The 143,455-nt window shown below is 45.2% G+C and overlaps 2 protein-coding genes across 2 annotated transcripts; both read left to right on the top strand.

Annotated features, from left to right (window-relative positions):
• Window positions 1-1,406: 1,406 nt before the first annotated feature.
• Window positions 1,407-47,014, top strand: LOC309410908 (rho GTPase-activating protein 39-like; the record flags this gene model as incomplete). The annotated part of the gene is given in 11 exon segments (XM_082007401.1): window positions 1,407-1,467; window positions 1,470-1,506; window positions 20,633-21,031; window positions 30,047-31,361; window positions 35,270-35,816; window positions 37,156-37,245; window positions 42,968-43,041; window positions 44,475-44,674; window positions 45,557-45,648; window positions 46,215-46,384; window positions 46,820-47,014. Coding segments are annotated over 11 exon segments (3,180 nt in total).
• A 22,368-nt stretch (window positions 47,015-69,382) lies between these two features.
• PHF20 (PHD finger protein 20) lies at window positions 69,383-133,169 on the top strand (the record flags this gene model as incomplete). The annotated part of the gene is made up of 18 exons (XM_082007076.1): window positions 69,383-69,465; window positions 75,794-75,965; window positions 76,177-76,261; window positions 77,014-77,093; window positions 81,828-82,215; window positions 82,622-82,729; window positions 83,651-83,827; window positions 85,601-85,774; window positions 98,569-98,847; window positions 107,533-107,709; window positions 112,043-112,141; window positions 114,066-114,221; window positions 116,465-116,634; window positions 122,242-122,341; window positions 125,655-125,850; window positions 128,765-129,161; window positions 130,462-130,642; window positions 133,027-133,169. The coding sequence occupies 18 exons, from the start codon at window positions 69,383-69,385 to the stop codon at window positions 133,167-133,169; spliced, it is 3,165 nt and encodes a 1,054-aa protein (XP_081863202.1).
• Between the last annotated feature and the right edge of the window lie 10,286 nt (window positions 133,170-143,455).

Here is a 143,455-nt window from a genome sequence, read left to right as displayed (position 1 = left end):
GTGACCCAGCGTGTTCGGTGCAAGGCGTGCTTGCTGTGGGGCTAGAGGGAAGCTTCATCTCAGGCTTCTTTCTCTGTCCACTCTGTTGTCTCTGGAGCATGAAGCAAAGACTGCAGGTGGAAAAGGGTGGACAGCTTGGTGATCACCAAACAGCTCTGTGAAACAGCTCAGAGTGCAGCTTGAAATGTAAAAACAGGCAACTTCCAGTGGTTGATGTGCTTGTTCCTGCCTGGCTGGGATGGCTTGCACGGTGAGCTGTGCTCGGGGCGTGTTGATTTTGGGTTGCATCGTGCACTGGAGGCTCTTTGGGGAAGAGTTTCCTATTTGAGAGTGTTTCCTGATATCACGTACATCTTGTACTCTGGGTGCTGAAATAAAATACCCCCCGCAGCTGGCCGCAGCGGCTCTGTTACTGCAGTTCTCACAGCACGCGTGGTGCCTGCCCAAAGCGGAGTTCGGCAACAGCTGTGGGCCTGTGATGCAGGCAGGGGAGGGCATGTGTTTAATTCCTGTTACCTTGCTAAAACCTCTACTGTTTGCAGCAGTACCCATTTCTTCAAGTGAATGTGTGGGGGTGGTCAGAGAACAAACAAAATTCTCACGGGGCTGCCTGCAGTGCTGCTTTCTTGCCCTCCATGTTCCAGCTGGACCTGGGTTAAACCTGGAGTTTCCATGGACTGCAGAGAGAATTTGAATGGCCTTACATGAATTAACAGTATTCTGCTGAAATTACCATTTTTGGGCTGTTACCTGCAGTAGGAACTTGTGCTGCTTTGCCTGTAGGGGTATAGCTGTAAACCCTCCTAATGGTGTGGCTGTTTCCCCTGGGAAAGACAATTGGTGTTCGTGAGCATAAACAGCTTTAGTGGTGAGATGTGTCTGTACTAGAGCTTGGACTGCTCTGTTGGTCCTCATGGAAGTGCAGCCTTTCATTAGGACAGGTGGTACGTGGGCCTGTGGACCAAGCGCAATGTCAGTGCAGCTGGCTGTGAAAATTGGATGCTGCTGGGGGGATGTTCAGCTCACTCCTTTCAGGGGTGCAGCCCTGTCGTGGCAGAGCTTTCTGTGCTGCTCAAGATGCAGAAGAGTATCAGGCTTCATCTTTTTCAACTTCACACCTGCTAAGCTGTGGCAGAAGATATCAAGAAGAGTAATAAACAGCTGGGAGACGCAAACTCTCATTTTTCTTGTGCCTCAGGCGAAAAACGATCAGTGAATTTTTTATTTTTTAAATTAAAACCTGTTTCTGACTAAACCTGTTTGCAGTTTGTTTGCAGTTGGGCCCTGCCTCATGTGTTTAGCACTATCTTGGCAGGAGCTGTGCAGGCCTTGACCTTGAGCGCAGCTCTGAGCAGTGCCAAAAACAAGGGAGAAGGTCCAGGCTGTGGCTGCTCCCTGGGCAGGAGATGCTACCACAGGGCACTGCTTTCCTGGGATCTTGGCTGCCCTTTTTGGTCCTGTATTCCCGCAGGAGGGAGGAGCCTTGACCCCTCTGCCTCTCATCTGGTGAGTGCCTCAGGAGGTGCTTCGGTCATGTAAAGTGTTTCCAGCTGGAAACACATCTCAGTTTGGGCATCTAGAAACTGGGAATATGCAGTTACCTGTGAAAACTCAGGACATATGTGCACAGGAACAGTCATGATAACTCTGAGCCTGTGGTTATGACAGATTCTTTATGACTGGCAGTGTTAGTAAAATTTAATGAAACTTATGTCTGCCATGCCATAGAGCTGGCATTCACTCCTAAGCATGCTAAAAGGGGGCTGTGTGTTGTTGCAGTTGTGTAAGAGCCCTGATATGTCTGCTTTGTTTGGCTCTGTCCCGCTGCTAAAGAGTAGCTAATAGGACCAGAGGTGGTATGGAAGTGATGACATTGGCAACTCAGAAGGGATGGATACCTCCACCAAGGAAAGATTGAAGGCTTTTTCTGCTTTTAAAGAAAGACAGAAAACAAAAGGAAATGTGCAGGGGGGAAGGAAGGCTGGTAGAGTGAGAAGGATGCTGGTCAAAAACGGGAACCTGTATCAATACAAGAAGGCCAAGAAAAGTATATATTTCAGCAGATTACATGTAAAATCAAAATAAGGCAGGCCAGAATAAGACTTTGGAGGAGTGAATTTGCCAAATATGATTAATTTTCAAATGCATCAGAAACCTTTTGGAGCAGGCAGCAGAAGAGATCAAGGTGTGAGAGGCATGGAAGATAAAGCCATCAAAGAAAAATCTAAACCTTTTTTTGGCCATCTTGACTCCTGTGGAGGAGCCTTGTAGCTTTGCAAACTACAAGCTCGCTACAAAGGAGCTGTCTGACAAGTTGTCTCGCATTGAATGTCAGTAGAAATAGCTTTAGAGCAAACAGAGGAACTGATAAGAAACTGTAAGGAACAGGTAACATTTATACGAGAGTGCTGTAGGATCTTAAATCTGAAATTGCTGAGATACTTTTGTGTGTATCCTGTTGCTTAAGTGCCATTGGTGTCGCAGAAACTGGTGGCAAATGCGATGGCATTTTTTAAAAGAGGAGGATCTTGGGGAAATCAGGGAGATACACACCATGTGGCTCAATATCTGTGCCAGGCACACTGCTAGAGAAGGGCTGTAGAGAGGATCCTGGGGACCACAGACCGGTGGGTCTGACCTCTGTGCCTGGATCTCTGTAAGGAAGAACAAGATCACTGAAGGCATGGCCAAGCACAGCTTCTTGGAAAAGAGTTTTAACAGGGCTAATGTAAAGGCAAGCCCTGCCTCACAGACCTGCTGGAGCTTGGTGAGCATGTGGGTAGCAGGACCAGTAGACTTCATATATCTTGGTTTTCAAACAGTCTTTGACAAGGTTCTTCACCAAAGGCTTTTAAGAAACTAAGTCACTATGGGCATGGAGGCAAGGTCTTATTATGGACTGAGAGCTGGTGAAAGCATAGAATACAAAGAAAGTGTAAGAAATCAGAAAGGAAGGCAAGAGACTGGCATGGCTGAGTCGAGAGCTGCTGGGCAAACTAAAGGGCAAGAAGGAAATGCACAGGCAGGGGAAGCAGGGGCAGCTGTCCTGGGAGGAGTACAGGGACACTGCCTGGTTGTGTAGGGATGGGGTCAGGAGGGCCAAGGCGTGGCTGGAGCTGAACTTGGCAAGGGATGCAAAGAGTAATAAGAAGGGCTTCTACAAGTATGTCAGCCAGAAAAGGAAGGTCACAGGAAGCATACCACCCTTGATGAGCAAGACTGGCAAACTGGTACCAATGAGCGGGGAGAAGACTGAGGTATTGAACCACTTCTTTGCCTCAGTCTTCACTGGCAGTGTCTCTTCTCACACCTCTCGAGGGGATGGACTGCAAGACAGGCACTGCAGGACCAAAGTCCCTCCCACTGTAAGAGAAGATCAGGTTTGAGACCACCTGAGGAACCTCAACATGCACAAGTCTATGGGACCTGATGAGATGCATCCCAGAGTCCTGAGGGAACTGGCTGATGTAATTGTCAAGCCACGCTCCGTGATATTTGAAAAGTCCTGGCAGTCAGGTGAAGTCCCTAGGATGGGAAAAAGGGAAACATTGTACCATTTAAAAAAAAAAAAAAGTAGCAAGGAGGACTCTGGGAACTACCGACCTCTCAGCCTCACCTCTGTGCCTGGGAAGATCATGAAAGAAGCTATGATCCTCCTAGAAGCTATGCTAAGGCCCATGGAGGACAGGGAGGTGATTTGAGACAGCCAGCATGGCTTCACCGAGGGCAAGTCCTGCCTGACCAACCTAGTGGCCTTCTGTGGTGGAGTGACCACATCAGTGGACAAGGGAAGAGCTACTGATGTCATCTCTCTGGATTGCTGTAAGGCCTTTGCCATGGTCCCCCACAACATCCTTCTCTCTAAATGGGAGAGAGATGGATTTGATGGGTGGTCTAGGAATTGGTTGGATGCTTGCCTTCTGAGAGTAGTGGTCAACAGCTCCATGTCCAGGTGGAGATTGGTGGCAAATGGTATCCCTTGGATCCATACTGGGACTGTTTGATATCTTCATGAATGACATAGACAGTAGAATCGAGGGCACCCTCAGCAAGTTTGCAGATGACACCAAGCTGACTGGTTGCGGGCGACACGCCTGAGGGACGGGATGCCATCCAGAGGGACCTGGGCAAGCTCGAGGAATGGGCCTGTGTGAACCTCATGAGGTTCAACAAGGCCAAGTGCAGGGTCCTACAACTAGGTTGGGACCACCCCTGGTATCAGTACAGGCTGGGGGATGAAGGGATGGAGAGCAGCCCTGCTGAGAAGGACTTGGGGTACTGGTGGATGAAAAGCTGGACATGAGCTGGCAATGTGTGCTCACAGCCCAGAAAGCCAACCATATCCTGGGCTGCCCCCAAAGCTGTGTGGCCAGCAGGGCGAGGGAGGGGGTTCTGCCCCTCTGCTCTGCTCTGCTCTGGGGAGACCCCCCCTGCAGTGCTGCGTCCAGCTCTGGAGCCCTCAGCACAGGAGAGACATGGACCTGTTGGAGAAGGGCCAGAGGGAGGCCACAAAAATGATCAGCAGGATGGAACAGCTCTGCTGTGATGACAGGCTGAGAGAGTTGGGGTTGCTCATCTGGGAGCAGAGAAGGCTCCGGGGAGACCTTACTGCAGCTGGCCAGGACTTAAAGGGGGCCTATAAGAAAGACGGGGAGAGACTTTTTAGCATGGCCTATAGCCATAGGACTAAGAAAGAAATTTTTGACAATGAGGGTGGTGGAACACTGGCACAGGTTGCCCAGAGAGGTGGTGGATGCCTCATCCCTGGAAACATCCCAGGTCAGGTTGGACGGGGCTCTGAGCAGCCTGCTCTAGTTGAAGATGTCCCTGCTCATTGCAGGGGCGTTGGACTTGGATGACCTTTACAGGTCCCTTCCAACCCAAAGATTCTATGATTCTATGAAAGGGTAGGGCTTAACAGTCATTTTTCAGCATGGGTAAGAGTCAGTGGTGAGGCCTGAGAGACTGGTCCTGGGACTGATTTTCATCCTATGGGTGACCTCAGGCATGGAGGGGTACAGTGAAATCCCCAGGTTTGCAGAGGATCCTCAGTTCTTTCAGGTGGTTGGATACCTCATTGAAGATGAGGAAATCCAGAATAACCTCAGAGAACTGAGCAAGTGGGCAAATAAGTGGCAGATTAACTTCAGTGCAGGAAAATGTGTGGCACCTGTACAGGAAAATTATCTATACTGGGTCTGTATGGTGCTGAACCTGGAGCTGGTGGTTACAGCTCAGGAAGGAGCTTGGAGCCATTAGTTCTCTGAAATCATCATCTCAGTGTTAGCCAAAAAGCCAATAAATTTTGGTCGCCATCAGCAAGGGAGATAATAACAAAGCAGAGGGCATCATTTTGACCCTTTGTAACACTTTGTTGCATATCTTGGGGGCTGCATGCACTTCTGGTTTCTGCATCTTGAGAAGGCCAGTGGTGTTTGGAGGGGCTACGGAGAAGACAATTGAAATGACTGAGGGACAGAGCAGCCACCTTATGAGGAGAGAGCACAAAAATTGTGACTCCTTGGTTTGGAATGAAAGTCTGGCATAGCATGTGATCAAGGTATACAATATCATGAAGGCACTGATTAAGTTGAATTTTATCTACCAAGTCTTGTGGCACTAGAACCAGGGGCACTTGATGAAACCTGTAAGAGATTAGTTTAAAGCAGGTAGAAGGAAGTTCTTTTATTTTACACAGTGTATGACGAACTTCAGAATTCATTATCCCAGGGGGGTATGGATGCAAAAGGCATCAGCAGGCTCAAAAAGCACTTGGGTAAACTTACAGGCAGCCAGTCTGAAACAGATATTAGGAAGAAGAGCTAGGGATGTGCCTTTAGCATCCATAATACAAGTGTGGATTCTGGGGGAATAAGGAATAAGATGGAGAAGAAGGTATGACCAGGCTCACGTGCTCTGCCTAACAAACCTCTCCTGTTGTCTCAGCTGTATACAGGATGGAGGGGCAGTTGATTTCACCCAAGATATGGATCTTATGTTCTTGAAAGTGTCCAGAAACCAACATTAAGTAGGAATGTAGATAGATATGACGTGTTGTGGAAGAGCCAGCGTGGCTTTTGTAGGCCAAAATTGAGCCCGATGACTCCATTGGTACTTGGAAGGTGCTTGCGAGCACATGGCAGGCGTGATCCAGTGGAGTGATCTAGTGGACCTCTCTGAAAGGTTTCAGCATGGGATATCCAAGAAAAGTCCATCATGGGATGCGTGGGTGAATAATGGTTAAAAGATAGGCTATGAAGAGGAGTAGTCTGTCAGACTTCATAGCGTAGGGAAGTCCCTCAGGGAAGCCCGGCTGGGATCTCTGCCACTCACAGCTTTTGTATGTGACCTAGAAAAGGGGATGAAAGCAATATCTGGGGAAGAGCGTGCCACAATCCATGTGCGCAGTGATGGGCTTTTCGAGGTAAAGAGCAAACGAGGCAAGAAATCCTGAGCACTGAAATTCTCAGTGCTTGAGAATGAGGCGGGGGTTACAGGTGTTTCTGCAAATGTATTGCTGGTATTCAGCAGTGCTGCAGGAAGGGAAGAGGAGGTTGTGAGCAGCAAAGAGGGGAGCAGAGAATAGAACGAAAAAGTCATGATACCACTGTGGTCTGCTGTCATGTTGAATATTAAGTGAGTGTCAGGTTATCCCATCTCAGAAAAGTCCTTGCTTCTAACTGCTGGAAGTAGAGTAGGTGCTTCTGTGGTTTTTTGCTCTTTTTTTTTTTTTTTATCAGTGACAAATACTATGTACTGGAGGCAGATGAGGACTGTCTGGGTGGACATCAAATATAAAGGGAAGTTGAGTGTGGTCCAGATCTCTGCCCCAATCCATCGGCTATGCTGTAGAAGGAGGAGAGAGATGGACACTGAGGAAGTACACTGCCCATTTTGATGTCTTTCTGAATTTGCCCCTTTTTTGCTGCTTTCCTTGCCACTGCTGAAAGTGAAAATTTCAGTTTTGGACTGAACGCAAGCTAATAAATGCTTGGATTTTTCATGAGGGAAAACAAAAGGAACTTGTTTTGGGCACCAAATCAAAAAGTAAATTGTTCTCACACCACTATTCACTGTTACCATGTATAGCAGTTACTGCCATGGCAACAGATATTTTCAAGATCCAGCCAAGATCTTCCAGGGCTGCAACATAACTTCTGATACTTGCTCATTGTGTTGCTATTAATGACTGTGTTTCCCCTCCTTGTAGCCAGGAAGTTTCTTCTTCCTTATGTACCAAGTGCAAGGGATAAGCTCATTTTAAATCAATTGTGGGGAGAAGTGACACTGGGGATTTCCTGGATTTTTTTTTTGTTCTGGAGATCCTGTCTAGTGCTGCCAGCTCTGCAGCCACCTCCTGAGCTGAGCTGTCTCTCGTGCTATTTATAAGAAAGCCCAGTTTGAAATTTTTTTTTTCTTAAACCAGGATGACACATTTACTCTTCCAGCTATGCACAGAAGCTTAAGTGTTTATTTCAGGTTGACTTGGTCAAGGCGAGAACCTGCTGCCAATTAAACATGATCTGGGCCTGGCTCTGGCCTGCACAATTTTTTTACTTATCTCCCGGTCATTTAAGCAAGATAAACCCTGTGTATTCAAATTTGTGGTTCAACTGTTCTTGGCAGTAGTTGAATTTAGCTATGTTTAAAACCTCCAGGTGTACATCCACTTTTTCCCATCTGCATTAGCACGCCTGTATGAATCTCCTTTGAGTTGGAAGCATGTCAGAAATACCACTGCCAGGTCTTTTGGCACCTGCTGAGGAGCTGTGGAAAAGGTGAGACTTGGCTTTCACTTACGCTGGTGGTTCCTCTCGAGCCTGAGCATCTGTGATACACTGCAATGGGTGAGGACCGGGGTCATGAGTTTCTCCCCAGCTCTGGTTCTGGTTGTAGACAAGTCACAATTGTGCAGTTGTCCAATTTCCCTCCAAAGGAATGAGTTGCTTTGCCAGGCCAATCTCCTCTCCTCCAGGGAGTCTGCTTTTCTTCTCCAGAAGTGTAGCTATTAACTGTAAAAGCCTTCCTGCCCACTTTCCTCACCAACTCAAGAGTTAGAAGGAAGATACTCTATGAGCACTCTGGTTTTCCTTGTTTTCCAGCACTTCCAAGCCTTGCAGCTTTTTCTGATGTCTTTGATCAGATCACCCTTCCCCAGATCTCCCTGACCTGTTGGATTGACAGCCTACCATCATAACTGAGAGAAAAAGATGTAGTGAAAACATATAATCTTTTATCCTACCAAACTCCTTGCAGAAGCTGAAGAAATGAGCATATGCCCTGCAGAAAATTTGTCCAAGGCAAGAAATAGTTCGGTTGTGTCCGCAGGAAGCAACTGCATCCTTCTTTTATTGCTGCTCTACCTGTTTCTTGGGAGGGTCCATTGGACGTGGTACTACCAGCGGCACTGCCAAAGGCTGCGGCTTGCTGGGGAGGCAGCACACGTGACGGGGGCATTCAGCCGAGTGATCCTGGCTGGGACGGTACTGGCTTGTGCAGCCCAGCTGGTTTTCCTCCTGGACATCTCCAAGAAACAACTGAGACCTTTGAGAGCCTTTGGTGATTTACACAGTTATTCACCAATAACTGGCTTCTTGCTGACTCTCAGGAAGGCTTAATCCCACCTGTGTTTCTATGACATGGTGAGAGCAAAGGCAGATTTTGGGCTTCAACTAATTGTGCTTTGTTCCAACGTGCGAGGTTGCAGAGATGTTCAATTTTAAAAAGGCTGTGACTGAGTCTTTGTTTCTCATTAAATCAAACCAGGTCTGGTTAATGACAAAGCATCAGAACTATACATAACTAGTATTTTTGTTTATTTGGAGTTCGAAGTTATTATAGTCACTGCTAATCTTACAGACACAAGTGTGTAGCATACAAAGCAACGGTTGAAATACAGCTGAAGGGATGTGACTCCTACCCACACCATAACGTTTTGGATACAATTGGGAAAAGAATGTCAGTTCAGGGCAACACTTAACACGCCTTTCCTTTTGGAGGAAGCTTTTTTTAATTGTTTATTGCATCAGAATAAAAAACAATGGAAAAAATCAAACATGGGCTGTGTTCATCTCAAACTGCTAATTCATAGGTGCACTCTTCAGAGACTGAGGTGTGCATGGAGCAGGGAACTGTGCGCTGCTCAGTGGGGCAAGCGTGCAGGAAGGGGAAGCTGCGGGAGGGCACTGAGGCGGTGCGGTCCAGTTCGTGGGCTTCGCAGCATCTTTAGTCTGTTGTGTCCGACGTGCTCTTCGTTCAGCAATTCCTATACGCAAAACAACTGTAAGAAATTAATTTCTTGTGGAAAAGAGGGGGGTTTTTTCTTCTTGTTTTGTGAAGGGTTTATGAACTCTGGGGCTGAGGTTTTTGGCTATTTATTTACTGCCTCTTTTCCCTTGCCAGAGGAAATCAGTGTGCTTTGGGCGGAGGGAACATGACAGCTCTGAAGCAGCTCCTCTGCACGGAGTCCCATCGGGATCAGCTTCCTGATGGCAGCTCGGGTGCAAGGGGAGAGTTATTCTTTTGTGGACTCTGTGTTTCCTATTCCCTTTGACTCACTGCCAAATTCCTCTGCCATCATGGCATTGTAGTGGTTAACTTGAGTCACACTTAACAAGCTTGGACAGCTAATACTCTGAAGAGCTTCTCTGCATTTGTTCCTGCTTAGTTTTTTCAGTAGAGTCGGCAGAGACAGCTGCAGCCGGAGATATTTGCCGAAGAATGAAGTGGCCTAAAAAAGTTGTGATGAAACACTGTTATCTTTGTTCTATAGTTTTAGCCACCAGTGTCTTGTGGGCTCTGCTGCTGAGAAATAACCTGGTCCCTTGCAAACCGCGTCTGTTGTGCATGAGTTCTCAAGGGACTCTGTGTTTCAGCTACTAAATGACTGGCAGCCCTTTAAATGAAGAGAGACAGAGGACTATTATTTTGCTAATGCCACGCATTTAGGAATGTTGATGCTTCAGATACGTAGATTTACAGATTGGTGCTTGAAGGCCTTCTGCTCTCTGATCCAGCTGTTTGTAGGGAGCCAACAGCCGGCACCCTCAGGGACACCTGCCGTTTGTGTATGGCCTCGTGTAGCAGGTGCTCCACCCTGTAATTACAACCTTGGTCTGCTCCTTCCCCCCACCACTGCTGGCTCCTGCACCTCCCTTAGAAAAGCTGAAGTTATGGTGGGTTTTTTATGGTCTGGTGGAGTTATTTTAGACCTGAGGTGGGTGGCTCGAGAGGGCCTTGCCATTCCCGTTACTGCATGCTCTTGCTGAGAGTGGCTGCTCGGTCCCGAAGTATCAGCTGATGGGTTTCCCTTTTCTGCTTTTGTAGGTTTCTCTTCCGTTCTTGTCTTCCCAGTCTTCGCTCACCAACATAATTCAGAAACCTTTGTAAATGTTTTCTCCTTGCTGCTCAGTGTTCGTAGCAAATAAACATCTCTGTGCCTGGTGGAAATGAGCCCGTGGTACTTGGCTGTTGGCTTTGCTCTGTCACGGCTGCTACGGACTCTCTCTTCCCTTCAATGAAGATGGTACAAAAATTGTTCTTCTTTTCTCCTCCTGTATGGGGAAACTATACGCCCTGTAGCACTGCAGCACGTTCGTGGCCATGCAGCACCTCGCATGGTTTCACTAAGCCCAGGATGATCTATCAGTGCACAGAAATGATGAAAATCAGTTGGCTGCAGAGTTGCGTTCCTTGCACAGCATGAGTGTGGGCTGCTGCCGGGGCAGTGGAGCAGTTGCTGGGTTTATGTGGTGGAGCAGGTTTTCCAGAACAGCTTCTGATTGTGGAGCCTCCTGTTCCTGGGCTGCTCTCCTCAGCATCGACTGGCTGAGGCAGCAGCTGCAGGTTCCCTGGCCGCAAGGGCTCGTGGCAGTGCTGGGAGGAATCGCTGAAATTGGTGGCTGCGAAGAGTAAACGTCAGTCCTGAAGCAGCTGGGCAGCAAGCTAGATAAACCAGGACCTTTGTCAGTAATTCCTAGAATGACAGAGAGGGCAGTGGGTGCTGCAGTGTTCTTGAAATAGCCAGGATATCATCTGTGTGACATTACTTGCTTTGGCACAGGGAGAGCACTTGGCATGTGCTGCTTCTCCAGGACTCTGAGCTTTTGCCCTTTATCCTTTTGGCAGGTGCATCTTCTCCGCCTCGTCCCCTGCAGCCATATCAGCATGACGCTCTTGGCCCCAGGCGCAGCCTTGGCAGCCTTGGGAAATGTCACCCTGCTTAGGTCTGATTTATTTCTGTTCAGTGGCTGACAAGAGGTGTGGGGGACTTAGAGGTCTGTGGAAACAGGAACAAGCCATGTTCAGTTTTCTGGTCACTGACCAGGGTTTCAGTCAGCAGGTAGCTCCATGGTGCTGGGGCTCACTGGGAAGGCAGGAGACTCATGCATGGGTTCTAGCTCTGTCCCTTCCTCTCGCTGTGTGTCCGTCTCTTCCTTTTGCCTGTGTCCATCCCCTGATAAAAACAGGAACAGCCCTGGCCTATTGTAAGGTTACGTTTACGCTGGGAGGCTCTTAGGTGCTTCGAGTCCTATCTTAAGCAGATCCTGTATGACTGTGTGCCAGCACATGCTCCCAGAGGTGGATAAAACCCAGCTCTGCTCTGGCTGGAAGCATCTGTCTCAGCTTGGTATGACCCAAGAAGACATAAGGAGGAAGCAGATGTGTGACCTTGGGTACCTCACTGCAGAGATTTGCGTGCCTGAAGGGATCCAGCTGGTGCAGCTGGCCATGGCTGCACATGAGTACCCACTGCCTGCTTTGGGAGGCCCTGTATGACCATTGGGATGACCGCAATGACACTCATCGAGCCGTGCTTACAGCATAGGTGCCTGTACAAATCCACCCTGGAACTGGGGGCCTCACCTCTGGGAGCGATGGGAAGGTGTTGGGCTGCTGCCCTGGGGCTGAGCTTGGGATGCCTTGCCGGGCAGAACCAGGGGATGGAGGGATGGCAGGATACATCCCAGCTGTGGTGGTCAGTTGTTGCTCAACTCGCAGGTTGTTCTGTAATGCCTTCCCGTAAGCAGCTGTGAAGTATTTCTTCTCCAAGGTATTGCTAAAATTGAGGTTTTCCCATGTAAATCCTGTTTGTTGGGGACAAAGTCTGGTTATGAGCATGTTGAGGTAGGATGCAGTCACCGTCAGAGCGTGGCACCGCTGATATTGCTCTGAGTCCCAGCGGCAGTGGACCTGACCACGTGTCCTGGGATCGATGCAGTCTGTGGCTGTGCAAGTGTGAGGACAGCACCAAGCTGCGCCAAGCCTCAGCTGCCCTCCAGGGCACCCTGTGCCCCTTGGGCAGGGACCATTCGCCTGGCACTGAGCCTCCCCCGCAGCTGCCTCCCCTCCAGTAGCTGGGATTTGTACGGGGCTGTGCATCCATGCAGCATGTTTTGGAGGGAGAAGGAGGGGGATGAAAGCTGCCAGTACTTCACCCGCCCCCGTTCTGAAACGCGTTCTCCAATGCTCAGCCCTTAAAAGGAAAAATTACTCTGCTGAAGCCTTCTCTGAGCTTAGGAGGTGCCACTGCGTCTGGGCCAAAGCAGAGCTTTAGGGAGGCTGTTTAAGGATTGGGGGTTTGGGTTGTGCTCTGACGTGCAAAACGAAAACTCCAGCTGTGATGGCGGGAAGGATCCAGGGGATGCTGTGGTGGCAGCCTGAGGGCCCGACGGATTGTCTGGGCAGGTCCTGTAGCCCAAGGAAACTGGCCCGCTGCTCTGTTGTGTCCTGGGGCTAAAGCTCTGCAAGGGATTTTATTCCCCAGTCATGTAAAACCCCTGGGTTGGCTGGGACAGATATGCAGGAGAGGCTGTCCAGCTGGGTGTGTGTCCCTCGCCAGCTTGAGGACCCTTATGAAGAGCAGAGGGAAGCACCTGTAACCTTTTTGATGCTGAATGCTTTTTGACATTTTATGTCTTTCACCTTCTGCCCAAGCTGCAGTGGCCACAGCTGGACTCTGGCCGGGACGCAGTCCAAGGTGCTCACCCTCACAGACAATTTGGGAACAGAGAAACGAGCAGCCCTTGGTCTTCAAAGGAGCAGGTCCTCTCCCTGGGCACAGCAGCCAGCCCCACACTGCGCCTCCGAGAGAGGAGCTGCGGCAAGAGCCTGTGCTTACCCCGGCTGTGGAGGCGCAGGCAGAGCTATGCGCAGTCTGCATTGCCAAGATTTTTTTTATGGTTGTGGATTTTACTTCTCCTCTTGCCCTCAGGTGCAATTTCCTTTAGTGTTGGTCTGTGCAGTCCCCTGGTGACTGTGCCCACATCGCTGGTACCTGAACTCCTTCTGCTGTTAGTGCCCATCCAGCAGGCGCTTTATGCTCTGTCCTGAAGCTGTGAAAATGGGGATGTTTCCTGCCCCTTCCTCTTCTCTCTATCACAGAACCACTGTCCCATGGAGGAGGGATAGAGGATGGGGTGGGGGCAAGCAGCCCTTCAAGTCCCTCTGTCCTCCTTGCCCCGTGGGGAGCTCTCTTCATTGGCTTCAGCGGTTGCCTGGGGATGATTTCAGGGTCTGGATCAGAACAAGCCTAGTGCTGCCAGTGGGGCTGTGCAGGTCCTGGTGGGCAGGGCACAGCAGAGTGGATGATGAGAATGTGCAGGTTGGTGTGGTGGGAGTTTCTGTGCTGCCCTCCCTTCTCCCTGCTGAGATACAGTGCTCTTGAGATGCCTGTGCATCCATCCTACCCAAGGTTCAGGTGCTGGTGTCAGGCTGTAGGACCTTATGCCTTTGGGGTTGTTCTGGGCTTTATGTCAAGTTGATTATCTTTGTAGTGCAACTTGGTGTGGTGTCTGCCATCCTTTGGGGAGGGATCCTGTCTGCTGCCCCAGTCTTCTTGTGGAGACGCCAGGAAATCTCACCTGAGGTCCTTGTTTCTTACGTCTTTCTCTCTGAGACAGTATCTTGGAGGAATCTGCTGTTAATTTTGGCACTGTCTTGACCCACTCTTGCAGGATGAGCTGCCCCATTGCCATCAGTTCTGCTCTGCAGCTGGGGTGAATCAGAAGTCTCACAGCAGCAAGATGGGAGCCAGCAGTGCTGGCACAAGGGCTGGGGGAAGTTTGGGAATGGCCTGGGAAAAAGCAGGAACCATCAGAATCTGAGCAACCAAAACGCCACCAAGTGTCTCATCTGATGTCACTATTTTGGAAAATACCATTTAGCAGAAGGCTTGGGGTTTTCTTTTTTGCTTTTCTTTTTTGTTTGGTTGGTTTTTTGTTTGTTTTTTTAATTAAAAACACCCAAGTAATGAGGCGCCTTGTATGATAGGATGTTTTCCAGGCTCTCTCCTACCTCTAACCCACCCAAGTCATGGTGTTGTGCTCTGTTCTCCTCTCTGTAACGTGTTGCCAGGCTGGGCTCTGCTTTCAGAGGGCTGCCCGTTTTCTGCTCTTGCTGGAGATGAGCGTACATGCTCAGGCTTTGAGCAAGTGCAGCCATTTGTTCTATATTTTTCACAGTCTGGTCTGTCTCCTGCAAAGCAGAGGTTGGTTTGTTTGCACAATGCTTATTTTTGGAAGCAGGAGAATTTTAGAAACAGGCTGCCATTATATTTATTTTAGTTCCTCTATAATTTTTGTTAAAAGGATGCATGTGTATTCAAAATAAGTTCAGAGAGAGAGAGGGAGAGAGAGAGATGTATGTGTGGGGAGAGAGTTGTTTTGGGTACTCCCTGCCCCTCGTGCTCCCCTCCCCCGGATCTAAATTACAGCATTTCAGGGCTTGACTGAGAGAAGACAGTGAATAAAGTTTAAATTGACTGAATCAGCTGTGGAGCATCACCATGAGGAGCTGGTGCTAGAGGACTTTTTGGATGCCCTCTGCAGCTCCAGGATACAGATGAGTTTTACAGCATTGTCCTGGCTTTGTTGTGCAAATCTGAGCGACTTGGAGCCACCTGGGGGTTGCACTTTATTGCTCAGCGTCTGCACTGAGACAAGTTTTACTAAGGGAAGTCTGTCTGACAGCCCACCCAGTGTGCTGGGGAGGCTTTGCCCATCGTGCAGAAGGTGAAGGGGCAAGCATGATCCTCTTAGAAAAGTCTGCTGATATTGGGGTTCTTGAGCACAGCCCGGGCTGCTCTTCAGCCAACCGGGAGTCTGGACCTGCAGAGGAGCAGCGATGTCAGCAGCTTCGGTGCCTCTGGGATGGTACCTGTTCCCCATTCCTCTACTGGTTTGCCTTGGTCTGCTGCTGGGGCCTCCCTTTGGAGCACTTGGAGTTGTAAACATGGCTTTGTTCTCCATAAGGCTGCTCCTGCTCCCTCTCATGGGCCCCTCATCGTGCACTCTGTTAGCAGCAAATGAAGAAGGCTCTGAAGTCCCTGATCATTTCAGATGCCTGTCCCCATCACCCCAGCCGCTTGTTGCAGCAAGGAGCCTTGGACACCATGCACGCGTCCCTGCCTCCAGCCCGTGTCACAGTGTGATCGGTCTTTGAAGTTGTACTTCAGTCTCTGTGTGTGTCTCATGGCCAAACTTTTCATTCCTCGTCCTCAGGGAGAACCACTTAATAGGCACTTACTCTTGGCATTGACATATCCCATCATCAGAGATTATCTAATTGAGTATCTGCCCAGTCCTGGGGCCCCACCACCTCCTGGGGCTTCGCAGAGGCTTCAGCAGCCCTAGCTTGGAGCCATAGGCAAAGAACTGCAGCTGTTCATGCAAGGACACAGCAAGGTGGCTGCCCCATGTAGGGTGTGGTAGCAACACCTTGTCCATGCAAGGTACAGAGATGATGTAAAGGGAAGCATCAGCACGCATAAAGGTCATGTTGGCCAATGGCCCCTCAAGTTCTTCAGTCTTCTGCTGTCCAGGAAGGTCTCCTGTCCTCTGAGTGCAGCCATCATTCTGTGATAATAAATAGGAGGCCATACATTGGCTGCGTTGCCGGAGGAAGAGCTTCATTTCCCAGTTGCTTTTCTTTGTGTTAGAGCCACCTTTGAGCATGCTGCAAGCTCCCTTTGAGGGCATTAGTCTTCAAAAATACCACTTCGTATGGACTCATGTTTGGCCAAGAAGGACTTGGTACTACCCCATCTCTCTACAGGGCTCATCCTGAAACGGGGAAGTGGGGGAAGGAGGTGGGATCTTGGCTCAGGAGCACAGAAGTCAAAAAATTCCAGAACATGGAAGTGAAGCGGGGGATTAAGCCGAAAGAGGTCTCCTTGCAGCCGTGCAGAGGGGTTTGCTCGCAGCCTGGTGTGAAGTTCCCCAAGGCAGGGGTTTCCTGTGGCTTTCTTGGGGCTCTCTTGCCTTTGGCAGGTAAATGCCTCCTCAAGTTGATGCTGAGCAGCATGTAATGAGTGGAGAGAAGGCTAAGTGCAGAGGGCTGGGTGGTCACATTGCACTGGTCTCAAGCTGACAGCTCCAGCTGAGAAAAGATCTCTCTACTATTCTTATCTTTGGATGACCTTGCAAAGAACTTGTGGTGTGCAGGGACCATGCTTGGCTGGCTGCAATGCAGTGCCACTTGGGTGATGGTGGCAAGACAGCCACCTCTCCTGAGGAGTAGTCGTTGTTCAACTTCTTGGGGTGTCTCAGCTCTTCCTGTAAGTGAGTCTTCTCCTGTATCTGATCTCTTCCATTTCTAGTCTTGTTCCCTTCTCTTTAGTTAAAACAACTTTATTTTTTCCTGGACTTACGCTAACATTTATAGTCTTGTGAGACGACCTAATCAGGAGATGCTAGGAGGATGCTCTTTCAGGCTGAAATACCCTTTTCTAAAAATTATTGGTTTTATTTTTAACTCCAAGGCTTTGCCAAGCAGGAGTGGCTGCCGGGAGGGACCCAAGCTGTTTTTGAAGGAAAACAGTTTGCAGATGTCCAGCACCTCTGTCCCCGAGGCTGGCATGACAGAGCGCTGCAGCTTGGCCTCTTACCTGCTCTGTCTATACAACACTTCATAAAAAGCAAGCTGGCAGCCCGTGAGGGCTAAGCCTTTAGGTGGTAACAAACCTGTCTGCTCATGTGAGATGCAATTGTGCACAAAAAGCCCTATGCTTCCTCCTGCCTTTTGTACACCTGGTACGCCGTCGTCATCGTCCCCCGCACGCTGCTACTTGGGGACCGACCCCCTCCCCTGGCCCTGCCAGCCGTCCAAAAATTCAGCGTGCTTGAGGCAAGCGCCTCTGCAGTCAGGTGGGGAGGAGCGGCTGGAGCTGTGGCCTGTTTACAAGCTAGGAAGCCTGGGAAGCATTTGTGTATTTGTGCAGAACACGGAGGGAACTCCTGAAATCTCTCTGACAATACAGGAGGATTCACAGTGGAAATGTGGGTTTGTTTCTGGAAGCAAGTGGGGATTTTGTTGAAATTCTTCCATGTTGCTGGCTCTGGTGACAAGGTTAGTCCCCCGGTGCTGCTTCAGTGCCGGCTGGCTGTGTGTTCCCACGCTTGGGCTGCAATGGGCTTCGGTCTGGGTTTGCAAACTGGGCCAGCAGGGAAGTCCTGCTCCTGGGGACCATGAGTCCCAAGAGATGAGATAGACTGAAACCACTGCAGTGATCCCACTGGTGTGACTGGGCACCGGTGGGAGCGGGCACACGCTCTGTGGCTGCTGTGCTGCCCAGTGCTTGGAGCTGAGAGCACTACAGGGAAAAGCGTTATTCAAACCATTCCCAGGGAACTTCTTTAACTCCGTAAAGAGGAGTTGGAATTAATTTTTTTTATGTCCAAGTTATGGCCTTATCTCTCTGCAGTCCTGGGTTTATCACGTCTTTCCAGAGTTCCTGATGTTATGTTCGAGGCTTGTGTGGCAGCCCAGGGCTGGCCCTGCTCCAGGAGTATGCTCCTTGCTTTTCCTTTTCTTTCTTTACATATGAATGTGATTGTACCAAACTCTTTGGTATTTCCATGTGTTCCGTGCAGATTTTTTCCCTGGTTAAACTCTACCTCAGTCATCCTCAGCCCCTCAATTTTAAGAGGACAAAGAGGTCACCAACCCAAGTCACCCACTTACGTGTTTTTGCACGCAAAGATAAACGTAAGCTTGTTAAAACGGAAGACTATAGTTAGCAACACACGCTTGGTCGTGGCCAAGTGCCATGAGAGAATTCATTATTTTCAATAGCTTGCCCTTAACAGAAAATAGCTGACCTCTCCTCTCTCCCAAGGAGCAACGGTGCTGGCAGAGCGGTTGGTGTTTCAGAGTTTTGCTAATCTAGATGTTGGCGAAACAGATCAAAACCCGCATGCTCTTGAACATTAAAAAAGTGGTTCACTCAACTGCGTCTTGATCACTCAGCTGGGTCTTGCAAGGTTTTGGGTTTTTTACCTTGCCAAGCAAATTCTCCATAACTACCTCCTGTCCCTCTCCCAAGCTCGTCTGCGTATGCATTTCTCTGTTGCTTTTGGTGGGGAAGTCCTGCCATGCCTGCTTTCCTCTTCCAGCCCTTCCAACAACTGCTCTCCTCCTCCCCTGCCTTTCCTCTTCTGAGGGCGGTATGCTGTGCTCCCCAACTCCCCCACTTTCCAGCACTGGCAGCACTCCTTGAAGCTGCCATTGTGCCACCTGGGTTGTGGTGAAACGGAAAAGTTTCAGGTTTTGACTGAAAAGTCCACTTTTCAGTGCCCTGTACCCCTTTTCCTGTTGACTGCCTTGCTTCTGGTGAAGATTTGCGGTGCTCTCAGAGGTCACTGCTCCTTTTGTGCCCGTTCTGAGCTGTCGCTCGGACCCTCTTTGCCAGTTCCTCGTCCTGCCTGTGCTTCTGCAGTTGACGATGCCCTTGGTAATGGCAGTGACTTGCTGATTTATTCCAGTGCCTGTGGTTTGACATAGCAACTGCGTGGAAATAATCAGGCTGACTCCGTGATTCCCACCCCAAGCATGGGGCACTGGTCAGCTGTTCATACTGCACCTTAAATCAAATAGGGGAACTGATCCATTTTTGACCAAAAAATACCAAACAACAAGACAGATGTTTTCTGGACAAAGGGCGTTCCAAGTGGGATCTGCTTGCGGGCAGCACTCTGCCCTGCTCTGGCAGTGGTGGGAGCCCAGCAGGAGTTGGTGCCATGGGAAAGGCAGCGTGCTCTGCTCCCAGCTGCTTGTGGGACCAGTGTGAAGGGTCATGGTGGTGATAGCCTGGGCCGGGTGAGCTCATCTGGCTGAAAATGGACCTCTGCCACATGATAGATGTCACGGTGGGGAGAATTACACCTTTTCAGAGGTAGGTCAGGTTTATTTTGGGTTTGACTGACGTACCTATATAATTTTGCATCCTCAAAGTGTAAAGGAGCAGCCTGCTTTTTAGGGGTGCATACCAGCCTTGCTCGGCATTGAATACACCCACGGCTTTCCTAGTTGGGGGGGGGGTCTGATGTGCAATTAAAGCCTCTCCCAGACTTCTCTGGTGAGAGGGGACACACTGACCTTCCCCAGAAAGCCAGGGCAGAGCCGATGGCTGTGCTGCCCTGCCAGCCACCACCTCCTCTCCCACAACTGTGCCAGCAAGCCTGAGCACTGGGAGCCCAGGCTGCCATTTTGGACACTGCAGTGCTGCTACCATCAACCCAGACCCCTCCAAGAAACCACATGCCAGCAGCGGAGGGTGTGCGAGGGGGATGCAATGGGATCTCCCTTCTCCTGCTGTTCCTCTGGGAATGGCTCCTGCTCCATGCCCTGGACAGGGCAAGCTCCTGGGGCACTGGGCAGGAGCAGGTTTCAAGGGTGGCCCTGGACCCGTCCTCTTCATATGGCTTTTATTAATAACAAAAATAACTTGGATTAAATAGGACCTCTTTCCTGCGGCCACCAACACAGGGCAGAGGAGGAGGGTGGAGGGCCAGGACTCAGGGGGTGTGAGGAGGAGGTGGGGGGCACATGTAGGTTTTATCTGTGTTTTAAGCTGCACACTTGAGCATGCTGTCAGGGGCAGCATTGCTTTACAGGCAGCATCTCCACCATGGGGGAGGAGACCTTGCTGCGGTTTGCACCCCTTCTTCTGTTAACCTGGGCCAGGTAAAATGGTTTGGGCTACAACATTGTGGAGGCATTGGCTTTGCTGAGCTCCTCTGCTCTCACCTGGGTCAGCTTTTTGGGGTAGGGGAGTCAAGTGTTAAAGGCTTACGTGCCTCGTATGAGGACTGCACAGCCCAACACCTCTGTTGCCACAAAACCATTGCACTGATCTGCCTGAAAACCAACCCTACAGCACTGCCCACGTTGCTGTCTCACTGAGCCCTAGGCTGCGCCAGCATGGGTGCTGGCAAGGGACCCTGGGGCTGGAGGGGCTCCTCTGGGCAGCAGAGGGATTACAGATCAGTGGCAGGCCATGCCTGTCCTTTGCGTCACCTTACACCTTGATGTGGGTTATCAGAGCACCAGCAGACGATGCTTGCCCGTCCCGTGTCGCTTGTCCCGGGCTGGGGAGTGGCGAGCTGATGTTGGGGCTGGGCTGGGGGGTGGCCCCCCCTTTCATGTGCCAGGGAGCTCTGATTTGGCTCACCCATCTCTCAAACCCTTCCTCTCATCTTCCTCTGAGCTTGTTAGATAGCTGAACGGCCTCGAGCAATGCTTTGATCTGCGGCATGGCTGCTTGGCCCAGAGGCAGCAGCTCTGTAGGACTCCGAGACAACCCATTTGCCTCGAGCCTCTGGCCCAGACTAACACGGCTCTACTGTCCCTGCAGCTCAGACTGGGTGGAGATCATCGAGCCCCGCTCCCAGGAGCGGATGTATGTCAACTTGACCACCGGCGAGTGCGGCTGGGAGCCTCCTCCCAACCTGAAGGTGCGCCAGTCGGACCAGAAGCAGTGGTGGGAGCTCTTTGACCAGAATAACAACCGCTTCTACTACTACAATGCTATCACACAGCAGACGGTGTGGCACCGTCCCCAGGGCTGTGACATCGTGCCCTTGGCGCAGCTCCAGGCCATGAAGCGTACCTCGCAGCCCAATTGCCAGAGCCAGCAGCACCGGGGCAGCACCAGCAGCGAAGGCAGAAGCACCCCCATCCAAATGGCCCTCCTGCAGGAGATGGAGAAGGGCAAGGGTGACTGTGCTGCAGAGAAGAGGAAAGACCCTGGCAGGTAGGGAGAGCTTTAGCCTTCTCTGTTTATATCTAATGGGTGACTCCAGTTGCCAGGCAGGTACTGTCTGCCAGGCAAAAAGGCTGGAAAGTTGTGCTGCCCCAAGCGGGTGTAGTGCTGGGGCAAAGTGCTGCCAGGCCAATGACTGCTGCCACGTGCCCTCCTCTTCCCGGCATACAGCTGTCCACTTTCACCTCTGTGATACTGTTTGAATATCCCTGGTCTGGGCCAGGCCTCATTTGTGTGGAGTACCATAAAAACACACATCAAAAGATAATCATCGCTCCAGAGCCCTTCATGCTAAATAGGAGAGGGATGGGCAGGAGTGTCACTCAGGGGTGAGCATCGTTGGACACTTATGGCAGGGTTTGCTAGGATGGCTGAGCCGCTGTGCAAGGCGTTAGGCTGCTCTGACTCTTTCCCTCCCTACTCGCTCGGCTGCTTGCATGTACTTGCAGCTCTGGCCAGGGTGGGAGGTGGGGCTGCAGGGAGAGAGCTCCTGAATACAGTTATTTGCTCACAGCGAGCCTGAAGTAAAAGAACAATAACGGGATGCTATTTTGTTTGGCTAAGAGATTTTCTTACACTTAAACCAGTCTGACAACAATCAGGGTCTTTTTTTTTTTTTATTGAAACTTTGCCAGCTTCAGCTGCACAAAAGCATCCCCTCCCCAGTCTCTGCGGGGATGGCTGCTCCTCCACCTGGGCCACTGCCTGGGGCTGCCCTGCCTCCCTCCTGCCCTGTCTGGGCATCATCCTGCCCTAGAGAATGTGGTACCAACAGCCAGGGAGGCTGTGCAGCAAGCAGAGTTGAGTCACGCTGAGAAGTGACTCACCCAAGGACTACAGCAGAGCTTGAGTGAGCCTGGCACTCCTGCCATCCCTGCCAGTGCTCCTTGTCCCCACTTCTGGGCAATGCAGCAAGCCAGGCTTCTTTAACAGATTTGGTTTTGGGTCAAGGTTGCCTCTCTGTGTGCCTGGTGCTGGTGGGGGAAAGAATAAAAATGAAGCCAAGATGATGAAAACCATGTAGGACGGTGATTCTGGAAAATACACTCTCTAAAGCATCCTAAAGTGAGGTTTATCAGTTGTCTGCTGCCCACTGCGAGATGCTACTGTATTCACTTCAGATCTGTGTGACTGGGAGACGCTGGTGATGCATGTAAAGTGCACCAGAAACTTTACTGGTGCCTGCAATCCTTTCAGTGCCTCATGCCCCATGGGCAGCCCCTCTGAGCTTCAGACCCATCCAGAGGATGATCCTTGTCCTGCCAGGAGAAACCTGAACAGTAAGAAATGCCTTAAGCTGAACCCCAGTAGCTCCCAGTTTCCCCCAGTCCTCCCCGGTGACCACAGGCGAACCACAGGCATGTGGGATTTGTTATGAGCCGACCAGCTTCCCCTCCTTGTCCCGTTGCAGCCCAGCACTCTGGAGTAGCTGGGACGGGCTCCAACAAACTATGTGTTTCCAGAGGAGTGACTGCAAGAGCCTTGCATGGGGCATAAAATATCCTGAGTTCTACAGGGTCCGAAATATTTCTGAGTCAGGCTCTCAGGAGGGGAACGTGGCCTCCTCTGCCTTAGTCTGGGGAACAACTGTGCCTCGAGGCGATGCCAGCTCTGACCTGTCCTTCAGCTACCCGGTCCTCTCAGCAGGGAAGAACCCACACAGGCCACCTCATGTAGGAGGAAGGGGAGGGCTGCAACGTGGGCAGGGTTTTGCTTTACCTTTCCTCGCCAGCCAGGCTGGTCCCAGGCAGCATCTTGGGCATCGCTGCTGGTTCTTCTGCAAGGAAGGGGAGTGGGAAGGGGTCCTCCCTCGCTCCATCCTGAGCCCAAGTTTTTGCAGCAACCTTGGGGCATTTTGACCCTGCAACAAACTCCGTTGAAGGGCAAGTGCTGGGAAGGGTGTGAATGGCAGCTTGCTTGGGAGCTAACAGGCTGCTTGGACGTGTGAGGCTCTTCTGGATCCTCACACCGGTAAGCCAGCAGCACTTGCCTGTGGAAGCTGCTGTCTTGGAAGCAGGAGACTGAGCACTGTTTCCTTGAACACCCATCATGTGTGGCTACTGCTATTTGTGAGCAGGGGTTGCATGTCTGGTTATGCCATGGAGAACGATTTCTCTACCTGAGTCTGACACCTGAGGAGAGATTTCTTGCCTATTGCTATCTCGTAAAATGGTGAACAAAGAGCTGAGCCCAAAGCAAGTGTTCACAGGTGGGATCTAATGCCCTTGCTGGGATGGTCTGGTCTAGTAACAGCAAAACCACATGAAGCTTGTCAGCTCTTTTGTCTGTGTTCCCTTCCTTCCCTCGGCAGGGATACAGCTGTATAAACAGAGGGCAAATACATTGTGTGCTGTTGGTAGCATTTGACATCTTTATAGGTAGCTGCACCTAAGACAGTTTCTTTTTTGTCTCTAAGGAGTGCACAAAAGATTTGTTTTTCTTCCCTTCATGTTTGTCATCCCATGATAGATGGAGAGACCAGGAGACACCAGTGTGGTCCCCAAGAGGGGCCTCCTGCAAGCACATGCCACAGAGAGCTGGGGGAAGGGATCTTATCCTTTTTTCAGTAATACTTTGTGATTGAGGGTTTTTTTTCTTTTAGCAGGCTGGTTTTTCCCACTCTTCCTCTCTCGTGCCTCCTATCAGCACTGCTAAATCTGCTGTGCCCACTGCCATGTCTCAGTGCTGCCAAACTCTCTGTGCGCTGCTCTTGACAGCCTCAAGCAGAGCAGAGACACTTCCCGGACAGGCGAGTGCTTCAACGCTGCTCCTTGCTGCCTGTTCCCTCAGTCTACATACCGATCTCACCCTCTCCCTCACTGCCCCACCACTTGCTGCTGCTCTTCCAGCTCTCTAAAGCACACCAGCTCAGAGCAACCTTCTCTAGACACTGGCCCTTGTCTTCCCCAGGTGGCATGGGGAGGTTGACCCCCTGTGGGGAATGGCACCTGCTTGCTGAGGGGGAAACACTGCAATCCCCGGAGCCTCCTGGGGAAGCTCTTCTGCCTGTGCATGTGCTCTTGCTCCCGTGTTGGTTTTCTGCTGTGCGTCCCAGGGCTGCCCAGCCCAGTGCTGGCTCTACTCTCCCTTACCAGAGCAAGGACAGCAGGCAGCACTTGCCTTACTTGCCAGACCCCTCCCGAGCACTTGGGATCCTGGTAGGAAGGAAGGCGGACTCTGTCCAGGGGACATGGGTGCCAAATGATCCTTTCACACTCTGGAAAGCTCTTCAAAGGATGGATGTGTTCCCTTGGGGACTGTGACACCAGCCTGGGGCTGAAAGCAGCTGGTGGCATTTTGGAAGTGTCTTGCGAGCCGCTGCAGCTGTGCCAGGGTTTGCCGGAGCTCTTCTGACCTCATGGGTGAGAAAGGGCTGGACATGGTGGAGGGCCGAGGCCTGATGAGGACAGTCTTGCTGGGAACGGAACCTGTGTGCTGGTCTGCGGCATTTGGGCATGCTACCGGTCAGGCTGTTGTCCGTGTGGACCAGCCCTTTTCTTCTTCCTGTGGTTCTCCCAGGGTCAGGGGCTTTTTCAGAGTGGAGTTTCTGAGGTTCCTCTTGTGATAACAATGCATCTCAAAGTCCTCCAGGTAGAAATCTACCATCCCTAGGAACATCCCGTCCCACAGGACAGGAGAGGCGTGGGTCCTTTCTGCATGGGCATCAGGTTGTGCTGCCCATCCCCTCCTTGCCTGCCTTCCCCACGGCTCAGCATCCTGGGCTGGGAGGGAGAAGGGGAAGGGTCTTACTATGCCAGGAAGGTATGCTAGAAGGGGAGTTAGAGAGGATGTGTGACATGAAGCCTGTGAAGGTAGCTATGAGGGCTTATGTCTCTTGAGGCCCAGTGTAAGTAATGCCAATATTAAGTTCTTTATAATCGGGCAAGAAACACCATCCTAATATAGGCTTGTTTCCATCTTATGCCACTGGCCTTGGGGAAGGGCGCACAAACACAATGCGCTTTGCACGTGTCCACAGAGCTCTCCTCAGGGATGTGCAGACCTGGGTTTGTGCGGGTCACCCCCACGGGGTCTCCATCCCTGCCTCTGGCATGGGTACCAGAGGCAGCAGCAGCAGTGCCAGTGAAATACAGACATCCCTGTTCATTCACCTCTGTCAAAGCACCGGGAAAATGACTGCTGGAAAGGGCAGTGGTGAGGTGCAGGGCCTTTTCTCTAGGCTTCTGGGATGGAGGAGCAAACAATGGAGCTCTGGAGCCTGGGAAGAGCTGCCGGATATGCTGGGCCTGCTGGAACTGGGTGCGGGCTGGGAAAGCCAGTGCTGGGTTGTGCTGTTTATGTTGGAGCTACTTGAAAGCATTCCTCGAAGGAACCGTCTCTGGGGACTCGGCTGGTTGCTGAAGAGCATGGCCGAGCGGCTATGTTGGGACGTTTCTCCATCCCGGCTTTGCTTTCCCTCAGGGCTTTCACTGCTCAGAAGGACAAGGCTGAACCTTTTTCCATGCTGGGAAGTCAGGAAGTCCCCATTTGCTCAGTCTTTTCAGCACCCTGGGGATGAGGTTGAGAGAAGCTGGCCTCAAGACATCATTCATGGCTGTGGAAATGCTCCTTTCAAAAAAGCCTTGTCTTCTCTGTGGTGGTGCCTCTTTCCTCTGATTTCTGGCGGCTGTGGAGGCTGGAGACGACATGTTGTGTCCAAGATGAGAGTGACAGGTGAAGTGAGATACAGCACACATTTAGAGCTTTCACTTCATCATGTTCACTTACTATCCTCCTGGTAAGGGGGAGTGTGGTGGCCTTGGTCAGGCTGAAGCTCCACTCCCTTTGCCCTCAGTGATACTGGAGCGGCACAGCTCCCCTGTCTCCTCCAGCCCTGTGAGACCTCCCTGGATATCCCAGCAGAGCCATGCAAGGACATTACCATGGCATGAGGAACATGCCTGAGTCCTCTGCCAGCCCTGAATGCAAAGTTCCTGGGTGCAATACCATCTCTTTGAAGTAGGAGTGCCCGTGGGCACACAGCAGGCATTGGGGCTTGCTGAGGCGGTGCTAATACCCAGCAGGTACAGAGGAACCCCTGGTAAATGCTTGGGTACATGGGTCTTTGCATCCCGAATCGCAGCCGGGGAGCAGCAGTGGCATGGTGGCCTTGCTTCTCTCCCACCTCTGACTGCACCTTTGCAGCCCACCCTGCTTGGCCACCCTGCATGTCCGTCATGCAAAAGGTCCCAGTGCTGTCATCCCGAGAGCTGCCTGAGTGCCCCGGGCTCTGCCAGCTCTGTGGGTTCGCAGCGGTTGGCCTGAAACACTCCAGGGTGGGCTGGGTCCCAACGGGAGCTTTGCCTCTCAACCCAAAGGAGGGAACATGAGTTCGCGGAGGCAGTCGAGCCCATTTCTCTGGCCCTGTTGCCCACTGGGGAGCGGACCGCAAGTGTGAAAAACCTGCTGTGGGGAGGCTTGCTGCTCATGGCAGAATGCCTTGCCTCGTTGCCTTACCGTGGCTGTCTGTCTAACCCGTCCTGTTGTCCTGCTGGCTGGTCTGGGGGCGTTCATGGAGCAGGCGCAGGGAGAGCCCCATGCCAGTGCAGAGCTCCTGCCACTCCCTGCCTCGTCCCACCCGCGTGGCCAAGCCCGTGCCGAGGCCCCACCCCGTCCTCCCGCCCCGTGCAGGGCCGAGGTGTGGGGCGTCCTCCCGCCCCGTCGCGCTTTGGGGCGCCCATCTCCCTCAGACTGGCAGCGGGTCGCAGGTAGGCAGCTGGTCCTCTGGGGGAGGCCACAAGCACAGCACCCGCTTTTCTTTTCCAGATCAAATTCCTCATTTTCCCTCAAATCCCTCACCCGATCAGGTACAGACTGGGACATGCCCAGCACTGCCATTTGAATCACGACGGGCGCTGATATGACTGATCGGGCAGGAGGTGGTGCCACTGCTTGCTCTGGGGGGGCGTGGAGAGGCTCCTCGCTGCGGCCCAGAGCTGAGCGAGGAGGTGGCAGAGCTTCGGGCTGGGTTCCTGCCACTCTGGGTTGGTGGGGTTTGGTGAGCGCCGGAGTGGTGGGCACTAGTGGGACCGCCGATGCTGGGCGGTACCGGCACGCTCTGAGCCTGTGCGAGGGGATGAGTCTGGTCATACTGTGCCTGACAGAGGGGGGTCTGCCAAGCGTTCGCTGAGTGCATAGTTCAGCTGCATGCAGAGCTGGCTGGAGGTGCAGTGTTGTAGGTCGGGGAGAGGAATAACCTCAGGAGGTGGCTCATGGGACATGGGGTCCAGCACCTTCCCGCAGAGCACAGGGCTGTTTTCCAGCCCTGCTACAGCTGGGGGTCTCTCGAGGCAGGGGGACACTCCTGCAGCTCAGGGACTGCGGCTCTTTCTCCCCCGGGACCCAACAGCTAGATAGTGCTGGTCCAGATGCAATGCTGCTCCGGCCATAGCACTGAGTTAAAATCACTCCCCTGTGATCACTCTGGGCCTGCCTGCCGAGTCAGGAGCCCGTGAGCGGCTCTGTCCTGCTTGTCCTTGACACGGCTCTGTACCAGTCCCACTTCCCTACCACAAAACGAGCTGCTGGTACAGCCAAGCGGAGGGGTAGGTAGAGGGGTGTCAGAAATACTCATCTAAAAGCCTACCAAATGTTGCTGCTCTGGTTCTTCCTGTTAGTCCAGGAGCTCTTCGAGGAACAGCCGGCAGCAGCGCCTGCGCCTGGCATTGGGGCTTGGCTGTGTGCAGCAGGGACACACCGGTGCGAGGAGTGGTCCCTGTGGACCCCAGGGAGGGACGTCTGGTGGGTTGCAGGGCCACATGTCTTCGCGAATGCCACCCCCATCCTGCCTTACCCCTGGCTGTTCCCTGCCTGCATCCTCGCTTGGCGCTGCTGGCGTCACCCCCCTGCTCCAGGCGTCATGCCTCCGGGAATAAGCACGCAGAGGACAAGCCACGATGGCAGAACAGGAGCAGGAGAGCAGGGGCTGTGTGTGAAGGCAGCTTGGGCAGGTGGAGAGAGGCCAATCCCAAATCCCTCAGTATTTTCCAAGCAGCTGCTCTTAGGGCAGGGTTCGGGTCAGTTCTGGACTGCAATGCTGTGAGTGGGAGGTGGTCTCATGGTGGTGGCATCTCCATCTTGAAGTAGTGTCAGGAGCTCCCTTAAAATAAAACCCTTTGTGCCTTAGCAGGAGATGCTGGGAGAGGTCCCTGGAACAAGGGGGACCCCAGCATGGGAAGCAGAGGACGGCGGCCCTTTCTCAAACCCTCTCCAGTCACCTGGGTAGTTGCACAAGGCAGAGTTGCGTGTCTGTCGTGGGGAAGGAGCCAGGCCCTGCAAAGGCAGTCGTGTGGTGTGAGGTGGCGGGGGCCTTTGAACCCTGGCCAGGAGCCAGCTGCTGCGCCCGTGGCAGGGCAGCGCTGGCCTCACCCGTGCTTCTCCCGGCGCCGGCGTGCAGGGATACAGTGCCGTTGGAGAGCATGTTTTGCCACAAGTGTGGTAAGCAGTGGATGGGGAAGGAGCACGCCACCCCCTTAGGAGTGGAGTGAGTGGGAGTGGACATGGGATATTGGGTGTGGGGCAGAGGCATGTAACTGGGGGGGAGCAGGTGAAATAGGGCATCCACAGTGACGTGAGGCTGTTGCTGTGGGGCAGACATGTCTTGCTGGGGTGGGGTGTGGGGAGAGCAGGGTGTGTACAGATGCACCCGGCCGGTGGGAGAGCCATGGCGGGGAGGACAGGCAGGGCACCCCCAGGGAAGCTGTGCTGAAGGAGGGGGCTGGGACCCGGGACATGAAAGGTCTCTGGAGAGCAGAAGCAGAGCGAAAGAGGGTTGGGATGTCTGGATATCTTGGGGCTTGGCGGGGAAGGCACAAGCAGGAGGGGCAGCATCACCGAGAAGCAGCTCTGGGCATATGGTAGAGGTGGGTCAGTCTGCCAGCGCAGGGGCCATGGAGGACAGGTCAAGCCCTGCAGGATGGAGAACAAGTATTAAGGTTCAAACAGAGCAAAATGGCTGTGAAAGTGTTACGGGAGCATCTCCTGTCGCAGATAGGCCACATGTAGCACGCACCCAGATCTTACCCAGCGACGGCTGGTAGCGGATACATGGAGGGAGGGGACAAAATGGGGCCACGTTCAAGGGGACCTTCCTGGGGACAGTGGTGCCTTTGAAGACCTGGAAGCTCAGGCAGCTGGTTTAATAGCCTTGCCATTTGCTTTTCCTCAGAACTCACAAATGCAGACCAGCTATAGCTGCAGCCTGGCAGCAGGTTGTTACTACACTGCAGAATGTGCCTTTGGAACTGGGATGTTGCAGTGGGCACGTTGAGTTGTGGTGGATCCCGAATACAACCACGGGTCAGAGGATACTCCTAGCAGAGGAAGATCTTACAGCCATGAGAGCTGAGCAGAGCCAGTAGGTTTGGCCAAGGGAACCAAATCTGAGGGCATCTGGACCAGGCTGGGAGGATGGTCTACACAGAGGCTTGGTGGATTGTGTGGGAGTGTAAAACACATCCTGTGAATCAAGGACATCTGCCCCCATACACCTCCCATAGACCTCAGGTTTTTCTGCAAAATAAACACGCATGTGGAAATTTAGATGAAAAAAATAACGTCGTCTGGAAGGACTGTCATTGTAGCTTGACAATCCGAAGGCAGAAACTTGGGATTATTTTCCAACTCACTGCTTAGGTGGCCCAGAATAGCTTACTGGTCTTTGGCTGGTCATTCTGGGTTTCGTGCTGGCTAATGAGCCTTGGGAAGCGTAGGTTGTTTCCGATCTCGGTGCTGCTGATACCAGACAGGTTATAGTATGATGAACTGATGAACTTGTTTCATCTCGTTGTTCTGCTGTTCATGACTCAGAAAATGTGTGTAACAACTATATGTTTCTGTTTTGGGAAGGGGGATCTCCGGGAAAAAACAATGAGAAGCTGATATAACTGGTTGGGAATTCTCCAGGCACTTTGAGACTAACAATCTGGTATTTGAGTAGAAGTAGAGGATACTTCAGTTAATATAATTCTTAAATAATTCCCTGTATTTGTATCTTTCTTCCTTTAGGGAGACTCCAACCCACTGGCAGCCTCTGCCAGGCACGAAAGCAGCCATGTTGGTCAAAGTGAACAGTTTGAGGCAGATACAGAGCTCTTCAAACAGTTTGCTTCAGCTGCAGAGTGCTCCAGAGGCCAACAGCCAAAAATCTCTTCCAGAACCAGCCATATATGCTCAGCTTCAATCCACGTCCCAGAGCCCTGGAGCCAAAAAGCAGATGCCTACAGGAGAAACAAAGCAGTCTATGCAGATCAAAAAGACGGATAACGGTGGATTTTGCCTAGTTCTGATGAATGGTCCAACTTCAACTTCTCAAACACCTCCAAGGAGCCAGACAGGAACCCCCCAGCCTGCATCACCCAAGTATGCCTCCCCTGCACCTATATACGATGAGCCATCTTTAGAGTCTCCAATTTATGATGAGCCACCAGTAGATATGGACACTGAAAGTGTCAGTATGAGTGGGATGTCTCCACCAAGATCACCAAGCAATAGCTTAAAAAAGCAGCTGCAACCAACCAAATTATTACAGCATCCAGGTATGCAGCAGCAGCAAGCTGCAAAGAAGCATGCAAGAAATCCTTCTTCTACTGAATATAGCCCAGCTGGCAGAGAATATATAAAACACATGGTCAATGTTGACCAGTCTTCCAAACTCTCCCACTCTTCTGCTGCAACAGCTGATGCCTTTACTAAACTGCCTGGTCAGCTTACTTCAAAGGACAGCTTCAAGCAGTCTTGGAGGATCTTGGAAGCCAATGTCCTCAAGAACATGGAAGCCCACCACAGTCGGCAGAACAGCCTGCAATCTCAAGAGTACCCAATGGGTATAAGCCATCAGGATTCTGGCTATTCAACTGGCCCTTCTCCAAGCTTGAGAAAAAGGAAAGGAAGGAGGCAAGGGACAGGTCAAGGAAGACCTGGCTCTGTGGGCAGCAGCAGCGAGCTCACGGCTTTGAATGATAAGCTGATTGCTGAGATGCGTGCTGTGGTGGGCAGGTCGGCAGCTTGCAGGGGAAGCAAAGCCAGCCTCGATGCTGCAAGTCTGGAGAGTGGCATCCCAGCAGAAAGCAGCAAAGTCAGATTTCAGTCCGACCACTTGAAAAAATGTATCAGCCGGAGCTCAAGGGATGACGTCTCAGCTAGTAATAGGTCTCTGTATAGACAGGGCCTGGAGAGCAGGGGCAGCTTTCCCAGCGATGTGGCTGCTCTGCAGGACACAGTGAGGCAAAAGAGGGCCTTTGAGAAAATAGATTCTTTAGAAAAGAATGTAACCAGCCAGACAAGTTTGGCTTCGTCAGATGCTACACGCCGCTCCTCGCAGGTACCTCCCCATCTACACCAGGTTAAATCGCATGTCTTTGCTGGACTGTGGTGGTGCAGAGCCGAGTACCTGATCTGCTCCTGGGTGGTTTTAGTGGATGTGCTGCAGGCAGAACATGTCTGTGCCTGCAGAATAGCGAAGAGGTCACAAAGCTTAACAGCTTTGCAGTTGGAGACCCCATTTCAGGCCAGTGGCGTGAAAGGAGGGGGAATTGTGGAAGGGCTCATGTCCAACAATCCCTCAGCACTGCAGGTAGCTCTGCTGTGTTATTTGGGTAAATCTACTGCCTGATCATTTTACTGATACTTGTGTCTTCTTTGGTAGCCCTTGCCCTCACATGTTCTTTCTGCACTGGGATGGACAGAGTTAATGGGGTACAGGACACAGGTGTCAGGTTTTGCATGGCCACATGGCAGCGTTTTCTCTTTTTTTCTCTCTCTTCTTTTTCTAGTAGTTCTTCACATTCTGTTCTCCCTTCCAGTCGTGCCTGAGCATTGAATGGAAATATTCGGAAAACCAGTGACAGTGACCCTAGCATCTTCGTGTTGGAAATAGCTATTTTAAAGCCTATTAGTATTCCTGCACAAGAGGAATAGTTTTTCTCTATAAAACAGCACTTCTGCAGAATTTCGTTTATCATCTTTTCTCCTATTTGGATTTGAAGGAACCTCCTGCATCATGATTTTAGTTGAGATTTTTGATCTACATAGGGAATTTTATATCCCGTGAAGGTCTTGTCCTTTTTCTCTTTGCTTACTCTTCCAGTTATTTCACTCCTGCTGAACAGCCTGAGTCTCTGCATCTCTTCTGATGATAACAATCCTTCAGCGTGAAAAGTGGCTATATATTTTAACCCTTTGTTCTGTCTTTTCTCCTGTTTAACTAGTCCACAACCTTTCATGAAGAAACTTGGCAAAGCTCCGTGACCATTTCAAATTGTTCCAGTAGACCTGTGAGGTGTAACTTTTCTCTAAAAGGCAGGCTGACACCTCCCAACTCCATCAGATATATATATGTGCTTTCTCTTCTTTATTGTAATTTCTGATCAATAGGGCCTTGCTTTCACCTGGAACTCTTTTTTAAAAATGATGTCACATTCCCGCGTTTTCCAGTTTTCAGGCACAGGAACAGTTTGAGCTTACATGACTCACAAGTTACAGTTAATAGTTCAGCAGTTTCATTTCACAGCCTCTTTAGACTTGTTGTAAGACCACTACCTGGTCTTCAGGATGTGTTACACCTCATTGCATTGACAGGGAGAGCTGATACTTGATGTCCTGATTATGCACAAGAGATGGTGCGTTGAGGGTAGGTTGTGAAGAGCCTTGAAAATGAAGAAAAGTAATTCATGTGTGGTAGGATGGAGAAGGAGAATAAAGTGGAAGATGTAAGGAGATGGATGTTGTGGTAAAGGCATGAGTCAACAAATACTCTATTTGCAGAAATGCTCTGAGATGTAAGAGTCCAAGTAAGGAGGGGAGGAAATTGCAGAGAATACGGCAGCAAAATTGCTGCCTCGCTTGAAAATGGCAGCTTGTGGCTTGAGTCAGCAGCAATGTCCTGTGCTGGGCCTCTGTGTTGGAGAGGAGAAGTGGGAGACAAGGAAATGCATTATCTGAGGAGGGTGGGCAGAAGTTCTAGGACAAGCTGAGCAGAGGTGGGTGTGTACTGTCAGCACAAAGATAATAAATGGGTAGCTGTGTGAACAAGATTTGAGAGATAAACTCCAGAGAGGAGAGAACCAAGAGCCTGCTGAACCTCTAGAGAGTATGAGGAGGTAGATCCTCAGAAGTAACAGGCTGAAGGACCAATTAGGGTCGTAGGAGGAAAACCAGCCCTGGGCATGGAAGGTGGATTGAAGGAGACCAAGGAAGGAGATGGCAGAGAAGAACTGCAGGCAAGGATTTTTAGGCAGTGTGTTGAGTGAATTCAGAGAGGGTGAGGAGGTAGGGGGGTAACTCAAGGGATAAAAAAACAAAACAAAGTAGAAAAGCAGGAGAAATGATTGTGCCCCAGGCTGACAATAAGAGGTAGAGCATGACGTGTTAATCCTGTCATCCACATGTATGTACATGCTGGGTGTAAGATAGGGAAGGGTTGGACGGCACAAGCCTCTGTTGTGAGTTCAGCAGTTCCTCCTTACTAAGGAGAAAACACTGACTTGCTCTAAACGTTTAAGAAATAATGTGTATTTTGGGGTTGACTGTAGGCCAGGACTGGAATAGAGGTGGCACACACCAAGTTAAAGGTGATCTGCAGAGAAGGAAAATGCATGTTTTATTTCACTTTTTCCACTGCAAAAACAAAATTTACAGGATTTCTGTTTCTTTGTCTTCCTTTAAAAACCAAAAACCTCAAGGTCATCTTGTTTGACTATTTCCTACTTGCTGGAGATCTCCTTGGAGAACGCAGAGCAAAATGTGGGCTCTTTAGCTCTTAGTTGCTGTATGTGGGAATTTCAAGTCTAACAAAAAAGTCTGTTTCCTAAACCAACTTTTTGGGTGTTTGATTTCAATATGTGTCCCAGGCTGCCGCTTCCATCCAAAAAAGAGAATTTTGGATAGGCAAAATAAGTGTCTTATTCTCAGAAGTAGTTATTACACATCATCTGTAGCGATTGCTGGGGAAGAAGGATGGACAAGGGCTGCATGTAAAAAATGCGTAGAAAGTCTGGGAGGAAGGAAGGTCTTTGTCTCTGCTCCTTATCTCTGTAAACTTGTAATCAGTGGACTTGTCCCTGGAGCAAATTGAGTTTGGTCACTGCAGACTGTGCATGGGGAGCAACTATCCCTAGTTCTCTAAGAAAAAACAACCCAGTACTTGAAAACAATTCTGATTTAATTTGGGGAAGGTTGTTATGCCTGTCTTGGATAGGAAAACATGGTAGGGAGCCCATCGCAGAGGTGTCCCCGAGTCCTATGCACCGGTACTCACAGAAGTGCTAGGTCTGTAGCCACAGCCTGTATCCTCCCCGCGGACGCTGAGGACCAGCTGAGGACTCCTGTTCGGCAGGAGGTCATGGTGTGTCTGTGGGGTATGGTTAGAGCCAGCTCCATTACTGGTGGAAGTTGACTGATGAGATGTCCTATCTCCTTCACTTCACCAACTCAAAAATGATTTATTCTACCTGGGTGACAGCCTTGCCATTACAAGAGCTGTGCCCATACTCCACTGTGTCTCTCTTAGCTTCTCCTGTCCCATTTGTGTGTCTGGCCAATATTTCCATTAGGAAGGTCATGGTGGAATTGAGATACATGTTTTGAATGCCTCAGTGCAGAGACTGTCCAGGCATAGGCTGCCCAAAGCTCAGCTCAGCAGTTCCTGATAGTCGCTAGCCATGTTGATTTAGTCTTGTCTTTTTTTTTTTTTTTTTTGTAAAACTTGGAAAAATAGTAAAGGCAGGAACCAGCTGTGGGATTCTAGGAGCCACTGTTTCCAGGCAAGGAGGAAACAGTGCTAATAGTGCTGTGGCTGTCTAGTCTCTGCCACCTCCTAGTGTTCCCCACCCACCCACCTCCTGGGCTCCTGTGGCTCCGCAGGAAGTGAGAGGTGAAAAGCAGGGAGAAACTTGGCTCCTTGGTGTGTGCCTGGTGCCACAGAGCTGCATTGCTGCTTTGGGAGTCAGCCCAGCTCCTGCTTGGGCTGTCCCCTGGAGCTCTGGGACAGCTTGGACAATCAGCCCTGTTACGCCATGGCCCAGCGCTTCCCTTGGGGACAGCATCAGCGTGCGACTGTGCTAGCCAGGCTCTTGCAGAAGTACGTATGGCAGCCATGGATTCTGCACAAAATCATATTTTGTACAGATTCACCACTTTGCAGTTGCTGCTTCATGACTCACCGTTGATAATTTTCCTAGCAGGGTGAGCAGTTATCTAAGCTGCTTTTAACACGTCTGTTCTTCATTGTAGCCCGGGACAATAGAGTTGGACCACAAGCAGGAGAGCAGCAGCCAGCCTGGCAGCTGCACAGGATATCATTTCCCTTACAATACTCTACGGAAGCCCATCTCACAGAGCAGCATGGCAGACTGGGCTTCTAAAAACCTGAACATGCACACACAGGGCATCTTCCGCCGACGGATCTCCATCTCCAATATGCTGTCTTGGAATGGTGGCTCCATCAAAAAGCCAATGCTCATCACTAGCAACCGCACCATCAAAAAAGAGGCGTGTGAGATGTTCAAACTGGTGCAGAGCTACATGGGAGATCGTCAGACTCGCATGGACCGGAATCACGTGGCGTTGGTCACAGTCACCAAGTGCTGGAGCACACAGGGTTTACGGGATGAGCTCTACATACAACTGATCCGGCAGACAACAGATAATACATGCTACCGAAGTCTGGCATGGGGCTGGGAACTGATGGCCATCAGTCTGGCCTTTTTCTCCCCATCACCCAAATTTCAGTCTTATCTGGAAGGTTACATTTATCGCCACCTTGACAGTGATGAAAACAGTAAGTGCCTCACTCACACTCGCTCTGTCCCCAGCATTCTGGTGGGTTGTGCCACTTGTTCAAGGTTGTCTAGTTTTTTTAAAAAACAGGTAGTCACCAGTCAGTGCTGTGCTTTCTGTCAGAGAAAGCACCATGTGCTGGGTGAGTTCATCCTTCCTTGGCGGGATGAAGCTGCCACCAGCTCATCTCCCTGCAGTTCTCACTTCTGTCTGGCAAAGAAATGCCAGCCCTAGACTGTGCTCATCTCACTGATCAGCCTGGCAAGATCAGCACTGAAAAGAGCTGATTTGGACCCACGAAGGGCAGAGTTTCTTTGGGTTCTCTGACGACATGAGTTATTTTAAAGGAAAAAATAAAACCGTAAATGTTAATACAGAATTTTTTAAGGGAGCCATTGCAAACATTATGAACAGATCTTAGCTTGGCAAATAGTCAGGGATCCTGAAGGATGCTGGCTTTTGTTGTGAATAGATGCGATTTATCTGTCTTTCAGAAGCCTTGGGGACCAGCCCAGCATATATTCTGTTATTACCCCAATTTTAAATTGCTATAGCATTGTGTGCAAAAACAAAAAAAAAAGCCCAGTGCTGCCCTGGAGAGTATTGGCTGATTTGTCATTATTTCAGCAGTGCTCACTGTGTCTTGTCCAGTCTCAGGTGAGAAACCAGAGCACCTATTTCCTCTTGGGGCTTCAAACCCAGGTTAAAGCCCCCACAGATCTCCAGGGCAGGTGGAGAAGCTCTGCCCCCAGCACCCCTCTGCCCCTGCTAGTGAGTGCGGCAGCAGAGCTGGGTCATAGGGAGAGCAGCAGTGCAATACCAACCTTTGCCTTCTGGTTTCATGCTTGTAGCCTTAGTATGGGGTTCCTTCTCTGAACTGCTGGACGTGCAGCACTGGCTTGGGTTTTCCTGAGGATCCCAAACCCTGTCACTTCTCCCCAAAACCATTCCCTCCAGCAACGCTTGGCCCAGGAGTGAAAAATCAGCCTGCCAGCACCAGGGTCCAGGCACCAAGGAGGAGTAATCTGAAGTATTAGAGTGGGTTGTTCCTTCTGCTAGTATTTAGGCGCTAAGTTTATTTAGGTATAAGCTTGCTGCCTGGGACCCCTTCTCAACTGTTTGGCCATTTGGAGAAGTTGTGTGATGTTCTGGCCCCCTACTCAGGTACATTGAGAGCTGGCTGTTGTACAGGACCTTTCCCTGAGCAGACCTCTTTGTGCTATAGTTAGGCTGGCTACCATGTCTAAGGGCAATTCTGGGCTTTGGTATTTTAGCATTCCATTATTATGGAATATTATTATTATTCCATTATTAATCCAGAGCCTTTTTTGAATTTTCAGTTGCCCAGCGCATCAAGGAGCTTATGGATCTGAAAAACAAGAAGAACTCAAAATCCAGGAAAAAGAGGAAACAAAACACTGAGGATGAAGGTAAAGGGAGGCACAGCATGCAGGGAGCTGAGAGGGGGGGCAGCACTGACCTCAGACATGCAGGAATGCTGAGCTGCATTGAAAATCAGACCATTTTTTTAAGGGCTTAGACTTAGATTCAGGAAACTTTACTGCAGGTCGCTGGTGTGAGAGGTTTGACCAGAGCATGGATCAGCAGTGTGGGTGGCAGCTGGGAAGCACGCAGGATGGGTGGCAGTGTGGCAGCAGAGGGGGACCCCTTCCACTCACAGTTATGTGAGAAAAGGGATTTTAATTTGGATGCAGACCTAGGCCTGTAATTCAACTTGTCTGTGTATGCCACAGAGTTTCCTATGGCACAGTCCAGTGCTAAAAGCCATACAAGCCAGTGTGTTGAGGAGAACCCATCTCAGTTGTAGTAAACCACCACCCCACCTGAGGACCTTCAGGGAGGACACTGCTATCTGGCAGAGGACTGCCTTTTTTTCTCCCATATTGGCTTCCCCTTGCCCACACTTCCTGGACTCTGCAGTCCAGGGTTTGCAATAGCATCTCTGCCAAGTGAACAAGAGCTCACATATTCGTTCATCCTCAGGTTTTAACTGCTGGCTGCAGGATAATGCTTTATCTGGCTAAAGTCTTACTAGACAAAGTCCATTCAATTTTTTTTATATTGCTTTCAGGAAACTTGAGCCAATCCTGTGAATTCATATCAGGCAGCACTTTATATCATGTGGCCTCGGTGTTTTTAATCTGGGAGAGCTGGAGTCCAGCTTCCTGCATTGCTGAACCCTACCTGACGCCAGCAGGCAGGCATGTGAAACATGGACACCGCAGCTGTGCTCTCCCGCGGCGGCTTCCTTGTGTCAGCGCTCCCCCGAGGCAGCTGCAAGTCTGGGAAGTGGCCGAGGAGGCCTCTTTGTCACAGCCCCTGCAGTAAGAGCGTCTATGGCTTCTGTGTCTCCAGTGGGATTTGGAGCACAGACCTGAAATTGCACAGAAGGATTATATTGCTGGTAGGGATATGTCTTTTTCCTTTCCTGTTCAGGCCCAGGAGAGTTCAGCCCATTCTGATCTTTTGAAGAGTCATTTTGCTTGTGCTCAGAGGAACTTTGAAATCTTTATGGGACAAGTCCCCAGAGATTGCTTTGCACAGGGTGTGCTCTGTCTGTGGGCTGAGCAGGCTCTTCTGTGCAATTGCTTGTCTGTGTGGCATTGTGCTTAGGAAGATAGAGGTAGTTTTTACCTAAAAATACATAATTTTTTATATTTTATTTTATTTTTATGAAATGTTATGAAAAAGGCATGCCAGGGTAGCTTTATAAAGTTCCAGTAAGTGCCTGTGTGGCCTCAGCTGGGACTCTGGTGACAGGTCACATGCTGTTCCCTGCGCTGGACCTGTCTGCTTTCTGACACACGGAGGAGCTGCTCTGGCAGTGAACTGGAGCGTTAGAACAAATGAGCTGGTCTGCAGACTCCTGCCAACTTCTGAAAAGATGACAAGGGGAGCAGCAAAGGAGGCAGGAGGGCAGGCAGATCACTTGAGCCAGCTTTTTTGCAAATGACTGATAACGCTGGGGGTTTATGGGACTTATGAAGGTGGTGCAAGATCTTTTCATGAATCAATAACCCATTGAAAGGCAGAAGAATAATGGGTAGAAATAAATGATGTGTTTTCAGAAGGAGAATTGTCTGCTGATCCTGCAGGAATGTAAGCTGGGCTTTGGGTCTGTACAAGGAGGCAAGTAATGCGCTGGCAGGTCAGTGTTGGTACAAAATTATTCGGGGTTGCAAAAACTGAAGGTACAGAGGAATCTCACAAGGGTGGGTAACTGAGCGATCAAGCAGAGGAGAAAATCGTGTCAACAAAGGCAAAGTATTGTACATGGGGGAGATGTCCCTAACTGCACGTGCAGCAACAGGCTCTTACATAGCTGTTTCAAGGAGGGAAAGCCATTTTGCATTCCATATATGAATTTCCAGAAATGGATACACGGTACAGGGAAGCAGTCGGAAACCAAGCAGAGGATTGGGAGCTTGTAGACAAGGGATAGAGAGCAAACCAGCACTTGGCCATAGTCATGCTCTGCGCGCTCCGCATGTCCTGCCTGTGGTCTCTCCAGGGCTGATGAGTGCGGTGGGGAAGCCGCACAGGAGCTGGGCCTGGAGAAGAGAAGAGGGGGGAAGGTCAGTGGGCTGAAAGTGGCAGGTTGCCTCGGGAAAGTGAGAGGAAGAAAATTTCTCACCATTTGTCATAGCAGAAGAATTGGAAACCACCTGGTTTTGTTGTTGGGCGGGCAGGCTTAAGAGCACTCTGTCCTGAAGCACAAAATTAAATCATTAAGAGTCAGCAAAGCAGGATGTTAGGAGCATAAACAGGTTTAGGAAGAAGTGGGACAAATTCAGGGAAGGGAGGTCTGTCAGTTGACAGTTAATGGTCCAGGTGCAATACTGTGTCAGGGTATCTCCCATCCGCTGTTAGCTGGGAGATTTTTGAAAGGGAATACTAATTTTTCAGACATCCTGTATCTGTTTCTTACCCTCCTGGTGGCAGATGCAGGCTGCTGACTGGTATGGCCCTTTGGGCTGACGAAGCACGGCATTTCCCGCATCGGGAATGGTGTTGGAGCTGGGATGTAGAAGGATGCACTAGTGGCATGAGGAAGAATGGCTAAACCACTGCTGTAAAATGGGTGTGCCTGGGCAGATCTAAGGCAGGAGAGCAGCACTGGTGCAAAGCCCAACTGAGGTGTTCAGGAGGCACCTACCCCTGTGCTAAAGAGCACGGCAAGACGGGGCCCAGGTCTGAGAGGCTGCTCTGACTGTGCCAGGCTGAGGTCCATGAGAGGCTGCAGTAGATTAGATTGGAGCAATACTGAGACAACAGCTTCTGCTGTGCTAAAATACGTGTCCCATGGCCAGGTTCTGAATCCACATCGTTTGATGGGTTTTTTAAGGCATTTTTTGGCAGGAGAGTGTTCAAGTCTGTTCCAGAAGGTATGTTCCTGTGTGCGCCCAACCTGGATTTTAACTTGTTATAAAAGGAGAGGTTCTTTAAGAAGCTCCTCGCATATATTTCTGGGCCAGCCCATGGAAAAATATTTTCCTTTGCAAACTATTGCTCTCCGTGTGGGCTGTTAGTAGCCTTCTGTTCCTGAACTCCTGGGGCTACTGTGGTACCACAGGAAATAACAGATCAGTTTGGATTTCACAGGTTCATTACATGCTCAGGGAAGTGGAATTGCCTTCAGTATTAGCCCTTTCCAGCCCATGTAGGCAAAGCTGCCCATCCCTGTGCCAAGGGGTGTGAGCTGGGGAGTGGAGGGAGTTCTTGGCCCGCTTGTTAGGAGAACTGACTGTGCGTGATGAGATAAATGCCAGGAGCCAGTCTCTAGATGAGCATTTTTAAAGCAGTCGTGTGGTCGAGTCAGGTCGCTGGTTTGGAAAAGCACAGGCTAAAGCTAAATTCTGCTTGCCTCCCTTGTGTTTCCCTCTCCAGCTCACCACTTGCCCTCTCCTCATCCGCTTCACACATCTCGCTCTGCATGTGCCCCGGGAGCACTCGCGCCAGGGCGGATGACTTCTGCTACATAGGAGGGCTGTGAGCCCCTGCGGGAGCCATTCATTCTGTGCCCACCGCAGCAGAGCACTGGCCACCTTGTTCCTTAGGGCTCCCTCTGCTTTTTTGGCAGTTCAGGTCCGTGGCAGTAACAGACCAGCCCCTTGCGCACGGGGCAAGTTTAGTTTTCAGTTTATTTGCTTGAAATCCAGTCGGCTCCATGTGTGACCCTGACAGTCCCCGCTAGGTCAGAGGCTGCAGCTTGGTTGTCGTTGAGAGCAGGATGCCTCACTGCAGAAAGTGCAGGATGTAGGTTTTTCACTTTTCCCAGGATTGGGGAGTTTTTTGGGAAAGGACTGAACAGGCTTCAAGCAAACGTGTCTGGCTGCGCCCACGCGTCAGCCGTGCAGGCTTTTCAAGGCAACCAGCTCCTTTGCAAACCTACTTAAACTCTTGGGGTGATTATGGGTTTCATGGTCTAATTACAGTATGAAAAAACATTTCCTGTTATTAGTTTTGAATGTGCTGCCTCCCGTATAATTGTTGTGATGCGGACACACAGTCCAGTATTTTTCCCACTCTCTCCTTTGTAAAGTGGATGACACTTTGCATCAGGGTGCATCTGAAATAGTGAAGCATCACAAAGCAGCTCATTGGTTTTGTTTTCTTTAATCCTTAGACATTTCCAGTATAAATCATGCCTGCGATTAGCAGGTTTTTGCTTTAGATATTCCCAAGAGAGATAGATTGTTAAAACTGGCTTTCCTTCCCTTTGCCTGCGGGAGAAGGGGATGCTGCTCCTTCGGCATTGCTCCAGCTGCGACAGTCAGGCAGATTGGTTGAGGCAGGGGGTGCTTGTTTTGTTGTGGGGAGGCAAGGACTGTGGTTTGGTTGAGAGGGGAATGGGGGAAAGCAGATCTCTCACCTGTGTGAATTGTTATTCTGCTTGGGAAGAGCTTGTCCTCCCTCTGCATCAAGAGGATGTGAGGACCTCCAGGTTCCTGACCAGCTTACCTAAGCCCTACGATGTGTGAAAGGCTGATCTGAAATGTGCAGCATCTGACCGGAATGCAGATTTTAAAAGCCACAAGTATTTTGAACTCTGCTGCAAGCTTTGAGCCTGGCAGGGAATCAAATAGGGCTGATCCATTCACTGCTTTCAGCAAGCAATTTGGGCTTGACTCGAAAAAGAACAAAAGGCCAACGGTTTTGGAAAAACTGTCCCAGCAATCAGTCCTCTGTCAGTGCAAACATTTTTCTTGGTGTCATGGGGGGATTAGCTCTGTGAATCCTGGCTCTGCTCACCCTCAGAGTTCACTGAACCAAGCGCAACCAGAGCAGCTGTTCTTGTGGAGGGCTGCAGCTTTTGCGGTGAAGCTCCCAAGCTCCAGTGTGTCTGATTTCCCTCGTATCACGGAGCACGCCCCAGCCTCATGGTACACGGTTGGGTTGGAGGAGGTCACAGGCAGGAGAGAGAGAGGAAGCCTTCTGCAGGGCTCTGGGAAGATGACAGAGACCGTGCCACCTTCCCGTGCCTGTCCTTGCATCCTGAGCTCACTTTTGGGCTGGTGCTGGTTCTCCAGCCCCACACACCTCTCTCTGCTGCTGCCGCCTCTCTCACTAGCCCAGAACTGCAGTTCTAGAATCATAAACAATTTGTTTGAAACACTTCGAAATCTTTCCTGGCAGGAGGCTGGCTCTGCGTGCTCTTCGGCTGAGATCGGGCTATATGTAAATACCCAGCGCTGTGTCTGTGAGGCACGTAACTCCAGCTGCACCACCAGGAGCAAGGGCTCACACTCACATGCGTGCCCGGGCTATGAATGCCGAACAGGCGCCTTGCGTTGAGTCAGGACAGGGTCAGGCTGCCTGTGCGAGAGGGAGATCTGCAGGAGCCAGGGTGGGAGGTGCAGAGCTGTGAGCCTTGACTCGGAAGATGAATCTCTCCAAGCCCAAGCACTGACTTGCGCTGATGCCGCTTGCCGCAGGACTGCAGAGCCGGGAGGTTTCAGGCGCTTGGTGGGAGGTTTCGGCAGTCTCTCCACCCTGCCCACACAACAGGCTGTGCGAAAGGGGGGTGGCTGTTGTGCCGGTGTGAACTGCTGTGCTGGTGCTCTCTGAAGGGCTCCAGTGTGGTGGGTGCACAGTGCTGTGGGCTGACTGCTCATTTCTCCTTCCTGCCAGGTCTGCCCATCAGCACCTATGCCAAATACTGCTACCGGAAACTCCAGAAAGTGGCCGTCACTGGAGGCAAAAAGGTGAGCGGCTGCCCCAGCCTGTGGACTGCCTGCACGGCACTCTGCTTCCCAGGTCTCAGAGCAGTCGGTCCCGTGACTCTCAGACCTCACCACTGATTCAGCGATGTGAAACGGAGATGGAGCGAGCAGGGGAGGCTTGCTCAGGGCTTGTCTCCCCATGAATATGTGGGAGAAGGCTGCTGCCAAGATCCTGCCATCATCCTGGCAGACAGCAGTGCCTGCCTTGCTGGCAGCCGCAGGGCTGGGTGCTCCCTGGCCTTGGGGACGTGGAGGACAAACCTGATGTTTACCTGTCTCCAGGGTAAGAGGAGCTGTCTGTGCAGGGGTTGCCCATCTTTTGCTTTCTTCAGGTGAGAGAAGAGTCTTCCTTTGCCACTGAGAGCTAGCATGATCCAGGTCTTGCAGCTGATTTACTGCAGAGTTGTTCATTCCCAGTTCAAAAAATCGGGCAGTGGAGATGGCTGGTGCAGCAGGGACCCTCTGTGCTCTGCGTTATCTGGAAACCCCCTGCTCCCTTTGCTCTGCAAAATTCTGCATGGATCTGTGAAAGCTGGCAGGCACTCCCAGCCTGTCCATCCTAGGTCTCCGAGCCAGATCCGGTTGTCTTTTATTTCTGCAAATCCCTCTGGGGCCTCCCAGCCATCTGGACTCCGTGTACAGCGAGCAAATAGCTGAAATACCTCAGGAGGGGTGAAGGCTTCCGGCATCCCCGCGGGGGCAGGACAGGAAACGTCCAGACACGCATCGCACACAACTGGAGCCCTGGCAGCTGCTGCCCTCCAAGGGGTCAGCGAGAGCTTTCCCCCATTACAACTCCCGCTTGGCCACAGGGTCACTGCCAAATGGCCACTGTGCTGGGCAGCCTGTTGCCTCTGTGACAGCAGTCTGCGTTTCTCCGAACCTCTGCCAGGGGAGATTCAAAGCCCCTTTCAAGTGTCAGTGTGTTTCAGAAGCAACAGGTCCCAGTGCCCGCTTTTCAGAGAGCTTTAGCACCTCTGAGAGCGAAGCTTTCCCTGCAGTTGGGCGTACCTGGATTCCCTCCCCCAAAGGGCTGTTTTTCAGCTGTCCAGTGGCTGAGCACTCAGCCGGTGCTGGGCCAGCGTATGCATGCCCTCTGCTGACCTCACCACGGCCAGGGACCGGGGACGAGCTGGCTCCATCCTTCCTCCTCCTGCACCAGCAGGAAGAGCTACAGCTGGAGTAATCCCCCAATGTGCAACACGGCACAGAATCCCCTGCAAAAACAACCCAAACTCTCCCAAGCGGTCTCCTGCCAACAGGCAGCAGCTTCTCTGCTCCTCTTGGGCCTGATAAATTGACCCCCTTCTGATTTTAGGAGGTGGAGGCTGCAGAGTGAGAACCATGCTGCCAGGATGCTGTTCCTCTGTGGGCTGTCTGTGCCACAGCTGCACTGAGCTCTTCTCTGTCCTCAGGGCCTCCGTAAACCAACAGTAGAAGAGATAACGCATGCCAGGAATGCGATCATGACGCCGTCGCTCTTCGGCAGCTCTCTGGAGGAAATCATGCTGCGGCAGCAGGACATGTACCCGGGTAACAAGCTGCCCTGGGTGCAGACACAGCTATCGCAGCAGGTCCTGGCTCTGGGGGGAGAACAGACCGAAGGGATTTTCAGGTGAGGTTTTGGGGTGCTGTGTTACTTTTGAGCCACCCACATGTCAGTTCCCAAAGCTGAGAAATCAAGATTGACCTCCATGTGCTTCCTCTTCCCTGAGAATAGCACTCTGCCATGGATCACTGACCTTTCTCAGGTTCAGAAATCGCCTCCTAAAGTATGCTAAATGCTAATGCATGCAAATGCGTTAGCACAGAGGGGACAGCATAGATGTGACTTCAGCTACTTAGGATAGCACGTACCCAGGCAAAGCATTGAACTTTCATCAACTTCAACAGTAGTAGCTGGCCAGTGCGAGGAAGGGATGAGCTCTTGGGTCCCTGGCAGAGCGGTTCATCAAATGCAGCACATCAGCCTTGATGATGCACAAGACATGAGGAGTCAAGAGAGACAAAGAATCTGTATGGTAAACATAGGGGATTCCAGCTTGGGTTTGTTTTTTGTTTTTTATTTTATTTAAGCTTTGTGTTAGTTTTTCAGTAGCTAAACTTTATTTAAGGTAGGTAGCAAAAGACAACTTTGCCTTGTAAGGGTTTCCAATATCTTGCTATATTTAGCCAGAGATACTTCTTATCTTTGGACTGAACATGATGCAGAGAGGCTCAGTTACAGAAAATAATCACTCCTGAGTACAGAATGATAGTTGATGTCTGAGCTAGTGGGAAGGAGACAAGTGCTTCTACCCCCACTTTAAAGCTGTGTCTAAAAACAGGCAACCTGTTCTCTCTGAGGATCTGCTTCTGTAGCTGCCGCTGGTGTGGGATCCCTTCTGCCCGGCGCCCTGGAAGCAGGTTCGGAGCCACGGTTTGCTGGCCAGCTGCCGCACCAGGCACATTGCTCTGCTTGCTCTCTAAATCACCTTTGCTGTGTCTCTGTTTGCAGGATACCTGGTGACATAGATGAAGTCAATGCGTTGAAGTTGCAGGTGGATCAGTGGAGAATCCCAAGCGGCCTCAGTGACCCCAACATCCCAGGTATGGGAACACAGCAGGAGTGTGTGCTGCAGCCTCAGCCGTGGTAGAATGTGGAGGGAGAGGTACAGGAGCAGCCCAGGAGGTGTGGTGCTGCTGCTTGGGGACGTGTACACTGGATGTCTTCATCAGCTGGGTTTTCATTCTGTGCCTTTCTGCTGCCTTTCCAAATACTGCCCATAGTAAAACACTGGGGACAGTGGGAGGACCTCCATCTCCAGCTGGCTCCAACAGAGTGAGGCTGTGCAAGCTGGGCAGCCTGCAGAGCAGCTGGGAGTCGTTCAGGAGCAGCACTCTAGCTCCAGGGTCTCATTGTCCTCTCCTTGAGGCAGCCTCAGTGCTGCTTCCTGGAGGAGGAGGTAGCAAAGGGTCAGCATTTCCATGTAACTGGCCAGTTTGGCTGCCTGAGAAGTTCAGAGCCAAGACTGAAATAAGGTGAAACAGCACAAGTGCAGAATCCCTTCTCTGCCCTTGATTTCCTGGGGTATTCAGTCTCACTGCCAGCTTTGCCTCTGAAAGTGGTGGGGAGGTAACCAGAGCTGTTCTCATGCACCCTGTTTTCTGCCCAGCCTCTCTTCTCAAGCTGTGGTATCGGGAGCTGGAGGAGCCCGTGATCCCCCAGCAGTTCTACAAAGAGTGTATCAGCAACTATGAGAACCCCGATGCTGCTGTGGCCGTGGTGCAGCTTTTGCCAGAGCTCAACAGACTGGTGCTGTGTTACCTGATACACTTCCTGCAGGTAGGCAGCCTCCGCAGTCCTGCACTCCGCTGCCAGCCAGGAGCCTGAAGCACGTGGGGCACAGTTAGTGGGACAGCTATGGTGGGCCATCAGCAGGGTTTTAGGATCCCTCACCTGTATTTAAGGTGGGATTGATGGAGGGGGCTCTGCTGGCTTTGTCCCTTATGGGAGCAATAATCAGTGTTCCTGATCTTCTGGAGCATGGGGCCAGTCCCAAAGGTTGAGGTCTGCAAGATGTTCCCTGTCTGCTGAGGCTCCCATGCTGTCAGCTATGCCAGAGCGAGGTGGTCTTCCCTGGTGAATGCGTGGCTGTCAGGGCATTGTCCTTCAGGGAGGCCACATCTCTGCTGTCCTTGCAGCCCTTCTTAGGCCACGTGTTAGGAGTCTCTTGCCCTTTTCCACTGCTCCAGCTGAATGTCTTCTTATTACCTGCAGATCTTTGCTCAGCCATCAAATGTGGGCAGAACAAAGATGGATGTGAATAACCTGGCCATGGTGATGGCCCCCAACTGCCTGCGCTGCCAGTCTGATGATCCTCGCATTATCTTTGAGAACACGCGCAAAGAAATGTCCTTTCTTCGCATGCTGATAGTGCACTTGGACACAAGTTTCATCAAAGGGCTGGTTTGAGCCACTGGCCCTGGGGTCCAAGACATTGCTCTGGGGATTCGCTGGGTGCCCGAAGTCTTCTCCCCTCCATTTAGGTTTCTGCCATTGTCCTTTCTGTTGTCACACCCTGAGCATCTCCCAGCATATGACCTCAAGGACAAAGACTGGACACTCCAGGAAAGCTCAGGCTGCTCAGCACCAGGAAGTCCTTGGACATGCCAGGCCAGATTCAGTGGTTCCTGGCCTTCCAGTGTGTGTCAGGAGGGGGCAGCCCTCCTCCTTGGAGCTGCAGGACTGGATGCTCATTGAAAGGGCTGTGACATCCGAGAGAAACTGCTACCTGGAGCAGTGAGACTCTCCATCTCACTTCTGGAGGCAGAATTAGCTTCAGGTAGGAGGACATCACTCCTGTGTTGTGGCATGGGCTGGTCCTGGGGGAGATGCTGCCTCATTGGGGATAATTCCACTGCTATGGAGCCAGCCTGGTTCACCTCTGCACACTGTCGGTTGGAGGCGTGAGGGTTGTTGGTAGAGGGATGTGAACATGCAGGGAATTCACCAAAGCAGGGGGTTTCCTTGGCCTGCCCTGGTCAGTGGAAGCACACTGCAGCCCAGGGAGAGGAGGTGTTTGAGCTTCTGCTGGTGGTGGCTGGATAGGCAGACATCCCACAGCTGGGAGCCCTGGCAGACTAGAGCCACACACCATCCGCCTCACCTTCTCCTTTAGGCAGCTTCAGAGCTGCACAGCAGCATGTGGTCAGCATGTGGGACCAGCTCTGTACTGAGCTCAACCAGCACGCCATGGGGGATGGGGACAAGAAGAAGGCCACGCACCTGACAACAAATAGATAAACAACCTCTTTGGCATCTTCATAACAAGGGCCATATTCTCTGGAGGGGCAACCCCAGCGGTCTTGCGGCTCCTTTCTGCTACGGGCAGCGTGAGCTGACACCAGCTTTCCTGAAAAGCATCTGAGACCATGCTCGGAGCAGCCTCCACAGCGCTGGCACTCCCGCTTCCTGATACCAGGTCCTTCCCAGACCACTCTGCCAGGGACTGAATACCAGTTTTGCCCACTCTCTGGGTTCAGCCCAGGTCTAAAGAAAGCAGGGAAGACCCCCAACAGTAAGAAGAGTTCTTGTGCTTGGATGTGCCCTTCCAGGCAGAGCAGCAGCATTGTCGTGCGCTCGTGAAATGCTGATACTGCCTGGAGTCAACTGTGGCACCCGTGCTCTTCCCACCAAATTCCCACGGGAGTTGCAGAGGGGCTGGGAAGGGAAGGGGAAGGAAGGGAAGAGAAGGGAAGAGGCAGGTCTGAGCAGCTGAGGTGTGGTGGAGCCTGCATAGGGGTGGTGTTAGGCGGGCAGATCAGCGTTCTCACTGCTGCTATTAAACCTTCAGCACAGCAAGGACAGTGTCTTCCAGAGACAGTGCATGGATTTCCCCACAGCCTCCAGATACTGCTGTATGTTCCTTAGTAAGCAGCAATTTCTAATTCTCTGGCATCCTGGTGTTACTCTTCTCTTCCTTTGAAGTGTTTTCCCTGCTGGAGGCAGGTCTGCTGCAGAAAGCTGCGTGTTGGGATTAGTCATGCAATGCTAAGTCTGCCAGTAGCATCCAAGGTTGCATTTGCATTTCTGCACCTCCCTCCCTTTCAAGTGGGGACCTCTCCTGATTGCAGTGGGCAGCTGATCCCTGACAGCAGGGAGGTTTAAAGCTGATATCTGAATCTGTACCAGAAGTTTGGGCATAAGGTGCCATGTGCAGAGTGCCCCAAGCCTTCTGGCTGCTTGGATCTCTTGATCTGTGTGAAAGGGATTTCCAGGGCACACGTCTGCTGGGATGAACTCCACAGCAGGAGTTCAGTTTGTGCCCAGCTGAACAAGGGTCGTGGTTCTTCTCCTTGAACCAGATGCTTCTGTGGTCCAGTGAGCCAGAAAACCTTGCTCCCATGTCAGGATTAGCTGTGTCAAACATGCCCCCAAAAATGTGCCAGGATCTGCTTCACACACCCATCCCATCCCATCCCATCCCATCCCATCCCATCCCATCCCATCCCATCCCATCCCATCCCATCCCATCCCATCCCATCCCATCCCATCCCATCCTGGTGCTTCGAAGCCATTCAGCTTGGTTTGGCCTTCTGAAGCACTGAACAACTTGTACTTCAGATGTGGGGCTACTTTACCAGAAATGTAGAGACAGGCAGGGGGTTACTGGCTCTGCCATATTGTACTGAAATTTGAATCCTTGAAGAGGCTCGGGGTGCCACGTCCTGCCCCACTGTGGGCTGCAGCAGCCGTACAGTGCCTGCCCACTTCTTTGGGCTGCAGATGCATGTGCATGTGTCGGGCTTCGCCTGCAGCCAGCCACCGCATAGGTGATCCATGTTATTCCTTGCACTTAGCTGTAGCAGGCAGTCAAAGCATAGGCATTTGCTGCTATTACAAATGAATGCTTCTTGCCAGGGCTGTAAAATAGGCTAATAAATTACACTGGATATTATTTTCCTTGCCAACAGATTTGTAAATACGAATCAGTAAAGCAGCCTCTCCTCTGTTGTAATAATAAATACAATCTCCGTGGTTGTCTCTTGTCTTTTTCGTGAATTTCTGAAGCATGATCATGCCTGCCTGAAGCTGCAGATTTCAGCATGGATGTCAGTGTTCATGAGTAACATTTGGGAATCAGCAAGCACTCAGAAACAAGCTGTGGGTTGGTTTTGTTTTTCTTAACTCTCAGGCAGCTACTAAGGGACACTCAAAGAAACGTGAAGAACAGATAAAGGACAATACTTTTTTTACACAGGATCTTCTGGAGCCTTGCAGGGTCAAAAAGGGATTAGAGAAGTTTATGGGCAATAGCTCCACAAATGGGCAGTCAGAGGCTAAGAGAAGGATGTACTGCCAGTATCCCTCATCCAGCAGCTGTGGGTGCTGCACGTGGACTGCAGGAGGTGGCCACATGCGTGTGCTTCTCTCCTGTTGGAGCTGTGGTCAGATAAGCTGTCGGGCTGACCCGCCTGGGACATTTTTGTATTCAGACTGGATGATTCTCTGATCTTTCCTCCATTCCCACGCCAAGATGCAGCTGGGAGCCGTCTGTGTTGGTGCTCCAGACTTGCGCTGGTTGCACACGTCGGTGGGGCTGCAGCACAAGTGCCAGCTGTGCCCCCTCAGCCACGCAGTGACAAGTTACTGCCCTGGGTCTGGCCAGTGCTGCTGATGCTCCAGGGGTGGTCACTGTCCTGGCAGCACTGGGAAAAGACAGTACATTTCAGGCAAAGCTGGTAAGAGCTGCTCGGTCACTCCAACAGCTAAAGATCACCTGTGGTGGCCAAATCACTGGGTCTTCACACCAGCCAGGAGAGGGACAATGACAAGTGAGAGCAGAAGGAAGACCAATAGAATCGTAACCTCACACAGCCCTTGTGGATGTCTGCAGCCTGATGTCTAGGTGTTGCCCAAGGCTTTGCTGTGAAATGAGCTGATTTTGGGTTCAGCTCAGGCTCAGAGACTAGGGCTCGCTCCTGCAGTCACTCTGCCCTGATACCTGGATTGCTTAAAAAGTCAATGGCCAGAGTAGCAGGTGGGCTCATAACAAGGTTGTGGTTTGTGCTCAGCGTCCACCAGCAGTGCAGTAGGACCCTGTGCTGGGGGATGGCTCGGGACACAGCTCACTTGTCTATGGCTCCCTGAGAGGAGGCACCTGCGCTTGTCTGAGTCTTAGCACCAGCCGTGGAAAAGTAAGGTGTCCCAGTGGGGCCAGCACCCTTGCAGTGCTGGGTGCTCTTGCTGGTGCTGGTGAATTTCTGGCCAGTTTAAGTCTCCTTTTCACAGAGCCTGGTGTGAGCCTTTTGCTGTCTCTGTGATCGTGTCCTGGGAATCTGCAAACAAAAGCGGTAAAAGCAATTTTCCCAGCAACTGGCTGCAGCTGATAGGCTCTGTGCCCTCGGGTCTGCTGTTCACACTCCACCCCAGCTCCTGAAGAGGTTGGGCAGGTGTTGGGGATCACAGGTGGGTTTTGGACCTCTCTGTAGGTTCAGTGTGAGATGGGAAAGATAGGGCTCAGCTTTGGCAACTGCTCTATGTTTTACATGATGTAGTAACCACGAGGCCACCCATCCTGCTCACCTCTCCTGGTAGAGCAGCTTCCTGCAGTCTCTCCTTCCCTTGCAAATGCGAAGGGTCTCCCTCCTCCTGGCCCACCAGAGATACTGTATTTCTCCCTCAAACCAGAGGTGCCCAGGGCTTGGGTCACCTCCCCAAGAATCCACGGCAGTGGGAGGACAGTTTTTAGCTTAATCCTCATGCAGGTTTTTAGCCTAATCCTCACATTGAGCTTTGCACTAAATCAGCCCTGTGGGAAGACAGAGACCAGAGGAACAGGCAAGCCTGCACCAGCAGCCCTGCAGCACCGGAGGGAGGCAGAGACGGGAGGGTCCCTGTCCTGACGCTGCCCCAGCGCGAGTTTGATGTGGGCACAGCAAAGCGCTGGTGGATTTGGCAGAACCGGATAGTGGAGACGGCACTGAGCTGGGGCTCTGCAGGGCAGGGCTCAGGCTCCGGCACACCCATAGACTGTCTGTGGGACAACCATCAACTACAAATGGAGAAAGCCGATTTAGCTGCTAAGCGTTGCTGCTTTTAGAGCTCCTGTTGTCCTACAGCATTTGTCAACCACAGTTAATGGTGGAGAGAACTGGGTGTGTGTGCCAGCAGCTGGGAAACCATCTCAGGCATTAAGTGGGGACAGGGAAAAGCCCGGGCATTCAGAGTGAGGTGGACTACATATGGACACTGCCAGAGTTGAATGCTTCCAGGTGGCCATGCAGGAAGAATTTTGGGACACATGGAGTCACTCATCAGATGGACTTTTCCTTTCAAAGCAGGGGATATGAAAGGAAGGCTGAAGACTCTGCCCAGCCCACGAAGGTTTGAACCTGCATCTCCCAAGGGCTCCTCCTGCCCTGGCCTCCACCTGGAACTTCCTCCTTCTCACCATCAAAGCCATCCCACTTTGTTTGAAGTGCTTAGTGTTTATTGGTACCATAAAGGGAATTTGTGTCTGAGGACTGAGGACCTGAGGACTGTTTGACCTCAGCTGTCAGGGCTGAGTGCTGGCAGGGCCCAAATCCATGGAGGTATTCAGAGGCCCAAGACCAAGGCTGGTCTTACAAGCTACTGCACCCAAAGGAGAGCTAGTGGCTTGTGTCAGCTCGTCTCCACTCACAGCCCCATTTCCTTCATCCCATCTGTGCCAGGTCTGGTGCTTCATTCGGATCACAAGCAACAGGGGAGACCGGGTGGGTCATGGGCAGGATGTAGAGGGCAGGGGGATGGAGGAGGAGTGGGGCCCTCTCTTTCGAGGGCAGTGAGCTATGGGATCATTGCAGCTTCCCCTGAAATGACCCAGCCTTGGTGCCTGCTCGGGAAGATGAAGATGCTGCAAATGCAAACAGTACCCAAATACTGGGCTGGGGTGTCCCTGCAGTGCATGTTACCTCCCCACTCTCAGGGCAGGATAAACATTCAGAAGAGTGCAGGACAACCAGACCCGATAGCCCCAGGGACCACAGAAGGGACTCTAGCACCTGCAGGCAGACAGCCCCAAAGAGGACGAGGAGGTGAAGGGGGCTACAGCGTCCCCCTTACTCCCAGTTGAATCGGGGGCAGGGAGTGTCTAGGTGCATTGATAGAGAAGTGTCCACTTGTTTGCATGTCTCTTCCATGCTGCTCCACAGATGGGGCTCTGCCTGCCCTGATCAACGGCACAGTCTGAGGGTGGACATCCCTTTCCTGGAGATCTGCAGCCGGTTCCCAGCCTCTCTGGATACTTTGGCCAACAAAGAAGGGGTGAGAAAGTGTCCTGCGGTATAAACTGCTCAGATGTGGAGTGCTGTTGTGAGGAAGGCACACTGACTTGGCAATACCTCGTCTCCCACCCTTATGTGTACCTTGGGACCAGGCCTTGAGGTCAGCCAGACCTGCGGGGACCTCCAGCAACACTCTGACAAGAGCAGGTATGAGCAGGTGAGGCATCAACTCCTCCTAGAAGCTATGCTAAAGCACATGGAGGACAGGGAGGTGATTTGAGACAGCCAGCATGGCTTCACCAAGGGCAAGTCCTGCCTGACCAACCTAGTGGCCTTCTATGATGGAGTGACTACATCAGTGGACAAGGGAAGAGCTACTGATGTTGTCTATCTGGACTTGACACGGTCCCCCCCCAACATCCTTCTCTCTGTATTGGAGAGACATGGATTTGATGGGTGGACTGTTGGGTGGATGAGAAACTGGTTGGATGGTCACGTCCAGAGGGTAGTGGTCAACGGCTCCATGTCCAGGTGGAGATCGGTGATGAGTGATGTCCCTCAGGGGTCTGTACTGGGACCAGGACTCCTTACTCTCTTCATCAATGACACAGACAGTGGGATCGATGCACCCTCAGCAAGTTTGCAGATGACACCAAGCTGAGTGGTGCGGTTGACACGCCTGAGGGACGGGATGCCATCCAGAGAGACCTGGACAAACTCAAGGAATGGGCCCATGTGAACCTCATGAGGTTCAACAAGGCCAAGTGCAGGGTCCTGCACCTGGGTCGGGGCCACGCCTGGTATCAGCACAGGCTGGGGGATGAAGGGATGGAGAGCAGCCCTGCTGAGAAGGACTTGGGGTACTGGTGGATGAAAAGCTGGACATGAGCCGACAATGTGCGCTCACAGCCCAGAAGGCCAAATATCTCCTGGGCTGCCCCCAAAGCCGCGTGGCCAGCGGCAGGTTGTGCCCCTCTGCCCTGTTCTGGGGAGACCCCCCTGCAGTGCTGCGTCTAGCTCTGGAGCCCTCAGCACAGGAGAGACATGGACCTGTTGGAGCAGGGCCAGAGGAGGTCAGAGCAATGCTCCGAGGGCTGGAACAGCTCTGCTGGGAGGACAGGCTGGGTGGGGTTCAGCCTGGAGAAGAGAAGGCTCCGGGGAGACCTTACTGCAGCCTTTCCTGACTTAAAGGGGGCTTAGAAGAAAGATGGGGAGAGACTTTTTAGCAGGGTAGATTAGACTTAGTCTGAGGATGTCTAGGCTTCCTTAGACTTCTAAGGAAGAAATTTTTGACAATGAGGGTGGTGGAACACTGGCACAGGTTGCCCAGAGAGGTGGTCGATGCCCCATCCCTGGAAACATTCCAAGTCAGGTTAGACGGGGCTCTGAGCAACCTCCTGTAGCTGAAGATGTCCCTGCTCACTGCAGAGAGGTTGGACTAGATGACCTTTACAGGTCCCTTCCAACCCAAACCATTCTGTGATTCTGTGGTGGGGAGAGCTGGACATAGAAAACTCATCCCTGGACCGCTGCATGCACTTTGGTGTGGAGGGCAGGGACCATGTCCAGGCGAATCTGTAAACCCCCTGGCCCATGCTGGCCCCCATCTAATCCCCACCGGCGCTGCCGATTGCACACAGCGCCGCCTCTCCTGGCAGCGGAGCAGCCTGCAGTCACCCCGCGTGGGCTGCGCACAGGCAGCCGAGGGCTCCCGGCCCCCAGCTGGCAGAGGCCCTTGCGCAGGCGCAGATAAACCCCCACAGGCACAGGGCCACCCCTTCCCAATGCCGCATTGGCACCTTGGGTGGCTGGTCAGGGAGGAGGGGGGAGTCTCCTGCAAGGGATTGCTCCCTCCAAATGCCGAGGTGGCCTCGCAGACTGCTCCGCTGGAGCCACTTTGCCCTCCTTTTATAGTCAATGCAAGAGGCGTTCTCTGAGCGCAGCTCGTCTGGTGCCGAGGTGGAGGCAGAAGGCTGGCTGGCTGCACTGCCCTTGCCACTTGCCTGATTCTCTCTGTGGATCTTGGGAGGCCGGCCAACACACTCAGCTCTCTAGCAGGCAAGGGGAGTGCCAGCAGCATGGCTGCCTGCGCTCAGGGCCAGCTCTTTGATAGCAAGCTGTAGAGATGGCCTTGAAGGGAAAGCGCAGGAGGATGCCTCACTGGGAGCTTCCTCCCTCTTCTTCAGGAATGTCGCCTAGGCACAGACCCTTGTCCTTGGTCTCTGCCTGAGCCAGGTCAGCCATTCCTGCGCTGATTTGGACCCTGACCCCAACGCGTGGACTGACTCCCTCCCTTGACCTCAGACCTGCCTCATCGCTGTGGGACTTGCATGCTCATCTGGTCACTGTCACAGGCCCGTTTGCTGCTGGCCTGCGCTGAGCCAGGCAGGGCAGTGCCCTGCCTCTGCCTCTGCTGCTGTCAGCTCGGCTCCGGCCCGCCTGTCCCAGCACAGCGTCCCGCTCCTGCTGCTCCCCGACAGCACACCAGGTGGGGTTCATGACACTGCTCATGCTGAGCATAAAGGCTTTGCAGAAAGAAATGTTTTCCAGAGAAGGCAGACAGACCCTTCTCAGGCTGCAAAGCTTATTTTGTCCACAAGTGTGTTTATTGGTTTCCTTCATGAGTGGGGAAACAGTGGATGCCAACTGATCCAGCTGAGCGGAGCAGAAACTTTTTGAGGGGGCTGGGATCTGTCTGAGACACGGCGGCGAACAGGTAGAGGCAGCGGCAGAGGCAGCCCTGCTGTTTATGGTGGCTGCGGGCGCAGGAGGAGCGCCCTTCCCTGGGAAGGGCTGCCGCTCTGTGGTCAGCCAAAACAGGCAGGTATGTCCAACGTCCAAGGGTTTCCGATAATGCTAACCACGGCCGCTGACATTGGATGCTGCAGATGGAGTCCTGGGCAGCGCTCAAGGAGAAACAGATCACAAATTGGCATGTACATGTCCCTACACTGCCAAAAGCCATGTGCTCTCGGCAGGAACAGCAGAACAAAAGATTATTTCCCACATCTCAAAACAAGTGGGATCTAAAAAGACCCATTTCTGTGGAGAAGGAAGTGGTTTCTGACATGTGCCTTCTCATGGCAGATGTGCTAAGATTCTGTGGTTTTTTTAAATGATGAAAATTCATCATGAAAACTCAATGAAATAGAGTGTTCTCAAAAAAAAATACACAAACACTATGCTGACATTTTGGTAAAAAAGTAAATAATCGATTTTCCTCAAAACTTTGGAGTTGTTTTTTTAGCTGCTTTCTATTTTAATTCTTTCTGCATTTTTTTCCTCTTACTTCTAGAAACCTGCAATGTTAAAACCCCATGTGAGATTTTCAGGTTAAAAAATAAATCCAAACTGATAACTACATTTTCTGCCACATTTTTCTTCCTGCTTGTGGTATTTTTAGCAAGCCACTCTGCTTCCACAAATTCCCAGCACGCAGCTCACAGGCTCTGTCAGAGAAGCATTAACACACAAGTTGCTGCACAGCAATGGGGACCGCAGCTTTAAACCATCCTTTGTGTTCTCTGCTTCCTGCGCTGCTCACAGTACTGTGTTGAGGCTGATGTCATGGGAGCAGCCAGATTTGTGCAGTGACAGCAGCTCCTGTGGCTGTTCAGGAGGAGGAAGACAGGAGAGAAAAGCACTTGGACTCAGGCCATGCTGTGCCCTCGTGCGGAGCCTGGCAGCACCTGCAGCCCTTGCCCTGCTTCTGCAGGCAGCCACAGCAGTTACTCTTTTAATGTCAAAACCTGGCAGGCAACAATCATCCACTTGTCTGTGGCCTCTGAGCAGAAAATTATGGATTATCCCAGGAAAACCACCTGGACCAGGAGAGTTTATCCACCCACAATGGCTAACACTGTCATAATTGACATTAGGAACTTCAGCCTGCAAAGATTTTTGCTCTTCTGTGTCAAACTGGTTTTGGCTTTAACCTAGCATAAATCTAAAACTAAACTAAACTAAGCTATTTGCCTCTGTACAAGTCTGTATCTACAGGAGAACATCCAGTCCTCTGGCTGTACCAAAGGGGAGCCAGCCGGCTGAGGGGCATTGCCGATCCCCCTCCAGTTGGCACAGGTAAGGCCTCACCTGGAGTGCTGTGTCCAGGTCTGGGCTCCCCAGGACCAGGGATATCAATGAAGGGGACCAAGTGCAGCAGATGGCTGCTGAGATGGTCAGAAGGCTGGTGTGCCGGAGGAGCACCCACAGCCTGGCCATCCAGGTTCATGGAGAACCAAGTGTCAGACTGCTTTTTTTTTTTTTGCCTGTATTTAGACTAGATATAAGAAATTTTTCACGAGGAGGGTAGTGAACCCCTGGCCCAGGTTACCCAGAGAGGTGGTAGATGCCCCATCCCTGGAAACATTCCAGGTCAGGTTGGACGGGGCTCTGAGCAACCTGATCGAGTTGATGTCCCTGCTCATGGCGGGAGGTTGGACGAGACGGCCTTCACAGTTCCCTTCCAGCCCAAACCAAGCTGTGAATCCGTGATTTCATCCCTGTGTGGGTCCCTGCCACCCCGAAGCGCCTCATGCCCACAGAGTGCTCCCTCTGATGCTGCACCGTGGGTTTTTTCCAAGCACTCCCGCCGGCCGCCGGCACGCAGGACCGAGCACAAGGGGCAGCGCCGCGCCGCCGCTGGGGCCCGGCGTGAGGAGCTGCAGCCGCGGGAGGGGCACGGGGTGTTCCCTCCGCGGCGGCAGGCGGGCTCCAGGGGAGGGTGCCGTTCCCGTGGAGGTGACGGGACGGCACCTCGCCCGGCCGCGGCCGCCCCAGCCCGCGCTCCCTCAGCGCCCTCGGCCGAGCACAACCGCCTCCCGCCCCGCCACCGCCTCAACGCGCGGCCCCGCCCCCCGCCTCGCGTCCCCAGCGTGCGCGACCGCCACCGCTCCGCGGGGCGAGCGCACCCCACGGCTGCGAGAGGGAGGGGCGCCTCGGGCCCGTTCCTCCGACGGGGCCCCGCCCCCTCCCTGGCGGCGCTCCGCCCCCTCCCTGGCGGCACCTCATCGAGGCGGCCATTTTGTGGCGCTGCGCGGTCGGTGGCGCTGGGCTCGGCGTGGAGCGGGGCCCGGGGTGGTTGGCCTCCGTTTTAACGCCTTTTGCCGTACAGATCCCTCGGTAAGAGCGCGGCTGCGCCCGGGCGGCCCGGGCTGCCTGCCGTGCGGGCCCGAGGCGAGGCGAGGCGGGGAGGGGAGGCGAGGCGAGGCGAGGGGAGGGAGGGAGTGAGGCCGGACGCGGCGCGGCTGGCACGCGTCCCCGCGCACAAAGGGCCGAGTCGGGCCGAGCGGTGCCTCCCGCGCCGCGGGCCCGGCGCGCCGAGCGGGGGCCGCTTCCGCCTCAACCCGGCCTGGGCGCTGGGGCCGGCGGGCCCGCTGCGGGCCGGACCCCGCCCTCGCCGGCTCCCGCCCTCCTTCTCGCCTTCTGTCCCTCTCGCCGCGCCCGGCGGCCCGCGGAGCTGCGCGGCCGGCGCGGGCAGGTGAGTATGTGCGGGCCGAGCGCAGGCGCTGAGGGCCCGGCCGGCGGGGGTGGCCGTGTGACCTTGCGGCGGCGATGGGGCCGGAGCCCGAGGCGGGGCCGGAGCGCGTGGGCTCTGCCGGCGGCGCCGGGTCTGGGCGGGCGCGGGCGGTGCCGCCGCCGTCTGGGGCCTGGCGGTCCCCGAGCTGCGGGGGACCTTGGGGCCGCGGGAGTTGCGCGGCGGCGCGATCCCGCTGTGGGCGCCTCGGCGTGGGGCCGGTCCCGGCGGAGCTTGTCCCAGGGGGGCGCTCCGCGGGGCGCCGGCGGCTGCTCCTCGTCCGGCGCCGGGGACGAAGCGGGAGGAGCCTTGCGTGGGGCAGGAACCGGCCCCGCAAGGTGTCTGCCGCGGCTGGGGTTGGTTTTCGTAGACGGTACCATAAGCTGGAGGCTTCTGGCCTTTTCGTTTCCCATGAAGTCTGTAGCACACCTCCACCCCGGTGTGTTTTGCCCCTTCAAAATGTCTTTAAGGAAGAGAGATAGTGGTGGAGTGTTGCATTAACCCAAAAGCTGCTTCAAGTCATACCTGTTTAAAGCATAGAATTGGGAGGCACCATATTATTTTTCTTGACGGGCCTAGGTTCAGGTATGGCTTATCTAATTTGAATCATAGAATCATTAAGGTTGGGAAAGACATTTAAGATTATCAAGTCCAACCGTCAACCCAACACCACCAACCACCGAAATGGATTATTGTACCCGTTGGCTTGGTATGGACGTGCAAACTGTAGCCACCACAGGGCTTGGTTAATTGAAGGAAGTTGTCAGTGCAATTTTGGAAAGTTTTATCTCCTTTGCTTACTGAAAATCTCCCAGGTAACAGAGATGTTTCTGTGATCCCAGGCTATTATTCTAGCCTAAACACTTGAAAGATCAGGAGGGATATTTGAATGTTGATGAGTCCAAGCTGGATAAAATAAATGTCTTCTTCCTCTGTACAGAATTTGATGTTGTATGCAGTAGGCGAATAAAACCAAATGCTAAAAACAACAGTAATGACTCGAAGTAACCTTTTATAATTATCTGTACAGAAGCTTGTAAGTGAGCATCACTATAACAGAAATGCTTTTGACCTCCGTTCATTTAATTTTCTATAATGAGCAAGGATCCTTTCACAGGACCAGTTTCCAAAAAAAGCCAAGTGAGAAAACTTGCAACAAAAATCACTTATAGTATAATTCTCTGTTTAATTTTTGTGTGACTTTTCTAACAGTTCTGGTATTGAAGGTGGCTTAGATGATACTCATTATTTGACCTAAGTCAGCTTGTGGAAGAGTTCATTTTACATTCTTGCTGATAACTTTGTTGATGTCTCCTGAATGGAAATAAAATTTTACTTAAGTAGTCTGAGAATAAAAATCTGCTTGCCTGTAATCCCATGTAATTAATTAAGGTCAAGTTGGAAATGAGGCTGGAATTGTAATTGCTCATAACGGTGCTGCCTTGACTGAAATGTAAGAAGCATGTAATTAATTCTTACCTTTAATTGGATAAGTTCTCTGAAGCGCTTTCCTTTGCTCTTGTAGTGCCTGGATAACCTAGGCAATGATATTGACCTAAATTCTCCCCTTTGGTCAGGAAAGGAGGGTGCAATCCCTAATTTAATTGTAGGGGATAATAAATTCTCTGTAACTGCATATTTTATTTTTAGCTGCCTCTTGAGAATCTAGGTATTTTCTGTGGCTGTAATTTGTCAGACCTTGAGAGGAGCTGACACTGTTGCTGTAGGAAAGCTGTCCTGCCACTTGTCTCCTCATTTTTGCCCATATGGCGCTGTCCTGTGCAGATGTGAGCACGTGTGCAACGGTGTTGTGAGCTGAGCTAAAGAATGTACATGGAGGGGGGAGGTTTTATTGTTCAGCCCTACAAGTGGTTGTCACCAGTATTTAAACTGCATTCTTGATGGCTGCCTAATGGTGTGGGTGCAGTGGTTAACTTAAAGAAAGAAAAGTTGCATATACTTTGGGCTTAATAGTGCATCAGATGGAGGAGTCTTGTGAAGTGCTTGTATAGCTCATTCAACAGTTGAACAAGTCTGCTCCCTTCTTTTTTGCTTCAATTTATTTCTTATCTTCATATTTCTGCTTGCCTGCAGGTTTATTTTGACTTCTTGTGCTTCCTGTAGGAAGAGACTTTTTTCAGGTAAGAAATAGTGACTCAGAGCTCTTGGTTTGTCCTTGCTGTCAAAATGCCAATGCCTATATATTCCAAAAAACCTTTTGAAATGGTGGCTTTTCAGGGGCTTTTGTGGACACAAGCACCAGACTTAAGTGATCATGCATGTGCGGGTGTATTATGTGTCCATGCTGACTGACTGCAGATATGTGTGGCAGAAAATAATGCATGCTGGAATATAATTACTTCTTTCTGAGGCTTGTTAGTTTGTTGGCATGCTTTTGTGTGGTTTTACTGGGCTTGAGACCTTGCGGCCAGCCGTCTTTCAGTATAGCCAGCTGTGATCTGCCTTGTTTTGTAAAGAACTCCATTTCAGGTACGTTTATGAAATTGGTTAAAAAGATATAACTGTCTCCACCCATGCCTTTAGCTAGGTAGCCTGTATTAAAAGAAAGAGGGGAAGCACTACTGCTCAGTGTGGAATGGGGCTTTTTTTTTCAGTATGAAGTTAGCACCAAAGAGCTTTCCTGATCTTGTTGCTGACGTTAAAATAGTAGTTTCAAAATGGACTTCTTTTTCTGCTACTTATATTCAGCACTTATTTCCCAAGGAAATTGAGAGTATCCTCTTGTTACAGAGAGTGCTTGAGTCAGGAAACTATTTTGAACACCTCTAGTGCTCCAGATGTAGAACTGAGCATCCTTAGCCTAGACCTGTGCATCAGTGGCACAAAGACAGTGCCATTGACAGGGTTTGAGTTACGGTTTTTAGTCTTAAAGCTGAAGGCTTAAAGGCTTCTGTTAGTGGAGCAGAGGTTGCAAGTATACCAGACTTTAATTGCTGCTTTGCTATAATGCAAGTTGCTAATGGCTTTTTTGTTATGTGATCCCCTGTATTTATATCAGTCCCTTGCCTAGGTTGCAGCTGTCTTCTCAGTAGTGCTGTCATCAGTCTTGCAAAAAGATGTACTGATTTTTTTTGTTTGTTTTTCCTGCTTCCCTTTCATCTCTGAGCTGGGGTCTACGAGCAGACTTGAAGTGCACCCCTTTCTTTCCTTCTTGTAATAAAATGGGGGAGTCACATCCTTCTTAGTGTGGCACATATACAGATGATTTGTCTGCTTAATGCATTATCTTAAATGAAGACATAGTTTTTCATGAAAGCGCATGGCAGTGTAACTTGCAAGATTTCCCTTTATTTCACTGTCATGAAAATACCATCTTTTTATCCACAAGTAGGGTAGACTTGGTCCTGTCCAGTCAGGAAGCAACTGAATGAAACTGAGAATGCCACGGACACAGAATGCCAGCTATGCTGAGTGTCAGAACACTATATACTGACTGGTTGGAAACAGTGCCCTGTGGGATTTTCAGTGGCTGATACTCCAGGTGGTATAAATTGTCTGTGAAAAATGTTTCTCCGTTTTTTTTTTAATGGATGTTTTTACAGGTAGACTTCTAAGAGTCGGAAGGCCAAGTCCAGTTACTGCTGCAGGTACTGTTACCAGATCATTTTTGTGCTTTTTTACTGGCTCCTTCCATTTTCAGTCATAATCTGTTCCTCTTATAGCTAAAATACATGTTGATGCTGAACTTAAGATTGCTCTTATCGGCAATCTGCTATAAGTGTGCTACTGGAACACCCAGAAAAACCTCGAAGCCAGGGGCAGGACATCTGGTCAAAACTGAGGAATTAATTGGTCAGCTTACTGACCAACACATAGTCTTAAGTATTAAATTTCTATCTCAGATGTGGACTGCATTTGGTCATCGTGGCTTGTGTTTGTTCACATGGCTAGACATGCATGGATTGACATGGTGAACTCTTATGACTTGGAGATTGTGCTTCCATAAGAAACAATGCAGCTTGCTTGAGCTGTCTTTTAGTTGTTAAACATTTGAATTCATAATTTCCTTGAGATAATTCTTGCTGTCTGATATATTAATTTGTACCTTAAAATATCCTTCACACTAAATTTATTAGTTCTTAACTAAGAAGATCTAAAACCATAGAGATGTTTAGAGTCTTAAGTTGCTAGAAATGTTTTCAATGAAAGAAGTGTTTCATGTAACTTTTTTCCCCAATTTGTTAGGCTGCTTTTTTCATGGCAGTTGGAATTATTTCTAGATGGAAGAAGGGTTTTTTTTCTGTCTCTGTGAATAGTTTAAAAGATATTTTTAAATATTCAGAGATCGTCAGTCTCACCATGATATAGCTTGAAAAGCCATGCTTATTAAATAAGAGTGTATCTGTAATTTAAGTTTGTTGAAGGCTTGTATCTGACCTAGGGTTTTGTTTGGTTTAAAAAAAAAAAAATACTGAAAGATGACTTGTTAAAGTTTGTTAACCATCATGGTATTGCAGCAGAAATCCACCAGCATGAGTAGGAATTGTATGTTGCATCAGAAGTCATGACTTCATTGTGTGAATCTCAGTCTTCTGTAATTGTCTTGCAAAAGAATTTTGATGTACTTTGAAAAAGAATTTTGATGTACTTCCAAATCTAGAACACTCAAGGGTTTTGACCCTTTGACTCAGATTTGGCAGTTTCAGTTTTGTTTATGGGCTGCTTCTCATACTTGGTACTTCAGAATTGAAGTTTTTTCTTTTTTTAGCTACTGTCCTCAGACTGATAGGACTGATAGGATTATAATTGATGCAGTGATATTTGTGAGGGTTTCTCAGTGGTAGTTCTCATTAAACCCCTGGGAGGAAAAGAGGGTGTTAGATTTCGGGCAGATTGTTTACATTTCAGTTATCTTTGAATATTTCAGATACATTTGCTTAAAAAACTTACCTGCCAGATAGCAGTTAGATAGAAAAGTGGGAAGAGCCGTTAAGAATTTCTGCAACTTGGAATAACAGAGAAAGGGAAAGCAAAAAAAAAAAAAAAAGAAAAAAGAATTCTTGTTTTCATATTTAGCAATTCATTGGAAGAGATGGTGAACTCATTATGATCATCTGTGCTGGCTTTTTAGCCTGTCATTTCACCTAGAATCATACACTCTCAATGTAGAAGATAAAACTGACTGTAGGCTGTGATTTCCTTTAAGTGCAACTTGGCCCATATGGTGGATTTAACATGTCAGTAATCTAGTCTTCAAATGTCTGCAGACAGTACCTTGAATTTTGAGTTACTTGTAGTTACGCTGTCCACTTGCTTAGTTAATGGGGTTATTCTGGAATATTTGGTGCACCAAAGTGGCAGTAATGATAAAGTTACTGGTGGCTTCTGCTTGGCAAAGGATAAATAATGATGGAGAAATTTGATGTGGATATGCAAAGGGAGTATCTGTGTCTGTAAGGATCTCCTAATTTTCTCTCTAATTTGGATCACAGCAGCCTGCTGACCCTCTGTATTGAAATATTTTTAGATTAAATTGGTGTTTTACAGGTGCTGCTGTATGACTGGAATAGTGTTGGCTGTAGAGAAAATAATTTTTTGAACTACTTTTAGTCTCAGAATTCACATGACTTATGTTTTTCCTTCCCTATAGTTGTACAACAGTGTTTGGAATGTTTGCAGCTATATAAGCAAGGAGTTTCTTCTTGGTGAGTATAAGCATGGATCCTTGGTTTTGTTATTTGTAGCTTGTCTTTAAGCTTTTGAAGTTTTGCTTTAAAACTCAAGTTTTCCTTAATTCTTGCAGAAGCACTGTGGATAATATTGGTCTAGATTAAGTAATTATATTCATAAAACAAAGACTGCACATTTTCAGCTGGAGGAAAAATGGCAGTTTCATTAAAGTAGATCTTCTTGAATGTTATTTTATTTAGGAAAAACTTGTTTTATTTTGTGTGATTTAAACCCTTTTCCCAAATCTTTTTGCTTGTTCAGTGGTTAAGAGTGTTTGTGTTTTACCTTTAGTGTGTTACAGGAAAAAAGAGGGGAATCCAGAACAGCTAAATGAGAGATGATCAAATGACTGAAAAGAACTATTTTCAGTAATGAGTATTTATTTCTTTAATTGCACTTGGTAATTCAAATAGGTTTTATTATAGAAAAATACTTTTTCTGTTCTGCTGAATTGCCCATGTTTGTAATTCCTGCTTCGATGTTGGTCTGCCCCTGTCTCACCACCAATTTGAATTGACAGCACAGTTACATGGAATGTTGTTGAGAGGATGAAAATGACATTCCTGATGCCCTGTAATCTCAGGGAGACTGTGAGGATCTTGATCCGGGGATAGTAGCTTATGTTTGCTGACACCGTTTCACTTTTGTCACCAAGTACTTTTAGTAAGTCTTGATCTCTGCCTGAAGAGGAGAGCGAATATAGAGTTTTACTGGTGTCAGTTTTGTTAGTCTCCTGGCATAAACTAGAGGAAAAATAGGAGTCTGAAATAAAATACTAAGTCTTACGCTTTGAGGGAATGTTTCGTGTCGAAGAATTAGGTGTACAGTATTTTTGGTATGGAAACTTAAAGCATCAGTTCAGGATCCAATTTCAGTGTTGTGTTCCTCAGTCAAAGAGTTTGCCTGTGTAGTTGTTGATTGAATCTGGGAAACTTTTAAAGCAAGAAGTGAGTGCTAGTTAAGATCTAGTTGAGGATCTTGCATGGTGCAAATAAGAACCTCATGTAGTCCAGTGTCTTTTGGATAGAAAAAGGGAGGTGATGCAGTATTCCTTGGAATCTGTTGCAGTGTCTTAACAGTCTTCATGTCCACCACTTTGAATCTTTCCTGTTTTTGCTCCTTTTGCATTAAGGAAACCTTGACTGAAGGTCCGAGGCATTGTGTTTTGAAATGAGTGCTAAGGACATCTTCTGAAACTTACGTTTTGTGTCCTAAAACTTACTCATCTTGCTATAAACAAAACATGAGGCAGGAGCAGAGGGATCCTTAGATGAATAGCTAATACAGAAACTGTTTCTGGGTTAGTACTTTAACAGGTGTAGGGTTTTATTTCTATTTTTATATGCTGGGTAAAATACAGTGAGGCATACTTCGTGGTAGCAATGCTGCTGTAGGCAGACTTTTTTTGTCTGCAGGCAATAGAAGTCTCTTGTAATCGGCTTTCCAAGTCAGCGACAAAACAATATTTAAAAGTGGTGTTTAAATGTTTAAGACTCGTACTTAGTCTTCATAAGATGCCATTAGGATTGTATGATGTAAATGGTGTCTGTAAATACTGTTTTGCAGTCTGATATAGCCATTACCTTTTCTCATCTGCAGGTGTGTGGTTTCAGCACAGCATGGCTGTGGTCATCCACTTGCAAGGTCTTCCGATTGTGGTGGGGACCATGGACTTCTCTGGATTGACCATTCCTGATGGGGGCGTGCATATTGTAGGGGGTGAACTGGGTGAGGCTTTCATCATTTTACCACTGATGAAGATGCGAGGCTTGGTATCATGTATGTAGATGGTATAAGTAAAAGGTCAAAAGTAACTGTTGCAGAGCAATAAAAACCTCATGCAAAATGTGATTGGACTTTCTCCTTGGCAGTTTCAAAATGGGCACATAGATACACTAGCAGCTTTGGACTCTCTGGTGCTGGAGAGAATGGCAGAGTCATTTTGTTCCTGAAACAGGTCTAATCCTCATAGTGGAAAAGAAGTTTTGGAGAAAATCTATACAACTTTGGGGGTAGGCCTAGTAACCACCTCTTGCTTTAATCTTGTTCTTGAACACTTGAGAAAAGTGGATTCCTAGAGTTACCAAAGTGAAAAGCCAACTCGTGTCTTGGTTTAGTTACCAAGTTGGTACAAATTCATTTTCTGCTGAAGAAAATTTTAGAAGAGATATTCTGATGAAGTGTTCTTATTTCCAAGTCATAGCTATGACTGTGTCTGATTAGTCTGGGGTTGTTTGTTAACAATCTGCTTTGATGTAATTTAAGGTTTTTAAGTAGTCCTTGCACGAGAGGACAGAGGCTGAAATATAAAATCTTGAAGCAGAGGCAAGCCCCTGTGTTTGGTGCTTTCTTTCTGAGAAACAGGTTCTCCATATGGTCAAGGGCATGCTGGTGAAAAGTGGATGGGCTGTAGCGTTGCCTGTTGGCCTTGTTTGTGCAGAGCTATGTGATGGCTCCCAGTGAAGGTTGTATCGTGTGGTTTCAGTCTTGCTCTAAGGCTGTATATTTCAGGGTAAAATTGTTGAACTCCTTTATTGAGTAATTTATTTCGTGTAATGTTCTCTAAAGTATGTATCTGCTTGAAGAAGCTGTTCTGAAATTAGCTGCAAATGAAAAAAACAGCCTGCTTTGCAAGGCATGCTGAGTATAGGGACTGCTGGATCACGGTAAATCCAGTTGCAGGATGTGAGAGATAACCCAAAGCAGCCCAAGTTTCATAACTCAGGAGGGCAGAGGAAGGAGTACTTTTGGGGAGGGGGCAGTAACATGAGATTTTTGCCTATACAATTTCTCCTCTTTCAACTTTCTGATCAGCTGCCTTGTAACAAGCTTGGCTGAGTTAGTGAGGCGCAGTACATGCATGCTCTGACAAATGCTGGTGTTCAGCTGGCTCTAGCTGTAAAGTGGACAGAGTTCAGATTTTTCACAAAATCTGCAGCCTCTGTAAATGTGCTTAAAGGTCTTCTGCTTTTTTTTCAGGTTTCCCTTTAGTTGTTACAGTAGTAGGTTTTTTAATATTTGACTGGAACTGGAAGCTTAAGGCCTTCCTCACCAAAATTGATGTTTATGTATTGAAGCCCTATTGTATGAGATCCTATTACTGAAGTCAGGAGATGTGTATGTTCCTCTTCCAGCCTTGTGTAGGTTGAGCTGAAATGACTCCCATTCTTCAGGATTGCAGCTGTTACTGAAGGGGAGAGCGGAGAGCTTCAATAGGATGAGAGGAGATGGCCGCAAGTTGTGCCAGGGGAGGTTTACGTTGGATATTAGGAAACACTTCTTTACTGAAAGAGTGGTCAAACATTGAACACTCTGCTCAGGGAAGTGGTGGACTCACCATCACTGGAGGCGTTCAAAAAACATGTATATATGGCACTTTGGGACATGGTTTAGTGGGCATGGTGGTGTTGTGTTGATGGTTGGACTTCATGATCTTGGAGGACCTTTCCAACCTTAATGATTCTATTGATTCTGTGAACAGTGTTCTTCCAGTACTTTTAGGAATATGTTGTCTTTGCATGTCCCTACTTAGTGAAAAGGAAAAATAAGCTTACTAGGACAAGAGTCATCTTGCAACTGTAATTTCTGCTACAAGTGTTAAGCAAAATGTGTGTCTGTTCCATATTTGGAGGCAGGAAAATCTATTGCTAATGTGAGAAAGTGGTATTTTAATGATGTAAATCTGCAGAGAAGATAGTATATGTTTGAGCTGTGAGTGGATAAACTGTTTAAAAAAAAAAAAAAGCTTTGCACTTGCTGTTTGGATTTCCAGGTTTGCTTAAAAAAAAATTCTTTTATTGTTCATCAGAACATAAAAACCCAATCATCCTAACTTTTTCCTTAATTTCCTTCACCATCTCCTTTCCCAATTAAAAGGTACAGAGGTGGTATGTAAATCCCCTCCCATCCCCCAACCTCTAGCCACGTTAAAGGCAGTCAGCTCTGGGCTGATTCAGATCCATGCTGGGAAAACTCAGTTTGTTATCAGATACTCTAGAAAAGTAACTTGCAATGTTTCTCAGTTCCTAGATGGCTAAAATATTTTTGTATTTCAGTGTGAATCACTGTGTTGTGAATTGAGCTTACAGCCAATAGCATTTTTTTCCCCATACTGTTGCAGGCTGCTTTAACAGTAGTGAAGATAAGTCTAAAATCAGTGCTTTAGAGGAAGACAGCAGATTGTCTTCTGGTAGAGAAGTGTTTTTGCAATGTGGTTATGATATGGTGGAGGTGCCTCCATGGCCAGCCCTTGGCAAATGGCCTGGTTTAAAAAGTGTGGTGATGGAGTAGCTTTTCCCTGCAATACCAGGTTTATGACTTTCCTAACGATCTTTGATTTCTGCACCACACTTGAACTTAGAGTAGTTCTTCAGAAAATAATGTTAATCTCTTTATAGATGCAGCTCAGTTGATATTATTGCTGCTTACATATTGTGTGAACCAAAATGGTGCTGCCAGTGCATGTCTCCTTATTCTTGTAGTGTAAGACTAGAAGGTTTTTTAATTTAACTTGCATCCATTTTATACATCTTTAATTATATCTTCAAGATATAGCTTTGTTGTAAGGAGGACAGTATTGAATAATACTTATTCATATTTTTGGATCTTATGATCCGTTCCTGTAGCCTTCAAGCTCACAATTTGTATCTTGTAATTGTGGGAAATGACTGACAAATTTGGGAAAAAGATCAGGCTTTCTGAAACTACTTTGGCAAGATTTCTAAACCCTTTATATTATCTGTTGGAAACATGTCTTAATGAAGACTTTTTATTTTCTGGTTAAAATGGTGAAGTGGGAAGAGAGCAATGCAAATATCCAAGCAGTATAGAGAGTCTTCTAAGATCGAGTAAAGAAAATAGACATTTCTAATGTCTTTGAACACTATTGCATTTGTAGTGGTGAGGTGACATAGTATTCTTGAGTGTTTCACTAACATGTTAGCTGTTGAAAGACTGTTATTATGTTTGGTTTTGCCCACTTCCTGTTTACTGGGTTCCTTGTTTTCATCAAAACCGGGAGGGGGGGAGAGAGTATCATGAAACTATTATTAGTTGTGAATAAACATTGGGTTACCGGGTTCTAAACTGACCTGGAATTGACTGATGGACAAAGGTTTAGCTTCAGTCTTTCATGGTCCAGTAGCTACCATTTTGAACACATTCTTTGAATGATTCTGCACACTGTCACTTGGGAACTTGGAGATAATTGCCCCCATTACTTTCTGCAGACCAAAAATACAGAGGTCCCTTAACGTCTAGCTTTTGGGGATTATGGTGCATAAGCTTATTTTGTGTATGTCTTGATTAGTGATTGATATTTAATTGCATTTTTCAGGGGAATAAAATCAGCAGTGTTGATATTACAAAATGACAAAACATCCTCCGAATAGAAGAGGGATCAACTTTGAGGTGGGAGCCCAGTTGGAAGCCCGTGACAGATTAAAAAACTGGTATTTTTTAAAACCATTCATATTATATTAACTCTAAGTTTTTAATATCTTAAACATTTTGTATTGGTACATTTATTTAGAGTCCTGGTCATTGGTTTGTAGGAAAGTAGTTAATTTATAAAAGTTCATATACCAGTGGTTGGAATGGGCGATAGATGCTGATATGTTGTGCTGGCCCTTAAAAAGTGTGCTGGTGCTGTCTGTATCAGGGAAATAGGACTACTCATAAATGTAGTGGGACTTCATGGTACTCCTGAATTCGCATTTTAAATTCTGTGCTACACACAGATTGTAGAGCAGACATGGAGAGAGAAATCCTTTGCAGTACAGAATACGCAAGGTAGTTCCTCACTACTTCCTTTCCCATCGCTGTTATGAATTCATAGGTTTTAAAGCCTGATTGAAATTGTTATGACCTGTGCTCGTTTGAGGGTGGTCAGCTTTAGAGTTAAAGAACTGGGTGGGGAAACACATTCCGCAGTAAGAAGTCTGCTCTGGAGCCTACCTTGCAGACTTAAGTTCTGAGGAAGAACACTTCTCTTGACTAATCACTGCAGTAGGAAGGGGAAAAAGGGCCTAAAACTTACTTGGTCTAACTCTGAGCCTTCTACTTCTGTTCATTTTAGGAAGTTAGCTCAAAAACTACTATTTAATAATGCTCAGTGAATGAGGCATATGATGAAAATTGCTGGAGTCAAAGACTTCTTAAATATAGGAATTAATTTGGTTTTGTTAGCTCCTTAAGATATCTTCTCTCTCTCCTGAAATCGGCTATAGTTGACTCTTATTTAAAAGTCTATGTGGGTTAGACATGATTGTACTTTAGGCTCTGGAACTGGCTGGCAGGTTAAGTGTGCAGAAGTCTCGGTGTTGAAAACCATCTTGACGCCCAGAAGGATGGAGCACTGCCTTAGACACAGGGAACTTGTTCTAAAATATCTTGGTTGCATGCAGAGTATTTCTCTGTTTTCCAGGTACAAAGGGATTGGAATTGTGAAAATGAGTAAACATAGCTCTTTATGGAAAGAACATGAAGTGCGAACATTAAATCATACTTGCATGTTATGTTGGCTTTCCTGTGCAACCAAGATTGTGTAGGTAGGGCTTTGGTCTGAATCTGCATGCATCTTTTGTATTCTTGAGCTTTGTTTATACAGCAAAAAAATAGTCACGCCTACAAAAATGAGATTTCTTAGCCTGTCTGTAATGTAGGCTTATTAAAGGTGCAGTTTAGTATAGGTAATGTTTGAGTAAGGCTAATAACTTGTGTCCATGGCTATTATCCTTCTGACATGTTTGGACAACAACAGTATCTCAAAATAGGGGCATACACAGCTCTTACATGGGAAAACTTTGTCCAGGGAATTCAACACCTACTATACTTTCCACATACGCATTGGCTTAAATTTGAATTTTGGATATGCTGTATGTCCAAAACCAAGCCATGTTGTTTAGTTTTTAAAAGCACTTGGTCTTAAATGACCTGTCTTATGCGCAGTGTTTTGCAACTCTTTGATCTCACAACTTAGTTATTAACTCTCCCGTTCTGAAAGTTTTCTATTACTTGCTAAGCTTTTGAAACCTGGGCCAGAAAGTCCATGTTTCCTTGACTGGTGATCTCTGTGTATTTCTGTTTTCAGGGTTTGTGAACCAAAATTTGTAAGACCTGGGGGCTTATTTTCTCTTAGCAATATCAGTGGTGACAGGCTGACACGCCTACCCAGGTGTGGATTTGTAGAGGACAGCAGGCTTCTTTTTTTCCTCTTCTACTTTCACCTGCCACTGTGTGATCAGAACCACTGTGGTTACAATGTGTTCCTTTTACGTGGATACAAAACTTTCCATTTGCTGATACTTGCTTTTCCCAATGCTAGACCTTCAGAGGTCCATGCTTTTCTTGATTGTACTTTTGCTGCTTTGTTGGCACTTAAACATAGGCAGAAGTCTCTTGTTTGATCGGAGGGCTGTCTTTGGTTTCTGTGCTCAGTACCAAACACACCAGTCCATTCATTGGCCGCTGTTGCTTTTCAAATGGCAGTGCTGCTTGGGAAAGTATTTCATCTCGGAGCCCCATTTACTTGCCTTTTCATGGTGGTGACTTGTGCCCTGAAATGCTAGTTCAGGACTTTCAGGATGTTCGTATGTGATGCCAACCCTATTGAAGGGAAAAAAAGTTCTGTATGCTAGCAGAGTAGTCAATGCAGTGTGTGCTCCTTGCCAAAGTGCAAAGTGAATTTTGCATCTTTAGAGCTCTAATCAAAGGTTACTGTGTTGTATCTGGAATCATAATATATTGGAAGTGCACTTCAGTTCCTGGTGCAGTTTTCTGTCACCTCCTAGACTCGAACTCCAGGGCGTTCTTGTACTTTTGGTACTTGGTGCTTGGCTTCGTTCTTGGGGCTTGGTTGATGCATCAAGGCTGTCATGAAAGGCTTCTGACAGTGTCTGTTGACCTCAGGGCACTAAAGGGGGAGAGCTCTGGCCATCAGGCAATGCCTCCATGCATGCTGAAAGGTCACCTGGTACACAGTGCTGGAGTTCAGAGGATGGAGCAGTGGGACTGCTCCAGTTGTGTAGTCCTAAATGGAGAGATCCCAGAGAGGCTAGCTGTAACGATGTACATGCGCATGCTGTCCCGGACGAATTGAATTCTTTAAACTTTCTGCATTGGATCATTCCAACTCTTTACTGCTGGCTAGCTGCAGAAATTCTTTCTTACCAAAAAGAGATGACTCTGCACTGGACACCTGCAGTAGGCAAATGAAGACACCTCTTGTGTTACCTTATTGTAATGACACCTCTTCAGGTTCCTCTGTCTGTTGTGTGAGTAAAATGAAGAGACTTTTGATTCTGGTTGAGGCTCTTGAGTATTGAAAACAAGATTAGTATTGTTAGAGTATTGTGCTACGCTATTAAGGTTTAGATTGTCAGTCCCATGAGTTTAACTGCTCATGCTGTCAGGACTTTGTCTCAGCACTGAAAAGATAGTAGTTGTCATTCTTCATAGTACTGGTTCTCCTAGATGCTTCCTTTCCTCTCAGCATTGCATTGACTGCAGTAAGCTTCTCCTTCCTTAGGCCCAAGAGAGAGGGGGTTTACAGCAATCCCATTTTGGTATAGGAAAGAAGGGAGACAAACTAGTCCAGAGCTGAGAGATAGGAAACTCTCCAGTCACCACTCTGATTCTGAATTTCCAGGTATATACCTCTTCACGGAAGAGCATGGTTTTGCACTTGTGTCTACAAGAGACCCATTTTCATATTGTTTGCTGTGCTCTGACAGCAGTAGTCTGAAGTTGTCAGTCATTGCTAACCCTTGTCTGTTGAGAGTTAGGCTGTTTGAGCTTTTGATTGTTGTTCGAGTTTTTATCAAAACTGACAGCAGTTTGAGCATCTTAGAGGTTTTCCCTTACTGTTTAGCCAGTGCGTAAGGCCTTGAAAAGTACAAGCTCATCATTCCTTTTGAATTGAGCTGGAAAACTACTTGTTTTGGCCTCCCAATAAAGACACAGCAAGAAGTTGTGTCTGATTTCAGCTTGTTTTTCATAGTATGTTAGATAAATATTCAGATCAGTACCAGTTGGAGATTTCTTACTCAGGATCAGTTAGCTGTCTTGAAAACCCGTGGAGTCAGCTTCCTTTGTGTTTTGGGGGAGGATGTGTTGGACTGTGCCTGGACACACAGTGGTTGTACTCTTCCCCCACCCCCCGCCCCCTCCCCCCCATGCCTTCATCAGGCTTCAGCTATTGGCCTTTCACTTTGTGTATCCTCCCATAGTATGTTTTCTTGACAAACAAGTCTGATTTTACCTCTGCAAGTTAGCGGAAGTTACCTCTGTCAAGTCAGTTACCTCTGCCACTTGGCATGTTTACAGGCTTTTTGGTGCATGTGTAGGGATATGCTTTGTTAGTCCTCTTCTGTATAGATTTGTGAGGACTTCTGCCTCCTGATGTGGCATGCTTGCTCAGTGTTTTGAAGGCTAAGGGGTGAATGTTGGAGGAAGGAAGCTTGCACAGTCTGTGCATGGTGCTCAGAGCTGCTGAGAACCTATGTATCTTTCTTCTATGTTTCCAAGTTGCCAGCACTGTGTTTTGCATCTGAAAGGAAGGTGGGATCCGGGAGGGGGCTGTCAAAGTGTGGATAGGTCTAGCACAGCTTCTAATAGGTTTACTGTTCCAGTTAAGAGCACTTGATCATGTTTGCTGATGTTGGTTGCTTCAGAAAGGGAAGATTTCTTCAAACTTTGCAGCATGTTGTCCAGGAGCTGTCTGAGAGCTCCAGTTCACCCATGCTGGCTCTCAACCAGGCTGAAATTTGGTCTCATTGTCAGGTATGTTTTTGCTGTTCTTTATGATAAATCAGCATCTCTCCCCCATCAGGAGAGTCTTTAGAAGGTGAGGTGGGATAGGTGCAGGTGATACTGGTGCATGGTTCTGCAATGATGGTTCTTCTGTTGGAGAAGGTTCCTCCTTCTACTGTGTAAGAAGTAGGGAAAGTCTTACCTCATAGAGTTAGTTGGCTCTTGTCACTTGGGCTTGTCTCTCCCCAGTGGGAGAAAGTTAATGGATTGAGTATGTTTACCCAAGGTAACCCATCCATCTGCATGGACTGGATTGTTATCTGAATGTTGAGTCAGTGTTCTGTCACTTTTATCAGCTTCCTGCTTGATCTTTGAGAATCTGGACAAGCCCTAGGCCCATTGCAGTCCTGATGTCAGAAGGGTGCTTTTGCCTAGTCTCTTGTTGAGAGGACCTTGGAATTCTTACCCCTGTTTTTGCTGCACTTTGTACGGAACTGGATACTGATTTTTGTCATTACCTGTCCTTAGTGATAAAGAGTTTATGAGATATCTAGGAATAAACTATGTTTAATAGAACTATGTTGTTATATGTGGAAAGACTGTGAATATTCACCCCTCATGAACCTGTGCAGGGCAGTGCTTGGGGTTACCTAAATATGAAATATGTTGACTGTGAACACAAAGGAAGTTCCTTTCTTCCTAGGAAGCTGGTAACCAGTTAGAGATATCCATGCTGTAAGTATCTCCCACTTGTCTTCCCCTCCTCCACAGCCTTTGCTGCATGTGTTCTGATAATATATTGGGATGAACTAATGGCATAGCTTGGGGCATGTGGCATTGAGTGTTAGGCAGAGCCTTAGTCTGTGGTGACAGTTTAAGTGTCTAGCATGGCCTGTTTGTAGCTGGTTTTGGACAAGTCATGACTGTGTGTGTCTCCAGATCTGCTGAAGAATTTCAGTTGTAGGTAGCTTTTCTTTTCATCTGTCTAGGATTGTAAAATGGTACTCTGTTGCATTTAAGTCTTAATTCTGACATGTCTAGGTTTTATTTTTAGCATCAGGCTTGATCCTTTCAAGATGCCATTTCTTTCTACACATTGTTCTGTGTTTTAAAGTGTGATTTGTCAGGTAATAATACATGTGGGTTTCTGGATTTTTTTTTCTTCAAGCTTTTGTTCAAGTGGGGCCGTGCCTTTCTTCTACAAATAACTGAAAATGCTGACAGGTGGAGACTTTCTCCTGGTACTGTTATTGCGGCAGGGAAAGCATCAATACTGGGGATGTTATCTTCAGTTAGGATAGTGAAATATGAGTGAAGTTACAAATTACCAATGCAATTAAAGAAATGCACCATTTATAAGGTCTACCTGATTAGAAACAACTGGATTTGCTTTTCTCAAATTCCTGTACTTTAAATGTACTGAGGGATTTTTATTTTAAAATCCCAGAACTTTGCAGATTAAATTTACTTCTAAGAATCTAAAACTTGAATTAATGTTTGTTTAGTGTGCCTTTTAGACTTTTGCTGTTACACTGGGGAGATGATTCATGATGCCTGTTGATGGATATCTCTGACAGAAGTGAGTGTATTGACCTCTTATAGGTGTTACTCTTGATAAGAGGGAGCTGAAGCTATCAGTTTTGTGTGTATGTGAAATTTCTAGGTACAGGGAAGGCTTTTCTGACTTCTCGTTGTCTAGTTGTTTTTTTTTTTCCACCTCAGACTAAGTTCTCTTTCTGCAGCCAATGTTTGCCTCTGCTGTTCAGTTTTGGGATTTGTCCTGTGCTGAGCTCATAGTAATTTTGTAGCATCTCTATTGTTTATACAAGAATGTTAAGATTGTAGAAGCTAAAGATTGTTAGGTATAGTAACTTGGCTCCCATTAACACCTGATCAAGCAGATCTTCAGATATTTTGCTTTTGATCAATAAGAAGGCCCCATTTGTGTAATGTTTTGTGCTGTTGTTAAGTGTCTGAGACAGCTTACTTCATTCTTAATTGAAATATTTCAATCTACCTTTTGACTAGGTATCCAGCTCACATTGAAGAAATTGATTATGAAGAAGGAAAAGTACTTATCCATTTCAAACGCTGGAACCATAGATATGATGAATGGTTTTGTTGGGACAGTCCTTATTTGCGTCCCTTAGAGAAAATACAGTTAAGAAAAGAAGGATTACATGAGGAAGAAGGTTGTGCAGTAAGTAGAAAATAGAGGACATTTGAGTACATAATAGTATAATGTGCAGTTCTATGAATTATGACCATTAAAATGCTTCACTGTTGCTGTGTTGCCCGCTATATAAGTTTTATGATTTATTTTAAATATTGGAAAACTAATCATTTTGTTTAATGAAGTTGTGTGTTTCAGTAATTCTCAAATGAAAATGCTTTTAACTTCTGTCTTGTAGGGATTTCACATAAATGATCAGGTATTGGCTTGCTGGTCTGACTGTCGCTTCTATCCAGCCAAAGTTACTTCTGTTAACAAAGATGGTAAGGAATAGTCACTTCTGGTTTTGTCATGCTTGTTAGTAATGCATTTCTAATAGTATTGTAACCTTTTTGCTTAGGTGGAGAGGTAGTACAGCAGACAGAACACAACTGTGAAAAGTTTTCTTTTCAATTATATGTTTTAGTCTGCCATCAGCTTTTTTAACCTAACCTCTTATCCTTTTCATGAGAGAAAAGAACTTTCTGCTGGGATACCCAGTCAGTAATTGCTTTAAGTTTGGGAAGAGTTGCTTCTGAAGTTTATTGTCAAGAGATGCATGTAACTGCAGTAAAACTAGTGTCAGAACTGCAAAACCCCTTTGCAAGTGGTGGGGCAGGGGAAAGTACAGCCATGCTGCTCCTTTTTGAATATCAGTAAGTAACCATGAAGGGCTTGTTATGCTGTGCTTTCTTTAGATTGACTATGTGTTGTAAGATCAAGGAGAAAAAGTGTGTAATTATCTCTTGGAGTAGTCTACCAAAAATATTTTGGGGTTTTAAGAAGAAAGTATATCCAAGGTGCAAATCTAAGCTTAGACATGCACCTTTATGCTTACAGTAATTATTTTTAACTTCACTGTTTCTCCCTTACCTGGCCTGTGATAAGACCTCTGCTTTCGGTTTCTAACAACACAGATAAGGCAGTTTTTATCTAGAGCTAAATGTGCAGTTAGAGTATTGGAGTATCTGTTAGCAGATGCTCTGTTAAATAGCTTCTGATCTTTAAACACTTATGCCTTATTTTCAAATTTTAGGTACATACACTGTGAAATTTTATGATGGTGTAGTTCAGACTGTCAAAAACATTCATGTCAAAGCTTTTTCCAAAGATCAGGTAAGTATTGTGTTCGTGCTACTAGTGTATTCCAAAATTGACAGTTCAGGTGGTTAGATTTGATGAATTATAAAATATGAAACGAATGAAACTTCTTTGTTGCTAACATACAATACATCTAAAATAAAATCTTTTAAAATCCTTCTGTGACCAGGTGATCTGCCTAGTGGATGAGGGAAAGGCTGTGGATATTGTCTACCTGGACTTCAGTAAAGCCTTTGACACAGTCTCCCACAGCATTCTGCTAGAGAAGCTGGTAGCTCGTAGCTTAGACAGGTGTACTCTTCGCTGCATAAAAAAAAATGGCTGGATGGCCTAGCTCAGAGAGTTGTGGTGAACGGAGTTAAATCCAGTTGGCATCTGGTCACAAGCGGTGTTCCCCAGGGCTCAGTTTTGGGCCCAGTGTTGTTTAATATCTTTATCGATGACCTGGATTAGGGGATCAAGTGCTCCCTCAGTAAGTTTGCGGATGACACCAAGTTAGGTGGGAGTGTTGATCTCCTGGAGGGTAGGGGGGCTCTGCAGAGGGATCTGGACAGGCTGGATTGATGGGCAGAGGTCAACTGCATGAGGTTTAACAAGGCCAAGTGCTGGGTCCTGCATTTTGATCACCGTCACCCCATGCAACGCTCCAGACTTGGGGAGGAGTGGCTGGAGAGCTGCCCAGGGAAAAGGACCTGGGGGGTGCTGGTTGATAGCCGGCTGAATATGAGCCAGCAGTGTGCCCAGGTGGCCAAGAAGGCCAACAGCGTCCTGGCCTGTATCAGCAACAGTGTGGCCAGCAGGAGTAGGGCAGGGATCATGCCCCTGTACTCGGCACTGGTAAGGCCGCAGCTTGAATCCCGTGTTCAGTTTTGGGCCCCTAACTACAAGAAGGATGTTGAGGTGCTGGAGCATGTTCAGAGAAGGGTGAGGAAGCTGGTGAGGGGGCTGGAGCACAAGTCCAGCGGAGCAGCTGAGGGAACTGGGGTTGTTTAGTCTGGAGAAGAGGAGGCTGAGGGGAGACCTTATCGCTCTCTACAACTACCTGAAAGGGGGTTGTGGCAAGGTGGGTGTTGGTCTCTTCTCCCGAGTAACTAGCAATAGGACGAGAAGAAATGGCTTTAAGTTGTGCCAGGGGAGGTTAGATCGGATATTAGGAAAAATTTCTTTACTGAGAGATTGGTTAAATGTTGGAACAGGCTGCCCAGGGAGGTGGTGGTGTCACCATCACTGGAGGTATTCAAAAAACGTGTAGACGTGGCACTTTGGGACATGGTTTGGTGGACATGATGGTGTTGGGTTGGTGGTTGGACTCAATGACCTTAAAGGTCTTTTCCAACCTTTATGTTCTATGATTCTGTGAAAATGAAAAGGTTATGCAAATCTTCAGGGTATGATTTACAGAGCTCTCATGTTTATGTTGTCATGAGTGCATCTCTTGAACTGAAGAAATCATAGGCATAGAAATTAAACAGTTTTCTAAAAATCATTGGAATATTCAGAATGTACATACTAAAGCTAATGGTAGATTATTGAAACGCACTTTTTTGATTCACCTGTTCGAGATTATTTTAAATAATGCGTCTCAAAAATTAAGGGATGGGAACTATGGAGTGGATAGGAACTATTTCCCAAAGTAACTACTTGATTGTCTTGAGACTTCTACGGAAGCTGTCTAGTAATCTTTTACCTCACAACTTTGAGAAGATAAGATTTTTTACTAATCCATGTTCTACTTTTATGGTTTGGCTGTTCTACCAGCCCTTCACCTGCTCAGTGCTGTGGGTTAAACCTTCAGCTCATGATGGAAAGTAGTAGTGAGCCAGGCATTTTAACAAAAAAACCCCAAAACCCATTTTGTCCTGCTCATGGAGAGAAGGAAGAAGTGCTGCTTTGTACTTCAATTTTCATGTGCCGGCACATCATCGGTAAAGGCTGACAAGTTCTAGTCCTGTGTTAACTTGGTTAAAACTTCTTAAGTACCTGCTTCAGAATAATTTTCATTACAGAAATGGTTTGTTTGAGTTTGAGATCTTGCCACACATTCTTGTGTTGTAGTTGTAGCCTGTGTTTTTAGTCATGCTTTCTGCTTTTAGTTTTCTGGAAGTTTAAGTTTGAACAAAGAAATCTAATCTTTCCCCTTAACATAAGTCTTAAATACAGATTCCAGTAATGAATAGTAAGGGGTACAGTTTAAATTTGTCACTGTTGTTAAGAGGCATGCCATTCCTTGGACAGGAACATTTGTGTATCTGCCAGGCTGGGAGGGAAAACTATTTCAGATTTGCCACAAAGTGCTCTTAATAGCTTTCAAATGGTAATAATTGTGCCTGGTTGAGGGTTGACTAATACTCACAAGGGAGCTACCATATTTAACCTTAAATACATGAATTTGAACAATCTTAAGAAATATTCTGAATAAGAAAGGCAAAATACTTTGTCTGTCTTCTCTCCTTTAGGGAGTTTCATGTTTCTGCATAGCTTTGGGTAGGTTTTGAAAGGAGCGTAAGTTTCCTTCTCTGTTTAACCACTGTCTGGGCAGATTTCTCTTAACCCGGGAGATGAGTTATGCTAGAACATTTTGTTCTGTCCTTTAGGACATTTTCCCTTTATGCTTTTTTATGCTAGTTAGCTCTGTTTACACAATCAGAAGTAAAGTTTAAAAAATACTCAAGCCACTGGAGAGTTCAAGATTCAGTTGTGAATGTAAGTTACTTCAGGTGTGAATTCGGATACAGCACTAATGTAGCAGCATGCTGGCAGTGGAAGGAAAATGTCTTGTCCCTGTTCATGAGTAGGAGAGATGTAGCCATGAAGACGCACATGGCTCATATCTTAGCTGTTCCTTAAAAAAAAAAGAAAAAGGCCCCAAACCTACCTGATTTCTGAGGGGAGCAACGTAAGCTGGTCATCTTTTCTTTAATGACAGTGTCACTCTGTTCCTATGTAGAGGGCCTAACATGCTGTATTGAACAGTCATGGTAAAATACTAATGAACTGTACAATGTGAATGTACTTATGCAAGGATGCACAGCTTTTAAGAGTTCAGTTACATCAAGGGGTAATTCAGGCACACTGTATTTATGGTTCTGTTTCTTGAGAATAATCTAAGATGTTTCATGTGTGTTCCAGTACCCCATACTTGATTCAAATCAGATGGTTCTATGAGCAGCACAACTGATGAAACCTAATGTGTGTGGGGGGGGGGGTTTGAGTTCTTTTTACTAATGTTTGAGTTCTCACTGAAGCTTCTCCTATAGCTGTGGCATTTAAGAAATTTACAGAAGACAGATTTTTATAATGTCTAGTAAAAGTGGTGCTCAGACACCTGAGAAGGTGAAAGACTTTCTTCCCTTTTGCCTAGCCATTTTCATGAAACGTAGAGCAGTTTGATCTCACATTTTTAAAAAGGGTGGGGTTTTTTTGTCACCTCTGTGATAAGTATGGTTGAAATAATATCATGGAGGGTGCAGCAGACGGCACATTGACTATTTTACTGCATCAAGATTATTTCATAGGACCGTGGCCTGAAAATGGCAATCTTAAAAGGTACCAGTGCATGTAGTCCACATATAGACAGGAAGATTGGGGTGGGAAGAGGCATGATGTAGTGTAGTACAAGGAGATAATGAGTCTTAACTGTATTCTCAGAATTTTGTATAATTCAAATAAGCTGTTTTACTTTCTTTCCTCAAAGAGGTATCAAGGTATTTAGCCTTTCTTGTCCTCTGATCCTTGCTCAAAGTTTAACCTTGTGCCTTGCAGAACTATAGCTGGAAAAGAGTATGGTTGCTCTTTAATGCTTCCAAGTTATTAGGCAACAGGAAAAGGGAAGCTAGTTTGACTGAAGACAGTGTTGACGCATGACCAAAAGTAAATTATTAATCCAGGTGCAAAGTTAGAAGGTCAGAGTTCATCAGAGCAGAGAAGTTCTGGGACAGCCTGTAGTGGGATCACTGGAAGGGGGAAAAAAATCGAAATCTGCATCTCCCCCAGGTGGTGTTAATATGAAACCTGATCACAAAACAGAAGAGACCTTGAGTAGCAGTGACCTGCTGGTATAGGTGTGTTCTTCCTGGTTTGATGTTATTATGTAAGAACTATGGGGAAATGAGATTACAGCTGAGTATTGTATCAGGAGCTTGCTGGATCTGAGCTACTAAAGATTTTCATGTCCTCTCACGCTGAACACAAATTACAGAAAGACGAAGTTTAAAGTTTTGTTTTAAATGTGTAAATTTTAACATCATGTGGTTCCTGATGAAGTTGGTGATTGCAATTGCTTTACACGACTCTTTAGCACATTTCAGTAGCAGTGATAATTACAGGCTAAACACTGGTCTGTTTTGAATGAGACACTTTTGTGAAAGGAAGAGAGTTTTTGCATCCAAGTGGTTGAGCTGTTTGCCCTTTTCTGTGCTCGACTCCCACTCTTTCTTCAGTGTCCCAAGTACGCTTTAAGTAGCGCTGTGCAAGCTAGTATGGACCTAACCTGCACATGAGAACGAAACAGTAAATCTCTTATGCCATTGAGCTGTGAAGAGAGTGGGTCTATTGCATTGTCCTGTTGAAGCTGCATGGGTCCTTGAACAGGTCAAGTGCCTCTAAGGTTTAATCTGTGGGCTGCAATGGAGTATATGCTTTTATCCTTTGAAAAATTGGACAAAGATGGAAGTCTGCTAAATACAAAGTCGGGCGAGGGCTTTCAGATTGCAGTAAGTTAATGTTCATATGTCACTCTCTCTCTTCTAGAATATTGTGGGTAATGCTAAGCCTAAGGAAAGGGGTAATGAAATTCCGTCATCTCCTGAAAAACGGGAGAAATTTAAAGAACAGAGGAAAGCAACAGGTAATGCAAAGAAAGACAAGGATGAAAAGACATTAAAGACTGAGAAAAGAGTTAAACAACCTGATAATGAAGGAAAATTGATAGTCATCTCAGAAAAAGGCAAGGTCTCAGAAAAGAATATACCTAAGAATGGAAAAGAAGATAAAGAGAATATATCAGAGAATGATATGGAATATTCAGTAGATACACAAATTGAGAAGAAGCCTGAGAATGACAATGTAAAGAGTCCACAGGAAAACACAAAAGAAACTAAACGAAAACGTGGAAGACCGCCAATAACGCCTCCAGCAGGTAGGTAGTTAAACTTAAATGTTTAGGGCATATATCAGAACCCTGTAAACATACCTAAAGAAATGAAAAGTATCTTGCTTTTTCACAGCCTGAATCTCTAGAAACTTTTAAAAAAATTAAAACTCATCTTTGTTCAGGCTTGGTTAGGACAGCTGACAGCATAGTTGTTAGTCAGGTTTTGAGCTTCAGTGGTTTGGTCAGAAATTAGATATAGGCAAGTCATCTTCATATATTATAAAACATGTCTGCAGTAGGATTAAATGCTAATATGTAGGCTTCAGAAAGCAAGGTGAAACTGTATTTATGCAAGTCCAGTATTTTAAGTTGTGAGGCTTGGGAATTTATCTTTTAAAGAGCTGTGCAGCTTCATATCCAGTCCACTTTTGTTTTCTATCTAAATATGTAGAGCCAAGTTCTCAAACGTTGCAGCCCATAACTTTGGAGTTAAGACGTCGGAAAATACCTAAAGGAGGTGAAGTTCCATCAAAGCGTCCCAGAATTGAAAAAAACTTGTGTGAGTATTTTTTTGGTATTCAACTCTCACAGTATTTGTACATAAAAGTTCTTGAAGCTTAAGCGGAGAGGGGAAAAACTCTGTAGTATGAACCTTGAACTGTGATACATGAAATGGCTGAAATGCAGCACCTGTTTTTCTTAAATTGGCCATTCATATGTAGCATCATCATGCTGAAATTCCCTCCTAAATCTTGTAAGCTGGGTTTTGATGAAGGAGCCACAAGCTGTGAGTCTTGATGCAGAAGTTCATAGATACAGGGGAGGCAGTGATTATGTTGCCTCCAATATGTAGAAGGTTATAACAGCCTTTTTCTAGTTGTAGAAACTCTAGTTACTAGATGGAAGATCTACCACATTGCTTTGCAAATAAACTTCAATACTAGATGAATATTCATGTCACTGCTGTCTGATAGCCTTTACTTTATCTTGGTGGTGTACTGTATAGTGATGTTGAAGAACTTGACTGTGTTGCTGAGGAAAGAAAATTATTCTCTATAGTAGTATCATGAACAAGGAGATGAAGATCTGAAGAAGGATGTCTCTCCCTTCCTTAGGACCACTGAAAACTTCAGTGTGCATACATTATCCAGCTTGGGGTCAAAACTGTGCGTCAGAATTGTCTCATCTAACTTCTGGGATTACTTATTTCTGTGGGATGGTTGCTGTTTAATTCAAACCTGTCACAAAAAGAAAAAGTTGAGACACCTATAAGATAGGCTTTTGTTCTGTTTTTATGCTTATTTATAGCTGTTACATGATTGTAGCTTTTACAGGGAGGTCTAATCGCCAGGGCTGATTAGGCTCTTGCTGTTAACCTCAGTCCTTAAAAATGACACTTTCAAACTCTCACAGGGAGGGGAGGTGTTTAAAGTTTGCATGTGAGCAAAACTGCGTGGTACCATAAATTTGTCTGTTCCAGCTCAGGAAAAATTGAAGAACTCTTCAGATAACCCTGAAAGAGACCAGATCAGGAGACGATCTTCAAGACTCTCGTCTAGTATTAGCCATGAGATTTTAAGTACGGATCATGTCACAACTTCAGCAGAAATTCAGCCTTTGAAAGATGCAGTATCTAACCAAAAGGAATCCAAGAAGGGTAAGCAGCTTCCTGGTATACTCTGGATTTGTGGTGGCATGGCAGCCATGTAGTTGTTGGGAGTGCTATATTTTCACTTACATTTTCACTTGCATAACCTGTAGGCTCTATATCACAGTATCATTAAGGTTGGAAAAGACCTTTAAGGTCATTGAGTCCAACCACCAACCCAACACCATCATGCCCACCAAACCATGTCCCAAAGTGCCACATCTACACGTTTTTTGAATACCTCCAGTGATGGTGACACCACCACCTCCCTGGGCAGCCTGTTCCAACATTTGACCAATCTCTCAGTAAAGAAATTTTTCCTAATATCCGATCTAAACCTCCCCTGGCGCAACTTGAGGCCATTTCCTGTTGTCCTATCACTAATTACTTGGGAGAAGAGGCCAACACCCACCTTGCCACAACCCCCTTTCAGGTAGTTGTAGAGAGCAATGAGGTCTCCCCTCAGCCTCCCCTTCTCCAGACTGAACAACCCCAGTTCCCTCAGCCAACTCCTCATAAGACTTGTGCTCCAGCCCCTCACCAGCTTCCTTGCCCTTCTCTGGACACGCTCCAGCACCTCAACATCCTTCTTGTAGTTAGGGGCCCAAAACTGAACACGGGATTCAAGCTGCGGCCTTACCAGTGCCGAGTACAGGGGCATGATCCCTGCCCTACTCCTGCTGGCCACACTGTTGCTGATACAGGCCAGGATGCTGTTGGCCTTCTTGGCCACCTGGGCACACTGCTGGCTCATATTCAGCCGGCTATCAACCAGCATCCCCAGGTCCTTTTCCACTGGGCAGCTCTCCAGCCACTCCTCCCCAAGCCTGGAGCGTTGCCTGGGGTTGTTGTGGCCAAAGTGTAGGACCCAGCAATTGGCCTTGTTAAACCTCATACAATTGACCTTGGCCCATCGATCCAGCCTGTCCAGATCCCTCTGCAGAGCCCCCCTACCCTCCAGGAGATCAACACTCCCACCTAACTTGGTGTCATCCGCAAACTTACTGAGGGAGCACTTGATCCCCTCATCCAGGTCATCAAGAAAGATATTAAAGAAGACCAGCCCCAGAGCTGATCCCTGGGGAACACTTGCTTGTAACTGGCCACCAACTGGATTTAACTTCCTTCACCACAACTGATTTATATTATATTGTGGATTTTGTCTCCAATTAAGATCTGATTTCATTAGTAGTGCAGTTAAAACTCAAAGAAAATTCATCTCTCTCTGCTGCCCTGATTGCCTTTTGCTTTTGATTCCCTTTCCATCAGTAACCCTAGCATTTCCCTTGCCTGGTGGGAGCTTTTCCAGTACAGGGATAACTGGCTGGGTTAACTGGTCTTGCAAAAGTGTAGCTCCATAGGTTGTAAAATAACTTTTTCCTCCTCGTTCCCCCTTCCCTTGTTGAACACTAAAAACGCCAAACGGGATGCTTTTATATGCATTTTTTTATCACTGGGTGGAGATAATGCTCCCTTTTTCTGCCCTGTGCTTTGCTGCCTTTTCCTTTCAGGGGGAGCTCTAATAATGGTTTGAGGAGACCGGCCCCATTTTAGGTTGTGAAGAATTAGCAGCTTGTGTGTTTCTAAGAAACTTTAAAATCTAGAGAGTTACTACAAGTAGCTGTGTTTGTAAAAAATTAATTTTATGTTAATACAACAGCAAGCAGTCTCACCACAGATGGATATTTGTCTCCACTGTAATGTGATGAACACATACATCACTGTTCTGGGATGTGGTTTTCTGTGCATTTTACTAAATGAAAACTTTTTTCTCCATTCTAGTCCAGTTAGAAATTCCTGTTGAATCTGACCAAAGTTGCAGTGAACAAGGATCTCCTGGAAACACATCACATAGCACAGCACTCAGTACAGATACCAGTTTACAGGAAGAAAAAGTTGAAGACTCTCAGTCTTCCTGTCTTACGCTCAGAACTCAGGAACCTTCTGCTGCTACAGGTTCAAATTTTGATTTAATATTTAATATTCATGCATTTCGTAAGGCAACTGATGCCAGGTGTTTCATGCTTGTAACGAGTGCCACTAATAAAAATTGTTTGTTCTTGCAATGTTAACCATTGGGGGAAGTGCGTATTTATATTCCTTATGGACTCAGTTTTGATCTTATGTGTTGCAGATTGACAGTCACCTTCCAAAAAGTGGAAGTCATAATTTTTAAATGACTGGGTATAATATTTTTAGCATGTGAATGGTGAAATTAACAAATGTTTGTTTTCAGTTTATAATTTAATGTTTGTAATTCTGGCTTAAGTGGGACTAGGATCTTAAAAGAATAGGTTATTTTGTAATTTCTGTGCTGCAGGTATGTGGTAGCATTGATGCTTGGGAATCCTGATTGTGCATTTCTATATCCTTATGTTTTGGCTTCTGTTACACTTAAGCCCTAGAGGTTACATATATAAGGGCTTATACTTAAGCCCTTAGAGGTTTTAGTGCAAATTTATGAAATAGTTCAAGCATTTCAGTGCCTGTCTTAACAATGTATATATTCTATTTTCTCTTAGCTGGGGAGCATACTTACCTTGCTTTTTCAAAGTAAAATTTCCGTACAGATAGTAGACTATGCTAAAACATAGTGCTGTCCTGTGATTGTTTCTCCTAACTTTAGTACTTGGATCTGCAGCTAACTGGGGAAACTTGAACTACAAATTCCCTAGTTTATGTTCTTATCAAAGAAGCTTAATTTTAAGTGGAACAGAGCATTTAGAGGGATTTACAGTTGCTCAGCATTGCTGGAGTAATCTGTATGTGCTAGTTTTCATCCTGTTTGTTGCTTCTTCCAAATTTACTCTCCTGCTTGCTTCTGTCCTCTTTCACCCACTCTCGTGTAGCTGTATAAATGAAATGTCCTCTTCCTTTGCCACTGATGTGCACCTTCAGTGCAGGAAGGAATTTAGCTCTTTTCCTTTGCTCGGGTTTGATCAGTAAATGGTCTTTTACTATTTAATAATTAGAACTGTCTTGATCTTGTTCTCCTTCCTAACCAGGCTGGTGATGTATCCACCTGTGTTCTAATTATGGTCTACTGAGAGTCTTTTCAGTTGCTTTGTGGTGCGGCCATGCCTTTCCTTCCCTATATTCTGGCAGTGAGTTCAGAAGATACGGAGTGGCTGCAGATTCTTTTTGCTAGTCAGGCTGCTGTGTCCTTTCCAGTCTGTAAAGTACTTTTGGGTTTAACTTTTTTTTTTAACTAATAGGTTGTAGCTTGTTTTGGCTCATGAAGGCAAAACCACTGGCCATTGTGCCTGAACAGAACGTTAATCTCGCTGATACCAAGGAAATGTCATTACCCTCTCTATTAGCTCTGAGTACATGAGCTATTGACAGCCTGCCTGCAAATCTCTGAAGCAAAAGAAGGATGTAAAAACTGTTGATCTGTCCAGTGGCTACGAATTTGTTCCTCCCCATCTTGTAGCAGGTAGAACCAATTTAATGTACACTTAAAGTTGAAGCTGAACACTTAGAGAAATCTGAGTAATTGCAGTGTAACATCACTGGTTTCCTTAAGTTCACGTGCTCGCAGCTGGTGAAGCTTGCCAGGTACTGCTGTAACAGTCTGCCATCTGGGTTAGCAAAACTGGTACCCTGTCTATTAGAAGTTGGCAGTGCCAGCAATGTTAGCAGCTAGTGCTCTCCTCCAAGGTGCCCTTGAAGCTGAACAGGCATCCTTGAATGTCTTTTTGTTAAGATGAACAGCCTTGTCTGTTTGTACATTTTCACCCTGGAGTAGCTTTTGTGGATGGCAGGAGGGGCTATAGCAGCAAAGGAGCATTAATTTTTTTTTTCCTCCTTCACTGGATCTCTGGAAGATGTCCCTGGTGTTCTTAACAGAAAGACTGCAGACACTTGTGTCGCTGGGAGTGCAAAGAAATGCAGTGATGCTTTTTGATCTTGTTGGAATCTTGTGCTTCAGGCAAGCAGGAGTGGTGGCTGTTGTGACTCCAGTCTTAGGCATGTGAGAACGTGTGCAGGTACAGGCATGGCTCCAAACAGGTACAGTGAACTGAATTGCTCTGAGGTGAAGTGTGCAGGACTTGCACCTTAGAGACAGTTCTTCTCAGAGATCTAGCAGGTGGTAGCAGCTTTGAATTTTTAGTATGCCTGAAAATACTCACTTTTCAGCCTCTGAGAAACTATTTAATAGAACGTACAGCAAAGCTTTCCACTACAGTGGATATAGTCACCTTTCAGACATGCTTTATGTAGGAAAACAGTATTGTAAAATGCTTTAACTTCAGTGATCTTGCATGACAAACTTACTCCATTTCTTAGTGTGGGGTTGTTTTTTTTAGCTGACAACCATTTTATCCTTTCATTTTGTAAATTCCAGCAAATTTTCAGTTTGAAGTGTTTTTAAGATGAAACTTATCTTTTGTATAATCTTTTGGAGGTGCTCATTGAACTACAGATTGACAAACCACAACTTTGTTTCATAAGGTCTGAGAATTTGGAGAATGGTAAATCTTGGCTTTCTGAAAGACCACACTGTATTAACAGTATGGAAAAACTGTGTTAATGGTTACAGGTTAAGAAGGCATCTGCTGCTATTGCCTCTGTAAAATAATCCAGAAGCAGTCACAGAATATTCTCAAAAATAAAGACTTTACTTGGTACTGTAACCTGTGTAACTACAAAGCTTTTGGGTTAGTGGTCAAATACTATTAGAAAATGCCTCCTGCAAGGGCATCTATTTTCTAACTTAAGTACTTATTTAGGATGCAAAACTTTTCAGGGTGTTTCACAAGAGAAGGCTTCTTTCTGTTAGAAACTGGGGATCTGATTTCACAGCTGTAATGTAGTGAGAGCTAGTATGTACTCAGCAGTATGTTTTAGGGGTTACAGCAAAACAAATCACTTGTAGTGACTGTGAAAGAACAAATAGACAAAACAGGCTTGGTTGTATAAAAATGTTACTTCTCTGTGTGTTTGTTGCTGATGGGGAAATCACCTTCCATGAAAAAACTTCAGGGAAATGATTGACAGATTTACAGATTTAATTAAAACTTAAATACCAGCAGATTTTTTTTTTTCCTCTACTTGCATACTTATATTCTGCTTGAGTTTACAGATGCAGTTTACAATTGCCTTGTTTTATCCCCTTGAAGTTGCATAATATGTGTTGGGATGAGATGCTGTGTTTTGTAAGGGAGGAATTAGGGAGAAGCGTTCACGTATACACTTGAAATTTATAAGGTAGTATTTCTCAGTTCTGATTTTTCAGCAATTGGGGAGCATAATTTCAGTGGCAGGTAAATGGGGCAGGATGCCTGTATAATGCTTTTCGGAGTTTTTGAACTCATCGGGAGTTCAAAAAAACTGTGATCCCTTTGCATGTCTTTCACCATTATTCCCACTTCCCTCTGAGTTCCTAATGTATATATTGCTGTAATATATTACAAAATGTATTTGTAATTTGGGCTTGAACTGGGGAGAATTCCAGCTGAATGTGTAATACCTCTGTGTGTGTGGTGTCAGTCACACTGATATGATGCATGGGATGTGGCCTTCTGAGCTTGCTTAATTGGATACAAGCAATAAAGCTGTGGGAACATGGCTTGGTTCACTTACCTGCACAAATCCTCTGGTACAGCTTGTGCACTCTTGACACTGGCATTTCTGTCAGTACTTGAGTGAGCTGGATTAAAGTTAATTTGGGAGTACGCATTCATACTGAATTCTGACCCGAAGTTGAGCGCTGTGGTGGTGTCTGAAAATCCACACTTCTGAGCGTGGATTTTGTTTCATTCAATTAAAGCCATCTCATTTAACACTGGAAAAGCCAGACATGTACCTGAGTGGACATGCAGATGTGGCAAGCAGGTGTTTTTATTGGAGAAAAGTGTTAAGAATGGGGAATAAGAACTGTACAGGGTCTTTTTGATTAAATACTGTCACCTGAAATCCAAGTACGAAAATCTGTGTTTCCATACTTAACCAACATTTAAAAATTGTTATTAACAAGTGGTTTGGTAAGAGTTTTAAAATCCATAGATTCTATCATGGATAAATCTTCTGTAGTTCAAAGTGGATCTATGTTTTCCTGTGTGTGCTTTTGTCTTACTCATGGGATCGTGTCTGTACACTCCAGTGCCGATGAGCTGCACGGTGGGGGAACAGTAACACTTGGGCTTTCACCTGGTATGTGTGCACAGCAGCATGACAGAGGCCTCTCGGTGTGGGATCTGAAAAGGTCTCAGACTCACCAGTGGCGTCCTGCTCTTGGCAGGGGTGTGTGACAGAGTTTGAGCATGCTGTCCTAAAAATAACTGATGCTGGAGGCTGAAGGCTGAGTTAACTTTTTTGTGGGTAGTTATCAAGGGAACAGATAGATATTTCTCCAAATACTAACAACTGTATGTCAAGCAGTTATGTTCTGACTGCCATATTTATTAAAGAGGTTTGGCGTTTGGAAAGAGGAGAAGTATATTGTCAAGAGTAGGCAGTGCAGATTGGAAAAAAAGGGGTAATTCTTCTGTACAAGACTCCTACAAAATAAAGCATGGAAGTTAAGGTCAAAGATAACTTCTCATACTTAGAATGTATGTGTCTGTAATGTGTTCTGAAAGGGCAATATAGCATTGTATGTCAAAACATAAGTTCCTTTTTTAAAATTTTTGGTAGAATTCTGATGAATTACATGTACTAGAGGATAAAAATCCTATTCTGTTGTTTTTTGGCTCCTCTAATGTTTAGGGACCAGAATTGGTGATGAGGATTTAGCTAAATGAAGTTGTCTTTCAAAAAAGTATGTGACAAATTTTTGCAGCCAGTTAAAGCTCTGTTTCTGAAAACAGGTTTTGAAGTACGAGGTTGCACTAAGAAGCCCAAAGGCAGTCAAAAAGGACTTGAGAGCACTGGGGTGACTGGTCAATGGAGCAGGAGCACAGGTAGTGTTTTCATCAATCCCTTCAGTGACAGGGAAGAACACTGAAAGGAACAGGAAAGCACACCTGATCAACACATGGCTCAGGGGCTGGTGCCTTCGTCAGAATTTTGGGTTTTTTGACCACGGGGCGGTTTACATGGCACCGGGCCTCTTTGCAGCTGATGGAGTGCAACTGACTCCAAGGGGCAAAAAGATTCTTGGTCATGAGCTGGCAGGCCTCATTGAGAGGGCTTTAAACTAGATTTGGAGGGGAGAGGGGATAAAACCGGGCTCACTAGAGTTGAGCCTAGGGGTGGCGTGCCAGAGTTGAAATCGATAGCCCAGCTCAAGTGCATCTACACCAATGCACGCAGCATGGGCACCAAACAGGAGGAGCTGGAAGCCATTGTGCAGCAGGACAGCTATGATGTAGTTGCCATCACAGAAACATGGTGGGATGCTTCTCATGACTGGAGGGCTGCAATGGATGGCTATAAGCTCTTCCGAAAGGATAGGCAGGGAAGGTGGGTGTCTCTGTATGTTAGGGAGTGTTTTGATTGCATAGAAATCAATGATTGTGAAGACCAAGTTGAGTGCTTATGGGTAAGGATGAGGGGGAAGGCCAATGAGGCAGACATCCTGCTGGGAGTCTGTTACAGACCACCCAACCAGGACGAAAAGACAGATGAGACATTCTATAAGCGACTGGCAGAAGTCTCGCATTCGCTGGCCCTTGTTCTTGTGGGGGACTTCAACCTACCGGACATCTGCTGGAAGTATAACACGGCAGAGAGGAAACAATCTGGGAGGTTCCTGGAGTGTGTGGAGGCTAACTTCCTGACACAGCTGGTGAGTGAGCCCACCGGTGGAGGTGCCTTGCTGGACCTGCTGTTTACAAACGGAGAAGGACTGGTGAGAGATGTGGTGGTCGGAGGCCGTCTTGGGCTTAGCGACCACGACATGATAGAATTCTCAGTTGTGAGCGAAGTAAGGAGAGGGGTCAGCAAAACTGCTACCATGGACTTCCGGAGGGCAGACTTTGGCCTGTTCAAGTCACTGATTGAGAGTGTCCCTTGGGAGACAGTCCTGAAGGACAAAGGGGTCCAGGAAGGCTGGACAGCCTTCAAGAAGGAAATCTTAAAGGCACAGGAGCAGACGGTCCCCATGTGCCGTAAGAAGAGCTGGTGGGGAAGGCGACCGGCCTGGCTGAACAGGGAGATTTTGCTGGGACTCAGGGAAAAGAGGAGAGTTTATCACCTCTGGAAGAAGGGACAGGCAACTCACAAAGAGTACAAGGATGTCGTTAGGTCAAGCAGGGACAAAATTAGAAAGGCAAAAGTCCAGCTAGAGCTCAGTCTGGCTACAGTCGTAAAGGATAATAAAAAATGTTTTTACAAATATATTAACAACAAAAAGAGAGGCAAGGAGAATCTCCATCCCCTACTGGATATGGCGGGGAACATTGTCTCCAAGGACGAGGACAAGGCTGAGGTACTTAATGCCTTCTTTGCCTCAGTCTTTAATAGCCAGTCCAGGTATCCACAGGGTATTCAGCCCCCTGAGCTGGAAGATGGGGATGGAGAGCACAATAACCCTCCCATAATCCAGGAGGAAGCAGTCAAGGACATTCTAAACCACCTGGACACCCACAAGTCTATGGGGCCTGATGGGATCCACCCGAGAGTACTGAGAGAGCTGGCGGAGGAGCTTGCCAAGCCACTCTCCATCGTTTATCAGCAGTCCTGGTTAACAGGGGAGGTCCCAGAAGATTGGAGGCTTGCCAATGTGACGCTGGTCTAGAAGAAAGGCCGGAAGGAGGATCCTGGGAACTACAGGCCTGTCAGCCTGGCCTCTGTACCGGGGAAGATTACGGAGCGGTTGGTCTTGAGAGTGCTCACAGGGCATCTGCAGGACAACCAAGGGATAAGGCCCAGCCAGCATGGGTTCATGAAAGGCAGGTCCTGCTTGACCAACCTGATCTCCCTCTATGACCAGGCGACCCGCCTAGTGGATGAGGGAAAGGCTGTGGATGTTGTCTACCTGGACTTTAGTAAAGCCTTTGACAGCGTCTGCCACAGCATTCTCCTGGAGAAACTGGCGGCTCGTGGCTTAGACAGGTTTACTCTTCGCTGGGTGAGGAACTGGCTGGATGGCCGAGCCCAGAGAGTTGTGGTGAACAGCATTAAATCCAGCTGGCGGCCAGTCACAAGCGGTGTTCCCCAGGGCTCGGTTCTGGGACCGGTCTTGTTCAATATCTTTATTGATGATCTGGATGAGGGAATTGAGTGCTCCCTCAGTAAGTTTGCAGACGACACCAAGTTGGGTGGGAGTGTTGATCTGCTGGAGGGCAGGAGGGCTCTGCAGAGGGATCTGGACAGGCTGGATCGATGGGCAGAGGTCAGCTGTATGAGGTTTAATAAGGCCAAGTGCAGGGTCCTGCACTTTGGCCACAACAACCCCAGGCAACGCTACAGGATTGGGGAGGAGTGGCTGGAGAGCTGCCCAGTGGAAAAGGACCTGGGGATGCTGGTTGATAGCCGGCTGAATATGAGCCAGCAGTGTGCCCAGCTGGCCAAGAAGGCCAACAGCATCCTGGCCTGTATCAGCAATAGTGTGGCCAGCAGGAGTAGGGAAGTGATCGTGCCCCTGTACTTGGCACTGGTGAGGCCGCAGCTTGAATCCCGTGTTCAGTTTTGGGCCCCTAACTACAAGAAGGATGTTGAGGTGCTGGAGCGTGTCCAGAGAAGGGCGACGAAGCTGGTGAGGGGGCTGGAGCACAAGTCTTATGAGGAGCGGCTGAGGGAACTGGGGTTGATTCAGTCTGGAGAAGAGGAGGCTGAGGGGAGCCCTCATGGCTCTCTACAACTACCTGAAAGGGGGTTGTGGTGAGGTGGGTGTTGGCCTCTTCTCCCAAGTAATTAGTGATAGGACAAGAGGAAATGGCCTCAAGTTGCGCCAGGGGAGGTTTAGATTGGATATTAGGAAAAATTTCTTCACTGAGAGGGTGGTCAGGCATTGGAACAGGCTGCCCAGGGAGGTGGTGGAGTCACCATCTCTGGAAGTGTTCAAAAAACGTGTGGATGTGGCACTTCAGGACATGGTTTAGGGGACATGGTGGTTCTGGATTAATGGTTGGACTTGATGATCTTGAAGATCCTTTCCAAGCTAGTGATTCTGTGATTCTGTGACTGTAAAGGTGAGCTGCCTTTGCTTTGCACAGTTCTGCTATAATGTTTGTAGTTGTATTTCCCAGAACTCTTAAGATTACTTTTTTATTTGCATAGACATGCATCATTTGCCTTATACTTACCATATGTTTTTCTAATTTTGTCACTTTTAGCTTTGGGTTTCAGTTAAGGAGAAATATAATATCTTTGCATCCAGTTTGAGAGAGCAGCTGTATATCCTGCAGCTTACCTACATAGGCTTTGATTCCTTCAAGGTAGTGTGAAAGTTGTAATTTTAAGCCTAACAATATAGTACATAAACAAGTCCATCCTGCCTTGCTCACTTAAAGTTTCTTACAGCTAGACACCATGATTGGGACACAGTGTTTCAGTTACCTCGAAGTGCAGGTAAAGCCTTTACATCCATGCAGTTGCTAGCCCCGTCAAAAGGTATGTCGAGGTTTGCACAATAGTGCACTGCATGCTTGCGAGTTTTTTGCACATTATAGACTTTCCTGTTTTTATCGTTACGGATGTAGTGCCAGCACAGGAGAAAATGGTGAATGGAGGATCAGATGAAGTACTATCTTGAGTAGTTCTTGCAATGTCAAGTAACATTTCAGGCTCAAAAATCACAACTTTGTGAACTTGTAATGATCTGTCATTATTGATGCTGTATGTATTTATTACACCAAGCATCTATTTGAGTGCATTCTGGACACACTGGAAATGCTTGGATGCTGTCCTTACCTAAAGTAGTTTGAGAAGAGCAATTAGGCAAGATGTTCTTTGCTTCACAACTGAGATCTTGAAAGACAGAGGTTTTTGAAAATAAAGGAAGAAACATAGTTTGGGTGCTGAAATGATGAACAGGAACACTTTTGGTGAGCTCAAAAAAAAAAACAACACAAGATTTCAGGAGAAATAAGACCAAAGAAATAGGTAATTAATGAAGACACTATCCCAATGGTGTGAAGTGATCCAAAGCACCATGTGAAAAGTGTCAGCAGGGCTAAGTTGAAGGTTGTGTTTAAAATGTGGACTTTTATGAGAATAGATGTATTCCCAAGCAAGCGCTGGCTTCAGAATGGTTCTTAGAATTTTGAGACTGACTGCACTGAACCAGTAACAGTAGACCCACAGGTCAACTTCACATTTGTGTGAAAAGATGGAAATGTGAGAGATGAGGTTTTGTCATTGCTATCCAGAATCACCTGTGCAGTTACCCCTGGGATACATAAGATTTATGTCTGCAGTTCAAGAAAGGTAGTGGTAAGAAACAAAATAATCTTGAAAATAGTATAGATGGAAGCACTGGAGTACTTATGTTCTAGAGAGACTCTGTGTGTTTAGTTTAACAGCAGGAGAAGGAATAATTTGATCTTCACAATATTTCTGTGGAGACCAGGAAATGGAGACTAGAAGTCTTGTCAGTTTAACAGGCAATTGTGTGTCAAGATCTAAGGGCTAGAAACTGGAGCAAGGCCAACTTTAATTGGGGGGAAAATGTTAAGTGTTATGTGCACTGTTGACTGTCTGGGATAGCTTACCAATGTGTTGCAGAAGATGCCACAGGATGGCAGACCTTCAGTGAAGATGCTGTGCTGCTGCCAAACATTCCTATCCCAGCAGGAGTCAATTCAAACAAAGAATTGGTGGTGGGGGAAAAAAATCTCTTGCGGATTCAGAAGCTTCGCATGGTGACATTTTAATGTAAACTTAGCGCTGAAGATGGTCTTGGCTTGAACCTTGGGTAATACAGCAGAATGAGAAGTGAGAGAGGTTGCTGACTTGAATGCTGAAGGGATGGTGGTGGTTTTTTCTGTAGTGAAAGTTTAAAGGAGACGCTGTTGTGTGACTTTGAGTCTCTGTGCTTAAGATTGTAATGGCTAATTGAATGCTAGGTGAGGAGTTTTAATTTTGGTTATAAACATGAAAGAAGTAGCAGGTGGTAAGTGTAACTTTCCTCTGTACTCAGAAAACACCCATCAAGCTTATCCACCAAGCTCCTCTGAAAAACCAAGTGCCTGAAAATCTGAAGCTAATACAGCAAAACTTTCCACAGAAAACAGTTTTAGTACCATATGTTGTGAGCAAAAATTGTATGTATGTGTAAGGATGGAAGTTCCCCCCTTTAGATGTTGGTGTAAAGAGTTGGTTTCAGAGCATTTGGCTGGGAGACCAGGCTCGCCGGAGGCTCTCCTTGGTGGAGGAGTTGGGCATTGGCTTCCCGCTGTGTCCTGGTGGCAACGGAGTTCTATTGTGTTACTTAGAAAGAAGGAAAACACCCCCCCAATGTGGTGGTGATGGTAATAATTTAAGCTTTGTTTCAAACTGTGGGTTTGTCTGTTTTCATTACTCTGAATAGATTCCTTCTGCACGTTGCAGTAAGTTTTTTCGTCTTCTTTCCTTCCCCTTACCCGTTGTCTTTGTCACCTCTGTTTCTACCTCTGTTTTCAGCTAATATGACCCTGTGCTCCTCTTCTAATGTGTAGCTGATCAGTTAGAAGCCATTCCCTGTATCTTCTCCATAATTTGTCCATCTCAGTGGAGGGGAAGTACTCTGAGCATGGATACAGGGCCTCATTGTGACAGTTGTATGGTGGTATAATAGTTTCCCTTGTCATATGTATAAGATTTTTGGCTAAATCTTCAGACCCTGTTACCCACTTCTGCTGCAGTTAAGTTTTCCCATCTTCATGTTAGTTACTAAATAGAAACAAGTTCTCTTTCATTGTCCTAAATGCTGGTTTTTAGCTTTACAGTCAAGAGAACCTTTCTGCACTTGCTTTCAGTAAACCCACAGGCCATTGCACTGACCGTTCCTGAAATATTTTTCATTCTTTATGAATGCAGCTTTTGATGGTGTACGGTATATTTTGATTTTGGTATTGACAAACTTGGTCATTCTGCAAGTGTTATCCAATTGTCTGGCTGCTTTGCAATCATATTACCATAATAGCTTGAAGGAGCATTCCTGACAGCCTGTTCTTAATATGGCTATGCAAAAATGGCTTTCTCTTTGTCATTACCCAACACCCAGAAGCAATGTCTTAATTTTTACTGTTTTCTTCTCAAAATTAACTGAATATTCTTTCTTTTAATCAGTCTGATGTGTATATGACTTCTTAATCATTCTGTGTACATTAGCCTCCATAGTACTATTACTTGGGTTTTTTTCTATTCATTACTTCAAATGTTGTTTCTTTGTCGTAACACAGTACTTAAAAACTGAGTATGCTTCAGATACAGCTATCTAGGATGCTTTTCTTCTCTATGACATAACCTTTAAGTATGCAGCTCAGTAACACCACTTTTGTTGCTACATGCTAAAAATTTCTGAAGAAGCTGTCCTGTGTTCGTACACCTTTAACACTCCCATTCGGCGTGTTCCTGCATACGTGCACTTGTGGAAAGTCTTATTTTTTCTGCACTTATTCTTGTTTGTAATGTTTCTGTGTCCTGTTCTGTTTCTTGTTTTCAGCTACTTCTAATATAATATCTTAATTTTCATTCATGTGCTGCATACCTTCAGTTTTGCATTGCTGCTGCTAGGTCTGGCTCTTAGCTTTAAACACTTCTTCTTTCTTCCAAGTTTGAAAATACTTGTAAATACGGAAATAATATTTTAGTACTGGCAAAACAAATGGAAAAATTACATTTGGAAGCTGTTTTGTAAAAATGACACCTCCTTTCCATTGTCCTCTAGTTGGTGAGGGATTTTTTTGTTGTTGCTGTGTATGTGTTAGTTATGGATAATTGCCTGGATCTCTTTATATCTGTGTGTTTTCTAAATTTCTACCTCTCTGCTGTTTTATTGGTAACAATAATCTGATTTAGTTCAAAATGTTTCTTTTGCGTATTTCTTAGCAAAAACATGAATTAAAAATTTCTGAAATGCTGGAGGAAGAAATAGGAATTTACTGGGTCGAGTTTAGGTATAGCCCTGGGTTACACAGCAGTGCTCTGTAAAACAGATGCCTTAAAACCTTCTGCCATATGAGTCTGAAGACTTTCCTTGCTTTTTTTTGAGAAACTAATTAACTATAGCTCATAGGGGACACTTTGTAACAGATGTGAGCAGTTTTCCTTTTGCTTCATGCTTTCACTGCTGCTCGAAAATGGAAATAAATTTCAATTTTACTTGAAAAATGTAGTTCGGACATACTGCTTCCATTGTTCTTGGAAGTAACCAGACTTTGGTGGTAGGGCAAGGCATCCAGAAAACAGGTAGCAAAATAGTTACAAGCAAAGCAACAGAACAGTTTTCCTTGGAAAACTGCTTTCACCAAAGATGTGAACAGTTACAAGCAACTACATAAATACTTGATAGAACATAATCTTCAGTGTTCTTACTAAAATACACAATCTGTCATTCAGTCTTGTATCTATAGTAGCACTATATACAGTGATATTAGCTGTTGGGCAAGGGACTCATGGAAGCAAAATGTCGTTTTCTGACAGTAACTCATTCATAAAAAGACTGGCATCATGACAACCAGTTTTTAAGAGCAGACTTTCCCCTTAAAAGTTACTGATCTTAAAGGCAACTACAGTGTTAAAATTTTATTTTCATCATTTCATAGCTAACATGTTTGAATGCATGCCCATTTCTTAACTTTTTTGTTGTTTTCAGTTCAGGAAACCATGTGATAATTATAGCAAATGCATGGGGGAATTTATCTGTTTTGTTCTTACAGTAAAAAAACCTTGTAGGAGAGCAGACTTTCTTGCATCAAAAAAAGCTGCAACTGTTGATCAAGATCACAAGTTTAGATGCAAGTTCTTGAACTGTTCAAAATCTTTCCGCAAAGCCAAGTTATTGCATTATCACATGAAATACTTTCATGGAGTGGAGAAGGCTGCAGAATCACAGCAGAACCCTGTAAAAAGAAATATTCAAACCAGAGCTTCTTTGGCTTCTGAAAAAGCTAATCAAGAAAGGTCAAAAAGAGGACGGACCACAGCTGGTTCATTGTGTAAGTATGTTGCTGATCTCTTCCTTATTTTTTTAAACAGCAGCAGCCAGGACAAGCAGGAAAGAGCAGAAACCGATTTTCTTTGGGTCCAAAGGAGTCTCTTTAGGGCTCCATCTTAGCATATTTCTTTGTGGAGAAGCAGCATAATATGTGTAACTATTATGATTTAGAGAAGATAAAACTGAAGTTCCCTGTCTAGAAATACAGGTCATGTTCTGTAATGGACTGGCTATGCAGCTTCTCTTACTCCTTTGTAACTCACTTAAGTATTAAACCTCTTTTCTTTTTTCAAAACTACAATCCCCTGAGTTTCTCATTTCTACTCCCCGCCCCCCCAGCTTGACAAATATGTAAATAGCATTGTTCAAAGACTTTTGTCCTTTTTCTGTATTAAGGAAACAGTCTGGGTAACTCCAGTTCTCTCCTGTTTCTTACTTGGTCTTTACATTTCATGGTCTAACTTCAAGAGTATACTTAACTAGAAATCCAGTACCAGTTTATGCAGTATTTACAGTTCTCACTGTTGAACCTGTGGGGGAAAAAAGTCCTAGTATTTAACAAATGCAATTGCTACAGCTGTACTTGAAAAGGATCCTCACATAACTGATGGGTATTGGAAAGGAGTAACAACTCAATGGTTAGGAAAAAAATCAATTCTTAAGTTAAACTGCTTTGCAGTCTTCAGAATCACATTAACTTCTGCTTCACTGTCTCCTTCTCTGAAGCGCTTTCTTCCTAATGTCTTGCATAACATCAGAGTGGCAACCTAGGTCTAGTTGTGAACTGCAGCATTGTTGTCCATAACCTATGAAAACTTTGTTCTTCTGGACTGGCTTCCCTTTGTGCCACAGGTCCATAAAAATTGTCATCTCTTTTGTCTTCTGATTGAGCCTGTCTTATAAAATCCAGCTTTCTTTTTGAATTCCCTGGTGTTTTTTTGTCTTTGTGTTTGATCTTTCATTAATATTCTGTTTAAGAATTTCAAAGTCTTGCAAACTTTCACTGAGCTACAGCTCGCTACAGCAGAATATAACTAGCCTTACTTTGCTTCATGTCTGCTTATCCTAATGTGTCCAGCAAACACTTTTTTCACATGAGATGTTCCTACCAATATGTGTGGCTTAATATACTGTTACTACATGTAAACTTCTATACGCCAAATACTTCTGTAACTTTAAATAATGCAAAGGCATAAGATTTGGTTAAGTAGAGGAAGATTTTTCTTTAAATGTGTTAGGGTGTGCCAGCTTGCGTGTATTACACTTTGCATGCAGCTTAAATGAAACCGAAGTACTGCCTTGGGAAACACAACTGAGATGAGCATTTTATGAAGAATGGCTGCTAACAACTGCACAGTGATGTAAATAGACTTCTTGCATGTCACGTGCTTTTCCATAAACAGACTTCTATTCTGCTTTTTGTAACTGCATAATTATTTTGGTTTGATAATTTTTCCTGTGATTATCTTGAATGAACTGACTAGTGACTCAAGATCTTGTCCCTTTCACTTATACTTTCCCCCATGTGCACACTGTTGGTTTGATGCCATCATCTTGGCTGCACTGGCAGGTAATTCTTTAAGGCGTTGAGTTGTAACAGTATTTCCTTATTTTAAGCTTCCACCCCTTTCATTCCCCATTTGTGAATGGATGCTTTTAACATGGATTCTTTCGATGACGTGCTTCATAGCATATCCCTGCAAATAGCCCCTGGGTTGTGCTGGGTTATGCTGACAGCTGTTGAACAGTGCATCAAGGTGGAAGGCGGACCGTAAGGTTTTCAAGTCACCTTCACTGTCGAAGCCTGCTGTTGTGGAGCTACAGTGAGGTTTTTCTTGATGGGGAAAACTAACGTCATTATATATCAGTTATATGTCTGATATTAAGTGCCATTTGGTTTTTAACTCAATGTGTTCTTAATTCTTCTTATTTTCATTGTGGGGGTGTCACACATTCTAAAGTAGAGAGTCAATGGGGTTTATGAGCTCATACTGTTGCATTTTTGTGTTCTGTCTTTTTGCATGCATCTCTTCTGTTCTTGATGGTGTATATAGGGAGACAGCCTGCTAAGCAAGATTTTCTCCATGTCTACTGAATACTTTTATGTCACCTTTCATTTCAGGATGTATTACTTAGTGAGTGTGAAGGCTTTTGAATACATAATTAAGTATGGTACATGGTGGTTTTACTTTTCGTCTTTACAGTCCTTTTGTGAGCAAAAATTCCTCTGTTCAAAGTGAATAAATAATTTTACCTTTCGCTACAAATGTCCTTTTCTTATATTTCACTATGTTAAATAGGTTTTAGTGCTTAAGAAAAGATGGCAATTTCTAACAGGTAAGACTTTAGAACTCATGAGTCATGTTATTCCGTAAGCATGGAGCTACTGTTGCTTTAGAAGCTTTATCACACTTAAGTCCTTACCTCACAAGTTTTGTTTTTTGGAGTTCTAGGACTCCTTACTGTTTCTGCTACACATTGAACTATAAATAAATAAATAAGTTGTAGGACTGGACTGTTGACTAGATTTAAAGTGAAAATACTTATTGTTCCTAAGGTTGTAGGAAGTTATGCAATATACAGAGTAGTAGCAAAACCTTTTCCTTGTGGTGCTTAAAATTAGAATTTTGACACATAGAAAAGGAGGAGGATGTAAGTGGTCTTCAATGACAATGTTGTGGGATGCAGGAACAAACAATTACGTTGCACTAAAGTGGAGACTGAAATTTCAACATCTGAAATGTAGATTGTGCCACTTGGCATTGGCTTCAAAACTTGAGTGATCTGGAAAGGTTAATGTGGAATTGATTTGTCCTCTCTCTCCATTTTTCTTAACAAGGATCTTACCTTTGGAGTGGCAGATTTGACAGATACCTCCCTAAATTCTGTAGTGGCCGTTCATTGAGCAGAGCAGAAGGAACTGCCATTGCCTAGCTTGTATTTCTTCTGGAGAATAAGGCAGTTGATTTTGTGTCCCCCTGGAACACAAGAGATGGAGGCATTTCTGCCCTCAGCTCTTAAGCTGCATCGCATCTCTGCAGGTACATTACAGAGCCTTCTGCAGCCCTTCTGTTAAAGAAGAGAATCAAGACCTGCACAAATACATGTGGATGCATAAGCTTAAAACAAGCTTTTTGAGCATAGGCTGCAGATGGCTTATCACAGTCTGTCTTGCAGGAAAGAGTTGCTTAAGTGTTTGGCAGGTCAAACTGAGGTGTTCAGTCAAATATATCGCTTGGAAATTGAATGTGATGTAGTATCTGTTAAATTTTTTTGGCAGTTAGTTGTTGATTGCTGTAATAAAAAAGGAGTAGAACCACACTGCATGTTCATATGCATTAACCTTAAAATAGGCTTTTTTCTTTGTGGTCCCTTCTCTTTCTCTGCACAATCACTTAGTTTACTGTTGAAGTATGTCATCCCATACTGTGACTTGTGCCCTACAAACACTGTAAACGACTTCCTCTGAAGGTGCAAGTTTTCTTTCAGATATGTCTGTCCCTGTTATTTTATGTGAAGTACCTACAAAACGTTACTTTTAATACAGTTTGTTTCCTGGCCTAGGCCACTCCAAGGGCACGAGGCATGGAACAGCTTCATTTCATTCTTTGTACCTGCAACTCATAATTTGAACATCTGAAGTATCTCTCTTTCTGAATTGGTGGCTTTCATTTTTTAGTAAAGTCTTTTCATTTGGAGGTTTGACAAAATTTAGTTCATGCCCTTATCTTGAACGATATTTTTTGAAATCTGGAAGTCAACTTGGGCCCAGCCTCAGTGCTTGCACCTCACCTCGGACCCTGGGGAGGCTCTATACTTGATAGGTACTGAAGATTTGTCAGGAAATTCTAATCTCGTTAGGTGTGAACAAGTAGGGAAGTTGATACATGTGTGCAAGGAAATGCCATCAAAACCTTCACTAAGGTGGCTGGTGTACTTCTAATGCTTTTAGTAACTACTTAGTAGTGCTGACAGACTTAATACTGCCCACAGTACAACTGTCATACTCGCAGGGACTTCACAGATTCACAGAATCATTAAGGTTGGAAAAGACCTTTAAGATCATTGAGTTGATATCAGTTGGTATCAGTTGATACCCTTATGCTCCAAGGGCATAGTTCAGTTCCCCTGAGGAGTTTTGCTCTAATGGAAGTTAAACCTGGTTTTGAGACTTTAAAAATGCTATGCAATATTAGGCTGCAGTTTTGGTATGTAGGTATATAATGGCAGCCTCAGTCTGGCAAGTTGCTGCCCATCTTCGCTCTGCTGTTCTTCTTGCCATGAGGAACAAAAAAAGCAATGGACCTGTGCTTTATAGTACAGAGAATAGAAAATCTGTCCTTACTGGGGCATCCATAAAAGGTACGTAAAGAAAAAACATGCATTTTGTCAGTAGGCTTAAATATTTGTGTGTGACCTTGTCGTTAGAAAATTGCGCCTACTCAAAATCAGATACAGTATGTCATGTTAATGCATGTATAGGGAACAGGTTGGCAAAACTTGCTTTGACAGCTTAAACATCTAAGGCATCCAGTTGTCAACTGACAGCTGTTAACATGTGGACCTCTGGTATGTGGCTTAGTGGTTTTCAGGGTGATCCTTTTGGAGTTTCCTGTTTCCTCTGAATATTGGCTGATGGATATCTCTTTGCTAGGTGGTGAAATGTGTATGGGTGACCTACAAACACAGGGTTTCTCATTGGAGTAGGTGAAGATCTGCATTAACACACTCTGTGTTCTGCAGAATTTCCAGTTGTCTTTGTGACTTATCTTGAGATACTGCATTTAGTTTGTGGAGGATGTCTGAAATATTTCAGCTGTAAGTCAAGATATGTGGTCTCTTAGTTCTTGAAAATATCAGTGGATATTCTCAGCAAATTCAAAACACTTGAATTCAGTCTCTCTTGCTTCCTGTGAAGGCTGAATTACCATCTTAACTGGGGTCTGACATCTTTTGTGTTCCACTGGACAGAAACCTATTGCTGTGTGTGAGTTTTGACATGCTTAGGTTTCAGTTCTGTTAAGGCTCTGTCCTTGTGGTTTCTGCATGGTTGAGGTGGCTTCATGTCTCAAGTCTGTGTGTGTTAGTTTGTAAGATTCTTCACTGCTTCTGGATCAGCTCTTTACGTGGAAGAGGATACTTCTCCCAGGCTTAGAGAGGAGACGCCTGAAAGAACTCTATGAAAGAAGGCTGTGGGTAGTTAATCAGCAAGCCTTTTCATCTCCAGTTTTTTATGAACGTATCTCCTGTTCCTGTTAGTGGTGTTTAGCATCATCTGAGCTAGAAATTAATCTGCTGGTGTTTAATTACAACATTGCTGTTCAAGAACAGTGAAACTGTTCACTGCCCTGGATGTCAGAAGGGCTTTTGTGGTCTATTTATAGAGAATCGTGTAATTCTAATGATGATTAATGACATTTTGGATCACAGAGGTACTAAAGAGTACTAATACCTATTTTGATTTTTTTTTTTAAGTTGGTCATCGTCAGTAATGTGTGGAAGTTATAGCTTAGATGCCACCTGTGTCCCACCTTAGGATATCTCTGTAAGACAAGTGTAGGCGTCTTCATGCGACCTGCATAGACAGCTTTGGGAAATGCATAGGAGTCTCGTATGCGCTTCCTAAGTGGAGCCTCTATGAGCATCGCCCTGCTGTTCACTACGGACTCATAGTACAGTTGTCTTGTTGCCTGGTAGTCTGAGAGTGCTTACATGGACAAGTGACTTGCAGGAGAAGTCAGTTACAGCACTGACAAAAGTTGAAGGTGTTGTCCATGTAAATACGGTGTATTGTGTGCTCTGTGTTGGCCTTTCTTGAAACTGCAAATCAGGAGTTCCTGGGATTGGGAGGAAGCAGAGGAGTAGGAAGCGTTCTGGAGAGTGACAGTTGTCTCAGGGAGTCAGGAGGATGAATGCACATGACACACTCTGCAGGTGGTGCTAACAGGAGGTCTGAGCTTGGGGAATGCGCAAGTTTTAAACGCACATGCCTAAAAACAAGTTCTTGGTTGTAGCTGTTAATGGAAGTAATTGCTCTCTGTTCTTTCGGGGGTAATTTTATAAATTGACCTGTCTGAATTATACTTGAAAAATGTTGTATTGAGAGGAAACAGGACATTAAGGCCTTGTGGAAGGCCTACAAGTTTGGGTCTTCATGGCACAAGTTTTAACATTACTCTCCCAAAAGTTTAGGATAAGTTTCTCTTTTTTTTAATCTCATCTTCTCCAATTTAGTCCCAACTCCTAAAATACATTTCCGCATGCTCAAAGATCTCATAACCCTCTAAACTTTTCTATCAATGGAACAAAAGGTGTTTCAAAGCTTAACATACTTGTTGATAACTTTTTTTTTTCCAGTTATTGAAGAAAAATACATCTGGTGTATGATAGAGTATCCCTGAACTCCCCCAGGACAGGTGGAGTGACTGGTGACCAAAAAATTTACAGATATGTATTAACATTAATGGATATGACACATTCTTGGCAAAAATCTCTTTAAACTTCAGTCTCGCAAAGCTAAACAAACTAATGGACATGAAATACTGTTTTGTTCCACCAAGAGTCTGTGTGCACAGATCACAGGCCACAGGAAGCCCAGATGCCTTGTGGTCTTTGAAAGACTAGTGGGATCAAGGTGGCTGTGGTATTCTTCAAAGGCTAATTCATTAAATTGATTTGAGCTGTTGGCAGAGGGGAAAGTTAGGAGGTTTCAATGGAGGTTGTCTGGTTTGCATATATTCTTCTATTGTAATTTTGGGGTTTCCTGAGACGGTGTTTGTAAAAATTTTTGGAACTTAATCCAGAACGGTAGACAATCAGGAAAGCTCAAGAAAGGCTTGTTTACATGACTTCTCACCCTGGACTGCTACAGTTTGCATTTCAGAAAGTTTATCAGGACACTGGTGTTCCCAAACAGGTTATGAAGTACCTTTAATCTTACTTTTCAGCTACTGTGTACCATGGGAAAAAGTTTTGCCTGTCTGAACTAATGATGTCTTGTCCAGCCCACTCATTATGGAAGTCCTCAGATGAGCAAATTCTGTTAGCAAGAAGTCCTACAGAAACAGACCTGTATTTAAAAACAAACAAACAAAACCCAAACAAAAAAACCAAATCCCTCTTTATACTTATTCCTGCAAGAGGAGAAGTTAGACCTCTTGAAAATGGAAGATCATACTGCAGTATCTTATCAAGGAGTATCTTCTGGTTTTGATAATTCTTTGTGGACAAAATATGCTACTTTCTACAGTCTTGCAGCTCTTGAGGTAAATAAGCACCCAGGGAAGGGCGACAGTGGGTTGCCTGACTGGACAAAAGGTACGTTTATGAGACAGTCTTGTGTGGAAACTTGAGGTTTGGTCTAATTTCTGTCTTCTGTTGTGGCTGCTGTAAAGCGCTATGGGAAGTGACTAGAAGGTAGCCATTTGGTTACAGAAATAGTTATGAACAGCTCCTTTTTTTCCCCTTCAAGTTCTAATGCAGCTTCAGGGTGAGAGGACCAGGGAAAAAGTAATCTGATGGCCTTCAGATTTCTGGATCTTGGAGTTTCTTTTGCCTGAGGAGATCCGCTTGATTCTGAAAGCTCTGTAATGATATTTCTTAACATACCTAGCTTCAACTTGAAATGTTGGTCAGGGCAGAGTACTTGATACCATTTCTTCTCCTAAGTATGCTGTCTTGGACTCTTTTCCTTCTGTTTTCAGTCATTTTCAGGTACTGCTTATAATTATTTAGTTAGAGGTGTCCAAGTGAAAATCTGGCTGGCACATAAGCCTTCAGACAAGAGGGAAGTTGCCTTTTGTATCCACTGAACTTTTGAGATGCTTATGATGATAGAGTTGGACATTCTTGATGAAAATCAGGAAGCTGTCACCTTGGCTACTGCATCTCATTGACCAAGATACTTGATGTCATACTCCAAAATGGCAGTGTGCCTGTCTTGTTTAGTCTGGCTGTCCTACATGCCGTGCAGCTTTTGCTTTTATCAGCTTCACCTCTCTCTTCTTCCATGTCCAGGAGTCTTTCAGTAGGAGTTACTAGCTGTAGGTAAGATGAGAACTATTTGACTTGACTCAAATAGTAAGTGGAATCTCAGGTGAAGTCATGCCTGTATCTCACGATTTTTAGGAATTTTAGTTAGTGACTCTGAACTCTTGCATCTCACTCTCAGTTTAAACACTGTTTCAGTGGTACGTATTTAAAAATTGCCCTTCCTTAGATGTGTACAGCTTCTCTATGCCACTTCTATATACCTCATTACAAAGCACACTTTTGAGAACAGGCTGTGGTTCCTCTAATTAAATCAACAGGACCCCCCTTCTTTTCTTCTGAAGAAGCTAATAATAAAAATTACCTGACCGATATCTCTGCCAAACTGAACTGTTTCTCTTTCCATCTTTCTTCAAAGTCACAGTATTTCTGGAAGAACAGAGCTTTGGGGAATGCATTTGCATCCACTGTTTCTTTTTGAAAAAAAACTCAAACCAACAAAAGCAGTAGAGGTTTTAGCCTTTAAACCAGCACCTGTTTTTAAAAGCTTTTCCATGGTCAAGTTGCTAGCAGTATGAGTTGAGCAGTGTGTCTGATCGGAAACACTCCACATAAACTGCCAGAACTGCTGCTGGTGAAGTAGACTTACATTTTGAAAGTATTTAAAGCTTGGACTTCATCTTTATTCTCTTTGTAGATGCTCCTCTACACATAGCCCTAAGGAATACCCCATATAGAGATGTAAAAATAGAAAAGAGAAGAACTTCAACTGCTGTAAGTGCATTAAATAGTCACCGACATTCTGTTAGAGAACAGACCAAGAACCACATAGTGAGATCGCTGCGGAAGCCTCAAGAAAAAGGAGTTGAAAATGGTACGCCTTTTTAGATTAACATGAAAAAATTAAACATGGAAAAGTCTTGGAAAAGTTTTAAGCATTGTAAGGAACTGATAATATTAATTGAAAGTATTCATGTCCTTCTTTAGAGCGTTTAATTTTTTATGAATGTACAGTGTAAAATGCAAGCGGTGTTTTTTCACTCTTTCTTTGCAGTAGCTTCAAATGAAGAATCAATATAGGGAATTTTCTAGGTTTTCTTGCTATATGCATTGGGGTTTATTCTTCTCAATCAATGTGTAATATTTTTAAGATTTAAGAAGTATTAAAGTATTTAAGGGTATGAAAAGATTCTTGCTTATTTTTGCTTGATACATGTGTTTGAATTCTGTTTAAACTCTTGGTTGTCCAAAGCATTAAATATTTTAAGTAATCCTGAACTTGAGATACCTAAGCTTAATAAAGCAAAAAAAAAAAAGGGCAGGGGGAGGATATGACAAAACCTAGTTCTTTCTTTTGTAGTGTTTCTTTAACAGCATTTGACTACTTCTGGTAGTCAACACTCCTTGCTACTAAACATCTCTGAACAACTTTACTTCATGACTTTGTTCACTGGTATAGTGTAAACCCTGTTTGTACTGGAATCTACTATAGTATAGGTGGGTAACAGCCATATAGGGGTTGAGGGGTGTGTGTGTGTATACATATAAATAATACGTATTTTTATATATATGAATAATACATAAATAATTTCCAGCATACTTCCAGATTTACTCCATCACCACTTTCCTTCAGATATGAGGTAAGAATTTGAGTCACACTGAGGAAACAAAAAAAAAAAAACAACAAAAATCTGTTTAGACTATTCCAAGTAATCTTTGTTCTGGAGATGTCTTGAGAAGATCACCTTAATTGCTGGTCACTGTATTATTCTGTTGGTCATAGTAGTCAGTCAGTACTTGCCACCTCTGTTTATTCTTAGTTATCCTTTGCTGCCTTCCCTTGTAGGAATCACAGAATCACTAGGTTGGAAAGGACCTTTAAGATCATCAAGTCCAACCATTAATCCAGAACCACCATGTCCCCTAAACCATGTCCTGAAGCGCCACATCCACACGTTTTTTGAACACTTCCAGAGATGGTGACTCCACCACCTCCCTGGGCAGCCTGTTCCAATGCCTGACCACCCTCTCAGTGAAGAAATTTTTCCTAATATCCAATCTAAACCTCCCCTGGCGCAACTTGAGGCCATTTCCTCTTGTCCTATCACTAGTTACTTGGGAGAAGAGGCCAACACCCTCGTCGCCACAACCCCCTTTCAGGTAGTTGTAGAGAGCGATAAGGTCTCCCCTCAGCCTCCTCTTTTCTCCAGACTAAACAACCCCAGTTCCCTCAGCCGCTCCTCATAAGACATGTGCTCCAGACCCCTCACCAGCTTCGTTGCCCTTCTCTGGACAGGCTCCAACACCTCAACATCCTTCTTGTAGTTAGGGGCCCAAAACTGAACACAGTATTCAAGGTGCGGCCTCACCAGTGCTGAGTACAGGGGCACAATCACTTCCCTACTCCTGCTGGCCACACTATTGCTGATACAGGCCAGGACGCTGTTGGCCTTCTTGGCCACCTGGGCACACTGCTGGCTCATATTCAGCCGGCTGTCAACCAGCACCCCCAGGTCCCTTTCCGCCGGGCTGCTCTCCAGCCACTCCTCCCCAAGCCTGTAGCATTGCCTGGGGTTGTTGTGGCCAAAGTGCAGGACCCTGCACTTGGCCTTATTAAACCTCATACAGTTGGCCTCTGCCCATCGATCCAGCCTGTCCAGATCCCTCTGCAGAGCCCTCCTGCCCTCCAGCAGATCAACACTCCCACTCAGCTTGGTGTCATCTGCAAACTTATTGAGGGAGCACTCAATTCCCTCATCCAGATCATCTGTAAAGATATTGAACAAGACTGGTCCCAGAACCGAGCCCTGGGGAACACCACTCTTGACCGGCCGCCAGCCGGAAGGTCTGAATGACATCCATTAGTGTCTCTTCATTGGTCTGAGTCAGGAGGATGTTTTTGAGTTGAGAGTATGGCATACAGAGATTAAAATAAACTTTCACAGTGATGGTGGAGGATGTGACCAAATATCATCCTGGTCCTCGTTAGTCTATCTGCCATTCAAGGAAATAGAGACGGCTTAGGTCTCTTTATGGTTTTGCCAAAATATCCTTTTTAAAAATACAGTGGTTGTGTGATAGATTTTTAGGATTATATGAGGCAGTTGACCTTTCGCTTTGATCATGTGAATCTATGAGGAGGTTCCTAAACTAGGTAGCCTCCTATCTGATAATTTTTCAGCGAGAATTCTTTAGACTTCAGAGTGCTTACAACTTGAGACAAAAAGATTCTTTGGTACAGGGTTTTGGGAAGGGTCCCTTTTATAGTACTCATTCTTTGCAGATTTTTTTTTTGAGGGAAAAAAAAAAATCCTGCATTAGCTGCGTTGTGCACTTAAGACAGCTGTACACAGAAGTTTGCAAATACTTGGATTTTTTCAAATTTTTAAAAGACATACTGGCAAGCTGAAGGGGAAAAAGTGTGGAACAAAGTGACAATTCTTTGTCGCAGTTATGATGAATAGATTGATAGTGACTGAAGTAGCATACTCTGCACTCTCAGATATCTTAAAACAAATTGGATGACGTGCTATGCAAATTTTAATTCCCAAATGAATAGATGCAGAATTTTCCTACCTGTGACCTCGGTTATTCTCCCTTTGCCCTTCTGGAATAATCAAAATGGCAGAACTTACTTGCATCCCTGTTTAGGAGCAGGGAGAAAGAAATGGTGCCCAGAGGATCCTGACCACTGGAGGACTAGGAGACGAGTACAAAGGAAACCAAGAAGGAAGTTGGAAGCTCTGTGCTGAGACTTAAATATGAACCTCTCTTTCCTTTTTTTTTTACCCCCTCAACAAATGGTAATGGAGGGGGGATGAAGTTTGTCTTTTGTGCTCCCTGTCATAATGCCTTTGAAGGACATGTAGTTGGTATGGCAGGCTGCCATCAGTGTCAGCAGTTAATGTGGCTGCTGGCAATGCACAGTTTTAGCAGCCATCACTATGACATGCCAAAAGAGGAACATAAGTGGCAAAGTAGCAGGAGATGATCAAGGACTAAGAGGATGGGGAGATACAGAACTGAAGACTCTCGTGAGGGGGAGCTAATGAGCATGTCTCCTGCATGCTCATCATAGCTGGTAAAACGTGACTGAGATTTTCCAGTTTCTCAGAGTGAGCTGTTTGTACCATAAATACGTAGCCTTAGATTGTGAATTGGGGAGTTTACTATTCCATGCATGAAAGAGGTTAACATAATACACTGGTATTGCTGGTTTGCTTCATGAGCGGTTACAGACCAGCTAGGGTTCTTAAGAAATCTCTTACATAAAACATTTATGGTGTAGAGTGTCTTTATGTGCTCATTCTGATACCAGTAATGAGAAATTGAAATAGTTTTCTAAATGGGATGGTGGGTGGCTTAATCAGCTAAGCACTCTTAAGAGCAAAGCCCTTTTGAGATGCAGGGCATCCTTCCATAATAGATTTTTATGATTGTACCTATAGTCTTGGCTGAGTGAGGATAATTTACTTAGGAAACTGTATAAGTATCTAGAAATTCTGCTGCAGCGACCTAAATTTGAAAGACAAGAGTTGTAAACAAATGCTAGGATATGGAAATCAAGGGTTTGTGCACATTACCTTGCAGTGGGGTTATATTTCATGGCAAGTGCTCTGGAAGCATGCTTTGAGGATGGACTTGATTGAGAGATACCACACAATCATTCAAAAATTATGGTGGTTATTTTATTCCCATAAAAGTAGGATGGCGAACAGATGGTGAGAGAATAGCAGTTAAAGCCAGCTGAACCAGTTACCCCATTTTCAATGAAAACAAAATACTTGACTGAGGAACTGTGCTGGTGTTTGGGGGGTTGTGGTTTTGTTCTTGTCAGACTTCTCTCACAATGCTACTGAAACGTTAGACGTAATAATTTAGAGAATGGATATGACAAATCCTCCAGCATTTTCTTTTTCAATAATCTCAGAAGCGTGTAAGTAGTGAATGGGCATTGGTGCACAGTTGATTTATTAACAAAATTACATACTATTGTAATTTTGTTATGGGACAATCAAATTAGGACTTGAAACAGACCATTCCAATTACGAGAGATGGGAATTCTTACAAATAAGTTTTCGTGTTGTTTTTTGCAGTGAACTGGCCCCGATTGTCCAAAGAAACCGTGGAGGTCTTTAAGAAAATGAATAAGTAGAGTAAGTGTGTATGTATCTTAAAAATTAAGTTGGAATGTTGTCTAATTTCAGCTGTTAAAGAACATGAGAAGAACAAAGAAAGAAAATCCAAAGACTATGGAAGGTCCAAGTCAAAGAAAAAGAAAAAAAAGAAAAAGAGAACTAAGCCTGGTAAAACTCCACCCCACCCCCCCACCCCCCCCTTCTGTAGAGGAAAAAGACATCGTTATTTTATGTTGTCTGTTACCTAGTTCCTCACTCTTATGAGCAGGTATTGCGGACAGGAGTGCTTTCTTTAATCTGTCATTTCTGATTTTATTAAGTGTTCAATAATAAATTGTGATGGGCAAGATAATTTATTTCCTGGTTGAGGGGCATCATTAATGCTGGATGATGGCTTATAGTAGTGCTTGTAATAAATCTAACTCCAAAATGGATGTCAGTCTTTTTGGTCTGGCTTTTCATTAGCAAGTGTACTTGTATACAGGTTTTAACCGGTTAAAGAGGGTGCAGATCCTCTTGATTTGTTACCAAGTACCCCATGTGCCAGATGTTCGCAGTTACACGAGTTAGTTTTGGGGCTCCTATACGGATGATGGCATTTGGAAATGTTGATGGGTCCTCTTTTTCTGCCATTAACCTTGTTATTTCTTGCATCTTCGGTTAGCATGGGATTTCAGAGGCTGTGACAATGAACTCTATTACATCTTCCGCATCCTAAATTTTTTTTTCTAAAAGATAGATCTCTCTTCTGCTGGAGAGATGAAGTAAAAGCCTGATTTAAAGTCTAGGCAATTGCTCTGTCCCACTGCCGTGTTTCATATGCTGTTCCACCTACAGCAATAGGGTTGTGGTAGAAACATGTCTTGTCTGTTGATTTCATCTACAGAGGCTTAGGAATGCTTTCCTTGGGCCACTTTACACTTTGAAATTCGTGTGTAGGTCCAGGTGTTACTGGTGATGGGATTCTGAACTTCTGAAAATCACAATTAATTCTGAAAGATTTCTTTGAAATATTTACAGATCAAGTGTGGCAACTTTCTCTGACATTGATGGATGTCTAGGATCATTAATGCATTGCATCTCAATCTGGCATGCATAATTTGTTAAAAGTAGAGCTCCTTAAGGAGGAGTTTCTGAGACAGGGAAGAAAATACCGTACCTTTTTATTTGCTGCTATGAAGAAATAGGGCAAGCTATCATGAGAGAGTAGAGGATAAGAAAGGATGACAGGCAGACTGACTCAGAATTGTGCTGAAACAAATAATTTTAGTTAGCTTCTCATTATATGGTGCCCTCAAATATAATGATAATATGCAAAGTATAATGTGTAGACTTATGCAGTAGTACCCCAATAGTACACACAAACTGCTTCTCCATCTACTCCGGGGTTTTAAAATGTTGCTTGCCTTTTCTTGACGTTGCTCTTGTGGTTCTTCAGTCCAGGAACTTTGAAGGCTTTCTCCAGGTAACTGATCAGAGGGTACTGCTTGTAACTGCAGGTGGCCTCTACTTATATACAGTCCAGGAATTGACGAATGTCTACTTCATAGAGGAACTGTTTTAGGTGGTTTCTCCACATGTTCCTAGTTGGGGCTTTTCTTTTCCGTCCATGCATCGTGGTCCATACATGCAGTAGGAAAGTAGAAGAGATGCTTTCTGTCCATTTTGTAGTCTGTTGAGGTTAGGGAGTGTGGGTACCTCATGTGAATAATAGTGGGATGTGAGGGGGAGGTCTCCAGCTAACAGTGCTTGTGTAGAAGTGCCTGTAATGCAAAAGCATTTATAGACATACTCACCCTGAAGAATAATTAGGTTCAAGTAACCAGTCTTTTTAGCCTTTCTCACTTAAGTCAGCAGTGACTGAGCTGCGTTAAGATTTTTCTGGTTCAGTTAATAACTTCCTTGCCTCTAGAAAGCTTGCAAATCTTTCAGCGGCATAGTGACGTCTTAGAGTCCTAGCATATTGAAGTGGAAACCGTCTTAGTGAATTATACATGCCTGCTATGGGCAAGCATGGTACTGTTTTTTTTTTCTTCTGTCAACTTTTCTTGACTACAGATTTCTAATAAAAACAGTTCTTAACATTTTACAGAATACTCTGGCAGTGAAGAAAACACAGATATTTTGCAGGAGCTATCTCTTGAAAAATCAGTTGTCACAAAAAGTATTTCTTCAAATAAATCCCACCCAAGCACATTGCTACACTGCTCAGATTCTGGACAGCACAGAGGAAAATCAAAAACAAATGGTAAGATGACTCTCCTTGATGGTTTGCTGGTTCTGTCTTTCATTACCAGTAAATGTGTGAGCTGCACTAATATATGTGAAAGCTAGTACTAATGATGTAAATTTGGCTATTCGTACGCAGGACTGTGTGTGTTTCTATTCCCGTGCCTGAAGAAATTGAACCCAGTTCATTTGCCAGAGCTTGATGTTGCTGCTTTTTGCTTCGACTTTGCCTTCACAAAAGCTTTAAGACTGTTCCCCTTATTTCAAAACTCATTTTGCACCTTTTTGTAGCACCTGTAATAACAATGTTCAGACTTCATTAATTAAATTTTTCATATTTCCTAATGTTTCCTCGAAGTAATAACTCAGAGTTAAAAATAGATGCTATGCATGTTTTATACAGTATGTGGGCTGTGTTTGAGACACCACTGGATGTGGTTATGTGTAGTTGTATAGATAAAGTATGATACAATGGTTATAATGACTTTCTGAGCTTTGTAATGATGAGAAGCTCTTGAGTAGCTATTACTTACTAGTGTGTTTAAGTACTTCATAAACAGAGCTCATAAAAATGTGGCTGCTGTGTTCTAGCTTTCATAACTGTTAATATCTTGGTTCATCTTTTTATTTACTTGTCACAAGCTGGTGCAATAAAAAAGGAAGATAAACATTTTGTTGTTTCTGTTATTCTTAAAGCTCACAAATTTGAAGGAAATGGGAAATGTATGACAGCTTGATTGTACAGGAACCTTAAATTCCTTATTGTACAGATACCCTATTGGTGACCATTTAATTTTTTTTACATGACTGTTATATTGTTTGGTATTAGGCAAAATGTCAAAATTAACTTCAGTTAATTCCATTATATAGGGAAAAGAGGAAACATTAAAAACTACTGAGGTGCAGATGGTGATAATGTCTTAAAACAAGTTCTGCAAGTCTGATCAGTTGTGTTTTTGGAGCATATCAACCATGGAACATACAGTTTAGTAACTTGGGCATCAGTTGCTCAGACTTCTTTTGATTGATTCATAGAGATTGAAAGAGGTGAAAAGTATTGGAAATGGTTTTATTTCATCCTTTTTGCAATTGCTTTGCTGCTTTTTGCATCTGCAGAATTTATACTAACAATAAAATCAGTGCCTACATAAATAAGATCTGGCGTAAGTAATAGCAAAACTCCTCTGTAGAATGAAAGCGCAGTGTGCTTAACCTGTTGCTTCCAGAGTACTTCAGGAAAGCGTGTCATATCTTGGAGGTGGAATAAAACTTTTAAACATGAAAATTAGCTAGTGCATTGGGTTCTCAGCCCCATAAATTTGAGAACAGCTGTTTCTCCAAAAGATCTAGTTTATACCACAGACTGGTTCTTCTGTTTCTACAGTATTGTTTTAACGGCTAAGTGATCAAAACAGTTCTAAGCAATCTAGGTGAGAGGCCACAATCTGCTTAAGAGTGATCAAAATTTTACCTTCCGCTCTTCTCCAGCACATTAGAGTATTTCCCAAATAATTAAAATCCTTGTCTTCTCCCTCTGATCCTCACATTCTATCCCCAAGGAAGGTGTAGGCATTGCATTAGTAGTATTGAAGTAAGCATCTCAATTTAACATGTTGTTCAATAAAGATTTTCTTGACAGTTTTATTCAATTCACAGAGATTCATTAATGCTTTAAGCAGCATGGGAGCATTCTTAAAGAATACCTTGGGCAGTGTACTGCCCCTGAATTGATAAATGTGTCCTCAATGGGAAGCTAAATGAAAGTAATAATTTCTGAAGCAGGATTAAATTCTGTGTTGGACTCTGAATGTTTCTGTAATGGAGACATTACTTTGTGAGATGGAATGGTTTGTAAGACACAACCCTCTTACCTGTTTTTGTGAGTGCTGCACTTAAAGTACCAAGTCAGTTCTACACAAATTGCAGAAATGAGTGCGATTCATATTTGAATTTATAAATCTAGTTTGTTTATTATGCTTACTTGTCTAAAGAGACTTTGTGCCAACAGTGCATATTGAGAGTACAGTTTTAATGACAGAAATTGTTAAGTTGTAATATTAATGAGTATAAAACTTCATTATGTAGTAACCTTACTGTTTCTTGAAGATAACTGCATAATGTAGTAATGTTGTGATATTCCTTAAATTACATGGTCAACTCATGCTTTTAGAAATATATGTCTGCATACTCAGGGTGAAATCTTGAGGCTTATCTGACCTTTTTCTAATTACCTGGGATTTTATCTAACTCCTTTTTGTACAGAGGATGACACCCTGAGTGAGTCATCTATGGATAGCTTGCTTTGGAGTGATGATGACTGCAGTCAGGATGTTGATGTAACCACGAACCCTGATGAAGAAGTTGAAGAAAGTGATTTTGAGATTGTTCGGTGTGTTTGTGAAGTAAAAGAAGAAAATGACTTCATGATTCAGGTACGAAGTGGAGGGTGAATAAACATTTCAGTGAATACAGTAGAAGGTGTCAATGGAAAAGCAATTGTAGAAATATACACAGGTACATTCTTGTGCTGTCCTCTGAAATAATAATTTTTTTTTAAGGTAACCTGTCAGGGTGAGCAGCTTCTATGATAGGTAAAAAACTTTGCTTTCTGATACAGTTTGTGAAAAATCTTCAGTTTGTTTTTTGGGGTGTTTTTTTGCTAATCAAGAGAAAGTGGTGGAAGAGCGACAATTCTATACAAGCCATTAATGGTTGGCTTGTCATTTGTGGGTTTGCATTTTTCTAAAAATTAGAACAAGAACACTTACTAGATTTAGATAATATGTATTTCAAATCGGTGGCTTTTAATCTGGCTTTTTTGCTTCCCTCTAGTTCTGAGCACATTCAGAATATTGGCATGAGATGGTGGTACCCTTCCATTTTCCTGCCCTGGCAAGAAGCTTGACTCACACATGCAATCCTCTAGATAGAATGAACAAAAAAACCCCATTACTTGAATCTTTTGTTTTGAAACATAATTCATCCATTCCACAGTTTCTTCTGTAGTTTGTAAATTCAAAGTTCTAATCTGCATAAGGCCATCTGTCTGTTTTCCATATATGTTCTCTTTTTAAACCAACTTTACAGAGAACTGTTTCCAGCCAGAGCAATGTCTGTTATCTCTCCTGCTTAAAACTGTTGGTAAGTGCCTCTTTGGAACTGCCCTGGCTGTTTACTTTGACTTTTTGAGATGTTTGTAAATTACTGGGAGACCATTCCCCACATAACTGCTCTGAGCCATTCCACCCAGTTCATTTCAAATAGTGAAGTCAGTCATACCAAATAAAAAACTTCTTCAGCATTTTTTGCTCTGGTTTGTTTTGCCACTGCTGCTTAAGTGAGCTGCGTGGTCCCCTTTGGTAATTCTCCCTAAGTCTTCGAAGAAGCATATGCAGGGGCTTAAGTGCTTGATGCTCTTGAACCAAGATCACAAGCTTTTCATAGTTGCCTTTCTGAAGAAATGAGTATTACTTTTTTTTATTTTTTTTAGCGGGGGAGGCTCCCACCCTTCCTATCTAGATAACTTTTTGCTTGTTGTGGGACCTCAGTTCATAGTGACAGTAGTATAGCTTGGTAGCTGTGCTCATCACAAATTTTAAGCTAATTATTGCATTCTTTTGAGGGGGTTGTTTTATATGTGAAAGGATATGACGTGACACTGACTTCAGAAATATTTTTCTGGCACACAAAGCTTACCCACATCTGCAGCTTTTAAATTCACTTTCCCAGGCATTCTGTTGCTAATTTTTGTGAGGTTTGAATCCCACTTTGTGGGACCCCTAACTGGGATAGTTGCTGGCATGTTATTCTGAACAGCATTTCTTTTTTGCTGTTTAGAACACAGGAATGACAGAAGTTGATCTATACCTACCTCACAGCTGCTGATGATTTTTTGGTGCACCTTATTGCTTGAATGAAGGTAGAAACCTGTTAAGGAGAAGAGAGGGTGCATTGCTTAAATTGTAATGTGAAGAATTCTTGGCTTCTGCAATAGGATGGTAGAAATGCCTTTTTTTTTTTTCCTCTGCACATCAACAACGTAATTTTAAAATTTTTAATAGGGATAGCTAAGGCAACTAAGTTTGGTTTTTGTCCTCAACGGTCAAGTTTAACAACTAACTTCATCAAGTAGTTTTCTTTTTCCTTCCCTACTATTTTATGGAGACTTGCTCTGGAAGGTATGACACATTTTCTTTTAGTGCTGAGTTCATTTTGATGCACACCTTTGTATTAGTGTTGGATCCTGACAGTGCAGGGCAAAAGATACCTTGTGCTGCATTAGTAGGAAGGCGTGCAGTGATGGGCAGTGGTCAAAATTGGATAAATAGCATCTGAATGTATAGGAGGAAAAGGAGTCTGACAGTTGGGAATAAAGGGGGCTGTCTGCCTTCTGAGGATATGGCTCAATGGAAAACATAAAGATACAGTCTGGAGTATAATTTTCTGGCAAAAGTAGGCTCAACATTAGTCTTATGATTGCAGAACGCAGCTAGCTCAGGACATAGTCTGTGGATAGCTTTCATGGAGGGTTTAGTGGACTGCTGCTGAGGTCAGTTTTCTAGGCTGAACTAGTTTGGGGTGTTCTTTGACTGTGTTGTGAAGTTTTAAACACTTTAGCTGTGTTGTGAAAGAGTTGTATAGGAAAGCAGGTTATTCGCTCTGGAAAACAGATACAGATCGGCAGTGTGGCGAGTACCTGCATTTTTTTATGGGGGTTGAAGCAATAAGAATTGGAGAGCAAAGAGCTGGTAACAAGATTTTGGTGGGGTAGGTTAAACAGATGGTTTGTTTAAGGTACCAAATGCTGCGCTCCCCACACCTTTCTGTCAGCCTGTAGTTTTTGGGAAAATGTTTTCAACAGTCTGTTCTTCTGTTGTTGATGTAGAAATGCCTGAGTTAGCTCTTTAAGTACAGAGCATTAATACAAAGCAAAGATGCTATGTTATACAACTATGGAATTATGATGAGGGGGACCTATTTTCAGCTTTTCCGAGGTGTAGTGTCAAGATTGACACTTCCCTTTGACTTCATAAGAGTGAGAATCCTCTGTAGTTGTCATAACTTTATAAGAAGGAAAGATTTCTTCCCTATTTCGTACTCAGACTTTAATTTGACACTTGGAAACTCAAGTTTGGAAGTGTCTGCCCTAAAGAACTTGCATTTAGACTTGTCCTCTCTTTCTGAAGATAGGTAATTTTGCTCAGTGTATGAGTTTTTAGAAGAATATTGTCATTCTTTGCACTTGTCTCCATTGGGGTGTTTATTCTGCCCCTGCATATTACTCTAAGATCTGACTGACATATACTGACACTTGGGGTACTTTCTTATGCATGTGCCTGTGTGCCAATCTGCCTTGACGTGGTATCAAAATTAGGAGTCAGGGCAGTTTCTCCATGCACGTGACTGGAGGTTCATTCCTTCTAGGATACATGCATGGTGCCCTCTTAAAAGAGGGAGAATGGTAAGTCATTTTCTTCTTGAACTGCGCTCATTTCCATGAATGTCCAAAGCTCATTTCCATGAATGTCCAAATTTAGAAATAATGAGGAGAAAATGTTAATTTTGAACACAAGTGGTACCATTATTTTTCCTGAAAGGTTGGGGACCATTAAGGTTTAATGAAATGCTTACACAGTTAAACTGAGAGTGTGTTCCATTTAGGTCTTTAAACTAATAATAAAACCCCCCAAAAAATCAGCTTAGAGATTTTAGCAGAAAACTCTTCCTTTATCTTGAACTTGCCTTAGATTAATTGTCTAAAGCAATTTGTGCATAAAGAATACCATTCATTACACCGGGATACAGAAATACAGTTTTGCATTTAAAGTAAGGACCTGCCTCAGTTAGTAGAAGTTAAAACTGGAAAAAAGTCTAAGAAGTAATATGTCATTGGTCAATGCTGTTTCATTCCAGTCTCTAACTTTGCCAAGGAGGTTACTGGATTTCATTTACAGAGCCTGTGTGAAGTAGTAGCTTAGCATTGCCATGTGTTACTTCTGAAGGCATAGCATTCGCTTTTTAGGGTAAGGCTTGGGCCCAAAAAAGCCCAGACAAAATGTCATTGTTATTCCCTTCCATTTGGTTTTTATACCTAAACATTGTGAATTTGTGTGTGATGCAGAGAATTCTGGGGCTGGATTTGGTGGCCTTGGAGGTGATGGATGTAAATGGATTTGGGATATTTTTGTTCTGGTAGATTAAAAGCTGTTTTAAATACATGTCCGTTGGGTTTGGTTATTTCTTTCGCATTTGAACTTTGATTTAGATATTATTGCACAACTCAGCATGTTTTTCCTCTTCAAAGTCTCTTATTTGGCTTGCTTTGAACCTCCCTACTACTGCCTGGGCAGGGAGTAGCTTCTGTGTAGCATGTGTCCAGAGCAACAGCCTATAGCCTGGCCAGCCAAGCTGTGAAGTAGAACATACAGATAGGTAAAGGAAGGACCTGTGCCCTGATGGGGTGGATATTTAAATATCAGCTGAATAAAATAAAAGTTGTGATGGGCAAACTTGCCTGGAAAAATCACCGAGTGTAGCTCTGTGCCATATGGCATGATTTATAGAACGCAAGTGTAACTAGGTCCAGGAGCTCCCTTCTTGTTTTTAGCATGCAGTCTATTTTTCTTAATCTGTTTTCTTCCTTTTAGGACACCTTTTTCTGGCTCCTACTAATCATATTTGTGAAAGGAGGATGGTCTCTCAGCCGTTTTTGAAAACATCTCCTTATTGCTTTCGGACTGTTTACCCATTGGTAAACAGTTTTGCCATGAGCAAAACATTGTTAGTCCCATCTTTCAGAAACCTGTTTCTCTCTAACCTTTTACATTCTCCATTGCCAGTGCTGCTGTTTCCTCCACACCTAGACCACTAATTTAATACAATGGCATATTCAAGAACTGGCGGTCCCTTTCTGTCTCTCCTAGCTTGAGGAAAGGCAGCAGATAAGAGCATGAATAAAAGTGGTATAAGTGGTGTTCAACACAGATGAGATGTTTATCAAGTTGGCAGCTTTGTAGGTCAGTGAAGAGCGGCATGTAAGATTGCTTGCAGGTGCTGTTTGTGTTTGTTTTAGCTCATTTTGAAAACTTTTGCCAATATTGACAAGATCTCTGCGTTAAGCTTTTGGCTTGTCCTCTGAGGGAAAAAAGGTTATAATCTGGTGTCTCCCTGCTTGTGAAAATAGTAATTCTGAACTGACACCACAGTTTCAAATCAAAATTGACTTAATACTCTTATGTGGGGTTTTGTCCCATGTTTCAGTTGTCTTTAGGCTACAATTGAAGTTTTGCCCACTTTGGGGGGGTGGAGGGGGGGGCGGAGTGACTGAAACAGAACATGTGGATATAGTTTTTCCTGCTCTAAAATGGTATGGCTTTAAGTACAGTGATTGCATTTTAAATAGCATAACTGCTATAAAAAAGTAGGGCCAGATTATGTTCAGTCTTTGCCGATATGATTGCTCACACTTGGAAGGATGTCAGAAGTCTTCAAAGCTCGTAGAACTGCATCTGCACTTTAGTTTTGTATTAGTAGAGCTACCTTTGAGATAGATAAAATGTTAGAGATACAACTATCAGTAAAGCGTAATATTGGCTAGTCCTATGTGACATAAATATCACTTGGATTTTATAATTGTGATTTACTGTTTGAGGGGGAAATCTTTTAATTCGGATAACTTGATATCTTTTGCTGAAGAAGGCTTGATTGCATACTGTTTTCTGTCCTGATTATGTGTGCATGCATCTCGTGAAAGATTTTTCATCTGCAAAGGGAACATTTTTGCACCTTTCAGGATCCCTGCTTCCACTCTGTAATTGTTGTAATTCTCCAGAAATCCATGTGAAAAATGTGTGAGAAAGGTTCAAATTCTGTTGTAGTCTGATTCTTTAATTTATTAGCTTGTAGCTGGAAGAGGAGGGTGGGTATTAATACACCTTTTGTCTTAAAATATGTAGATGATGTGTCTCTTAATTGAGGTAATCTTACTGAGCTCCTGTAGGCTTCATTTCTGTTGATATGCACTTCTTGACTTTAAACAGTGTGAAGAGTGTCTGTGCTGGCAGCATGGAGTCTGTATGGGTTTACTGGAAGATAATGTACCTGAGAAATATACCTGCTATATTTGCCAAGATCCTCCAGGTACAGAAATTTAAGGTTACAGAGCCTTCCTATATATATAGTAATTTTATTAGTTTATATATATATTGCAAAGATTAAACTTGGTGGGTTTTTTTTGTTCCCCTAGCTGTGTCTGTCATTATAACTGAACTCAGTTACCTATAATGACAGAAAGTTTAATTTATGTGAATGTATATGAGTCAGTTTTGTGGTATTACAGCTGGACAGGAATGAAAATGATTGTTTTAACTGTGATGACCATCTGTCACATATTAGTAATAAGGATTGTACTGTCTGGCTACGGAAAATGAATCTAGAAGTGCTCAGGAAACTTAAGCAAAGACTCCCCATGGACACATCTTACAGGATGTGACTGCAGCTTTCATCCAACAAGACCAGGCTTAACACATTCTTTAAAATAAGTCAGCAAGAGGCTTGTTGGTTCTCAACAGCCGTGATGTGCTAGTGCTTGTTATGGAAAGATACTTGCAATCCATGTAAATAAATACACATAGAAATTATCTTGGGTCACACAGTCAGAGTTGATTAAGCAGTATGTTCTCTACTCCTATCTATGTATTTTAAAATGCCTTACTCCATCTTATGCAGGAAGTAAAATTACACTTACATGGATCTTTTCCGACTTCCTACTCTATGAATTATAAAGCCTTGCTGAATGTGGAAACGAATGAGGTTCAGGCTTGAGTCCATGTTGATAAATTATGAGAAAATGGGAATCTTCATTTGCCTAATCACAAGACCTTTTTGGTTTATATACATACCTGGATTACGATCTCTGGGTTTTTTGGCTGTTTAAAACTACCAACTCTTTTGTAGCTTAACTCATTGATTTGTGTAGTTTATATACTAATGTTGTTTGTACTCATAGCAAGGAAGACACACTATGCTTACATTAAGTTATCTAAGTGATAAAATATTTTAATACTCATTTAAGTGTTTTTACAGTATCTTGCATACAGGATTTTAACCCTCTATTTTCAAGATATTTTTCTTTGATTTGTGTCAGTTTGAGTTGGTTTTAAACTTAACTGAAGTGTACTTGCAAACTGAAGTTGTGCCATCACACTTGAACTATTTGTATTTACTTTATCAGAATGCTTTTTAGTAAAAACTGATTATAACTAACAATTCATTTGCTTAAGTACTTTAATCACTTTTATTAACTATTGCTTTGAAAATCCTGAATTTATTTTTTTTTTAATTTGGACTTGACTTTTACCTCTGTCTTCAAAAACACATCTAATTTTTTGACTGCAAAAGTGGCTTCTCAGTTTCAGTGAATCTGTTGTTGGCCTGAAATGAGCTAAATAGTCTTTATGAACCTGCAAAGAAGTTGCTTTTAGAACCGAGCATAGCCATTCAGCAAGCTCTGGTTTAGGAGCTTTCCCCAGTTTAGTGCAGGGACTTGTAACAGCACAGTTCATGTCAGTCGAAGTAAAAGTAAGTTTAGTGTCATTTTATGCCTAAAAACTGTACCAACTGTCACTTTAGACAATTTTTTTTAGTTAAGTGGGGTTTTCACAAGGGTTGTTAAGTTACCCTTGCTTAAACATTATCAAGATGCTTATGATGAGACAGATTCATTCAAGCCATAGAAAGCATACGTTGTTGGATATTGTCTTGTGTGTTCTATTAAGCTGCTACAGCTAAAAAGAGGGCACTTTTTGTCTCTTGAGTATACTGCTAAATAAACAATGCCATGGGTGGGCTTTAGTTGGATAATTTCAGTGCTGTTCAGGTGACCATGGAGTTCTAAAATTCACAATTTTATTCTTGTGGACTGAACTTCATTTTCTGTCATAGATGGTAGCTTCTCTAACACAAAAAAAATGCATAAGGGTTAATACAGGTATGTCAGGAATGTCTCCAAAGCGGTTCTGGCCATACCTAGAAGATCTCTTGCTTGACACAGCATATCTGCCTGAAAAGTTGAGCTGTTACAGCCCTGAAAATCCGTTCTTCTCTGTGTTGGTTTCTGTTTGAGAGTTTTTTGGAGATCTTGCCTCAGAACATTGAGTATTGTCCTATACAGCCTCGTGGCTGAGTGTGCTTGCCTGTAAGCACACTGGTTTGCTTTTACTCCTTTACTGAGACAGAGTGTTAGTATTGAATTTAAGTTTGAAAGTGTCCTTTATGTCCACACATGTTCATATAGGGCATGATATAGAAGCCGTTCTGCTGCCATTCTATAACTACCATCCAAAAGCATATAAACACCTGTGACCATGTTCTGCTCACTTCTCAGTACAGCTTCCAAAGAGTTCTTTTGCTTCATTGTGCCAAAGTTAATAGCATGGGTAGTGATGCTACCTAATACGCATGTAGTGCAATCCCTTGTTCTTACCCTGCTGCCTAGTAACTGTCTACTTTTTTTTTTTTTTTTTTTTTTTAGCTTTTCCTTAACTGCTGAAACTTGTAGTCAATATTAACCTGCTTATATTGGAGACTTTTTTTGTGGCTATCATTCCGAGTCTGTGCTCCAGTATTCTCTCTGGTTTTGTGGGTTCGCTGACTGGGCTGTATATAGGCCAGTAAATGATGTAGCGTTGCTCAGGGTGCTGAGCTGTCTTCTGAGAACATCTGTTGTAACAATACATTTTACAGAGTGTGTGGGGGCTTTTTGTTTTGGCTTGGAATTTTTTGTGTTTTTGCAATTTAGCAAACATCTCAAGTTGTTCTCTTTCCTGCTAATACCATTTTGCTTGGTTTCTTAAGTTACTTTTACTGATGCATTCATCACATTTAACATAATTGCATTACAGCTGTTTTTGATACTCCAACCTCTTAAGCTAGCATTAGCATTATTAATAGCTTGGCTTAGGCAAGCTCTCCATCAGAACCTCACCATTGATTCCTTTAAAATTTACTTTTGAATGACTGTACTAATACATGTATGGTGCTTAAAAAGAGGACCACTGGAGAAGGGAAGCTCACTGCCTTTTTCTGTCTGCAGAGAGCTATATTCAAACTGTAGCTTTAGTTATAACCATGGTTACTAGATAGTGTGATACCTTGCTAAAAATACACTTTTCTCTGTGCATCAGCTGCAAGTACCTGTTGTGGATGTTCTTTGATGGAATTTGGAGTCTGAATGCTTTTACAGTTGGGCAGAAGTTTTTGACTGAGGTTATCATCTCACTTCCCACTTCACAAGTTCTTCATGGTTTTGTCTGATATTATAAATCTTTATTGGTACTATTGATAATAACAAATAAGCTATTGAAAGACTTTGAGATAATCAGAATTACTACCAGTAATGTTAACATACCATAGTTAATGCCTCGTTTTAACACACTCATTACTGTTGCTTTAGGTCAGAGGTCCAGCTTAAAGTACTGGTATGAGAAGGAGTGGTTAAGTAATGGTCACATGCATGGCTTAGCATTTTTGGAAGAAAATTATTCCCACCAGAATGCCAAGAAGATAGTAGCCACTCACCAACTTCTTGGCGATGTACAGAGAGTGATAGAAGTACTGCATGGACTGCAGCTGAAGATGAGCATATTACAGTAAGCAGTATTTAAGTATCAGTTGGCATGTTCTCAATGTGAATTAGATTTCAAGTAGTAGCAAAATAACCAGAAATTCAGACTTATTTTTGTGCTTCTTTGTGGATATGTAACAAAATAGCTTGAATTGCTAATGTGATCTTGGAAAAGGACTTGGCTGCTTAAAAACTATTTAAGTGTGTTGAGAAGTAAATTGACTATGTGTATAGAAGGGTTGGGGAAAGTACGAAGGAAAGAGGAAGAAAACTAATAACAACAGCTTCTCATAAAACACCTAAATAGATTTAAGTATCAAGAAGACGATAGGCATATAACCTGTGGCAGCATTCTTATAACACATGCCCTCTGCATTCCAGTAATTCTAAATCAAAGCTTTTCCAGCAGAAATCAAATCTTTTTGTTCAGCATAATGTGTTGCTCTGTTGTAGTGGGAGAGCAGTTGCACCTTCAGCAACCTGTAGTTATTCATTTCTTTGCAAAGATTACTAGATAAATATGAAAAAATAACATTCTGTAATCACTGTAGAAATCAAGTTTTCTGGATCTTTTCCTTTTTAAAGTCATCCTTGGGTTCTGATGACGGAAGAAATCTTTTTATAACTCAAATCCAGCAGTTCTAAATTGATTTAATTCCATATTTATAATTTATTGTACAGCAGCAGCTATTTGGAAAGCAAAGCTTTTAGTGTTTCCAGCATTCTTTAGAACCTTTTCCCTTAAATTTAACCGATGGTGATGCGGTAGGGCCACTGACAGTACTTGAAATGCTTAAACAGTGGAATAATGCTTAAAGCAAGAGAGTAGCAATTTTAACACTAGGTTTTGCTTTTCCTTTATAGTATCCTTTAGTCAGATCTGTAAGTAATCTCTCCCCTCTTTGGAGAGGGTAGAACATAAGGAGGACCTCCTTACAGTGGTCCTCCTCCACTTGCCTTTTCTTAAATAGCAAAACTTTAGGTTGTGACTTTCCGGTTGTAGAGTACGTTGAGATTTGCATAGCACTAAGGTATTGAGCACTGGGCAAGTACGTGATACTTGTTACAGACTTTGTTCCTTTTCTCTCCCATCCTGAAGTTGGTATGATGACTGGGTTTAATTAAAGATGAGGTGTGGTCCTGTTAGGACAGTCTTGTTAAAAGCTATAGCCCCTGTTTTCTTTATTGTTACATAAATATGAAAGGATTTTTAAAATCGCTGAATTAGAAGAATTATTATATAGTTGATGCAGACCTATCATCTAGGTGAGAGGAGATGATTTCACAGCTGCCTGGAAATCGTTAGGAGAGTGTTGCCCAGTATTTCAAGGAGGCGGCAAAGGATCAGAGGTGACATTCACAGCTTCGGTGCAACAGGAGGGAGAGACAGCCTTCAGAAGGCAATAGTTAAAAGGTTGCTCAAGTATTAAGCATTTGAATTTTCATCCTGAAGTAGCTGGTGCATCATCTTTCAATTTTCTGTGTTCTGTAAAGTTTTCCCTTGCTCTTTGGTGAGCAAAATAATGCCTTTAGGTGTAGACTATCAGTAGAGCTGGAGAAGAAAGCTTTGAAAGCCGAGTGTTCATTTACCACTTTTCTGGGCGTGCCTTCAGGATTGCTCACCAAGGATGTCATAGACATGCAGTCCCTGGAGATGGAAGCACTTCTATGAAGTGATCTGAGCAAGTCCTTGGCAGTTGTACTAACTGTAGTTTGCTGTGGTAGACGCTGAAGAAACCTTAGCTGCTGTAGAACGGATTAGAAAGCAGTTACTTTGGAAGGAAAATGGTCACATTTTGTTGAGCGGTTTGGATAACGGCTTGAAAAGCTAGATCAGCTTAATGGAGTAATTCCATCTGCCTTTGTTTGCAAGGAAGCACAGAGTGGGGTTTTGTGGCAGACCCCCTCCTTTCTGTGCAGCTCAATGCAGGTGTTTTAGGGTCAGAATTTGCTTCTGCTGTGTTCTTGCAGCCTGTATAAGGCCTGTATAAGCTGCCTACCCTTTGAAAGTAAGCAGAGTGATTCTGCTTTGCTCTCCTTTTTACTGCTGTTTTAATGCCTGACAGACATGTGGAAGAACAGTATCAGTTGTAATGGTCATTCTAAATTTGTTTGTTTGTTACATCTGTGTAAGAATCTGTATTTGTCCCTGCTGCTGGTCATATAATTAACTAATACATAATAAATGTATTAGTTAATTTGAAAACAATTAAAATAAGAATTTTTATAAGAAGCAGGTGGGGGGACTGTGGCATGTTGGTGTACGAGGCAGTAGAGTTTGCTCAGTATCTTGGGATTTAAAAGAAAGTTAAAACTTTTTTAAAGGAAATACCACCACCTCAAGTCTCCAATTGCTGTTGTTATTAGAGGGTTACAAAAGATCAGCGGGTTGAAGTTTATCGCGGGGAACCACAGGCTAAAGTTTGATACTGAGTGGTTTGAGGGGATCTTCTTGTTTTACTGGTCTTCAAAATTGTTAAAATCTTAGTTTAGCTTCTGTGTATTTGACTTACCTGTTTAAAATACTTTATTTTACTAAAAATATCCCAGTGAAAATAAGTTTATGCTGTTAATAAATCGCAAATATTGAAGCAAAATGCTTCTTTAAGGGCAACACTGGTAAAAAGTTTTATGTATCTATTTGAAACTTATTCTTAAATTTTTTTCTTAATGTCAGTGCTTGACTTATATCTGTGTTATAGAAATTAAAACAGTGAACCTAACAGAACAGTATCTTCCTTGTGTAGGAAGATACACAATTGTGGTCAGTGAAGTTATATTATTTCAGAGTATTTAGGTATTTTTTTACTGATTACGATGACTAAAACATGCACTAGTTCAAATATTCTTACTTAATTTCTTTACATAATAGAATAGTTTGCTCAGTCACTCTGAAGTTTAAATTTGGTGGGTGTTTTACTTTTTTTATGTTTGAACAGAAATAAAGAACATCCTGACCTAAAGCTGTGGTGCCATCCATGGAAGCACATTACGATGGATGAAAAAATTCATACAAAACATATCATTCACATTGAGGAAAACTGTTGCAAAGAGGAGACGGCCAGTTATAGAACTTGGAATGGGACAGTTGAGAAACCTTCAACCATTCCTTCTGCAGAGGAATCTTACATTACAAGTGAACACTGTTACCAGAAACCTCGGGCCTACTACCCTGCGATAGAGCAGAGATTGGTTGTGGAAACAAGAGGTTCAGCTTTGGATGATGGAGTAAATAGAATAAGGGAAAATGGGGATGATGCCCTGTCAGAGAGATTTGGCTGGAATCTGGACCGAGAAGTATGCAAGATGGAAAATGAATCCAAACACAATTCTAAGGTATTTGTATTAAAATAACCCTCTCTGCACAGAGGATGTGTTTGCCTGGCAAAGTGCAAAACTCAACCCTTTTCAATAGTATTTAGTGTGTTTATTTGTGTTTTACTTTTTTCCTATACTGTTAAATATAAGTTATTAATTAAAATTATAGACATGATCAACTGCTCCATTTCAAATAATAATTAAAAAAATAATCTAGGTTGAAGAGGGCTTCTGGACCTTAAATCGTCTGCACAGTCTGTGGAATATGCATAATGATTCAATGTCAGTTCATTGCTTCTTACTTATGTGTGTTAAATGTAAAAATAAACACTAGCAACGGGATAGTGAGGGAGAACAGGGCAAGAATGTATGATACTACCGAAACACTGGTATTCCAGCTTTTAGTTATTTCCATCTTGTTCCCATGTTTCTTTTAATAGTTACATTAACTAAATTGATTCCAGGTTCTTCAGGCAGCATTTCATGGTGGGAAAAAAAAGAAGTAGCCTGAACTGATTTTTCTTAAGAATTATCACCATTGAATAGTCCTGGATGATCATCTTACTGAAGCACTCTAGGTTCATCTTTTCAACTCTTAGTTCTCATTTTCAGGTCTGTCAGAGGCCTGCCTTTCACACCCCAATGCAAAAATATTGCTTTGATTAGTTAGTGCCAAGTCATATGAAATATGGTCTGACAAATATTAAAAAGCCTCTGGGAAACTGGCCTCCCTCTTTTAGATTAAAAGTTTGTTTAGCTTTTATTTCCTGCATATGTAAACTGTAATTTATGTTCTTTTTAACTTCTCTGTCGAATCAATTGAGATTGCTTTACGTTTCCCAGAACAGCATATATTTCAATTCTTCAATCTTTTTCTAAACTCTGTCGTATTTCAGCAGAATGATGAAAAAAAGATAGTAGAATCAACGCTGATGACAGTGTAGTCAAGTGTTATAAGTGGTGGTAATGTTTTCTTCTAGATGCGTCGATTAAAGTTTTAGCAGAATCAATACTAGATTCCTTCTGGAAAAATCCCTTGGCAGGGAGCTAGCTATGTGTATATATGTTACGTTTTGAAAATCAGATGCTTGTGAATTGCAAAGAGTAGGTCTTAGCAAAAAAGCTGTAAAAGCATGTCTGTATTTAGATCCTCTTGCCCGACTGCCTAAATATTTGTGTATGATCTCTTTTCTGTGTGTCTCTATTCTCCACGAGCCTAAGGTTAGTTGAGTGATTAGCTTGGGTAACTGGAAGGACTCAGTCTGGCTCACCAATTCTGTTTCACTATAACAAATATTAATATGTATATTTCTGCTAGGTAAGAGAGTCTGTCTCTAAGAAAGTCTCTCCAGAGGAAGCTATTGAAATGAAGTTGCTGGAAAAAGACGAAGGAGTTGTGAACTCGCAGCTGCAGTGGCAGCTTAATCTTTTAGCTCATGTGGAATCTCTGCAAGATGAAGTCATACACAGAATGGATTTCATTGAGAAGGAGCTAGATGGTAGGTAACATTTTTCTATTTCAAAAATTAACTATAATAAACTGAACTAGCTGTTCAAAACATGTTAACTTGAATTTTACTTCTGCAGACCTACAAAGGTCATGAGCATTGCTTTGTCAGATTTACTGCATATACTAATAGAAATTAGACATACTGCTGATGTGGGGGGCTGGATTTTAAAACAAAGATAAAACTAAAACTGAGCAGAATTTTATAGAAGAAGTTTTAGTTAAATCACCTCTAAATACTTGCATCAGATGATGTAGTGGAATACGTTCCATGTCTCTTTGCTTTCAGGCTTTTGCCATTTTCCATAGCTCTTCTGTGTATCTGAACTTCCATGTTTTTCAGGGGCTTGTTGGCTGTGTTAGCCTATTCTAGGTGGCCTGTTTGGTGCAAAACGCTCTTAACTTTTCCTGTCTCTTCCAAATTCTTTACTTGAATGTCTCTCGAAATTTGTTTTCCTAGTAATGGAAAACTTCTAAACCCTTTATGTGTTACATTAAACAATCCAGGATAATTCTTTTTCTTAACATCTTTAAGTCTGACCATTGGTTGTATAGTGGTTATAACAGCAGCTTTTCTGGGAATCTAACCTTTGCCAAAGTAAGGTGCTGAAAAGTTGAACTGAGTATTTCAGGTAATGAAGATCAGTCAGGCCTGTAATCATAATGCCTATTTCACTAATGAAGAAGCTGTAGTTCACAAAAGTTAGGCTTCTTGTAACTGCTGCTGAGCTGGAGGGCTGCTTAGAGCATTGCTACTCTGATCGGGAGTTTTCTTATTTCAAGGCTGGATGTGTCAATAGGTGGGTAATGCCCACCAGGTCTTCAGCAGACATTGCCCTTAAGTTAAACTAAGGAACTAACTGGAAACTATGCTAAGGTACATGGAAGATAAGGAGGTGACTGACAGCCCATATGGCTTCACTAAGGGCAAATCATGCCTGACAAATTTCGTGACCTTCTGTGATGGGTATACAGCATTGGTGGATAAGGGAAGAGCAACTGACGTCATCTACCTGAACTTGTGCAAAGCATTTGACACTGTCCTGCAAAAGATCTTCATCTCTAAATTGGAAAGACATGGATTTGGTGGATGGACCACTTGCTGGATAAGGAATTGGCTGGATCGTTGCACTCAGTTGGGGTCAACAGCTCGATGTCCAAGTGGAGATCAGTGACAAGTGGCTTTCCTTAGGGGTTGGTATTGGGACCAATGCTGTTTAACATGTTTGTTGGTGGCATAGACAGTGAGATTGAGTGCACCCTCAGCAAGTTTGCCAACAGTACCAAGCTGTGTGGTGTGGTCAACACACTGGGGGAAGGGATGCCATCCAGAGGGGCCTTGACAGGCTTGAGAAGCGGGCCTGTGCAAACCTCATGATGTTCAGCAAGGCCAAGGGAAGGGTCTGGCACCTGGGTCGGGGCAATCCCAAGCACAAATACAAGCTGGGTGGAGAAACGATTGAGGAGCCCTGAGGAGAAGGACTTGAGGGTGTCGGTTGGTGAGAAGCTCAACATGAGCTGGCAATGTGCACTTGCAGCCCAGGCGGCCAACCGTATCCTGGGCTGCACCCAAAGCAGCGGGGACAGCAGCCCAAGGGAGGTGATTCTGCCCCTCTACTCCACTCTGATATCTGCCCTGCAGTGCTGCGTCCAGCTCTGGAGCCCTCAGCACAGAAGAGACATGGACCTGTTGGAGTGCGTCCAGAGGAGGCCACAAAGATGATCGTAGAGATGGAACAGCTCTGCTGTGAGGACAGGCTGAGAGAGTTGGGGTCGTTCAGCCTGGAAAGAGAAGGCTCTGGGATCGGTAGTTTGTCTGGTTCTTGTTTCCTGCTGAGAAGCTTTAGAGCAGGAATTCATTTTCTTTGTGCTGTAGTCTGCTGTTTGTGCTTTTGGATTTCATCTCCATTTTCTGTTACCCAGTTCTTTCTGTCTTGGCCACTTGTATTCTATATTGGCGACAAACTTCTTTCATTAGCATAGTCCTATGCTTTTAGGATCGTCAACAAAAATACTGTGTAGTTGCATGTAATGCTGACCTTAAAGGTATTCTGGTGGTATAAACTTCCTGTACCAGAGTGCCCTTGCTCTTGAATTGCTGTAGATCAGAGGAAGTTTAGCACCACATTTCACAGTATCTAGTCCTGAGTTTTCCTTCCCTGCTTTCTCCTAGGAACATCTGTCGCCTTTTCTGCAAAGATTGTTGTGAGGAGCCTGGTTTTCTGATTTCTCAAATACCACGTGTTAAAAATATTGCCCACTGCTCTCTCAAGATTCACAAAAGATTTAAAGAATTCCTGAATTCCTGTTCTGTGACTTACAGCAGTCTATTTGCTGAGAACTGGAATAGTGATAGTTTTTTGTTTTTATTTGCAGTTTTGGAGAGTTGGCTGGATTATACAGGAGAGCTGGAACCACCAGAACCACTAGCTCGACTACCACAACTCAAACATTGTATAAAGCAGCTTATAACGGACCTAGGCAAAGTGCAGCAGATTGCACTTTGCTGCTCAACATGAGACTAGAAAATGTTGGAGACTGTTACTGAGTGTAAAGTTGGAGCATCTGATGTGAACAGCTCTGTATATTTAAATTAAATTAGCATGCTAGTTGCATGTGATGCAGATTGACTTCAGGGATTTGTGAAGAAGTCCTGTTTAAAGAACAGCAGAAAGGTTATTTTATCTCATCGTAATTTTTGGTTTATCAGGCAATTGTAATGATACGGAAGAGGTCATACTGTTGTCTTTGGAGGTTGGGTGTTGGCTGATAAATTATACTTAAATTTTCACTCTTTACAAGTTGCTCATTGAAATGGTAGACTTTCTCGTAATCAAATTGACTAAAAATTGTGCCACTGAAGAACAGAGTTCTAAGAGCCAAAAATGTTTAGTAGACAGAGGTTGTAAATAACTTTGCATAGTTTAAGTGACTTGTGTCATGTTTTATTCCTTCTGGTTTATGCATAATAGCACACAGTATTTAATCATTAGGAAATATTATAACAGTTTTCAGATTTAGTAAGTATGAAAGTCCAGCTCCTAACTATAAACTGTTACGTGGAGGTTTGCAGGTAACAGTGGTGTAAACTCCACTTCTATTAAATAATGTAGCAGAAGGTCACAGGTGGATTGCACTTGTTTTCAGAATAAATGATTGTTTTCCATATTTATCCTGTCGCTATCACATGACTTGGTACTGGGGAAACCCACTAATGTTCTGTTTATGTGTGTTCTTGAGCTCTTAAATATGGCCATACTGTGCCTCCTGAAGCAGTGCTAGTGGGTCACCCTTGTGGTGGTACGAAATGCTGCCGTGAAAAGACTGGAGATGCACTTGGAGTTCCAGACTTTGACAAGGTCTGTAATGGACGTTATGTAGTTTTCTACCCATTTGTTAATAATTGCCATTCCGGTTATATTTTGAAATGTAGACTTTTTTCAACACTCTGAATGTGTTCATTGTAAAGACTTACTATGAATGAGTGGTTTTGGGAATCAGTTTATTTTATATTTGTGTAAATAAAGCCTCAAGATCTATGCATGAGGTACTGTCCTCGCAGACAGTGAGTGGGTTGTTATCTTAAAACAGTGTATGTCCACAAAGTTCCTTTTTATACCTTAAGTTTTAATTTTCTGGTTTGTATTACTTTGTGAAAGCAAGGTGAAAATGCTGCTTATGTTCAAGTCACATTATACAGTACCTTTTGAAATGTTGGTGTATTGTAAGTATTTGAGACGTTAAAAGTCCTTTTCAGCTGCAGATCATAGCTCCATAAATAATGGCTGTGACTTTGCCAGGGGAAAACAGTAAGCTGTTTTTGCAGTGAGAGGGTATCCTTAAAAAGCTGGATTTGTTACCTTGATTTTACAGTGTGTGATGGTACCACCAAAGGGTAAAAATTAAGCACAGTTGTAATTGAAAGGCCCATAACTGTACAAATTATTAATTTTGCATATGAATCTGTAATGTTTGTATACTGCAAAGAATAATGTAAATTTGAAATAGCCACAATATTATTGTAGGAGTTAACCATATCTACACAGTGAATATTTTATTTCCTTCAGAAAACAAAATAATTAGGCTACTCTACATAGTAACTAAGGCTTTTGTGCCAAGACTCATTTCAAGTAAGAATCACTTCACTCTCTGCAGATGAGAACAGTGGTTATACCTTGTTTGTTAATGACACCTGAATTCATGTATACTGTGTAGCTCTAGAACAGGCAGCAGTAACCAGGCAACCAGAACAGCATCAGAAGGAGCATCCCTAGACAACTGTGAAGGTTTTTAGGTGGTTTTTTTTCAGGTGAGGTTGACCAGAAGGGTGTTCCCTGGTTGAAATCTGTAAAGAAAGCACTCCAACCGGGTGTGTCTCAAGAAGAACATGGCTGTGTTAGTTAACAAGTCAGTTGTGCTTACAGTTTGAGGGTGTGAAAGCAGTTAAATTCCTGAGCAGACTTTCTCACTCCGGAGTGGAACTTCTCCTTCCCAAGCAATTGCTTTCTGTGTGTTCATTGTATATTTGTACTTTGCCAGTTTCTTTTTGCTCAGGGCAGTACTTAAAATTTGGAAGAAAAGATGGTTCTGATAGATGAATCGAATGGCAAATACTGGAGACTTGTTTTCCTTTAGTAGAGCTAGGGAAGCCCTTGCAGTTAAAGACTGAAAATATTTATTTAAAATAGAGTAGCATTTCTCATGTTCAGGAAAGATTCTTTATTGTGCTCTGCCTGGATTCATTTTTGTCCCTGTTTTTGCAAGTTTCCACATTGTTATTTTTTAGTCTAGACCAACTGTTTGGTCTGGTAGGTCACTTTTTGTATTTCTTTAAATCACTGGTAAGCAAATGCAAGTGGAGCCTTGTTGAAATGAGCAAACATTGCACTGTGGATACATAAGTATATTTGTCTTTGTTTATGCACTATTAGAACCGAGGGCGCTGTATATAGGATTTTGCTTTGGAGCAATATTTGCAAAACTTGAAAACTTCTGTATCTTGGTGTTTGGAATAAATAAATAGGTTTTTGTTGGTTAACTATTAGTAAAGTCTTTGTTTCAATTAATGACTATTCAATAAAATAATTTTGTACTTTTTTTCTTCACAGCATTAAAATGCAGGTGCTGTAATTTGACAGGAATATAGGTCTTAACTGTTCCTGAAGTATGGAAATTATAGTTTTCCAGATCTGTCTCATGTAAATATTCTTAGTAGGTAAACTGTTACATATTGTTATATGTTGGATATTGTTTTAGTGAGGAGCTTGTACATTTTATTCCCAAATCCTAATATATGTTATATATGTAATCGGACCCTAATTTTTTGTTCCTGTTTCGATGAATAGCCTACCAGGGCTACTGCTGAGCACTTGGCCATGTTGATGAGAGAGGGGCAGCTGGCTCATCCCTCTGACGATGCATTTCACAAGAGGTGAGTCAGAGCTGCTCTAACCAGAATAGCGCAGCACTGTTGCACCTAAAGGTGTGTGTATGAGACTTCCTGCCAGGAGACAAGCGTGAAGCCAGGATGCTCGTTCCAAAAGTGCAGAGACCTGAAGGCGTAGCTTCCCTGAACAGTTCCTAAGATGAGCTGAATTAGGACAAGTGCTGTCAGCTGTACAGCACAAACTGCATAGAGAAAAATATGTAACTTCTATACAATTTTCAAGTTGAATTGTGTTTTGCCCATGCAGCAGCAGCTAGCAGTCAGATAGGTTTAGGAGGGTTAAGCTGGAAGGGAACAACATGTGGGTGCTGCACCCATGACGTTCTCCTGAAAACTGCTGTCATACTTCTGGGCAGCAGCAGCAAGCTTGGTGTACAAGCTGCATAACTGCTGTGTGAGGGAGTGCTGCTTTAGCATTAGCGCAAAGGAAGGAGCTTTTGATGTATTTAAACAACCCACACAGAGAAAATCCATAGGCAGGGAAGAGGAGAAGCTAGGAAGTGCTGGAGAGGAAAGTGTATCTGGCACAGGGTGTGCCTGAAGGCAGGGGCAGGCATCGGTGTGCCTTTAGATGCATTTTTGTTTCCATCTCTTCCCCTCTTGCGGGAGAAGGATGGACTTCACAACTCTATGAGAGTTATATTCCGAAGCCGTTTATTGTCTTGTCTGACTCCAATATATATCATAATTTTTGTTTAGTCACCACGCACACACTCATGATTGGTTACGGCTTGTTACACACATTATTGCAATTGGCTATATAGAAAAATATCACGCGCTGTCCATGCGCCTCTCACACAGTCAGGATTTGCTGCTTGCAGGTGTTCCTGCGCTCCTTTGCTGCTGCTTAGTTGTTTACCACAGCTCCTTCTCCTCAAGGCCGAGCTGTGCAGATATCCAGCTGTTTACCAGCTTCTCAGTGCCACAGCTCCTTCTTTTCTTAAGGTCAAGCCGTGCAGGGTGATCACAACATCTCCCCCTTTTTGTTTATCTATAAACAAAACCTGATGGATCATTCGCAACTCGAGGACTGTGAGGAAGATGGACCATCTGTACATTCTTGTATCGTCCTGTGCCGCGAACTCAGCCCAGCAGTCGTTAGGTGCCAGCTTTACGTGGGCGTCCCCACGGAAGCAACGGTGGCCTTGCCGTACACCAGCCCACTGCCCTTCGGGAAATCCCGGTATTTATACATTTGCAGAGGAACGAGTTTCAACACACGTGGCCAGCAAGTGTCGGAACACGCCTCAGTTGTCACCTTTTAACACAGGGAGCCTATGGCACATGTGCCCGCTGGCCAGACGTGCTGCACGCGCCACAGCCATCCTGTCTATTGGTTCGTAGGCTTTGTTCACACGGCATCTTACCATAATCCAGCAGTCACATATCAACTATGCTTAAGCCAATAGCAGAATGTTACAAGGCAAACAATTCTAGCTGTACTACTCCTAGCAATGGAAACTACTCCTAGCGATGCAAAAAGCGCCTGCACAAAGCTATGAAAACCAATATTATATCTTACTAAAGGATTTGTAGTTATAGAGCAGTTTGCCCTAAAAGCTTTCCATGTTCCTCTCATGATACCGCTAATTTCAGTGTGATTTACATTTTGTTTTGGCTGAGGTGGCATCCAGATTGCGATGACACCCGATAGTGTCAAGATGTGTCCGACGACGACGATGGTGACTGTTTCACCCATGGTTTTACCCATTTTGCGGGTACCCAACGAGTTCCAGAATCTGTAATGACACAAGCATAACCTCGTCCCCAGGTTAGCAGTTGAAAAGGTCCTTCCCACATATTCTTTTCCAAATGTTTAATTTTTACTTGCACATTTTGTGTTAACTCAAACAGACTTCCTGTCATTCCTTTTACATGTTTCTCCTTCTGCTAGACGCAAATAACACATATAAGGTTTTATTCAAACGTTCTTGGGGTGGTGTGGTAGCCTCTCCCCCTTTTTGTTTTTGCAATAAACACTTCAGGGAATGATTCATTCGTTCAACAATAGCTTGTCCAGTTGGGGGATGCAGTATTCCAGTAACATGCGTCACTCCCCATTGAGCAAGAAATGGTTGGCTTGACTGGGCTACATAACCAGGACCATTATCGGTTTTAATTTGTAGGGGTATACCATGGGCTGCGAATGCAGCTCGCAAATGCTTTTGTACATGCCTACTAGTTTCTCCTGTTTGTGCAGTGGCTCAAACTACTGCAGAATAGCAATCAATTGAAACATGAACATATTTAAATCTTCCCAAGTCAGTGACATGTGTCACATCCATCTGCCATAGTTGTAGCGAATGCAGTCCTCGGGGATTTACTGTAATCGCGATTCCTGGGCCTATTTGTTGACAATCAGCACAAGTCTGTATAATAGCTTTAGCATCACCTGCACTTAGATTAAATTGTCTCGCTAAAACTTTGGCAGATTGATGGCAAAAAGCATGAGAGGCTTGTGCTTGACCTAAACGGTCCGGAGCAGGTCCAGCCCATACTGCGGCAGTCAGCCGATCAGCTCTTGCATTTCCTTCCACCAATTCCCCTGGAAGGTTGGTATGGCTGCGTATATGCATAACGTAATAAGGACGTAGTCTTTTCTGCAATAAAAACCAAAACGTTCTAAATTGTTGATATAGCTGTTCCTGCTGTACTTGTCTGAGGATTGAACCTTCCAATCTTCGGAGCACTCCAGCTACATATAAAGAATCAGTAATTATATTCACAGGTTCTTCAGACCATAATTTAAAGGCTTCAATTACTGCCTGTAGTTCTACCTTTTGAACTGATCCTGGCACGACAAGTACCCGTTCTTTCCATTCTCCGTGCTCTCGCCATACTATTGCTGCCTTGCCTGTTTTCCCACCGCCATCCATAAATACTGTAGCACCTTGAACTGGATATTGACTACACTTTGATTTTTCTTCTACTTCATGTTTTTTTTAAAAAAGGTAAACATTTTGTTTGATGGATAATTAATCTGAATGTCCCCTTCAAATCCTGCTAATGCAGTTTGCAAGGGAACAGAGTGCTGCAAAGCCCAAGTCAAATATTCTTGTTGTAATGGTATTAAAACCGTTTTCGGGTCCTTTGCTGATATATCAATAATTCTGTGCGACCTTTCATAATCAGATTTGCAAAACTCTCTGCTTTCGTGGTGATGGTTTTTCTCTGCTGCTGAGGCAAAAAGACCCATGGTCCGCTTTTGATTCTAGCTTTGTTATCCACTGTATTATAAGCACATAGGGATGTCACTCGTGATTGATTACTGCCAAAGTGATCCCTATCGAGGGGTCTATCCTAGAACTAAATGCTTGAGTTACCTTTTCAGAAATGTTTGCTACTGCTTCCCGGACTTCCTTGGTCAATTGCCGAGGAGAGTTTAACCTGCTCTCCCCTCGCAAGAGCTGAACCAAGGGCTCCATATCTTGGTTTGTGATCCCACAAACAGGTCGAATCCAATTAACGTCTCCTACCAATTTTTGTACATCATTTAATGTTTTAATCTATATTCCGAATTCAACCTTCTGGGGGATCACCGACGTTTCAGTGATCATCCACCCCAAGTACCTCCAAGGCACTTCAGCTCGTATCTTTTCCGATGCCACTTGCAGCCCACTTTGTCTTAAAAGCTCAACGAGCTCCCTGATTGTTTCTTCCGGATTTAATTGATCACCGGCCAACAATATGTCATTCATATAATGATAGATGAGATATTGAGGCCATCTTTTTCTGATTGGCTGTAAAGCCCAATTTACATAAATTTGACACATCGTGGGCGAATTTTTCATGCCTTGTGGCAATACTGTCCAATGATATCTTTGCATGGGTTGTGCCTTGTTTGTACTTGGGACTGAGAATACAAAATGTTTGACACCGTCTTCATGCAGAGGGATTGTAAAAAAGCAATCTTTGAGATCTATAATCAAAAGCTTCCAATACTTTGGTATCATACAGGGAGATGGTAGCCCTGGTTGCAAGGCTCCCATGTCCACTATAACCTTATTGACTTCTCGCAAGTCATGTAATAGTCTCCATTTTCCACTTTTCTTTGAAATCACAAAAACAGGTGTGTTCCAGGGACTAGTGGTTGGCACAATATGGCCTTTTTCTAGCTGTTCTTTTGCCAAATCTTCCAGGTGGGCGACCTTTTCTGCGGTCAGCGGCCATTGATTTACCCACACTGGATCATCGGTTTTCCATTCCAGTTTGAGCACAGGTCGCGTTTCAACGGCCACTACCGAAAACCCTGCGGATCGCTAGAGAGTGATATATTCATTTGACTCAGTACATCCCGCCCAAGCAGACTTAATGGTAATACAGCTACATAGGGTCATACTGAACACACTAGCCCGTCTGTTTTTTCACAGGTTAGAGTTGTTACGCTCTGTTGTGTTGCAGAAAACCCACCAACCCCTACAAGTCCGTGAGCTGGAGACTGAGCCAGCCAGCCTGGCAGCCACTCTCGCTGACTGATTATGGTCACATCAGCTCCTGTATCCACTAACATATCGATGGTCCATTGTCGCGGTCACATGGTGGGGTCAGGATGCCTAAACTTCATTTTCAAAGTCGGTTTTCTTCTGCTGATACCTAGTGCTAGAAAGATTTCTGGTCTTCCTGTTGAGCCAAACCCTCCATTCTCCCTCACTGATTGCGCTGCCTGAGGTACAGAAGCAGTAAAAGGCACCAATTGTGCAATACGTGTGCCTGCAGGAACCGCAACAGGAGGAGATGGAGTCCACAACATTACTTTGATGGTTCCCATATAACCAGCGTCAATGACTCCAGGGAGAACAAAAAGTCCCTGCTTTGTTGCTGAAGATCGTCCTAATTACAAAGCACTCAATCCATATCCTAATGGTCCATTCGCGTTAGTCGGGACATCATAAACCGATGTGTCCCATAAGGTAACTTCTACTGTTGTTTCCACGTCCACTCCGGCGCTCCCTCTGGTTCGGGCGCTGAGGCTTGCCAAGCAGCCTGGTGGTGCTTCCCCATTTGTGTCGTCGCGTGGGGTGCCTTGGCGCTCGTTTCCCAATTTCATACCATCCCGATGATACTTTGAACAACATTCTGAGGCTTGATGACCAAATTTTTGACATCGACCACATGGTGCTCCTGGTGGGCCTGTTCCTCGCTGAAAGGGTCCTTGTTGGAAGGATTTATGACCTGTCTCAATCTGCCTAGGTCCTTTCCTTGTGGCCTTGCGCTGAGCTCTAAAATGGCCTGTTTTTCCACAATTAAAACATTTTTTTCTCCCCTTTTTCATTTATAAATGGCTTAATTGCTGCTGCAAAGGCACTTGCGAGTGTCTCTGCCTGATGTGTGACAGAGCCTACTCTGTTGCAGGCTTCTACCATTTGTACTAACGTTGCTTCTTTTGGCAAAGTTAACAAAATTCTTTTACAATCTACATTGGCATTTTCTACCGCTAAATTCAACAACACTGCTAATTTTGCGTCTTCATTGGTATACACCTTATTCAAAGCGTCTCTCGGACGATCAACAAAAGACATATATGGTTCATCTCTCCCTTGTCTAATTTGAGTGTAAGATGGTTGCCTCTTTCCCTCCTCAGGGACTGTTCGCAACGCATTCAACGCTAGTCGCCCAACTAATTGCAAGGCTTCTAAGGGCAGCTGAGCTTGCAATCTAACATCCACAAACGGTCCCTGGCCTGTCATTTGTTCCATAGTAATGTTCTGAAGCAGATCGCCGTCTTGACGCTCCAGGTTTCTCAGGGCTTCTTGCATACAGAGTTTATACCACCTGTCTGCCCACAATAACCTTTGGGTTGGTGTCAACAACATATCTATCATCTGCCGACAATCCCATGGTGTAAGAACCATTCCCGTGAATATGTTATCTAATAGAGCTTGCGTGAAAGGTGATTGCAAGCCATAATTTTGCACTGCCTTCCGCACTTCCTTAATCAAGTCCCAGTGAAATGGGTCCCAGCGATTGGGCCCGTGAGGCTGTACACTAACGGGAAATGCCATCAGTAACTCTGTTTCCTCGTCTTTCATCGCTCCTCAAAAAACGTCTTTCCACCGCTCTCTAGGGTCGCCTTTCATTCTAGGCTCTTGCCTCCCTATAGTCTCTACAACAGGCTCTTCTTCTTCGTCGCTGCTATCAGGCAACGGGGGCCGTAAAGGTGGCAGGGGCTCGGCTGAAGGCTTCAAAACTACGGCTTTCGATCGGTTAAGTCTGGGTGGTTTCAGGGGTGGTGAAGCCCGCCCCATCAATCTTTCACCTGGGCACACAAGGGAACATTGAGTACACTGTTCTGGGCAGCTTTGTCCCGTCTTGCCCTCACATATATCATCGTAGATCTGTTTCTCTGACTTATCTGATGTAGCCAGTTCACCCGGTGCATCTGGCACCTCAGGTGGTGCAGTCGGAGTTGCTGAAGGTCCTGGACCCTCTGACTTGGTTAAAAAGGGATTGGTTGAAGGCGGTTTAACAGCCTCCTCCATACCAGCTGCAGCTTTTCTCTCTGCCTTTAAGGCTTTTAATGTGGTTAATATCAACTTCCACGCCGTCACTAACTCTGCGGCAGTTTTCTCAATATGCTCCCATAACATTTTTCCTATCTCCTCCCACGTCTCTGCCTTAAACGCCACAGACGGATCGGGGGGTACCCTTTCTTTCGGCTCCAAATTAGAAGCCTTCTAAGTGTATATTCATCATATTTCAGTCCTCTCTTAGAGAGCATGTGCAGCATGCCCCTTCTTCACGCGATGTGTTCTGCCCCATACCATCCCGGTTGCTCACCTCACCTCGCTGGGTGCTTCTCCGTTGCAACATATTCCTTTTTCTTTTTCCTTGCATCAGTCCCGCTGACTGCAATTCTTCCAACCGGGCTTCTCCCGCAGCGTCCTCTGCGCTCGACCAGTGTTCAACGATGAGATCCCAGAGATCGTATCACGTCGGGGTCACCAGTTGCGGGAGAAGGATGGACTTCACAACTCTATCAGAGTTATATTCCGAAGCCGTTTATTGTCTTGTCTGACTCCAATATATATCATAATTTTTGTTTAGTCACCGCGCACACACTCATGATTGGTTACGGCTTGTTACACACATTATTGCAATTGGCTATATAGAAAATATCACGCGCTGTCCACGCGCCTCTCACACAGTCAGGATTCGCTGCTCGCAGGTGTCCCTGTTTTTCTTGCTGCTTCTTAGCTGTTTACCACAGCTCCTTCTCCTCAAGGCCGAGCCGTGCAGATATCCAGCTGTTTACCAGCTTCTCAGTGCCACAGCTCCCTCTCCCTTGAGCCGTGCAGATCAACGCCACAGCTCCTTCTCTTTAAGGAGCCATGCAGGGTGGTCCCAACACCCTCTCAATTT

Source organism: Phaethon aethereus (assembly GCF_964289735.1).
Source record: "Phaethon aethereus genome assembly, chromosome: 16".
In the NCBI taxonomy this organism is placed as follows: Eukaryota; Metazoa; Chordata; class Aves; order Phaethontiformes; family Phaethontidae; genus Phaethon; species Phaethon aethereus.
This window is presented reverse-complemented; position numbering and strand designations above follow the sequence as displayed.